At 40.1% G+C, this 121,896-nt stretch overlaps 1 pseudogene; it reads left to right on the top strand.

The window, feature by feature from the left end:
• The first annotated feature begins 292 nt into the window (after nt 1-292).
• LOC149206003 (uncharacterized) lies at nt 293-47,430 on the top strand (annotated as a pseudogene).
• Nucleotides 47,431-121,896: the final 74,466 nt, after the last annotated feature.

Below are 121,896 nucleotides of genomic sequence, written 5' to 3'. Positions count from 1 at the left end.
CAGAAAAACAATGTTTCCAGGCCTTGAATTGGGTATTACACGCTACGTCCACGAGGTGCTGGGGTACGCACAAAGGAAGTTTTGAAGACTGGGGCAAATGTAGAAGGATGATGCACACATGATTTGGAAAGCCTAGGGTGCGGTTGACAGAAAAACACGATGGATGGGATGTTCCACACGTGCATCTAGCCAGGTGGGTGCAGGCATATGGAAAACAACCTACGTGGATGCACATGAACTTTGCACTGAGAGGGATGGTCAATAAACATGTGTTGCAGGGGCAAATGTGCAAATGGCTCTCAATGTTGGGGAGACAACATGTAGGAAGAACAATCACGCAGAATGTGATCAACATGGAAGCGTTCAACAATGTGTGCAGCACAGTGAACAAGGTATGAAATGCGCATCAAAGTGATTGGGACCTTCACGTACCTGTAGTATCATGGGCTTATAGGACGACATGCAAGAAACTGACGGGACAAACGCCTTTTAGGCTGGTCTATGGAGTAGAAACTGTAATGCCAATGGAGTACATCATGCCTAGTCTATGCATAGAAGTGCTCACATATATGATGGATCATGGAGCCCTAGAGGAGAAGATCGCACAGTTGGAAGAGCTCTAAGAAGAACAATTTTTTGCTAGATTCTACCAACAAGTACAAAAGTAGCGCGAAAATGCCTAGCAGAATCGACATATCAAGTTGTGCACATTTAGGTTGAATGATTTGGTGTTTTTATATGATAGTAAGTTTGATAAATCCCCAGAGAATCTTAGAATGCATTGGATGAGACCATATGTTATTAAGGAAATCACAGACGGTGGCGCGGTGCAGTTGGTGAAATTAAATGGGGAACTCCTCCTAGGAAAAGTCAACTTTAGTCTGTTGAAGCCATATACAGGTGGCTCGGCCATCTGACTAGCTGCAGGAAGAACAATCTTAGCACTCTAGGTAGCTGAAAGGTGGTGAGGGAGCATAAACTACTTTGCTTGGGAGTTGTGCGATGTCAAGACTGTGCGCCGAAGTGAAGTGGGGTCCGTGACAACGTGACGTTAGTTGCGCTGCCACACAGGTTGGTTGGAAAGTGACTGTTGCAGTCACTATTCATGATGTGATGCTTGGTTTGAGACTAAATGGAGAAACGACAGACATTTAAGGCAAACTTTATGGGCTAGATTTGGAAAATATGCTACCTAGGGAGCATTAATGGACTAAAAGTGGGCATTATGAGAAACTTTATTATCATAAAGATTTTAGCATGTGAGAGTTATTTTTGAATAGGTCTTTTTCTTAGAAGAAGCTAATGATCTCCATGCTAATGGGATAATGAATAAAAGAAAGGGCACAATGATGATCTATCCATCACTAATGGTTCCGAGAGCTAATATCCTAATGGGACAAATCCATGATGGTGAGACAATCAATAGAATAAATAGAATACTCATGACCAAGGGATGACCAATCATTCCTATTGGCATACTATAAATCTCACCAAAAGAAATATTCTTCTTATTCACTAAACAAACTTGGAAGTAGAAAGAGTATTCAATATAGGTATCTTGCAACTTCTAGCTCCAAATTGGTTTTCTCATGAAATCCTACCCCACAATTTTGCTAGATATCTATGAGCTCACAAAACCCAACACCTTTCTTGAACTTGAATGAAAATGAAAGTGTCAACAATTTAAAAATGTAAAGGTATTAAAATAGCCCCACATAATCCAAAGATTCTTGAACATTGACAAGACACTCTATAATATGTAACCTATGTCTTAACAAGACTTCCCATGGAGTGGATCCTTCAAACATCAGACTACCCATTTAGCTACAAGAATATTCCCTTAAATCACCCCATGGAGCAAACTCATGCCTCGCTCATCCTTGGCCATAACAAAAAAAACAAATTCATCACATGTAACCATCAACAAACCCCAACACCACACTTTAACCACAAGTAGTTCAAGACGTTGGCTAACAACACATAAACATACGGCACTCACGGACACCCCATATTAATATATAGATGAAGAAGAATGTGGAGAGGAGGATTTATTCATTGACACAAAGGTGGGTGTTAGGGGGAAAGATAATGCTTACCATTGTTCCACACCTGGGACCAAATCCCAGACACGTCAATAGCTTGGTAATCATTAGGAAGAGACCTTGGTGGTCACTTTCTCTAGCCCACTACACAAGCTCCCATTTTGAAATCACTGTATTCAATTGAAATTTTTCCTTTCTCTTTATCGTTTAACTTTTAGTAGATTTCAAATGTGTAGTATCATGATTCGTTTTTGTTTTGGATGGCCCTTTTTTCAATATCAATAAGTTTTGGCCATGATTTGATTTTGTAATTTGGAGCTTCGACTATGAATGTGTTGACTCAATGAACAAATCTTGTAAAGTTGGCAGTGGCATCTCAATGATTAAATGTTGTAAAATTGGCAATAAGCTAAGTTAAGAAGTTCTCCATTGCAGTTCTATTTGACCCGATTGTCAATCTGGACGTTATCGGCAAAGAAATTGCCAAATGTATTGACCTCGCAAAGGGGGGTGTCCATGTAGTTCTTTTCATACTTTCCGTTAGAAATTGGTATACCCCAGAAGAAGTAGCTGCTTTGGAGACCTTGCAAATGTTGTTTGGTGAAAAAATTCTCAATTACATGGTATTTATCTTTGCTAGTGGTGATGAGTTGGAAGCAAATGAAGAGACATTAGAAGACTGCTTGTGTGAGATCCCACTTGACATTAAGGTTAGTTCTTCTACTTATGTTAAATATAAAAATAAAATAAAATATTCATCTCTGAATTTTTCATGAAAAAGAGTTTAACCTCTAAAATAGATTCTGTAAACTATGTTCACAAATAAATGGCATAATGCTGAACTGTTTGTGCAATGATTGTTTCTCAACAAAATTGGTAATGTCCTTCACCTTCTTTCACATGACATTCTCTATTATATTCACTATATTATTTGTTCTATTATATTCACTATATTATTTGTTGGAGTTCTAAGAAAAATAGAATAGAATAGAAGAAATCATTTAGTTTCAAGACAAGGAACTCCTGTAGTAGAGAGAAGACGACTATGAGATGTCTTATAAGGAGCTTCAGATATATATATTGCTAAACATTTTAAATGAAATATGATGAATATTAATAATAAATAATATAATTTAAATATATATATTGCTAAACATTTTAAATGAAATATAATGAATATTAATAATAAATAATATAATTTATATATATATATATATATATATATATGAGACTCTATTATATTTTCAATTTAATAATGAATAGACTAAACTAAAACAATAACTTGAAATAAAGTTTAATACTAATTATTTATTATTAAAAATTATTATAATACGCTTAATATTAGTATATTATAATCTTGATTTTTTAATGTTATCTTAATTTGGGAGTGTTGAATTGAGTAATCCTATCATTAACATATACGTTGCTCAACAGTAAAGATTTTGTTTAATAGAGTTGTTTTAATGTCAGTGTATTATAATCTTGATTTGTGAATGTTGTTTTAATTTGCCACTATTGAATTTGAGTAGTCTTTAGGAATAAAGATTTAATTTAATAGAGTTTACATGTTTTAATGGTAGGTGACTTGGATTGGAATTTAACACTTTATTTTTTAATTTGGTAGATGGTTTAATAATTTTTAATCCTGAGAATTTAATTTATTTAAAAAAAAAAATTATAAATGTTAATTTAATTTTTTATTTTATTTATTTTTTAAATAATAATTTTGAAAAATTTATTTAAATATAAAAATAGAAAAAAATATTAATTTTTTAAAATTATTTTAACAAATTAAATAAATCTTAATAAAGGTTAACTATCCTCCTAATAATTATGTATTTAATAATTTTATATTTTGTAGATAATCAGAAGAGTATAATGAGTATGTGGTTTGATTCCTAAATAAAATAAATGTTAATATAATAAACAACCTAATAATAATAATAATTAAATTTTATAAATCTTGATAAACTTTAACTATTATCTTACAAATCACTTTTAAAAATCGTAGTGAAATTTAACGATCTTCTTCATGACGATATATTCAATAATAATCTAACATGCTATTTTCCCTGTTAATTTTAGGCCAACTGTCGTTGATCATGTGATATGGGTCAGCAAAAAAATACAACTATTCTGTGCTTTATAACTTATTCTTCCTTTGTTTCCATGGAAATGGAAGTGAGTTAGAAAAGTGTCTTCAATAAATTGGAATCAGTCTATGTTATATGTTTTCCTTTTTCCAAACCAATATATTTAGATAATGACCTGTTTATATATATAAACCTATGTTGATGACTGCAGGAGATTCTACGGAAGTGCAATGATGCAAAGGTCCTTTTCGATAATAAAACCACATCAGAAACAGTGAAGGAAAAGCAGAGAACTGAATTGCTGAAGCAAATAGACAATATAATTGCTCAAAATGGAGGCATTCCCTATTCTAATGAGTTGTTCCGTGAAGCTCAGGTATGTGTGCAATTTTCAGAATTCAAATATAGTGGCAATGAACACTGAGAGACCTCTTTGCTAATTCTAGTATATTTATGTAGGAATGGTCAAGTAAGCACAAGGATGTCGACTCTAGTCGATATTCAAATCCACAGGTACATATTTATATAGAAAATATTCAAAAAGCACATGAGGAACAACTTAAGAAGTTGACTCTAGCCGATATTCTTTTCATCTCTGCATCTCTTGACTCCTCATGGTTAATCCATGATGCCAAAGCCATTAATTGTAGATCTCCTAGCTTGGCATTAGGGTCCCAAACATTCATGTTTGTGAGGGCCATGTTGTGCAAATAAAACTTAGGCATTTTGGCCCTATCCTGTCATGTACTTTGATCACAAAGATCAATAAACTGCCTATAGTCCTAAAATGGCATGGTTCCCCTTTGTGCTAGTGTCTTAATCTGAAACTGTAAGCATTGTTCTTTGAGGTAAAGAACATAGGATTTAGCTGGCATTCTATGCTGGATGGCCTCCGAGGAGAGGCTGGCTATACATGCTAGTTGGTTCTCTCTTTCCTGCGGCTGTCCCCTCAGCCATGCATTTTCTCTCTCAAGTTGACTTCTCGTTATTGCTTCTCTGTCCCTTAAGCCACTTAGCCCTTTTCCCATTTCTTTGAGTTTCTCTTCCATGTGGCCAATGTCTTCCACCCCCTTTGATTTGGCGATCTATAGCCATCGGTGGGTTCTGGACCTCTCCTTCTCAAGTTTGAAAAACAATGGGATGGAAAATGTTTGAGGTATTACCCTGCCTCCTTCAACAAATCGATAGTAGGAGTCTAGGTTAGGTTGGGGGTTGGGTTCCTTTGTCTTTGGGTCTTCTTATTTTGTTTCCTGTTGCTCCCTTACCTTGCTTTCCAATTTCTATGCCTCTTGTAGTTTCAACAGAGTATCCTGTAGGACTGTTTTTGCTTCTTGTAGGTTTTGTTGTGGATCCTGTAGGATTGCCTTACCTTTTGAGGAAGCTGATCTAGTATTAGGCCTCCTTACATAGGTGATAGATGACTTAGGGGAATGCATTTTGTCTCTTTGTGTAGGGTAATCTTCAATCTCAATAGGATTTTTTGTTGATATTTGTGGCTTCCCTTGTTTGATTATTGTGCTCTTTCTTGTTCTGAAATATAGTGGGGTTTTCCTCCTTCTTTTTCTTTTTGCTTGATTGGGGTGATGAGAGAAGTGAGGGAAGTTGCTGCCTCTCTCTAAATGGCCTCTAGATACACCCTAGCTGACTCTTCCTTGTGTTCTTTCCCTTCTGCTTCAATGCCTTCTTCCTCTATGTTTTTCCTGTTTTCTTCCTCTTGTGGATCTTCATCATCTCTATCGGTTTCTTCCTTAGTTTCCTCCTCTATTTCATTATCATCCTCCTTCTCTTCTCCCTCTTCTTCTTCCTCTTCATCATGATCCTGTGTGTCAGCTTCTTCTTCATCCATATCATCCTTAGCTAGCTCTGTATCTTCCTCTTCTTGTTTTGCCTCCTTCTCAATGACAGAAGGACTCACATCATAAGTGAGGGTTTTGATGTCATCCTCTACTAGCAAGTCTTTGAAGACTGACCATGTTCTAGGGATTCTGATGTTTTGGAGGGAATCTTCAATGAGGATCCTAATCAATCGATGGTGAGCCAATTGTTGGGAATTCCCTTCCTTCACTTTGTTGTTGGAGTCTATGAGTGATTGCAGCAAGAAATAGGGTATGTTGAGTCTTTGGTAAACTGGTGTTTCTACCCCAAATCTTGATTCTTCAAGGATCTTGAAATGATAGCCATAAACAACACTATATCTACTCTCACATGAGAAGTATTTGATGATTTGGTAGCCTACCTCACTCCATGGGTATGTCATACTGTCCCTCCTTACTCCATTTTTGTCCTCAGTGGGTTATTCACCTTCTAAAAAGAATTTCCTTTTTGCCACCTGACTATCTCCATTGTCTTCTTTTCTAAATGGAATTCCTAGGGGAAGTGTGGTGACCCTACTGTTGAGCTTTGGGGTGAGATCTATAGTGAGGCATCTTACTAAAATAGTGGCATGGATTCTGTTGTGTGGAGTGAGGGAGTGATAAAATTCTTGAACCACCTCATCATCATACCCTCAGAATTTTTCGAAAAACACCATCCAGTTGTGTCTTGTAAAGATTTCAAGCACTTGAGGGTGTTGTTGTATTCTTATAGTGTTTGTGGGCTCTCTCATATTAAAACCTCCCATCATCTTGCTGGTGAAGCTTGAGGAGAAAATGAGAGGGTTGACACAATTTTTTTTAAATGCGGGAGCAAAACAGAGTTGACTGTGTATGTAATTCACTTCTCGTAGTTGCTAAATTCACTAGATTTTAGAATATCTCTGGTTCATTTGCTTGCAAATGGGGATGAAATTTTAGAGCCTACCTCTTTAGAATGGTTGCAGTGGAAAATTCCCATTATATACCCTCTTGAACTCTTCTCTGCCTATCCTGTAGACTGTCTCTGTGTATCCTGTAGGAATCCCTATGCATGCTTCTGTAGGAATTCCTATGCAGAACAATGGATATTTTCTTACAGTAGGTGGCCTGGGTTATGAGAGCGACTTGAGTGAGGGAGTTTCAAGGAGGTGAAGTGCATGAATGCATGGGAACGATGTTTTATTTCCCTTTACCGTGTTTCGAGGTGAGGTGGTTTGCTAGCAGCAGAGGTACGTTGCCATTTTTGGACTGTTGGTCCCCACTAGCACCTCATCATTTACCACTCTTCGTAACCAGCTCCCACCTTGTATATCCGTAGTTTAAGTGCTTTTTTTCCTACTCCTTCTTTGTCTTTGAGATGACTATAGCTACGTGTGAGAGGACACTCGGTTCTACATGTGCTGACTGAACGAAGGTGGCCAAGTTAACTAGCCACCTTTTCACTTATAAACCAACTATCTCATAACCCTTACAATTTTTGACTACATGATGCATATGAGTGAGCGAGCGGGATACTTACCTGTGGTTTCGATGCCATGTTGTAGCTGTCGACACCGGAGGTGTTGTGTTGTTTCTTTGCTGCATGCCATTATTTTTCCTCCTCTTGCTGTCTGCTAATGGTTTCTTTTCTTTTGCAGTTATCTGTGGCTAAAGATATGATGTTGTTGTTGCTATGGAGCTCCTAGATCATCCTAGTGAAGACCTGTTGCTGGTGATTGGCATTCTGTGGGATAGGCCACTACAGGATTTCCTACAGAATGTCCTGCAGCTACTTCTCCCTCAAAATTATTTAATCATGTTGTTGGCTGGGGCTATGAGGATGGTGTAATGAATGGAAATAAGGAGTAGGAGTGTATGTAGAGCAATGGATACTTAGGTAATGCTCTTACTCCACTCTGTTTTCCCTTCCCTTTATTTTTAAGACTGGGAGAAACTGTTGAAACTGTTTTTTTTTGTTTTGAATGGTGGGTGGAGGGATGATGATGGAGGATGAGGTGAGGTGTTACATCATGCATAAGGTGAATTTTAGGGACCTAATAAACCTATCATGTTCCTCAGATTTCTTCCTGTAGGTTTTTTGGGCCACTGTAATTCCTACAGGATCATCCTGTAGGTTTTCAGGGGATCCTGTAGAAAACACAGTCTTCGCATAAATTGAAGCAATGGAGTGAAAAAATGATAGAAATTATGGAGGGATGCATGGTAAGGAGTGGAGGAGATGAATATGTGTGAGGCAGGGTTCCCTTTGGATCCTCGTTTTTCTCCTTGACTATCTTTCTCACCCACCTGCAAATAACAATTATATATTTTTCTCTAAAAAACAACTAGGCCACCTCAAAGAGGTTTTGACCCTAGCTGTTTGCCCTGGGTGCCTCAAGGAAGGTTTTCACCGAGGGATCTTCTTATTTTTTTTCTTCATCATTACGCCGCCTCACGAGGTTGTCAACCCAAAGATGGGACTCAGGCACCTCATGGAGGTTTTCACGTGAGTCCTTATTCTTTTTCTCTCTTTTTCTTTTTCAGTGACTTAATGAGGGAGGAGCTGCAACTTTCTCCACCATCATCACTATTTTATTGATATTATCAATGAAATCTTGTTTTCATAAAGGTCTCTTGTACATTTTCAATTAGTGCCTATTAATAAGAAAAGGAATGGCTTCTTCATCTATTGTTCTAATTTGTTCTGAACCATTATCATGGCATCTTTCCACAACATAAGGTCCGAGCCATCTTGTCCTTAACTTTCCCTTGAAGTCTTTATACCTAGAACCATACAACAATGCCAAATCACCCTCCTGAAATTGTTTCTCCTTAATATGTTTATCATGCTAGATATTCCTCTGAAGTTGAACTATCTCTATATGTAGGAGGGCTTGCATTCTGAATTCATCTAAGCCATTCAATTGGAACAATCTCTCTTTCTGTGCATTGTTGAGATCCAAATCTAGTTGGAATTCCATCCTTAATGTGTTATAGTCAAACTCAATGGACGACAAGGCCTTTCTCCCATAGACCATATCATAGGGAGTGATCTAGTGGTGGTCTTCCATGTGGTATTATAAGCCCAAGTGCCCTCAACTAGTCTTTTTACCCAATCCTTTCTGTTGTTGCTCAATACCTTGGTTAAGATTCCCTCCAATGCCCTGTTGGTCACCTCCACTTTCCCATTAGCTTGTGGATCATAGGGAGTGGAGGTCCTATGCTTTATTTTGTGATGGCTGAGCAGGTCTTCAATAATGTTGGAGGTAAACTGGTTGCCTTGGTCTATGAATAGCTCTCTAGGGTACCCAAATTTGTAGAATACATTCTCCCTTAGAAACTCAGCCACCTTCTCTTCTGTTGCTGCCTTAATTGCCTTGGTTTCAGCCCACTTAGTCAAATAATCAGTGCACACAATAATGTATTGTTTTTTCTCTGAAGGAGGGTTGATAGGCCCAATGAAGTCTATGCCCAACTTGTCAAATGGCTCAAAAGTCACTTGAGGCTACAAGGGCATTTCATCTCTTGAGTAGGCATTCCCATCCTCTAGCACTGATCACACTGATTAGTGTACTTTTGTTGGGCACGAGATCCCCCAAGGGAATTTTTTGGGATTAAAGCCTAGATTTTTCTTAAAAGTTGTAAATCTGATGTAAAGACTCCACAATTTGTTGGCGCAGAGTGCGTAGTTTGTAAAAGTGCCATACGGTTGTCCACCCTAAATTTTGTAATCTAATGTCGGCTATATAGATCTACCCATGGTCCGCGAACCATGGGATTGTATAAATAGAGCAAGGCTCTAAGTTGTAAAACAAGAAACTTAAGTGATGATCATGAAATAGAAGCATAGCGGAAGATCTAAGTGTAGAGTCGAGTCTTTGGGTCGTAGAGTAGGAGAAGGCTCTGCAGCTGAGTGTGCAGAGGCCTAGTAGTTAACTAACATCTATAAGAAGATAAGTAATATACACGATGTAATTTGGGGAAATAGCGTAGATTGCTGCCATAGCAGCGTGAAAGTATCTCAGCCCCTAGTTAGGGCTCTGTGAAGGACGATTCTAACAGATTGTGAAGGTCTTGTAGGTCTAAACAGTGCGCGAAGTGACCTATGCAAAGGTAGGAACAGTTGGATTAAATCAAGAACTCAAACATCTCAAGGGTGTGGAAACTTGGTTCCAGCACCCCCCCATACTGCTTCAAGTGAGACTTCAGTCCGTGCTTCACGAGCTGATGCCGAAAGAGCCAGTAGCGTAGGAATTTGTTTGGCTAATTAACTTCGAACCTAGGTTAGGCCCTCTCAAGCCAACAAATGGTTCCGTTTCCAGGACCAGAATCTGCATAGAGATGTCTGATGTCATATCATTGGAATCCAACTAAGAAGGAATTGAAGGCTAGTTGGAAAGAAGAATCCACAAGTTCATGGTGCAGGAGAACAAGAATTTGCGATTGTCAAAAGAAGAGTGGTTAGACTACTACCTGTACACAGATATCCATAAAATTTTCTTTGCATCTTTCCTTACTAAGTCGTATGAGTGGATCATGAAACTAGCAGATAGCCAAGGAAGGTGCAAGCTTGACGGTCCTATTGTGTCGACCCCAGAGTTGGTGCGCAGATTGTAAGCATTCGAGGATAAGAACGCATGCACTGTTGATCATTGTCTTGACCAGATTATAGGAGGATTCATTACTGACTTTGCGGTTGACACATCAGTCAGATACAACGAGGTAAAGCGACGTTTTCTCAAAGGACCGTGAGGTAAGTACGTAAAGTCTCTCAATAATTGGATTAAAATGCTATTGTGTGAAAAGAGTATTATGTAGTTACATTGATGTTCAGGGTTACACAAAGTGGGAAAGCTTACAGAAAAGAAGGAAGTAAGGGACCAGAGAGCAACCCCTTTATTTCACCTCTCCGAGGGGACGAGGAAGAGCTTGCGAAGGTCTCTTCGTGAAGTGTGATCCATTTGATAAGGCAAAGTATTCCGTGCATACCACCCCCACCCACACCGCCACCAGCTTCGCCTCCATCACCTCCATCTTCACCCGTACCTCCTTCGCCACCACTGCGATTCAATATGGCAAGCATGATAAAGTTTCCTTTGTTCAAGGGATTGGGAAATGAAGATCCAGACCAATTTTGGTTCGTGGTAAGGGCTGTATGGGAAGTGAAAGGAGTTACAGATGACAATATAAATAAAGTGACACTGCTTAGTGTCCTGTAGCATTGCGTGTTGACTTGGTATATTAAGCATTCTAATGATAATCCGAATGCAAGAATCATGGATATCCTAAACAAGGAATTTAGCAGGCTGAAGTCTAAAGCACAGTCAATCATTGGATTCAAAGAGATTTTGATGCTACCAAGCGAGACTCCTTGGGAGTTGGATCAAAGGATGAAATGTACGATTCACGAAGCTAATAGGAATCTGACGGAAGGACAACAACGTAAATGGTTTGTAGCATCACTAATGCCACATTTAAGGAGTGTGATATCTCAACAGAAGCTATTTACTTTGGTAGAGGCCTTAGAGATCGCGATGAGGCTGCACGAAACCCCGATGTAGGATCCTAACTTATGCGGGGAGTTTGAATTGGAACTTTGTACAAGATGCAAGGTAGCACTGTTTTTGATGGGTGCAATAGTTTTGTGGTTCTTGAAAGTGGAGCAGAAAATCTAGTGGTCTCTGGAGAGAAGACCATGCCATGGCATCAAAGGCTTGGACATATTGGAGAGAAGGGACTTCAAATACTTCATGGTAAAGGTATCGTAGAAGGTATGAGTAATAGCTCTCTGGATTTTTATTTCTATAAAAATTGTGTATATGGGAAGCAGAATCGGGTGAGTTTACCCTCTAGTGGTAAGAGGGTGAAGCAGAGATTAGAACTTGTGCACAGTGATGTGTTTGGACCTGTGAAGGTCCCATCACTGGGTAAGTTTGTGTACTATGTATCATTTATAGATGACTTATCAAGGAACACATGGATATATTTCCTTAAGAATAAATCTGAAGTCTTTGATAGGTTTAAATAATTTAAGGCTCTGGTGGAAAACCAGACAGAGAAGAATATAAAGATGTTGAGTATAGATAACAATGGAGAATTTTGCAGTAAGAAATTTGAAGAATTCTATAAGAAGTGTGGTATAGCATGACAAAAGACTACTCCATATACACCTCAACAAAATGGAGTTTCAGAAAGAATGAACAAGAAATTGATGTAAAGGGCAAGAAGCATGCTCAATGGTGTTGGGTTAGGACAAGAATTATGGGTATAGGTGGTGGACACTGCATGTTACCTGGTCAACAAATCACCTTCATTAACGTTGGAGGATAAGACTCCACAAGAGGTATGGACTGGTAAGAAACCCTCTCGTTCACATCTGAGGGTATTTGGATGTAATGCATATGTACATGTTCCAAAGGAGAAATGGACTAAGTTGGATAGTAAATTTGAAAAGTGCATCTTTATTGGGTATAAGGATGGTTTAAAGGGTTATAAGCTTTGGAACCCAATAACAAGGAAGGTTGTGTACAACTGAGATGTGGAGTTTAGAGAGGTAAAATATGTTATTAAACATGAAGTCCAACCAAACGAACCTGAGAAGATAGAGTTTTAGCTTAATGAGGAAGAATCAGACTCTACAACAGAGGAGGAATCAGAAGATGAAGAGCCACAAACTCGAGGTGTGAGAAGATCAGTTCGAGAAAGAAGGCAGCCAGAAAGGTATAGTCCATCTGCTTTCTGTTCAAACTTTGCTTTATCTATTACTAATGATGATCCCAGAACTGTGAAGGAAGTAGTAGATTCAGTGGATGGAAAGCTCTGGAAAGAGGCCATGGTTGATGAAATTTCATCTTTGCACAAAAATGAGGCTTGGGATCTAGTGGAGTTGCTGACTGGAAGGAAACCCATTGGCAGCAAATGGGTGTTGAAAAAGAAGACAAATGCAGAAGGAAAGGTCAAGAAATGCAAAGCTCGGTTGGTAGCAAAAGGTTATTCCTAGGTGCCAGGAATTGATTTTGGTGATATTTTTTCTCCTGTTGCCAAGGTAGCTCCTATTAGATGACTTTTATCTGTTGCTGCTGCTTTTGATTTTGAGGTAGAACAGATGGATGTGAAGACAACATTTCTTCACGGGGATCTAGAAGACGAGATCTACATGAAGCAACCTAAAGGTTTTGCGATGAAGGGTAAGAAAGAACTGGTATGCAAGTTAAAGAAGTCTCTGTATGGGTTAAAACAGACACCAAGGATGTGGTATCAGAAATTTGATACATTTATATGGGGACTTGGCTTCACCAAAAGCAAAGTAGATCACTTTGTGTATTTTAAATTAATTGGTGACTTTTTTATTTATCTGGTCTTGTATGTGGATGATATGTTGCTAGTTGGAAATGACAAAGAAGTTATCCAGGATTTGAAGATCCAATTGTCCTCCAAATTCGACATGAAAGATCTTGGTGCTGTAAAATATATTTTGGGCATGGAAATTAAAAGAGATCAGGCAAAGAGGAAGCTCTGGTTAAACCAGAGGAAGTATGTTGAGACAATATTGCAGAGGTTTAATACATAGGATAGTAAACCGGCGAAGGTTCCTATTCCGGTAGGTGTAAAGTTATCCGATGAACAGTGTCCCAAGACACAAGAAAAGGAAGAGGACATGTCCCGTGTTCCATATGCAAGTGCAGTCGGTAGCTTGATGTATGCGATGGTCTGTACTAGACCAGACATTGCACATGCAATGGGAGTATTGAGCAGGTTTATGTCAAAACTAGGGAAGGAGCACTAGACAACAATGAAGTAGTATTTTAGGTATTTGCATGGCACCAGTGATTATGATTTGTGCTACCAAGGAAGACCAGGATCGGACAGAGTGTTGGATATTCATGGCTTTGTTGATGCAAACTGGGTTGGAGATCTGGATCAGACAAGATCTACAAGTGGGTATGTTTTTAACCTATTTGGAGGTGCATTCAATTGGATGAGTGAGAAACAATCTGTAGTGGCACTATCAACTACAGAGGCAGAATACATGGTAGCCACTCATGAAAGAAAGGAAACAGTTTGGTTGCAGAGATTTTGTTCAAGTATGGGGTTAGTACAAGGAGCTATAAGGATAGACTATGACAGCGAAAGTGCAATTTTCTTGGAAAAGAAGCCTACGTATCATTCAAAGACAAAGAACATTGATGTTCAATATCACTTTGTAAGGGATATGATAGAATACAAAAAGGTTTTGATGGTAAAGGTGAACAGTTTGAAGAATACTGCAGATGCATTGACAAAATCTGTGAGCTCTGAGAAGTTCTCTTGGTGTAGAGAAACAATGGGCGTTGAAGGGCTGGATAAATGACTAAGCTCTCTTGTGGCCCACCATGGAGAGAAAACAACAAGTGGAAGAATGTTGGGTTGTGTTATATTCTTTTCATGACTAGCCCACATAGTTAACCGAGGGGTTAGAGGGGGCACGGGGGTGGGGTGGAGCCCCCCCTTTGTTGTGTTGATTGCGTAACGATGGGGTCATAGGGGGTTTGAGGGGTGCAGGTAGCCCACTCTATGGGGTTCAGATTTTCACCTATGTTAGGTTGGGTGGACCCAGCCATGGTTTTGTGCATGATTTTCACACATGGTTTTGGACGCGATGGTTTTTCGGTCCATGGTATTAGATGCTTCGGAATGTATAAATATGTATTGTAACATTGAAAGGAACATAATGAAAAATCAAGCTGGTAGTCCCAGTTTTGGGATCCAGGGGAAAATATCTATGTATATGTGTTTTTTATGTATTATGCTCTTGCATTATTTATTTTCTATGTTTTAGAATTCGTATGCAGGTAATTTCTATACAGGGTTAAAACCTACATGGCGGCCGAGAGGTTTATGGGGAAATTAGTAAGATAATTAATGTAATAGGTAAGTGACCTATTCTTATTGGTCAAGTCACCAACTTCAGAAGGTGGGTCTCGTTCATGGCATGTGAGCCGATGGTTAAGTAGCGCGCAGGTTCAAGTGTTGTGACCGATGTTCTCGAGGCGATCAATGATTATCGTGTCGTTGGTTCTACAAGGTAATGTTAACTCATGGGCATGTCTGAGTGTGATTGGAGCAAAGAGTCATAGGATAAAAAGGGATCAAACAATGGAGGATGATCAGGTTAAAAAGCCATGTTTAATGCATGTGTTATTCATGTTGTGAGCATGCCTATGAGACATTAGATCAAATCTTTTCCAATGATTGATCGTGAAATTGTGCAGGTGTTAAACATGCTAGGGATTTTTGGGAAGGGAAATAATGTGTTAGATGGGATGCGATGGGAAATCTCTAGTCATTGATCTTGAATTAACCGAGATCTTCCCTATATACCTGATCGCTCTTTCTAAAGGGTCTCTTACCCTCATATTTAAATTCAACAGAGAGGAATACTTAGAAATATTTTAGTAGGGGGTGTAATTCTATCACAACATTGTCTCCATTTGGGGATGGCTTCTTGGTGCAAGGAGCCAAGAATGTGGGCTAGGTGCCTTTTCTGGTTGTGTTATGGAGTCGCAATTAATCAACGACATAGGCTCCCGATTAGGTAGTTTCATATAGTTACAACATAGGGGAAATATTTGCGATGCAATTGATTAAAGGGGAAAATTAATGAAGAAATGACAAGATTTTATTAAAGGATATAATCACCACCATAGGGAAAAACACAATTCCCTAGACCATCTATGACAAAGAGCTAGCTACAATGGAAAGTGTGGAAAGCAATAACAAGGGTCATTGTGAGACTCTTTAGGACAAACTGGATAGGTTTATGCACTTGATAACAATTTTGGAGGAGCGTATGGAATGAATTTAAGGTCAAATAACACTGCTACGAAGAATTTGTCAAGGATTGTAAAGTATCTTGTCATGGGAGACAACTGGGAGTGTTCATCTCGCAAGCTCTTCCAACCCTATTAAGGAAAGAATTCAGGTTTTTGATAGCTATTAGAATTATCATTGTGTACAACGTTTAAGTATTACAAAGCACGGAGGTTCTGTGGCTATGTTTGTGGAAAAAGTGTTACTCATATTTACATAATTAACCTTATAAAATGTAGTGATTTCAATTTTATTAAAATGAAATGGTTAATTCTCATTTTACTTGTTTAAAATATGTCGAATGCAAAGGAATCTTGAGATGCAATATTATATTATCATTTCATTTTCTTTTCAATGTGCCTAGACATAAATAATTATTTAATTTATTTTACGATATATTTATTTTTCCTTTATATGTGTAATGCCGAATGAACAACTATTTTTTTATAAGTAACCCCGGAGCCCTTCCCAAATAAACTATTACGTGTTAGGTGATGAAACACAAAATCTGAAGAGATAAAAGGTGATGCGAAAGGGGAATTTTGTCTCCCGGAGAAATGATAAAAGTATATGTAATAGGATTGCCTCTGAAGTGACTGTCATATTGCAAAGATATAGATATCGGGACAAGGAAAACATTAAGATACAAGATTTTAGGACACCCTTACATGGAAGTTACTATCGAACGTTTCTCTACTATCATCAATTGTCTATAGCCTCGATGGAGTCATTCATTGCCTCGCTGGTAAGATTTTCCTTTGCTTCTTATTTTTCCAAACCGTTAAGGTCTATCATATTTTCAACTAATTTCTTACATAGCTTTCCATTTGCATGACACAGTGGAAAGGACCACATTGGAGGTTTCCATTGTCATTGATGTCGCTCCACTTCCAAGGAGTGCCTGTAGCCCCAGTGGAGTCATCAACATACCTTGCTTTAACCAAAATCTAGGGAATCGGTAGGTTGTGCCTTGAATCCCTCAATGTCACTGACCTTGCTCTGCTTCCAGCAAGCGTCTATGGCCTGGACAGAGTTGTCAGCATACCCCATCTTAAGAATCTGGGATAAATATTAGTGATAACAGACCATGATAGTTTTTTGTTCATACAAGAGGAAATGATTTTATTTACCGACTTGTGCTATTGAAGTTTCCAACATAAAAGGGTTATTAGGTGATCTCCAGGACACGAGGCAAGGGATCAACTGGGATCCAGATTTGTTTTGTGTACAAATCACATAACCTTAAAATTGATTGTGTTTGAGAACCACCTAGGGAACCATGAATAGATTAACAATAGAAAATTCAACACTTAATTACTTCTAAATGGGAAAAAGAAAACTCACATGATTTTAAAAATTTCTCTTAGTATTTTTCAGATTGTATAAGGTTTACAGTTTCATTCCTACATCTCAACTATTATTAGTTAAGAATTATTTGATTATAATTATTTCATTTCCAAGTTATTTCTCGTTATGTATTTAATTTGTTTATATACACATTCTATATATGTCATGTATTACTAATTCTTTCTTATAGTTGTTATTACTATTATTTTATTTTTTTAATTTCGTATATATATATATTTATTTATTTATTTATTTTGAAAGGAAAATCTTTAGTAGGTAATGTAATTTTTGAGGAATTGACCGTTGATGGCATGACCAACTTCCTCTCCTTCAAGTTTCTTGACGAAGAATGAGTTTTCCTCCTCAACTCTATCGATAACAAATGGTCCTATCCAGAGGTAATGGTAGATTCAGTGAGCCCATTCCCCTTAGGGTAATAAGTTGTCAAGTGCCCCAATTTAATTTCATAGTTATTACAAAAATTATGAAATGCAGCTAAAAAAAAGGGCTTAGCATTTTTAGCTATAATTTTCTAGGGGCGGCCAAAATGAGAGAATATATTCTCATTTAAAAATTCCATTACAGCCTTATCATTAATCTTTCTCAATGGTGCAGCTTCCACCCACTTTGTAAAATAGTCGGTTGCGGTGATGGTCCAATGGTGTTGAGTGCTAGAAGGGGGGTGGATTTCCCAAATGAAGTCTAGACCCGATTGCTAGAAAGGTACCTCAGTTACGATAGGCTTAAGGGGCAGCACAACGAGGTTTTGCTTCTCTACAAAAATCTGGCATTGGTGGCAAGACCTTGCTTTTCTATTTACATCATGAAAAAGGGTGGCCCAATAAAGGTCACTTCTTAAAATTTTATGGGTCGTAGAGCACCAAGAATAGTGGCCACTGCACACCTTGCTGTGATTTTGAGTGATCAGATTATCGACCTGAGACAAGAGAACACAATTTAATAAGATACCTAATGGATCACTCTAGAATAAACTGCCATCTATAATATAATAACTAATAGATTTTAATTTAAGAGAACATTTCATAGCTTTTCTCAAGGAATTGAGCAGCTTCATAGTCTGAAGGTAACTAATAATATCCTTGCACCAATCGGCTGACAAAAAATTAGGATGAATGGCAGTAGGATCGGGTTGAGGTTGCAACAACTGTGATTGCTTTTCTTGTCGATCTTCCCTTTTGCAACCGAACTCTTAAGAGAAATAAAATTGTTGCCGAGTGAATCAAAGTTTTCCTCAATTAGTAACTTAGATAACCTATGTCATTTGATGATTTTAATAGGTTTTAATTCCAGATTGTATTCTTGGGTTTTAGCAATCCATTTTCCCCTTCAACCCTTAGTGTCATGTTGTAAGAGTATATCTTTTATAGTAGGGTGAGGGAGATATACTATCAATTTAGCCAGTAGAATGTATTCCTTGAATGCCTTAAGGGTTTTTACTAAGGCATAAGCTTGCTTTTCTATAATATTATATTTCAACCCAACATTTTGGAGGAACTCATTGAAAAAGGTAACGGGTTGTTCATACCCATATTGGTTCTTTTGCAACAAGACTACAGCGATAGTATGCTCAGAAGCAAATGGAAAAATGATGAAATCCTTCATGTAATTTTCACTAATGAGGACATGAGCCTCCATAATAGCTCTTTTAATTTCTTGGAAATAATTCTTTGATGCTTCATCCCATTGAATATCATTACCCTTTTTCATCATACAAGTAATATTCTTGATTATTTCTATGAAATTGGGAATGAATCTTCTCACAAAATTTATTTTCCCTAGAAATGCCTAGACTTCTTTCTTAGTGTGAGGGAAAGAAATAGTTTGAATTTCTTGTACTCTTTCGGGATCAATCCTAATGCCCTAGCAGGATACTATATGCCTCAATAACTTCCCTTTTGTCATAAAAAAGAAAGATTTATTCGGATTTAAAAACAAGTTGAACCTACGATACTTCTAGAAGATATCCTCTAGGTGTCTAAGGTGTTGGTCATCGTCGGAAGAGAAGGCAACCATGTCATTTAAATATATGACCATGGAACTGATACTTTTCATTGGAAAAGGAAATATCCATTGCCCGCTGAAATGTTGCTTTGACATACATTAACTTCAAAGGCATTTTCTAATACATGAACCTTTCCCAACGAGTAGTGAAAGTATTTTTATACATGCCATCCCTATGGATAACTATCTATTTGTAACCAGAGAATCCATCCATCATGGAGATGCAGGTAGTACACACTACTGATTATAGAATGGCATCCATTTTACGGTGGGGATAATTATCTTTCAAGGACGCTCTATTTCGATTCCTGAAATCTACACAAAGTCTAATTTCACCACTTTTCTTTGTGACGGGTACTAAATTTGCGATTGAGGTGGAATATCGCAAGGGAACTATAATCTTGGCATCTATCAAGATTTTGATTTCCTTCTCAATAGGAAGAAGTAAAAGCGGGTTAATATGATGAGGCTTCTATCTAAAATGCTTAGCTCACTCTTTTGGGGGAATCTGATGCTTTAGTATATTTTGGTCATAAGCCTTGAGGCCTTCATATGACCAGGAAAAGACGTCAGCATATTTTAAGAGAAGATGAATATAACATTCTTTCATATGAGGTGGCGGGAGCTTAGATAAATTAATCAATTTAATCTTAGATGTAGCGGAGATGTAAACAACATCTACTTCAATATTCAAAGGTTTAAGGGCTGGACAAGCAACAACGTCATTATGATTGAAAGTTTTCTCTAAAGGAATCAATCCTCTGGGGATGCAATTATTTTTCAGCTGAATAACATTATGGTTTTCAATCCTAGAATGTAAATGAGAGGCAAAAGCTGGAGGCATATCACCCTCCGTGTCTTCATTGATGCAATGGTCTAAGAATTCTTCGATCAATTGTATAAACTTATTAATTTCTTGCTCATCCTCAAATATCGTCCAATGCTTAATGTTGTCAGGTATGGAGAGTCTATAAAGGACCTTTATCTCAAACTTAATCTGAAGTCTAAGTGGTGCGACAAAATTGGTTGTTGTAACAGGCAAAGCATCATCTAATTGATTTGTTTGTGGTGTGTAGAAATTCCACCTGTAGATCACCTGATAATACAATGTACTAAAGTAAAATACTAGATCTACTTCTACAAAAAACTTTGCGAAAGCTTAATCGAATATGAGCAAGATCAAATAGAACACATATAACTGATGAAGAGAAAGCAATCACACATGAACACTGAAGAATAATCTGGGGAAAGCCTCAGCCTAAAACCCCAATATATGTATTATCGTACAAGTGGAAATTATCTCAGAATTACACAAAGCTTTAGCTCACAGGCTATCCAGCTCTTAGCACAATCCCTCAATACCACTCACAAACTGAGTAGACAACACATATGCCTTTCCTCAGTCCTCCAAGAATCCTATTTCGTTGCGCAGTTTTCCTTGGGGTCCAATGATGCCACCTGTGTGAATTGGCCTCTTCACACACTCACTAACCTCTGAATTAACTGCACAATCCTGAAGGAGATGAGATCCTTCTGCATGGATGAGTTTCCTATATGGGAAAATTCCTCCAACTGATAGTACATTGTCCCATCCTCTAATCTCAATTGGGTCTCTGGCTGAACTGACATGCATGAGTTATTCATGAGAGAATATTCAGTTATCTGAAGTGCAGTAGTTACATGCATGCATGCATTAACTAACTGAACTCACAATTAGTTCTACAAACTATTAGAACCAATTTAACTGGACTTAACTCAGTTGACTAAGCTAACTAATTACAACTCAAAGTACAACTCATCCACATATCCTTAACTAAAGGATAAATTCCTCAATCAATGGAGAAACTGTTGCATGTCTTCACATGGACTTCATGTTTGATTTTCTCCAACTAATTAACTCAAGATGAATTAATTAATTATTAATCAAATAGTTGCGAAGAACAAATTCAAATTTTACTTCTCAATTTTAGTTCAAGGACTAACTAAAATCAGAATGTATCCCGAAATGCTATTTATAGCAATGCTACTTTTAGCACATCCATTTTTCATTCCTTGTTGCTAAGTCCAACATTGGTACCTAGACTGCTATTTATAGCAATGCTATTTTTAGCAATGCTATTTTTAGCATTTCTTGTTGCCATTTTCAACACGGGGGACCGTAGTTGATTAACTTCTAAGAAAAAATTAGCGACTAAGTCCGAAACCTGATTCCTATAGGCATGCAAATGATGGTGTTTAGTCCGAAATTTGTTTTTCACCTACTTAGTTACCAATTAGTAGTCACCAAATATAGATAAATTCTTCATGTTAATTTTGCACATAGTTTCTAATCTGAGGAGAAGATCTTCATACTTGCCAATATTATTGGTTCTTTCAAAATTTAGTTTAAAATAAAAAGAAGCATTTTTATTAGAAGGTGGTACTAGGCTTAGCCATTGGAGGCTGAGGATTGATTTCCTTATGAGGTAGCGGCCCCTTCCTGGGCCTAAGATTATATTTATGCTGAATTTGAGCCTCCAACTGTTCTGCAAATCATCGAAGATGGGTATCCCAGAATTCTGGTTCTATGTACTCAGGAGAATCGGGGGATGCTATGTCGACGAAATTAATAGAATCCAGATTGGGGCATTATCCTTCTTCAAGGCTCATTAGCTAGCTTATCAAGCCGTCATCATATTCTTAGATAATATTAGCATTATTTCTTCATGGGGTCTCATGAGGCTTCTATCCTTGTTTCAACATTTGTTGCGAATGAGGATGGTTAAAGGGACCATGGTTGCGCTAGGGAAAATTTGGATTATGATTCCGCGGATTGGGACGGAAATTGGGTTGAACCAAAGGATTCGTAAGTAGAGGGGGAATAGGTTTGTTTCCCAGTTGTAAGCCTTGAATATTATTGGTTAGAGATTTAATAAGTTTTGACATTTCGTCAATCTTCTATTATTGCAAAGAGGAAGAGGTAGAGAGATGCTGGGAGGCATATGTACCATTTTTCTTACCTTTAGAGTTAGTATCCTGGGACAACCTTTTTCCTGTAGCAATGATATTTCCCTCACAAGTGCAAGATTTAACTTATGCATCATCTAATGTCACAGGTTCTCTTTCCCTTAGAGCATATGACAGGTCGTTGTCTAGCACAATAGTGAACACCACAATTGCAGAAGTATCGAAAGGGAGAACTGCAGGTGGAAAGTGGTTATAACACTTAGTAAATCAGACATAGATTCATCTAATGTCAATTTTAAAGTGGAAAATTTTGTAAGTCAAAGTTAATTACTCTTTTTAACCCCATATTGTTGTATAAACAATGAAACCAAACTATCCATGGAGTTAATGCTATTTGCAGCGAGGGTTCTAATCCTCTTGCGATGTTCCCCTTCAAAGCTTTGTACAAACATTCTCATGCAGAGATCATCATATTCAGCACCTAAATTTTCAAAATAATCGTGAAACTTGATTACATGATCCTCGATAGTTCAATCACCTTCATTATCGAACTGTGGGAGGTTTCGATCACATTTTGGTGGAAAATAGTGTAAACCCCCTCAGCAATCAAGGGGACAATACCCGACATTAACCCAAGCATTCATAACTGAAGGCAGTTGTGGAACAAGAGGAATAGGAGGAGCTGAAGATTGAGACTGGTTAGGGGGAAGAGGTGGTCTATTCGAATGCTTGGATGGTGCAAGAGAAATCACAAAATTAGGTCGAGAGGAAGATGATGAAGCTGCAGCGAGACAACTTGAATGTGAGGGGTTAGAAATTCCAGTTGCCCAAGGATTAGGGGACAATGGGTAGTTATGTTTGAATTTTTCAAGACGTTTCATCCTATTTTTGATAGTAACAAGCACTTTGGGGTCATCTAAAGGAGGGCCACTTGATGAGCACCAGTATTGCAGCAAGGATGTTGCAACTCTTCAACCTTGGGTTTGTACAAACTTGGAGGTGACAGTGCTATATGCACAAGTAAAAGTGAAGGTCTTTCCTGTTGTCACTGTTTTTTTGGCGAGACACCCCAGGGATTCCAAGCCAGACTTCTATAGAGTCAGAAGAATCTTGATTCTTTGATGGAAGAAGAGAAAATCTACTCTAAGAGAGCTACTCTACTGTAGTAATTAAGAAAACAATATGTAATGCTAAATCACACCATATCCTAATTAACCATTTAAACAACCATGCTAAGTAGAATTTCTAATCAACACTAAACAAATGCTACTATCTAAGCTACAGAAGTAAAGAGCATAAAACCATACTTATGTGTAAGCAAGAAAACTAAACTAAATCTATTTTCACTTTTTTTTGGTTTTTTAGGAAAAATAAAGTGTACAAATTAATTGTTCTTGTGGATGTGACAGGTGTATGGAAGGTGATTGAGGATGGATAGAAGGTTTATGGAGTATTTGTATGGTGTGGAAGGGTCCTAGGAGGCTTTTTGTGACTTCCTAGAGGTTTCCCATCAATTTGGCCTCAAAACAGGTTGTTTCACGAAAACCTACAAGATGTACTAGAAACCTACAGGATGATCTTGTAGGAATTACAGGAAACCTATAGGATACAGCCGAGAGCTAATTGTGAGGTGTTGGTGGTGTTGGGAAGCTTGGAAAAGGTATGTGATGAGTAGAATGGGGTGTTAGAAGATGTAGGAGCACTCAGGAGTAAATATCCAAGATAAGAGATGGTTAGATTCACTCAATGTATCTAGGGGAATTTCAATGAAAAATGATAAAAAAACTAGTGAGGGTGATGCTGGAACAAGAGATGGCTAAGGTGGATGAAGTGAAAGGTGGTTGCTAGTGATGAATGTTTGGTTGTGTTATATTCTTTCTAGTACTAGCCCACATAGTTAACCGGGGGGTTAGAGGGTGGGTGAAGCCCCCCTTCATTGCGGCGATTGTGTACTGGGGGGGTCGCAGGGGGTTTGAGGCGTACTTGTAACCCCACTTTATGGGGTCTAAGGCAGAACCCCAGAAAATTTTGGTTTTGGACGCTATGTTAGGTTGGGCGGACCCACCTATGGTTTTGTGCATGATTTTTGCACATGTTTTTTGAACTCGATGGCTTTCGGTCCATGGTATTGGACGCGATGGTTTTTGGTCCATGGTATTGGATGCTTCGGGATGTATAAATATGTATTATAACATTGAAAGGAACATAATGAAAAAATCAAGATTTTGATCCCGGTTTTGGGATCCAGGGGAAATCTCTGTGTATATGTGTTTTATGTGTTATGCTCTCGCGTTATTTATTTTCTGTGTTTTAGAATTCATATACAAGTAAGTTCTGTATGGGGTTAAAACCTACATTGATATCAGAGCAGTTTTGGCTTCAAGGGGATGCCTTTGTTGCTGAGGGGTTTTGCTCGGGCCTGTGGTAGACACTGTTAAGTGGGAGATCTACGAGATCGATTCTAGTGGTGAAAGAAGATGGTGAGCAATGGAAAGATAGAGATTGAGAAATTTAATGGTCAATGTTTTGAGTTGTGGAAACTCAAGATGGAGAATCTATTGGTGGATAAAGCTAAGTGGATTGTGGTAGATCTGGGTTCTAAACCAACGGGAGTGTCCGATGAAGAATGGAAGAAGTTGGATCGGAAGGCAAAGAGCACAATACGATTGTGTGGCTTAGATTCAATATTTCTGAATGTATCAAGGGAAGCTATGACGAAGGATTTATGGGACAAGTTAGGGACTTGTACCAATCTAAGTCTCTGGTGAATAAACTGTTCCTACAGAAAAAGTTGTATAACCTGAGGATGAAAGATGGAGACTTGGTGAGAGAGCATCTAAACACATTTAATATTGTTATAAGTCAGTTAGCATATGTTGATACTAAAATTTCAGATGAAGATAAGTGCATCAGTTTGTTGTGTTCTCTAGCAGATTTTTGGGATAGTTTGGTTATTGCAATAGGTAGCAATGCAACTACCTTGCAGTTTGGTGAAATAGTCTCAGGCTTGTTGACGGAGGAGATGAGATGGAAAAATATGGAGAGCTAGAATGGTGATGCCTTGTCTTTACAAGGATGGTCCTAGAACAGAAACAAAAATAAGACATCGAGTGGGAGGTCCAAATCTAGAGGGAGATCTAAATCTCCAAGAAAACCCGTAAAGGCAGTGTGCTGGAAATGCGGAAAGGAAGGGCACTACAAAAGGGACTATAAATCTAAAGCTCTTGATAAAGGAAAGGGATCTGATGATGCTGCTTCTGCAGGGGCGACAACCACCTCAGATGAAGGTGGGGATGTGTACTTGGCTTCTTCAAGTACACATGTAGATCATGAGGCATGGTTGATTGACTCAGGTGCATCCTTTCACTTCACTCTGTATAGAGGGTGGTTCTGCGAGTATGAGAAATATGATGGTTGTGATGTCTTCTTGGGGGATGATAGGAAGGCCAAAATCGTTGGTCGTGGAAAGGTAAAGTTGAAGTTGCAAGGTGGCAGAGTTAGAACACTTCTAGGTGTTCTACATATTCATGCATTGGCAAAAATTCTAATTTTTGTAAGCAAGTTGGATGATGCAGGTGTGAAAACAGTGCGCGAGAAGGATACCTGCGATATGGTTTGGGGAGCACTGGTATTGATGCGGGGAGTTCGGATTGGAACTTTGGACAAGCTGCAAGGTAGCACGGTTGTTGATGGGTGCAACAGTTCTGTGGTTCTTGAAAGTGGAGTAGAAAATCAAGTGGTCTCTGGAGAGAAGACTATGCGGTGGCATCAAAGGCTTGGACATATTGGAGAGAAGGGCCTTCGAATACTTCATGGTAAAGGTATGGTAGAAGGTATGAGTAATATCTCTCTGGATTTTGATTTCTGTGAAAATTGTGTATATGGGAAGCAGAATCGTGTGAGTTTCCCCTCTGGTGGTAAGAGGGCGAAACAGATATTAGAACTTGTGGACAGTGATGTGTTTGGACTTGTGAAGGTTCCATCATGAGGTAAGTTTGTGTACTATGTATCATTTATAGATGACTTCTCAAGGAATACATGGATATATTCTCTTAAGAAGAAATTTGAAGTCTTTGACAGGTTTAAAGAATTTAAGGCTCTGGTGGAAAATCAGAGAGAGAAGAAGATAAAGGTGTTGACGACAAATAATGGTGGAGAGTTTTGCAGCATGGAATTTGAAGAATTCTATAAGAAGTGTGGTATAGCACAACAGAATACTACTCCATATACACCTCAGCAAAATGGAGTTGCAGAAAGAATGAATAAGATGTTGATGGAAAGGGCAAGAAGCATGCTGAGTGGTGCGGGTTAGGATAGGAATTCTGGGTAGAGGCGGTGGATACTACATGTTACCTCGTCAGTAGGTCACCTTCATCAGCGTTGGAAGACAAGACTCCACAAGAGGTATGGACTGGTAAGAAACCCTCTCTTTCGCATCTGAAGGTATTTGGATGTGATGCATATGTACATGCTCCAAAGGAGAAACGAACCAAGTTGGATAGTAAATCTGAAAAGTGCATCTTTATTGGGTATAACGATGGTTTAAAGGGTTATAAGGTTTGGAATCCAGTCACACGAAAGATTGTGTACATCCAAGATGTGGTGTTCAGAGAGGTAAAATATGTTATTAAACATGAAGTCTAGCCAAAGGAACCTGAAAAGATAGATTTTGAGCTTAAGGAGGAAGAATTAGACTCTACAGTAGAGGAGGAATCAGAAGATGAAGAGCCACAAACTCTGGGTGTGAGAAGATCAGTTTGAGAAAGAAGGCAGCCAGAAAGGTATAGTCCATCTGCTTTCCATTCACATTTTTGTTTATCTGTTACTGACGATGATCCCAGAATTGTGAAGGAAGCAGTAGATTCAGTGGATGGAAAACTTTGGAAAGAGGCCATGGTTGATGAAATGGAATCTTTGCACAAAAATGAGGCTTGGGATTTGGTGGAGTTGTTGGCTGGAAGTAAACCCATTGGCAGCAAATGGGTATTTAGGAAGAAGACAAATGCAGTAGGAAAGGTCGAGAAATACAAAGCTCGGTTGGTAGCGAAAGGTTATTCCCAAGTGTCACGAATTGATTTTGGTGATATTTTTTCTCTTGTTGCCAAGGTAACTTTTATTAAATTACTTTTATTTGTTGCTGCTGCTTTTGATTTTGAGGTAGAACAGATGGATGTGAAGACAACATTTCTTCACGGATATCTCGAAGAGGAAATATACATGAAGCAACCTGAAGGCTTTGCAGTGAAGGGTAAGAAAGAACTCGTATGCAAGTTAAAGAAGTGTCTATATGGGTTAAAATAGTCACCAAGGATGTGGTATCAGAAATTTGATATATTTATACAGGGACTTGGCTTCACCAGAAGCAAAGCAGATCACTGTGTGTATTTTAAATTAATTGGTGACCATGTTATTTATCTGGTCTTGTATGTGGATGATATGTTGCTAGTTGGAAATGACAAAGAAATTATCCAAGATTTGAAGACCTAATTGTCCTCCAAATTTGACATGAAAGATCTTGGTGCTGAAAACTATATTTTGGGCATGGAAATTAAAAGAGATCGAGTAGAAAGGAAGCTCTGGTTAAACCAGAGGAAGTATGTCAAGACAATACTGCAGAGGTTTAATATGCAGGATAGTAGACCGATGAAGGCTCCTATTCCTGTAGGTGTGAGGTTATATACTTAAAAGTGTCGCAAGACACAAGAACAGGAAGATGACATGTCCCGTGTTCCATATGCAAGTGCAGTCGGTAGCCTGATGTATGCAATGGTCTGTACTAGACCAGACATTGCACATGCAGTGGGAGTATTGAGCAAGTTTATGTCAAAACCAGGGAAGGAGCACTGGACAGTAGTGAAGCATGTTTTCAGGTATTTGCATGGCACCAATGATTATTGTTTGTGCTACCAAGGAATACCAGGATTGGACAGAGTGTTGGATATTCATGGCTTTGTTGATGCAGACTAGGCTGGAGATATAGATCATAGAAGATCTACAAGTGGGTATGTATTTAACCTATTTGGAGGTGTAGTCAATTGGATGAGTAAGAAACAATTTGTAGTGGCACTGTCCACTACAGAGGCAGAATACATGGAAACCACTCATGCAAGCAAGGAAGTATTTTGGTTGTAGATATTGTGTTCAAGTATGGGGTTACTACATGGAGCTATAAGGATAGGTTGTGATAGCCAAAGTGCAATTTTCTCAGCAAAGACCCCGCATATCATTCAAAGACAAAGCACATTGATGTTCAGTATCACTTTGTGAGGGATATGATAGAAGATAAAAATGTGTTGCTGGTAAAGGTAGACACTTTGAAGAATACTGCAGATACATTGACAAAATCTATGAGCTTTGAGAAGTCTCTTGGTGTAGAGAGACAATGGGCGTTTCAGGGCTAGAAAAATGACTAAGCTCTCTTGTGGCCTCCTGTGGAAAGAAATCAACAAGTGGGAGAATGTTGGGTTATGTTATATTCTTTCCAGTACTAGCCCACGTAGTTAACTGGGGGGTTAGAGGGGGGTGGAGCCCCCCTTCATTGTGCCTATTTTGTAGCGGGGGGGGGGGGGGGGGGGGGGGGTTTGGATGCTTCAGCACGTATAAATATGTATTATAACATTGAAAGGAACATAATGAAAAAAATCAAGCTGGTAGTCCTGGTTTTGGGATCCATGGGAAATCTCTGTGTTTATGTGTTTTTATGTGTTATGCTCTCGCATTGTTTATTTTCTATGTTTTAGAATTCATATGAAAGTAAATCTGTACGGGGTTAAAACCTACAATGAAGTTTGAGTCTCTTCCTGAAGTACCTAATTTTCTTAAAACATGTATATCTTGCAAGAACTATGCAACAAGACAAATTTTCATAAACTAGAAAAGTATGAATCAATTGCCTATGTTATGCATGAAGAAAATTGTTGAATGGAATGAAAGCATGAGTGAGATCTTATTGCATAAATGGAGATGGAAAGAGATGACAATGAAATCTACCTTGCAACATGAGCCAAATACCAAATCAAAGACAACAAACTCCAAGGCTCATGCAAGAACAAGAAATCTATGTTTTTGGGGCCGCTGAAGGGTCTCTTCCTCAAGTCATGGTCTGAGAGGGAGGAAGTGAGGCTGAGACACCTATTGACAACCTTATGTTTATCCTCTTTCTCCTTACTAAACATATAATTGAAATAAGGCACAAATGGAAGAAAACTATCATACAACCAATCTAATCTACACTGTTGTAATGGAAATGCAACTACTAAGCAAATGAACAATTAAACTATGAATCTATGCTAGCATACATGTAAAATAAATAGGAGCCTTGGCTGCTAGGGTTGGGTGCTAACCCAAGTGCTTCAACCCTCTGATTTAACTCAGTGCTGGCTCAGAACAAAACTCATTCTTATTATCAAAACAATGGATTACATCAAAAATTGTCACAAGCCTTGCAGCTTGAAAATAGAGTAGAGTTTTACAATAAAAAATCTGAATCGTACTGAGTTCCTAGGCCTCTCTATTTATACATCTGAAGTCTCCAACAAATTCCTTAAAATTAGGGATGCTTGGATACCAAACTCGAGATAAACTGGTGCTTTTTCTTTCACTTGCTCACTTACCTTCTAGTCCTCATGATTTGGCTGTTTGCACTTCGAGATGATGAGAAATATTTGAAAGGAGGGGTAGTAAATGAGGAGGATTTTCCTCCTATAATTACTCTCCCTTGTCCCGTTTGATTTTTGACCAAGGTCTTTGCCAAAATTCCTTTATTTTCTCATTTAATCCTGCATTAAATGCACATTAGACCACAAAGCAAAATATCCAACTCTAACTCATCTCATAAACAAAATATAATCAAAAGTGTGCAATAATTTATGAGAATAGTTGGTTTGACTAAGCTATGAGGTGAATTAAGGCCCATATAATTACCCAATGATGAGGCTCATCATCACCCCCCTACTGAATTTTTTCTCATCCTCTGAGCAACTTAATCAATATTCATGTCCTTCATGGCTTTGGTAGTCTCTCTGACATTCCATGCCTCTGCTGTGGTCTCTTCTTCTTGTTCATAGAAGCTTGCTTTCTTTTCTACTTCTTCCCACTGCCTCTTTTCTTCTTCTTCTTTCCCCTTCTATCATCCCTAAGAGTAGTGGTGGGCTGAGTTTTAGGCCTATCCAATTGACCTTCAACCTTTACATAGATTGCTTATACATAGGTGTCTTGTTGAGTGCCTCTCTCAACCTTTGAGGGGAGTGATATTCTCTTATCTTCAAGCTATGTGGCAGTGTGTTCCATCTCCTTAGGCAGGCATGTATACTATCATCTCCTAGCAGCCTAAACATATCCTCAAAATGTGAAATTGCTTGCTCTTGGGCAACAAGATATCTAGGTGCCAGCTGAGGATCATTTGCAATCAAATTATGGGTACTGATGAGGGCCATGGGATTTGATTGTTCAGCTCTGATCAAAAGAGGTTCATTTTGCTCTCTGGCCAATATTCTTTTCATCTCTGCATCTCTTGACTCCTCATGGTTCATCCATGATGCCAAAGCCATTAATTGTAGATCTCCTAGCTTGGCATTAGGGTCCCAAACATTCATGTCTATGAGGGCCATGTTGTGCAAATAAAACTCAACCATTTTGGCCCTATCCTCTAGTGTACTTTGATCACAAAGATCAATAGACTGCTTGTAGTCCTAAAATGGCATGGTTCCCCTTTGTGCTAGTGTCTTAATTTGAAACTGTAGGCATTGTTCTTTGAGGTAAAGATCATAGGATTTAGCTGGCATCCTACACTAGATGGCCTCCAAGGAGAGGCTAGCCATACATGCTAGTTGGTTCTCTCTTTCCCGCAGCTATCCCCTCAGCCATGCATTTTCTCTCTCAGGTTGACTTCTCATTATTTCTTCTTTGTCCCTTAAGCCACTTAGCCCTTTTCCCATTTCTTTGAGTTTCTCTTCCATGTGGCCAATGTCTCTCGCCCTCTTTGATTTGGTGATCTGCAGCCATCGGTGGGTTCTGGCCCTCTCCTTCTCAAGTTCGAAAAACAATAGGATGGCAAATTTTTGAGGTATTTCCCTTCCTCCTTCAATAAACTGGTAATAAGATTCCAGGTTAGGTTGGGGGCTGGGTTCCTTTGTCTCTGGGTCTTCTTATTTTGTTTTTTTGTTGCTCCCCTACCTTGCTTTCCAATTTCTGTGCCTCCAATAGTTTCCGCAGAGTATCTTGTAGGACTGTTTTTGCTTCTTGTAGGTTTTTTTGTGGATCCTGTAGGATTGCCTTACCTTTTGAGGAAGCTGATCTAGTATTAGGCCTCCTTACATAGGTGATTGGTGACTTAGGGGAACACATTTTGTCTCTTTATGTAGGGTAATCTTCAACCTCAATAGGATTTTTTGTTGATATTTGTGGCTTCCCTTGTTTGATTCTTGTGCTCTTTCTTGTTCTGAAATATAGTGGGGTTTGCCTCCTTCTTTTTCTTTTTGCTTGACTGGGGTGATGAGAGCAGTGAGGGAAGCTACTGCCTCTCTCTCAGTGGTATGCACAGAATTCTGTGCCTTATCAAATTTTCCTTTTTGCTTGATTGGGGTTTTCCTTTTTCTTTTTCGTTGAGTCCATTGTGTAGTTGGGGGGGGGGGGGGTCACAAGGGGTCTTGAGTGCGCCCTGGAAAATTTTGTGTTTTTGGACCCTATATTAGGTTGGGCAAACCTACCTATGGTTTTGTGCTTGATTTTTTTCACATGGTTTTGGACGCGATGGTTTTTGGTCCATGGTTTTGGATGCGATGGTTTTCGGTCCATGGTTTTGGAGAGGACGATTTTCGGTCCATGGTATTGGATACTTCGGCATGTATAAATATGTATTGTAAAATTCTTTGCCTTATCAAATTTTCCTTTTTGCTTGATTTGGGTTTGCCTTTTTCTTTTTCGTTGCGTTGATTGTGTAGTGGGGGGGTGTCACAGAGGGTTTTGAGTGCGCCCCGGAAAATTTTGATTTTGGACCCTATATCAGGTTGGGTGGACCTACCTATTGTTTTTTGCATGATTTTTTGCACATGGTTTTGGACGCGATGGTTTTCGGTCCATGGTATTGAATGATAAGGCAAAGAATTCTGCGCATACCACCCCCACCCACACTGCCACCAGCTTTGCTGCCATCACCTCCATCTTCACCCGTACCACCTCTGCCACCACTGCGATTCAATATGGCAAGCACGATAAAGTTTCTTGTGTTCAAGGGATTGGGAAATGAAGATCCGAACCAATTTTGGTTCGTGGTAAGAGTCGTATGGGAAGCGAAAGGAGTTACAGATGAAAATGTAAATAAAGTGACACTGGTTAGTGCCTTGTAGAATTGCGTGCTGACTTGGTATATTAAGCATTTTAATGATAATCCGAATGCAAGAATCGCGAATATCCAGATTCCACTAAATAAGGAATTTAGCAGGCTGAAGTCTGAAGCATAGTCGATCATTGGATTCAAAGAGATCATGATGCTACCAGGTGAGACTCCTTGGGAGTTGGATCAAAGGCTAAAATGTATGATTTGTGAAGCTAATATGAATCTGATGGATGGACAACAACGTGAATGGTTTATAACATCGCTAATGCCACATTTAAGGAGTGCACTATCTTAGCAGAAGCTAACAACTCAGGCAAAGGCCTTAGAGATCGTGATGAGGCTGCACGAAAACCTGATGCAGGATCCTAACTTAGGATTTTAGCAGATCCATGCGCAACTGAAAAATTTATGCCTTGAGATGCAGAGTCTGAAATGGGACAGGACAGCTCGATTAGAAGTACGCGTAGAGGTGTGGTGCGTGAAATACAAGGGTCAGGGTCATGACAAGGACCATTGCCCAATGTTCACAAATTACCTCGCAGGAGGAGGACCAATGCCATTAAGGCTCGAAGCATAAGAAGGACCTAGTGCGATGCCTGCTTTGTGGTGCACAATTTGTCAAATAGGTGGAAAGCATGCTATAGACAACTGCCATTTGTTACAAAAGTACATGCAAAATTCGCAACAATTGTTCTGTAATTTTTGTAGGTCGGCGGGACACGATGAGCACACTTGTAGAAGCTATTATTTGATGATGGATTGGATGCCCACCTACAGAGTTCAAGCCAAAATGCGGCACCTAGACTAGAATGCAGGAATGGTGCAAACAGGATTTCAGCAGCGCGAACAAGGCCGAGGCGAAGGAGGACCTGGAAGAGGTCGTGGACAATTGATATGCTACAATTTCTAAGGGCCAGGGCATTATGCTCACGATTGTATGAATCCAACGTGTCCGTCATGTTTATATTGCACCTTGTTTGATCATGAGACAAAATATTGTCCTACTTTGATAGCTAGGATATGCGACAAGGGAGTGCTACCACCTCCCCCAACTCAGAACCTATAGATGATGAGGTCTGAGCCACATGAGGAAGATCTGAATGTGAACATTGTGCTCCAAAGTGGAATCACGATGGGAGATGATAAGGGAAAACAACCAGAAGATAGTACTTGGGTTAGCAAAACTCCGTCGAAAGAAGTGCAGTTTGATTTGGAGTGCACCTGGGAAACCTTTATGGAAGCTAAGAAGAGCTTCACTGATTCCTCCACTTTAGGAAGCAAAGATAGACTGGAGCTAGAGATGGACCCATCTATGCTCACGCCATTCCTGGAAACATGTATGGAGTTACTACATGACAGTAATGTTGTAAAAGGATTACAGGAACTCATTAACAGATGCTTTGGGATCGCGCCAGGAGAACTGCGCATAGTCCGAAAGATTGAGAAGAGAAATGAGGCTAACCGTGTAGATTGGAGAATATGAAATGGACCAAGTAATTCAGGATTTAGGATCATACGCGAATGTTCTGCTGAAGAAGACATGGGAGCGAATGGGAAGAGCTACACAGTAATGGTCTCCTATTCAGCTGCGAATGGAAAACCAGCAGCAGATAATACCCATGGGGAGATTGCAAGGAATTACTATGGATATTGAATGAGCGAGTGTGCTAGCAGACATTGAAGTGATAAAGATTGTTGATGACAACAATCCCTACCCCATGATTTTAGGAATTGATTGGGCCACTGACATGAACATGGTGATTAATCTGAAGAAGCACAAGACGATTTTTGAGAAGAAGTCGCTACATGTAGTTATACCCCTGGACACTGCTAAAGGATCGTGCTATACAGAGCTGGTGTGTGACTATGAAAATGATCATGATTTCGACTACATCTACAAAATAATAGCGGGAGAGCAAGACTAGGTAAATCCCACCATGGATGGGAGGATTTCATGAGAGTGCGAGAGCTCCTGTACTTCAGATTCAGATGAGGAGATAGTGTAGGTTTTAACCCCGTACATAAATTACCTTCATACGAATTCTAAAACACAGAAAATAAACAATGCTAGAGCGTAACACATAAAACACATAAACACAGAGATTTTCCCCTAGATCCCAAAATCGGGACTACTAGCTTGATTTTTCATTCCTTTCAATTTTACAATACATATTTATACATGCCAAAGCATCCAATACCATGGACTGAAAACCATCCCGTCCAAAACCATGGACCGAAAACCATCGCGTCCAAAAGCATGTGCAAAAAATCATGCACAAAACCATAAGTAGGTCCACCCAACCTAATATAGGGTCCAAAAACAAAATTTTCTGGGGCATTGCCTCAGACCCCATAGAATGGGATTACCTGTACCCCTCAAACCCCATGTGACCCCCCCGCTATGTAATTGATGCAACGAAGGGGGGGCTCTGGCCCCCTTCTAATCCCCCAGTTAACTACATCAGCTAGTCGTGGAAAGAATATAACACAACCCAACATTCTCCCACTTGTTGTTTTCTTTTGATAGGGGCCACAGGAGATCTTAGTCATTTATCTAGCCCTGCAATGCCCATTGTTTCTCTACACCAAGATAATAACTCAGACCTCATAGATTTTGTCAATGCATCTGTAGTATTCTTCAAAGTGTCCATTTTTACCAGCAACACCTTTTTGTCTTCTATCATATCCCTCACAAACTGATACCGAACATCAATGTGCTTTGTCTTTGAATGATATGTAGGGTTCTTTGCCAAGAAAATTGCACTTTGGCTATCACAGTCTATCCCTATAGCTCCCTGTACTATACCCATACATGAACACATTCTTTGCAACCAAATTGCTTCCTTTCTTGCATGAGTGGTTGCCATGTATTCTGCCTCTGTAGTTGATACTGCCACTACAGATTGTTTCTTACTCATCTAACTGACTACACCTCCAAATATGTTAAACACATACCCACTTGTAGATCTTCTCTGATCTAGATCTCCAACCTGGTATGCATCAACAAAGCCATGAATATCCAACACCCTGTCCAATCCTGGTCTTCCTTGGTAACACAAACCATAATCACTAGTGCCACGCGAATACCTGAAAACCCACTTCACTATTATCCAGTGCTCCTTCCCTGGTTTTGACATAAACCTACTCAATACTCTCACTGTATGTGCAATGTTTGGTCTAGTACATACCATCACATACATCAGGCTACCGACTGCACTTGCATATGGAACACGGGACATGTCCTCTTCCTCTTCTTGTGTTTTGGGATATTATTCAGCTGATAACTTTACACCTACAGGAATAAGAACCTTCACCAGTTTACTATCCTACATATTAAACCTTTGCAATATTGTCTCGACATACTTCCTCTAGTTGAATTAGAGCTTCCTCTTTGTATGATCTCTTTTAATTTCCATGCCCAAAATATAGTTTGTAGCACCATGATCTTTCATGTTGAATTTGGAGGACAAATGGGTCTTCAAATCCTGGATAATTTCTTTGTCATTTCCAACTAGAAACATATCATCCACATACAAGACCAGATAAATAACATAGTCACCAATTAATTTAAAATACACACAATGATCTACTTTGCTTCTGGTGAAGCCAAGTCCCCGTAAAAATGTATCAAATTTTTGATACCGCATCCTTGGTGATTGTTTTAACCCATACAAAGACTTCTTTAACTTGCATACTAGTTCTTTCTTACCCTTCACCGCAAAACCTTCAGGTTGCTTCATGTAGATCTCCTCTTCCAGATCCCCGTGAAGAAATGTTGTCTTCACATCCATCTATTCTACCTCAAAATCAAAAGCAGCAACAATAGATAGAAGTAATCTAATAGAATCTACCTTGGCAACAGGAGAAAAAATATCACCAAAATCAATTCCCGGCGCCTGGGAATAACCTTTTGCTACCAACCGAGGTTTGTATTTCTCCACCTTTCCTTCTGCATTTGTCTTCTTCTTGAATACCCATTTACTGCCAATGGGTTTCCTTCCAACCGGCAACTCCACCAGATGGCTCATTTTTGTGCAAAGATGCCATTTCATCATCCATTGCCTCTTTCCAGAATTTACCATCCTCTAAATCTACTGCTTCCTTCATAGTTCTGGGATCATCATCAGTAATAGATAAAGCAAAATTTGAACATAAAGCATATGGACTATACCTTTCTAGCTGCTTTCTTTCTCGAACTGATCTTCTCACACTCAGAGTTTGTGGCTCTTCATATTCTGATTCCTCCTCTACTGTAGAGTCTAAATCTTACTCCTTAAGCTCAAACTCTATATTCTCAAGTTCCTTTGGTTGGACTTCATGTTTAATAACATCTTTCACCTCCCTGAGCACCACATATCGGTTGTACACAACCTTCCTTGTTACTGGGTTCAAAAGCTTATAACCCTTTAAACAATCCTTATACCCAATAAAGATGCACTTTTCAAATTGACTATCCAATTTGGTTCATTTCTCCTTTGGAACATGTACATATGCATCACATCCTAATACCCTCAGATGTGAAAGAGAGTGTTTCTTACCATTCCATACCTTTTATGGAGTCTTATCCTCAAATGTTGCTGAAGGTGATCTGTTGACCAGGTAACATGTTGTCTCCATCACCTCTGCCCAAAATTCCTATCCTAACCCTGCACCACTAAGCATGCTTCTTGCCCTTTCCATCAATGTCTTGTTCATTCTTTCTGCAACTCCATTTTGCTGAGGTGCATATGGAGTAGTATCCTGCCGTGCTATACCACACTTCTTACAGAATTCTTCAAATTCCTTAATTCAAAACTCTCCACCGTTATTTGTCCTCAGCACCTTTATCTTCTTCTTTGTCTGGTTTTCCACCAGAGCCTTAAATTCTTTAAACCTGTCAAAGACTTCAGATTTATTCTTAAGGAAATATATCCATATATTCCTTGAGAAGTCATCTATAAATGATACATAGTACACAGACTTACCCAGTGATGGAACCTTCACAGGTCCAAACGCATCACTGTGCACAAGCTCTAATATCTGTTTTGCCCTCTTACCACTAGAGGGGAAACTCACCTGATTCTACTTCCCATATACACAATTTTCACAGAAATCAAAATCTAGAGAGCTATTACTTATACCTTCTACCATACATTTATCATGAAGTATTCGAAGGCCCTTTTCTCCAATATGTCCAAGCCTATGATGCCACAACATAGTTTGGTCTCCAGAGACCACTAGATTTTCTGCTCCACTTTCAAGAACCATGGAACTGTTGCACCCATCAACAACAGTGCTACCTTGTAGCTTGTACAAAGTTCCAATTTGAACTCCATACATCAATACCAGTGCCCCCCGAACCATCTTGTAGGTATCCTTCTCGAACACTGATTTTACACCTGCATCATCTAGCTTGCTTACAGAAAATAGATTTCTAGCTAATGTAGGAATATGCACAACACCTGACAATGTTCTAAGCCTTCCACCTTACAACTTCAACTTTACTTTTCTGTGATCAACGATTCTAGCTTTTTTATCATCCCCCAAGAAGACATCACCACCATCATATTTCTCATACTCGCAGAACCACTCTCTATGGGGAGTGAAGTGAAAGGATGCACCTGAGTCAATCAACCATGCCTCATGATCTACATGTATACTTGAAGAAGCCAAGTACACATCGCCAATTTCATCTGAGGTGATTTTCGCCTCTGTAGAAGAAGCATCATCATATCCCTTTCCTTTATCAGGAGCTTTAGATTTACAGTCCCTTTTGTAGTGCCCTTCCTTTCTGCATTTCCAGCACACCAACTTTACAGGTTTTCCTGGAGATTTATATCTCCCACTCGATGACTTATTTTTGTTTCTGTTCTGAGACCATCCTCATGTAGACAAGGCATCACCATTCTAGCTCTCCATATTTTTCTGTCTCATCTCCTCCGTCAGCAAGGATGATACTATTTCATCAAACTACAAGGCAATTGTATTGCTACCTATTGTAATAACCAGACTATCCCACGAATCTAGTAGAGAACACAACAAACTGATGCACTTATCTTCATCTAAAATTTTAATATCAACAGATAATAACTGATTTTCCACAGTATTAAATGCGTTCATATGTTCTGTCACCGAGTCTCGATCTTTCATCCTCAGGTTATACAACTTTTCTCATAGGAACAGTTTATTCACCAGAGACTTAGATTGGTACAAAGTCCCTAACTTTTCCCACAAAGCCTTCGCCATAGCTTCCCTTGATACATTAAACAATACTAAATCTGAGACACATAATCGTATTATTCTCTTAGCCTTCTAATCCAACTACTTCCATTCTTCATCGGACACTCCTATTGGTTTAGGACCTGGATCTACCATGACCCATTGATCTTTATCAACCAACAGATCCTCCATCTTGAGTTTCCATAACTCAAAACTTTGACCATTAAATTTCTCGATCTCTATCTTTCCACTACTCGACATCTTCCTTCACCACCAGAATTGATCACGCATATCTCCCACTGAGTAGGGTCTACCATAGGCTCGAGTGAAACCCCTCAGCAACAAAGGCATCTCCTTGAAGCCAAAACAGCTCTGATACCAAATGTAGGTTTTAACCCCGTACAGAAATTACCTGCATATGAATTCTAAAACATAGAAAATAAACAATGCGAGAGCATAACACATAAAACACATATACACAAAGATTTCCCTTGGATCCCAAAATCGGGACTACCAACTTGATTTTTCATTATGTTCCTTTCAATTTTACAATACAAATTTATACATGCTAAAGCATCCAATACCATGGACTGAAAACCATTGCATCCAAAACCATGTACAAAAAATCATGCAAAAACCATAGGTAGGTCTGCCCAACCTAATATAGGGTCCAAAAACAAAATTTTTCGCAATGCACTCAAAACCCCCTGTGAGCCCCCCCCCCCCCCCCCCCCGATACAAAATCGGTGCAATGAAAGGTGGGCTTTGCCCCCCTTCTAACCCCCCTGTTAACTACGTCAGCCAGTCATGGAAATAATTTAACACAACCCAACAGATATAACGATGGTAGAATCGATTACACGAAGTAACCACGCTGAAATGTAATATGATGACAAGATCACTGCGCTACGTATCGACAGAAGTGAGAGATCTGCCTACTTATGATGGGTTAAGTGAGGTAGATACCTTCTTGGATAAATTTGAAAGGGAAGTGCTAGAAAAACAATGTTTCCAGGCCTTGAATTGGGTATTACATGCTACACTTGCGAGGTGGTGGGGTACGCACAAAGGAAGCTTTGAAGACTAGTCCAAATGTAGAAGGATGATGCAAACACGATTTGGAAAGCTTAGGGTGCGGCTGACAAAAAAACACGATGGATGGGATGGTCCACACGCACATCTGGCCATGTGGGTGCAGGCATATGGAAAACAACCTACGCGGATGCACATGAATTTCGCGCTGAGAGTGATGGTCAATAAGCATGTGTTGTGGGGGAAAATGTGCAAATGGCTCTCGATGTTGGGGAGATAGCATGTAGGAAGAATAATCACACAAAAGGTTATCCACGCATAAGCGTTCAACAAGGTGTGCAGTGCACTAAAAAAGGTATGCAATGTGCATCGAAGCGATTGGGACCTACGCATACCTGTAGTATTATGGGCTTATAGGATGACATGCAAGAAACTGACGGGACAGACGCCTTATAGGCTGGTCTATGGAGTAGAAGTTGTAATGCCAATGGAGTACATCATGCCTAGTCTGTGCATAGTAGAGCTCATAGGTATGATGGATCGTGGAGCCCTGGAGGAGAGGCTCGTACAATTGGAAGAGCTTGAAGAAGAACAGTTTTTGGCTGGATTCTACCAACAGGTACAGAAGCAGCGCGAAAAGGCCTAGCGCAATCGACATATCAAGTTGCGCACATTTAGGGTGAATGATTTGGTGTTGTTATATGATAGTAAGTTTGATAAATTCCCAGAGAAGCTTAGAATGCATTGGATGAGATCGTATGTTATTAAGGAAATCACAGATGGTGGCGCGGTGCAGTTGGTGAAATTAAATGGCGAACTCTTCCCAGGAAAAGTCAATGGTAGTCAGTAGAAGCCATATACAGGTGGCCCAGCCATCTGAGTAGCCACAGGAAGTATAGTCTTAGCGCTCTAGGCAGTTGAAAGGAGGCGAGGGAGTATAAACTACTATGCCCGGGAGCTGCGCGATGTCAAGACTGCACACCGGAGTGAAGTGTCATAGGATCCGTGATAGCACGAGAGTAGTTGCGCTGCCATGCGGGTTGGTTGGAAAGTGACCATTGCAGTCACTATTCACAATGTGATGCTTGGTTTGAGAACAAATGGAGGGGGCGATAGACATTTAGGGCGAACTTTATGGGCTAGATTTGAGAAAATATGCCGCCTAGGGAGCATTAATGGACCGAAAGTGGGTGTGATGAGAAACTTTATTATCAGAAAGATTTTGGCATGTGAGAGTTATTTTTTAATAGATCATTTTATTAGAAGAAGATAATGATCTCCATGCTGATGGGACAATGAATAAAAGAAAGGGCACAATGATGATCTATGCATCACTAATGGTTCCGAGAGCTAATATCCTAATGGGACAAATCCATGATGGTGAGACAATCAATAGAATAAATATAATACTCATGACTAAGGGATGACCGATCATTCCTTTTGGCATACTATAAATCTCACCAAAACAAAATCTTCTTCTTAATCACTAAACAAATTTGGAAGTCGAAAGAGTATTCAATATAGGTATCTTGCAACTTCTAGCTCCAAATTGGTTTTCTCATGAAATCCTACCCCTAGATATCTATGAGCTCACAAAACCAAACACATTTCTTGAACTTGAATGAAAATGAAAGTGTCAACAATTTAAAAATGTAAAGGTATTAAAATAGCCCCACATAATCCAAAGATTCTTGAACATTGACAAGACACTCTATAATATGTAACCTATGTCTTAACAAAACCTACGATGGAGTGGATCCTTCAAACATCAGACTACCCATTTAGCTACAAGAATATTCCCTTGAATCACCCCATGGAGAAAACTCACGCCTCCCTCATCCTTGGCCATAACACATAAAAACAAATTCATCACATGTAACCATCAACAAACCCCAACACCACACTTCGACCACAAGTAGCCCGAGACGTTGGCTAACAACACATAAACATACAGCGCTCACGGACACCCCATATTAATATATAGATGAAGAAGAATGTGGAGAGGAGGATTTATTCATTGACACAAAGGTGGTTGCAGGGGAAAGAGAATGCTTACCATTGTTCCACACCTTGGATCAAATCCCAGACACGTCAATAGCTTGGTAATCATTAGAAAGAGACCCTGGTGGTCACTTTCTCTAGCCCACTGCACAACCTCCCATTTTGAAATCACTGTATTCAACTGAAAATTTTCCTTTCTCTTTATTGTTAAACTTTTAGTAGCTTTCAAATGTGTAGTATCATGATTCCTTTTGGTTTTGGATGGCCTTTTTTTTTAATATCAATAAGTTTTGGCCATGATTTGATTATGTAATTTGGAGCTTCGACCATGAATGAGTTGACTCAATGAACAAATCTTGTAAAGTTGGCAGTGTCATCTCAATGATTAAATGTTGTAAAATTGGCAATAAGCTAAGTTAAAAAGTTCTCCATTGCAAGTCTATCTAACCCGACTGTCAATCCAGACATTATCGACAAAGAAATTGCCAAATGTATTGACCTTGCAAAGGGGGGTGTCCATGCAGTTCTTTTCGTACTTTCCGTTAGAAATCGGTATACCCCAGAAGAAGCAGCTACTTTGGAGACCTTGCAAATGTTGTTTGGTGAAAAAATTCTCAATTACATGGTAGTTATCTTTACTGGTGGTGATGAGTTGGAAGCAAATGAAGAGACATTAGAAGACTACTTGCGTGAGATCCCACTTGACATTTAGGTTAGTTCTTCTACTTATGTTAAATATAAAAATAAAATAAAATAATTATCTCTGAATTTTTCATGAAAAAGAGTTTAACCCTAAAATAGATTTTGTAAACTATGTTCACAAATAAATGGCATAATGCTCAACTGTTTGTGCAATGATTGTTTCTCAACAAAATTGGCAATGTCCTTCACCTTGCATACAGAAATAGAATATGGCTAGTGTTATGTGCCTAAACAAATGGTGTTCCACTATAGCCTTTTATCATATACAGTGAGGCATGCATGTACATAAAAGTGTTAAAAGCGTTAGGAGGGAGACATTATTTTATTTTTGCTTCTCTTCTTCGTTCTGCTAGGACCGTAGTATTACATTTTCGACAGACCCATAAATTGGTTCTGGATGGTTTTCTTGTTACCTCGTGATATCAAGTAGCCCCCTTAGAATCACGTTGTTGTCTGAATTTTAAAATGGCAATGTCTATGCCATAAATTCCTATTTCTGGTTATACCTAATTCCTGATCTTGTATTATGCACATCTCCTTAAGTTTTCAACTTCACATAAAACTTTATGCTTACTGGCTGCCTTGAGCTGCCCATGGTCCCTAATGTCTTTAGCATTGGGTCATGCTCCCAGAGTCTAAACTAATTTTCAGGAATAAATGCCTTTTGGAACTTCTTAGGCTCTTAATAAATGCCTTCCTTGAAGCAACTTCCTGGGCTCTTTAGTTTCTTTTATTTTCTAACTATGCAGTGTACCAAACTTATTTGTGTAATTGGACATTGTTTCGCTCTTTAGTTTCTTTTATTTTCTAACTATGCAGTGTACCAAACTTATTTGTGTAATTGGACATTGTTTCTCCCCTTTCGTACCAAAGAGTCCAAGAATCTCAAATCTATTTTCTTTAACAATTTGTTTTCTTCGGTATTTTTTTTTTACTTTTCCATCCTTATAATCCTCAAAACAACTCCACAATACATCTTTCTATTCTCCAAAATGCTTTATGTTTTTCTTTGAAGCTAACAAATTCTAATTTCTCCTTCTTTCACGTGACATTCTCTATTATTTTCACTATATTATTTGTTGGAGTTCTAAGCAAAATAGAATAGAAGAGAACTTCACAAATTCTAATTTCTGCTTCTTTCACCTGACATTCCCTATTATATTCACTATATTATTTGTTAGAGTTCTAAGCAATATAGAATAGAAGAGAAGAAATCGTTTAGTTTCAAGACAAGGAACTCCGGTAGTAGAGAGAGGACGACTATGAGATATCTTATGAGAAGCTTTAGAAATAGATAATGTTACCCATTTTAAATGAAATATAATCCATACTAATAATAAATAATATAATTTAAATATATTTAATAATTAAAAATATATATATTATTATATAATGTTTAATGCGACTCTATTATATTTTTAATTTAATAACGAATATACTAAACTGAAACAATAACTTGAAATAAAGTTTAATACTAATTATTTTTTATTAAAAATTATTATAATATGCTTAATATTAGTGTATTATAATCTTGATTTTTTAATGTTATCTTAATTTGGGAATGTTAAATTGAGTAATCCTATCATTAAGATATATGCTGCTACGCAATTCGTTTAATAGAGTTGTTTTAATGTCAGTGTATTATAATCTTGATTTGTGAATGTTGTCTTAATTTGCCACTATTGAATTTGAATAGTCTTTCAGAGAGAAAAAATCTTCAGAGTATTATATTGATTCAATATAAAGAGTACATATAAGAAACAACAAGGGTCAAAACTAGCGTCCTTGCGAGCATATGAAACCCAAAACTTACAAATATAGGACCTCACTAAGGAGATCAGAAAATTTGAATAGTCTTATTATTACTGTTTAGGAATAAAGACTTAGTTTAATAGAGTTTACTTGTTTTAATGGTAGGTGACTTGGATTGGAGTTTTTTTATATGGCTGAAAATTAACACTTTAATTTTTAATTTAGCGGATGGTTAAATAACTTTTAATCCTGAGAATTTAATTTATTTATTTATTTTTTTTATAAATGTTAATTTAATTTTTATTTTATTTATTTTTTAAATAATAATTTTGAAAACTTTATTTAATTATAAAAATAAAATAAAAATATTATTATTTTTTAATTATTTTAATAAATTAAATAAATCTTAACCCACCCTAACCATCTTCCTAATAATTATGTATTCAATAATTTTATATTTTATAAATAATTAAAAAGTGTAATGAGTGTGTAGTTTGATTCCAAAATAAAATAAATATTAATAAAATAAGCAGCGTAATAATAATAATAATAATAATAATAATTAAATTTATAAATGAGTGTGTCATTTGATTATTAAATAAAATAAATATTAATAAAATAAACATTCTAATAATAATAATTAAATTTTATAAATCTTGATTAACTTTAACCATTCTCTTACAAATCACTTTTATAAATCGTAGTGATTCTTCATCATGGTATATTCAATAATAATCTAACATGCTATTTTGCCTATTAATTTTAGGCCAACTCTCCTTGATCATGTGATATGGGCTAGCAAAAAAATACAACTATTCTGCGCTTTATAACTTATTCTTCCTTCGTTTCCATGGAAATGGAAGTGAGTTAGCAAAGTGTTTTCAAATTGGAATCAGTCTATGTTATATGCTTTCCTTTTTCCAAACCAATATATTTAGATAATGACCTGTTTATATATATAAACCTATGCTGATGACTGCAGGAGATTCTACGCAAGTGCAATGATGCAAAGGTCCTTTTCGATAATAAAACCCTATAATTGCTCAAAAAGGAGGCATTCCCTATTCTAATGAGTTGTTCCGCGAAGCTCAGGTATGTGTGCAATTTTCAGAATTCTAATATAGTGGCAATGAACACTGAGAGACCTCTTTGCTAATTCTGGTATATTTATGCAGGAATGGTCAAGTAAGCACAAGGATGTCGACTCTGGTCGATATTCGAATGAACAAGTACAGATTTATATAGAAAATATTCAAAAAGCACACGAGGAACAGCTTAAGAAGTCGCAGGAAATGGTAATCGTTCTATTCGTAGCCTTGAAATGGTCTGGTTCATTTTATTATTTGTGGAAAGCTAGCTCATGATCAATTGGATACTGTAATGATATGCAGTATGCACTGTATGTGCCATATAAAAATATTTTATATGGCCATCAATGAAACGGGACACGCTCTCCCAGCGCTGTGTGCACACATGTGTATATATACATATATATCTCCCAGACTTGCGTGCATACTTGCGTATATATACATATATATGCAGCCTGAGATTTGATTGAATATGGATAACTAGTGATCATATAGTGTAACTTTCATTACCTACTCTTATCCTTAATTCTTATCTTGAGATTGGAGTGCAGTTGAACTTAAAAATGGATGAAGACTAGATTTTACACAAATTACTAATTTTCATCTTACATATAAAAGACAGAGATGTCACTTCCAACTGTCTCTTGAAGTCCTCACTGCTGCTGCCCACCAATGTTTTTTATTGGAACAGAATTGCTACTTGAGGTCGTCATTGCTGCTGCGCATCAATGTTTTCTTTAGATCTGCCTGATTTTGGAGCTCTCGCTCTATCTGGTGCTTTTGGTACACATGGTTCATATGGAGATTTCATAGTTTTTTTTGTCTCTTTCTGGTGTGAGATTATCCGCTCCACCCACCTGATCATCTGTAATCCTTGCCTCATACATAGGTCTTATCTGTTTTTGCTGTGGTCCAGACAATACTATTATGCTGTATACATGACTTTATATTTCCTGTAATATAATATATCTGGTTTTTTTTCTTCTGAAAAAAACTTTCTTTCCGATGTTTATTAATTCAAACTCACAGTCAACACATAATAGAATCCTATTTTATAACAATAGTACGGAAAACCACATATTCTACAACATTATCTTGAAACTCTAATATTATAAAATATATATATATATATATAATTGTTTGCATATCTCTACTTTTATATTTCAGGGTCATGTGATATAGATAATGAATTCTATAGGTGATGTCACTATTTTATCATGATGCCATTAAAATTGATGTAATGTGTTTAGCTTTATGTTGATATCATAGTGTTCTATCAATTGGGGTTATGTTTTAAGATTGAGTGGAATTGTTTTTATCTTAATTTTTATCTAGGTTCAAATTTTAATTATTGATATGATGAGGTATAATGTTTTTATGAATATTGTTGTAATAGTTAAGACTTTTGTAAATTTTTAAGTGATTAGGTTTAGTACTTACAACCTAATTTTTTAAAACTATTTAGATTTTTTAAAACTGTTTATACAATTATATTAGTCCTTAATTTCTTGTAATTTAGATAAAAAAAGATTTAATACTAATTAAATTGGAAAAATATGTACAACTTTGTTATAGTATTCCCTTCCTAATCTTCTCCTAGAAGTTATGAGAATCTACTACATCAAATTAAGCCAGCATGTCAGGTGTTGATCCAAGTTAACATGAGAATGTAAAAAAATTATAAAACAGGTAGTTGAAAAATCTCCTACATCAAATTAAGCGAGCATGTCAAATATGAATGCAAGTTAACATGAAAATGTAAAAAATTTATAAAACATGTAGTTGAAAAATCAAGTAGCCTACGCCGTAAAGTATATTGGATTGTTGAGTTACAGTAAATAATGGAATTCTAATATTATTCTGTATATGGATGAGATATTGACAAAGTAGTCACGGCCTTGATACACATTTTAGAGTTTGGAATTTGTGTTTCTGGCCATATTTTCATGGCATTCCGTGTTTTATTAGGTAGAGGAGAACTTGCGTATGGCTACAAAATTATTGGAACAACGGGTGACAGAACAACGTTCTGCACGAGAAGAGATTGAGAAAAAATCACGTGAAAAAATCCGTGAGCTTGTAGAGCAACTGCGAATTCGAGAGGACTCAGCTTCGCGAAACCCTAAGCGGCTCCCTTGTCTGGGATTAGCTTTGCTAAAACCTAGGCGGCTCACTTGTTGGGTTATCTGATTGTGAATGATTTTGTTTTTAAAACTCAGCGATATATATTATCCAAGTGCTTCCGATGTGTCGTAAGTGTCTATATATATTGTGCATGTGCGACCTAGTATACGATCGTGATTCACTAGTTGAACATCTCTCAACCTTTAACCTTTACCAGCTTTGTGTGACTGGACCTCAACGAAGGGATGTGTAATTCAGTTTGGAATTCATCTTTAAAATATGCATACCATGGAATATTTTTGATAATATTAATCTTACTTTATTCTTATTTTCGTTTCCTTCTATCCGTATTAGAGTTGATGCATGATCAATTTCAATAAATACCATACACAATGATCGTTAGTTATCATAGCAGGCCTCATCTAGCATAGAGGTATCTTTCATTTAACTTCCTCTTATTAAATATTTTTAAAACAATTTTTCATTATGTTTATTTTTACAATTTAAATGATTTATTTTTATAATTTAAATAATAGAAAATAGTAACTAGCATTTGCACCAGATGTTGTAAAGGAAACGCGGTAAGGCATAAACTGCAAAAATCCATTATCCATGTAATGTGTGCATTATTCAAGAAGGCATCCATGTAATGTGTGCATTATTCAAGAAGGCGGATCTCTCTAAATTTGTTGCAAACATTTATGTTGTTGCATTGCTAATTTATTTAGAATCTACTACTACCTCCTCTTCTTGGAATATAATTGTAGATATGGGTCTCCTAATCTCTTGCAAACATTCTAATCTGGTGATTGTTATAGCTATGCATCCCATGAATACTATGGAGATTTTAACGCAAACCCCAAAGCATAATGAACAAAATTGATGCGGCTATGAATTTTTCCAACCTTCAGTCCTCTTCTTATTGTGAGCTCTAAGCCACATTTCAAGTTTACCAAAGCAAACCCCAAAGCATAATGAACAAAATTGATGCGGCTATGAATTTTTCCAACCTTCAGTCCTCATCTGATTTTGAACTTTGGTAAGAGACCTTTTAATAGTAGGCTAAAAGATTATTTTAAATGTCTTACAAGTCACAAGTGGGACAGGGGACTAGTTCATTATGGTATATGGGATCCAAAGAATTATCAAAATGGATTTACAATGCAGAGAAAAGATTTGCAGGAAGCTTGAAGCTTGAATTCAATGTCGAGGCCACATCATGTAAGAGTATGAAAGATATGTAATTGACAAGTTTAACATAATAGCCGATGAGGGGAGGTTCCCCTAGTTAACTTATGACATCAAATCAAGAGGTGAATTTAGACATTGTACTTCTACTTCCTTGAAAATCTTGTATGGAGATGAGATTGATGCATGATTAGGTTATTTTTCCTTCTCAACTCTGTATGTGGAATTGGGTTTTCTAGCTTTGAATAATGAGGCAAGGGAAGTTTTCATGAATTGTAGATTGTAGGTTATTTTAGGAATAAAGACATTTCTGATTGAGAAATGACTGTGTTATGTTTGATTGAATTACACATCATTGAGACTTTACTAAAACATCCAATAATATTAACATTTATTAGAATTCTGATGATTTGCCTTATTTTGGAGTGACTCCAAAATGCTACACCTGATCATTGTTCACAGTGTATTGGACCATAGTCTTTGATAAAATTGCTTTACAACTCATGCAGCTACTACTGCCTCTTTAATTCTTTTCATTTGCAAATTGCACCATTTAAGCTCAGCCATATTCTGGTGATGGAACATATAAATTTTACTGTACAATCCTCCCTGCTACCATCTCTGAATCCTGCAGGCACTGAGCAAGGCTCCCCACACCCCACCATTTAAGCTCAGCCATATTCTGGTGATGGAACATATAAATTTTACTGTACAATCCTCCCTGCTACCTGTAAAAATTTCTTATTTCCCACCCCGGTTTTCAGTTTCACCTTATTTCTCCAAAATAGCTAAATACCCTTTCCCATATCCATACATTCAACAACTGGAACATAAGTTTTGTTGAAAACACAAATTCTGGAAATATTACAGAATGCTGGAAAATGCAGAACTAAATATCAGCACATACAAATAGTCATTCAACACATTTAAACACAGTGATTGTTGGTCAAGGTGACCCTGGAAAAACCCCCTAAAACTCTTGGGGAAAACCAGTTCGAAAGCTCCTTCTTATTTCTAGAAAAAAAAAAACTTTTTGCAGTGAGAGAAATATTCAGCAAAAAATCAGCAAGCAAACTTTTACAACTTATCTCATTTTCATGCCTCACAACCAACTAGAAAAACTTGCAAACAGCAAAACAGAACAACAATAAATGTTGTACGACCTCCTCGATTTTTTGTGCCCAAATTTCAACCTTAAATGTTGCTGTACGGACTACCTAGAAAAGCATGCCAAGGTACAGCCACTTGCTGTACGACCTCCCTTGAAAAACGTGCCAGCAAACTTCAGATTTTCTGCTCCTCGATTTCTGTGCTAACTTGTTGTACGGCCTCCTTGGAATTTGAACCAAAACTGTTGTATAGCCTTTCTAGAAAATGATGCCCAAAATCTACCTTTCACTGTGTGCTAACTCAGTTGTACGGACTTGCTGAAACGCTGCCTTGGAATGTGTGCCAAGCTGCTGCCTCCTTCTCCTCACTGTCCAGAAATCTCCCTTGCTCTCTTGCTCTCCTTCTCTCAATCTGCTCCTGAAATAATGAATGACCTTTTCCTCCTTTTCCTCCTTTAATCTAACCCTAAAATACTTTTGGGGAATCCCTAAATCTAATGGCTGAAATAGATTGAGATTTAGGGCTAAGATTAAATGCTCATTTAAATCTCACTTTCTATTTTTTAATTCACCCCACTTAGTCATTTATGTCCAAAGTCACATTTATTTTCTAATTTTACATTGATTTTATTAAAGTCACTTTAAAATTAGACTTTAGTAACTTTATCACTTAAAGTCACTTTTAAATTAGATTTAACTTTATAAAAATTATAAAGTCACTTTAGGAGAAAAATTAAATTCTTTTGGACACTTTTCCCTAGGCCAAAGATCAAAGCCTTAGGGAACCACCTGTCCTTCAGTACCAAATTTCAACACTCCCTCTTACCGAGGAAGGTGTTCCTCACCACACCCATCTTGTCTCTGAAGTAGACATGCTTGCCCCGTGGTAAGGCTTTGGTAATAATATCTGCAACCTGCTCATTAGTGGGAATATACTCAAGCTTCATAGCTCCCTTCTGAACATAGTCTCTGATGAAATGATATTTGATCCCGATATGCTTTTACCTGTCATGAAATACTAGATTCTCCGTGAGTTTAATGCAACTCTGATTATCACAGTAAATCACTAAAGGTCTCAACGGCTGACCAAATAAGCCAAACAACATCTTGTGAAGCCAGATGGCCTCACAACTAGCTAGACTGGCTGCCATATACTCTGCTTCCGCTAAACTCAATGCTACTGACTGCTGCTTCCGGTTGAACCATGACACTACTACCGAACGCAACCCAAAACAGCACCCTGAAGTGCTCTTCCTATCAGAAGCACAACCTGCCCAATCAGAATAAGTATAACCTGCCAATCTCACTCCATCCCCATGCCTGTAGTCCAGACCATAATCCACTGTCCCCTGCAAGTACCGCAAAATGTGTTTTGCAGCCACCTAGTGAACCTTCCTAGGCTCACACATAAACTGACTCATCGTGTTGACTGCAAAACAAATATCTGGTCTAGTGTTGACCAAATACATAAACGAACCAATCAGCTGCCTGTACAATGTGGGATCCACCAACTCGAAATTTGAAGCATGAAGCTTCTTCCAGTTGGTGATCATCGGTGTCGACATGGGTTTACAATCCTCCATGTGGAATCTGCCAAGGATGTCCACAATATACTTCCCCTGCCCCAGGAAGAAATGCCCCTCCTCTTGCCACACCTCCAAACCCAAAAAGTAATGCATCAAGCCGATGTCCTTCATCTCAAACTCCGCCGCAAGATCTCTCTTGCAGTTTTCTATGAGTCTCTCTGCACCTGTAATGACCAAGTCGTCCACATACAGCACCAGAATGAGAGGCTCCTCACCTATCATAATATAGTAAAGGTTCGGATCTGCCTCACTCTTTGTGAAACCCATCCCCTGCAAGTATGTATCTATCCTAGAGTACCAAGCTCTGGGAGCTTGCTTCAGGCCATAAAGGGCCTTCTTCAGTCTGCACACATGGGACTCCTTCCCATGCACCTCAAAGCCCTGTGGCTGCTCAATGTACACCTCCTCCTGTATGAAGCCATTGAGAAATGCAATCTTCACATCCATCTGGTGGATCTTCCAACCCATCTCTGCTGCTATCGATATAATGGAGCAGATCGAAGTATATCAAGCCACGGGAGCGAAGGTCTCCTTATAATCAACTCCCTATACCTGGGAGAAACCTCTAGCCACAAACCTCGCTTTGAATTTCTCAATGCTGCCATGTGCAACATGCTTTACCTTGTAAAGCCATCTAGAAGTAACCACAGATTTGCCCTCAGGCCTCGGCACCACCTCCCAAACATCATTCTTCATGATAGAAGAATACTCCTCCTGCATGGCCTCTCTCTAGACCTGCTGGCTAGCTGCCTCCTCATAGCTAGAAGGCTCAGAGTCAAGGATGTTGGTAGCCATTGCCATATAGCTACAAAACCTCTCAGGTGGTCTACTCTCTCTAACCGGCCTCTTAGGCTTAGAAACAGATGTGGCATCTCTCAAGGTGTCCTGAAGCCACTTGGGCTTCCTCTTCCCTGAGCATACTTCTCCCATTGGAGAATGAAACTCCTCCTCCTCGTCATCATCAGGAGCCTGAACTACTGACTATCTATCTGCTGTCCTCCTGCCTGCACTTGAACCTGTAGAAGCTGAGGTACCATGTGAACTGTCCATCAGTGGACTCCCTAGTGAACTGCTCTGTGGACTGCTCTGCATGCTGCCCAGAGCACCACCCCTTTGGCTCGACGAGCCACTGCTCACTGACGGACCTGACATCGTCATAGATGTACCTCTGGATCCTCCTGAACCCTGCCCACTGGATCCTTGCGACTGACTCAACAGCTGCTGAGGGTCTGGCTGATCCAGATACTCTAACTCCCGTGACCTCCTAAAGGCCCTGTCCTCCTCGAACTTTACATCCCGCCTGACAACAACTTTCCTCTGTGCAGGAATGTAAATCTGAAAGGCTTTTGAGGTCTCACTGTAGCCCACAAAGATACCCTTCTCTACGGTGGGCTCTAGTTTGGTCCTTTTCTCCTTGGGTATGTAGGAGTATGTAATGCACCCAAAGATACGAAGATGACCAATATCAGGCTTCTTCCCAGAAAAACCCTCCTCCGGAGTCATGTGCCCCAAGGCATGATGCGGACTCCTGTTCTGCAAATAAACAGCAGTGTTGCAGGCCTCTGCCCACAAGAACAATGGAAACCCCTGATCATGTAACATGGCTTTGGTAGCCCCTTCGATGGATCTGTTCTTCCTCTCTGAAACCCCGTTCTACTGGGGGTTGTGAGGAACAGTGAACTCCCTCCTAATGCCTGCCTCCGCACAATAGTCAACAAACTCTCCAAGGATGTACTCTCCCCCATTGTCCGGCCTCAGGGACTTGATCTTCTGACCTATCTATGTCTTCACAAGAGCTCTAAACTCCTGAAACCGCTTGAATACCTCACTCTTGGTCTTCAAGAAATAAATACAGGTCCTCTTGGAGTGATCATCAATGAATAAAACATAGTACTCATATCCACTCAAGGAAACATGAGACATCTAACCGCTCACATCGGAATGAATCAAATCAAGTATCCTAGTCGTTCTGTCGTCACTGCTGGGAAAAGGGGATTTGGCAAACTTACCCATCGCACACATCCTTTGCAAGTATCAAGGTGATCAGTACTGAAATCTGGCACACCTGTAGTGATCTCCCGCAAGGTCCTCAAGGCTCCATGATACATATTCCCCATCCTGCAATGCCAAATCTCACACAGCTCAGAACTGCTAGCTCTGCTATTGGTACTACTGCTCAATGACAAAAGGGGCTAGAATGCAAACTTGTACACCTTTGCATGGCGTACACCTATCACTCTAGTTGAATCAGCTGGAGTGCCCCTGGGATACATCAACACCTGTCCTCCCCTGAACAATACCTCATATCCTTTGTCCTCCAAAGCTAAGATGGATATGAGGTTCTTCCTCATCCTTGGCACATAAAGAACATCTGACACCTTCAAGGGAGGTTTGGACTCCCTCTGAAATGTCAGTGTCCCCACACCAACTACTCTAACAGCTCTGTCTTCACCGAGTACAACCTCTATATCAATGCCACTCTCTGAAAGCTCTGAGAAGTACTCACGGACTCCTGTCATGTGATGTGAAGCCCCATTGTCCACATACCAGATACCCGAAGATGCTCTGCTAATCGAGGGAAAAGCATGCTTCCTCTAAACCTGTGTGGCAGGTGATCCTGCACTAGAGGACTCACACGCAGTGAACCCAAACTCCCAGTCAAAATGATCTGCAAAGTCCTCAACCTCTGCTGAAGTTGCCATGCTTTGGTTCTTCCCCTTCTTCTTCTTCTTCTCCGGACACACAACTGCATAGTGTCCCATATTTTGACAATTCCAACACTTCACCTTGGAATAGTCCTTCTGTGTGTTACCCTGTTTACCTTTACCTTTGCCTTTGCCCCACCATTGCTTGTGGAAGCCTGCTTCTTCCCTTTACCTTTCTTGCCTCCTGCCAACAGTGCTACATACTCATCCTACTCAACTGGCTTGGCTGCCCCAAGCTGACCTTTCCTGATCTCTGTCTGAATGCAATCATCCCAAAACCTCTCCCATGTGGGAAGGGTCTCACGTGCAAAAACCCCATCAGCAAAGTTCATCCATGAACTAGGGAGGCCATTCACTACAATCCGCACCAACTCAGTGGGTGGAATGACCTCTCCAACTACTGCCAACTCATCTCTCACATTAGTAATCTTTGTGAGATATCCAACTGCACTATCATTACCCATCTTAATTGTCTTCAGGTTCTCCTTCAGGACCATTTTCTGGTTCTCATTGGTACTCTGGTAGAGATTGGACAATGTTGTCCACATCTCATGGGCATTTCTCTTTCCTCTTGTTAGTGTCAGTCTTTCCAGCCTTCCTCCAGTGATCAAATATGCTCTTACAAAGTGGTATCAGAGTGTCAAGGTCAAATTTTCTCATTTCAGTGAGTCTTCAAGCAAAATTTGGTCACTAGGCATTAGGTCTAGGGTTTGCTTTCACACTTTTCAAAGTTGTCCAAATGTCAGTCCATGTCATCATTCAGCTGATCCTATCATCATTTAGAGGGTTGATATCATCATATTAGGTTCCATTGGGTCATGTTACACCTTATTCATGCTTCAGTTGTGCCTAGGCAAGGTCATTTCCCTCTCCTAGGGTTTTGAAGGCAATTTATCTTGGATGGTCAAATCACCGGCAAAACTTGTTTCCTGATGTTCATACACCTTCCCCTATCCTTAAAGTACTTTATCAAACACTTCCCATCCCTTAGATCCGCCAAATTCCTCATTTTTGCACAAACCCTAGTTTCTAGCTACAACCTGGCAATTTTCTAGGTTTGGCCTGTGTTTTTCCCTTTTTGACCCCTTCCCCTCACTCAATCTCTGAGATTCCACTTTCCCCTGCTTCCTAACATCCCTCCCCAGTCCCAAAAATTTCTCCAAGAATTTAGAAGCCCCCTATCCCCTTCATTTCGCTTCATTTCGACAAAATCCCTTGTTTCACACACCGGGACAAGTTGCACTCAAATGATGTTTCAGAGCCATAAAAGATGAATTTTGGAAAAATGAGAGAGGTTTTTGTCCATAACATGCCAAAGACGAAAAACCTCCTTCACTTTCTACACAGGTGTCATGTTTTTAGAGAAATACCAAAATTACAATCGCCGGATCCAAGGAGTTTGGCCAAGGCACAAAAAAGGAGAAAGAAGCCAAATCCCCTCTGTATATTGGCTGAGGCTTCACTCAAGGATCATGGCACTCATTAGCCTAGCCACAGCACAAATCCCAAAAAATTTTGAGAATTTTGGGTAATTTTGGCATTTTTTGGAAATTTACAGGTTTTGGCTTCTCAACGGGTCTCACCCCCGGTGAGACCCTTTGTCATCGTAGCTCCATTTTGCAAAAACTCAGCATTTTTGGATTTTTCATGCAAATTTACATATGCCCATGCATTACCTTGAGTTTTCATGGAGTTTTGGGCCTCCAAAAAGTCAAAATACAGCCAAATTTTGACTTTCTGCCCCTTTTTTGAGTTGCAGAAGTAGTCTTGGGAGAATTGACTTTTGACTGGGCAAATTACCTCCAAATCCAAAAATTCTAGTTGGGTTGGAAAGTAGATTCAGATACCTTTCCAACGAGCTATCCTGTACCTCATTCTGACACCGGGAAGGCCTCCAAACAGGGCTCCAAAGTGCGCGACCCGTTGAGGAAGATGTGCGCGACCCGTTGAGGGAACTTTGCCAGATTTGACCAGTTCAGCCCAGAATTTGTAGTTTAGCTCTAGTTTGACTCTCTGAGGTCGATGGTGGTCCTTTTGACTGTACTTGTGGCACTTTTTGGGTACTTTTACTCTTGTTTTACTCTTCTAGAAGTTTCTCTCATGTAAAAGGGTAAAATTGACTGTATGAACTGGTTTCCAAGTTTATAGAGGCAAGTTGTTTTGACTGCCTATTTTGTAGTGCTTAGTTTAGAAGTTGTTCAAACAGCTCCTAGGATAGTGAGCTCGACCCATGGAGGCAGGGAAAGAGGTTAGATCATCTATATTATGTACTTTCATGCTCATTTTCATGGTTGGACTCTTGAGGGAGAAGCTATCATTGTATATTTTCACTTGTATCTCTGCAATTTTTGGCTAAGGAAGACCAGGGTTTTGCAGTCATCATTGGGATTCTTGTGGACTCATTGTGTTGATGGTGTGTCTCTTCATGTTATTGTAAGCTTTGTTATGTGATTCATTTCCTTTCTATACTGCTGCATATTAAACAAATGAAGTGATAAAGTTAGAATTCATGCTTGCCATGCTCTGCTTTCAAATTTGTTTAATTTCTATGTTTTCTGCTATCTAAAGAGAATTCAAATCCATTTTTTTCTCTCTTTAGCCTTCTTATCTTTCTTCCTGATCACCCACTTCAGCTAAAGACATATACACAAGCTCCTACCTTGCCCCAAAGACCCCCCTGCAGAAACTGTGTCAAATCCCCGCACCCTAAATTGCAGATCCTCAATTTGCCACCAAAAACCCCAAAAACCCTCAAATCAACCTTTAATCAGTTTACTAGCCTAATATCAGTGTTACCTTTGATTGGTCATCTCATCTCATTGAAAATTTGCCGAGATTGACCAGAGAGAGCCTTCTCCTGCCCCGTAGGGCTAGCTACGAGGCTGAATGGTTTGATGTAGCTTTGAGATTTGCCTTTTCAGCCTGAGGTGAAATTTCAAACGCTAACACCTCTCACATGAGGAATGCAATGGTCTTTGACTCCGTCTAGAATTAGTCTCTTACCCTTATTGTTCTTTTTATTATAAGCAGCCAACTGAGTAGCATCAGTAGGCACAACAACAGGTTCTTTGTGGTATGCACCATAATGTCCCAGACTTCTGCCTCCTCAAAGATACTCTGCATTCTCTCCTTCCAAATGTTGTAATTGGTATGCCCATCCAACCTATCCTCCACCCTCAATCCCAATGACATCCTGCTGTCCTAAAACTGAAAAATAGCACTGCTATAGTAAAGATAAAGCTGTTGTTTGTGAAAAATCAACTTGCTGGAATTTTCTGAGTGAAAAATTAGCAGGCTGTAATTTTCCTCCTTGTGTCCCAAACTGCACTTCAGCACTCAAGCTTTGATACCATGTAAAAATTTCTTATTTCCCACCCCGGTTTTCAGTTTCACCTTATTTCTCCAAAATAGTTAAATGCCCTTTCCCATATCTATAAATTCAACAACTGGAAAATAAGTTTTGCTGAAACACAAATTCTGGAAATATTACATAATGCTGGAAAATGCATAACTAAATATCAACACATACAAACAGTCGTTCAACACATTTAAACACAGTGATTTTTGGTCAAGGTGACCCTGGAAAACCCCCTACAAATCTTGGGGAAAACTAGTTCGAAAGCTCTTTCTTATTTCTGGAAAAAAAAACTTTTTACAGTGAGAGAAATATTCAGGGAAAAATCAGCAAGAAAACTTTTACAACTTATCTCGTTTTCATGCCTCACAGCCAACTAGAAAAACTTGCAAACAACAAAACAGAACAGCAATAAATGTTGTACGACTTCCTCGATTTTTTGTGCCAAAATTTCAACCTTAAATGCTGTTGTACCAACTGCCTAGAAAAGCATGCCAAGGTACAGCCACTTGCTGTACGGCCTCCCTTGAAAAACGTGCCAGCAAACTTCAGATTTTCTGCTCCTCGATTTCTATGCTAACTTGTTGTACGACCTCCTTGGAATCTGAACCAAAACTATTGTACAGCCTTTCTAGAAAATCGTGCCCAAAATCTGTCTTTCACTATGTGCTAACTCAGTTGTACGGACTTGTTGAAACACTGCCTTGAAATGTGTGCCAAGCTGCTGCCTCCTTCTCCTCACTCTCGAGAAATCTCCCTTGCTCTCTTGCTCTCCTTCTCTCAATCTGCTCATGAAAGAATGAATGACCTTTTCCTCCTTTCCCTCCTTTAATCTAACCCTAAGTGGCTTTTGGGGAATCTCTAAATCCAATGGCTGAAATAGATTGAGATCTAGGGCTGAGATTAAATGCTCATTTAAATCTCACTTTCTATATTTTAATTCACCCCACTTTAATAAAGACCCACTTAGTCATTTATGTTCAAAGTCACTTTTCCTTTCTAATTTTACATTGACTTTATTAAAGTCACTTTAAAATTAGTATTTAGTAATATTATCACTTAAAGTCACTTTTAAATTAGATTTGACTTTATAAAAATTATAAAGTCACTTTTGGAGAAAAATTAAATTCTTTTGGACACTTTTCCCTAGGCCAAAGATCAAAGCCTTAGGGAACCACCTGTCCTCTGGTACCAAATTTCAACACTACCATTTCTGAATCCTGCAAGCACTGAGCAAGGCTCCCCACACCCGAAAATCAATTTTCAAGGGAACATTTTTAATAACGGCATGTGCATCATCCAGTTGCCCTGCACGGAGAAGAAGATCGACCATACAGGGATAATGATATAGCCCAAGTGTGATACAATAAGAACAAACTGGCAATATTGTTTCATCTAAATTTGGTGAGCTCAGAGGTGTGTTTGCCTCTCAAGCCCAATTATTCATGCTCTAGAATCTGAATTGGGCAAAATTTACTGATCCAATGTTGTAAAGTTGATGATCGTTGAGAAAAGATCCATGAACATAAGAACAAACTTCATGATTTGATGGGACCAAAATCCACATAGTCCAAGTAACCTATCTGTCATTCAAAAAGGATTTTTATTCAGATAACTAAACATTGTCCAAGTAAACTTATCATTATCATTCAAGAAGATTTTTTCAGAGAAGGGAAAGCGCTGCAAAACAAGTAATTCGTTTTCAAGCCATTATAAATATGTCTGTCCAGAACAGTTGGTTAATCACGTTTTTTTTTTAATTCTGATCACACAAACACAAACAAACCATGTAAGAGCTTTTGTAGTGATATCCAAGATGCAGAAGAAGACCAGACATATTATAAACACTGCACATTTTTGAAATTTTAGCAAACAGGAAGAGTTATGAACTTTTTCTTCATGATAGGATATATTATTCTGTACATAGAAGGTACATCAAAAGTTAATCCAACAGTCAAAATACAAATTTAACTATAAGAGTAGTTCTTCAGTCAAGTAGTGAAAATTGGCTAGCTTTGAGGCAAAAACTGTGTAGACAATGTGTGCTAGGCATGCTTTTGAAACTTTTGAAAGCCAAATTTTAACACAAAAAGTAGATTTTCTTTCCAATGACAATAATCTACACCATGCTTCTGCACTACACACCCTTTTTTCCATCAACACCTTCAGCAAGATGAACTACTAAAGCATAGTAACTGCATGCTGCCATGTTTTCAGGTTTGACTATTTACATATATGTACACCCAATGCGGAATGGCATAATTTTATAGCACAAGGATTTTGGATAACTAAACTGCAATAGAAAAACAAGAAAGTGCCTTCTCTCAAGAACACAGTCTCCTGTCAAGGGAAGTCACTTGGAAAGGGATCACTCACATTTGCATACAGAAGGAAAAGCATGAAAATAAAATGTTGTACAACAAATGGCCATAATTGATGGATAAAGTTTGCACAGTGCCTAGGAGGCCCATCTCAAGGAGTATCAAGAATCAGATGATCCAATGGCAGCCATGTCATAAACTTGAAAGGGATCTGTTTCAACACCATAGTCCATCAAAGGTCTGTCTTCCAGTTGATCATCATGGTCATACACAAAATCAGGAATCTCAATCTGTCCCTTCCTAATGTAATCCCAGATAAATTCTAGACGATTTACATACTTCAGTTTCCAGTATAAACTACATAACACATCAAAAATTGCATAAGCACATCTGCAACAATTAGTTCTAATGAATTATTTGAATCAAAATGCAAACTCAGCTTAATACTCACCCTGCACTCAAGAAGAAACGGGCAAGGGTTGCAAAAAACAGTGTTGACTGAAGCCCTGAATGTAGGAAATACACCACCTGAAGCCTTTCCTTAAAAGCCGAAGGAAGTTATTCATAGATCAACCACAAAGTAGACACACCGGGGCAGTTTTCACTCCTTTGAACAGAGGTATGAATGTAAACAAGACAGTAAGGCCCTTCAGGTATTTCATTTGAGATCTTATCGTAAACATATTTCTGTAGCCTACAAGAGGAGCTGCAGACATAAATATAAACTTCATCTCTTAGTGGAAGGCATGGATAATCTGAAAAGGGAGATATATGGTAGAGTCCAAATTTTTATTGTTGATTTATTTAACATGCTTCAAAAACAATACATAGTTCATATAAACAGAAAACATCCCAATCTGAACTCAATTGAAATAGCAAACATGGAATGGCAATAGGTTCAATGGAGAAATCAGTTAACAGATAGAACTCAACCACTAACAATACACTTTGGAAACAAACCACCTTAACGAAATAAACTAATTCGATTGAATTTTTAATGTGCCAACCAATTGGTAAAAAACATTGAGCTACAAGAGGTGCCATTACCAGGCAGCTTAATAAACTAATCAAAAACAATAATCCTTTTGTAGTATCGATTAATAACCATAAAAAATAAAACCTTAAAAGTCTACTCTGGCAATTTCAAAATGGCTCAGGGGTCACTACAATATAGTTGTATCCTTGTGGTAAAATGGAAAATCGAACTGTTCATCGATTTCAAGATGGCTCAAGGGTCACTACAATATAGTTGTATCCTCATGGAAAATTGGAAAATGAAATTGTTCATCGATGGCATGGAATTGAAATAGTGTTGGCCTAGGTTGAAGATATGGCACAGTGCTTGGATATAGATACAAAGAAGAAAGAGGAAGAATATATTGCAAAAATGTTAAACAAGACCTTATATTATTATGCACGCAAAAAATAAAACCACAAGCATAACAATTCTGGGAGAATTTATGCAATGGCAACTGCAATACATGTATAGATGAAGATACGAAGGGAGAAATAGGGGAAGAGGAAAAACCAAATTCTATGTATTAGAGATGGAAGAAAACTCTTAGCCCAACCCCAATAATTTCTTCACTCTACAAGCAATACGAACTCTTAAATATATTCTTCTGTCCAATATGATGTCTTAAATATATCCTACTGTCTGAAGCATACTTTTCATAATATGATCTTACCCTATGCCTTTCATGGCTTTCCTCTAGTTTAGTGTGCATGCTCCTGCAAGATGGACTTGATATAGGCATCATACAAGAATCATGGCACAAGGATTTTTGCTAACTAAACTACGATAGAAAAACAAGAAAGTACCTTCTCTCAAGAACACGGTCTCCTGTCAAGGGAGGTCACTTGGAAAGGGATCACTTACATTTGCATACAGAAGGAAAAGAAAGAAAATAAAATGTTGTACAACAAATGGCCATAATTGATGAATAAAGTTTGCACAGTGCCTATGAGGCCCATCTCAAGGAGTATCAAGAATCAGATGATCCAATGGCAGCCATGTCATAAACTTGAAAGGGATCTGTTTCAACACCATAGTCCATGAAAGGTCTATCTTCCAGTTGATCATCATGGTCATACACAAAATCAGGAATCTCAATATGTCCCTTCCTAATGTAATCCCAGATAAATTCTAGACGATTTACATACTTCAGTTTCTAGTATAAACTGCATAACACATCAAAAACTACATGAGCACATCTGCAACAATTAGTTCTAATGAATTATTTGAATCAAAATGAAAACTCATCTTAATACTCACCTTGCACTAAAGAAGAAATGGCCAAGGGTTGCAAAAAAAAGTCTTGGCTGAAGCCCTAGATGTAGGAAGTACACCACCTGAAGCCTTTCCTTAAAAGGCAGAGGAAGTTTTTCATAGGTCAACCACAAAGTAGACACGCTGGGGCAGTTTTCACTCCTTTGAACAGAGGTATGAATGTAAACAAGACAGTAAGGCCCTTCAGGTATTTCATTTGAGATCTTATCGTAAACATATTTCTGTAGCCTTTGTCCACTAACAAGAGGAGTTGCAGACATAAATATAAACTTCATCTCTTAGTGGAAGGCGTGGAAAAACTGAAAAGGCAGATATATGGTAGAGTCCAAATTTTTATTGCTGATTTGTTTAACATGCTTCAAAAACAATACATAGTTCATATAAAAGGAAAACATCCCAATCTGAATTGAATTGAAATAGCAAACATGGAATGGCAACAGGTTCAATGGAGCAATCAGTTAACAGACAGAACTCAACCACTAACAATCCACTTTGGAAACAAACCACCTTAATGCAATAAACTAATTCGACTGAATTTCTAATGTGCCAACCAATTGGTAAAAAACATTGAGCTACAAGAGCTGCCATTACCGAACAGCTTAATAAACTTATCAAATACAATAATCCTTTTGTATTATCGATTAATAACCAAAAAAACTAAAATTGTAAAATTCTACTCTGGCAATTTCAAGATGGCTCAGGGGTCACTACAATATAATTGTATCCTCGTGGTAAAATGGAAAATCGAATTGTTCATCGATTTCAAGATGGCTCAAGGGTCACTACAATATAGTTGTATCCTCATGGAAAAATGGAAAATGAAATTGTTCATCGATGCCATGGAATTGAAATAGTGCTGGCGTAGGTTGAAGATATGGCACAGTGCTTGGATATAGATACAAAGAAGAAAGAGGAAGAATATATTGCAAAAATGTTAAACAAGACCTTATATTATTATGCATGCAGAAAATAAAACCACAAGCATAACAATTTTGGGAGAATTTATGCAGTGGCCACTGCAATAGATGTATAGATGAAGATACAAAGGGAGAAAGAGGGGAAGAGGAAAAACCAAATTCTATGTATTAGAGATGGAAGAAAACTCTTAGACCAACACCAATAATTTCTTCACTCTACAAGCAATATGAACTCTTAAATATATTTTCTGTCCAATATGATGTCTTAAATATATCCTACTGTCTGAAGCATACTTTTCATAATATGATCTTACCCTATGCCTTTCATGGCTTTCCTCTAGTTTAGTGCACATGCTCCTGCAAGATGGACTTGATATAGGCATCATACAAGAATCATGGGAATTATTAATGAACATAACAGATCCCAGGGTATGGGTTTGACCAAATCACTAGGGTAACAATTCAAACTAGGCTGCTTGCCAGTATCATTCAGATAATCAATAGCAGAGCCATTCAGTATGAGAGTAATAGTATATGATTTACAAATGTTGTTCACTCATAGCCACCAAAAAATCATAGTATCTACCCTCCAAAATTAGAAACAAAGCCCAACAGGCAACTTTTTGAACTTCCAACTTTGAGGGGAGGTTTTCCACTTGTCTATTATGCACCTAGGGCATGGTGGGTGATTTAATCCCATATCAGACCCCTTCGAGGACAGTAGACACAAGGTACAAACAATAATCATGTTTCAACACCATAGTCCATCAAATGTCTGTCTTCCAGTTGATCATCATGGTCATACACAAAATCAGGAATCTCAATCTGTCCCTTCCTAATGTAATCCCAGATAAATTCTAGATTATTTACATACTTCAGTTTACAGTATAAACTGCATAACAGATCAAAAACTGCATGAGCACATTTGCAACAATTAGTTCTAATGAATTATTTGAATCAAAATGAAAACTCAGCTTAATACTCACCCTGCACTCAAGAAGAAACGACCAAGGGTTGCAAAAAACAGTCTTGACTGAAGCCCTGGATGTAGGAAATACACCACCTGAAGCCTTTCCTTAAAAGATGAAGGAAGTTCTTCATAGATCAACCACAAAGTAGACACGCCGGGGCAGTTTTCACTCCTTTGAACAGAGGTATGAATGTAAACAAGACAGTAAGGCCCTTCAGGTATTTCATTTGAGATCTTATCGTAAACATATTTCTGTAGCCTTTGTCCACTGACAAGAGGAGCTGCAGACATAAATATAAACTTCATCTCTTAGTGGAAGGCATGGATAATCTGAAAAGGGAGATATACGGTAGAGTCCAAATTTTTATCGTTGATTTATTTAACATGCTTCAAAAACAATACATAGTTCATATAAAAGGAAAACATCCCAATCTGAACTGAATTGAAATAACAAACATGGAATGGCAACAGGTTCAATGGAGCAATCAGTTAATAGACAGAACTCAACCACTAACAATCCACTTTGGAAACAAACCACCTTAATGCAATAAACTAATTCGAGAGAATTTTTAATGTGCCAACCAATTGGTAAAAAACATTGAGCTACAAGAGGTGCCATTACCAGACAGCTTAATAAACTTATCAAATACAATAATCCTTTTGTATTATCGATTAATAACCATAAAAACTAAAACCTTAAAATTCGACTCTGGCAATTTCAAGATGGCTCAGGGGTCACTACAATATAGTTGTATCCTCGTGGTAAAATGGAAAATCAAATTGTTCATCGATTTCAAGATGGCTCTAGGGTCACTACAATATAGTTGTATCCTCATGGAAAAAAGGAAAATCAAATTGTTCATCGATGGCATGGAATTGAAATAGTGCTGGCCTAGGTTGAAGATATGGCATAGTGCTTGGATATAGATACAAAGAAGAAAGAGGAAGAATATATTGCAAAAATGTTAAACAAGACCTTATATTGTTATGCACGTAGAAAATAAAACCACAAGCATAACAATTCTGGGTGAATTTATGAAGTGGCCACTACAATAGATGTATAGATGAAGATACAAAGGGAGAAAGAGAGGAAGAGGAAAAACCAAATTCTATGTATTAGGGATGGAAGAAAACTCTTGGCCCAACACCAATAATTTCTTCACTCTACAAGCAATATAAACTCTTAAATATATTTTTTGTCCAATATGATGTCTTAAATATATCCTACTATCTGAAGCATAATTTTCATAATATGATCTTACCCTATGCCTTTCATGGCTTTCCTCTAGTTTAGTGTGCATGCTCCTGCAAGATGGACTTGATATAGGCATCATACAAGAATAATGGGAATTATTAATGAACATAACAGATCCCAGGGTATGGGTTTGACCAAATCACTAGTGTAACAATTCAAACTAGGTTGCTTGCCAGTATCATTCAGATAATCAATAGCAGAGCCATTCAGTATGAGAGTAATAGTATATGATTTACAAATGCTATTCACTCATAGCCACCTAAAAATCATAGTATCTACCCTCCAAAATTAGAAACAAAGCCCAGCAGGCAACTTTTTGAACTACCAGCTTTGAGGGGAGGGTTTCCACTTGTCTATTATGCACCTAGGGCATGGTGGGTGATTTAATCCTATATCAGACCCCTTCGAGGACAGTAGACACAAGGTACAAACATTAATCATGTTTCAACACCATAGTCCATCAAAGGTCTGTCTTCCAGTTGATCATCATGGTCATACACAAAATCAGGAATCTCATTCTATCCCTTCCTAATGTAATCCCAGATAAATTCTAGACGATTTACATACTTCAGTTTCTAGTATAAACTGCATAACACGTCAAAACTGCATGAGCACATCTGCAACAGTTAGTTCTAATGAATTATTTGAATCAAAATGCAAACTCAGCTTAATACTCACCCTGCACTCAAGAAGAAATGGCCAAGGGTTGCAAAAAATAGTCTTGACTGAAGCCCTTGATGTAGGAAATACACCACCTGAAGCCTTTCCTTAAAAGCCGGAGGAAGTTCTTCATAAATCAACCACAAACTAGACACACCGGGGCAGTTTTCACTCCTTTGAACAGAGGTATGAATGTAAACAAGACAGTAAGGCCCTTCAGGCATTTCATTTGAGATCTTATCGTAAACATATTTTTGTAGCCTTTGTCCACTGACAAGAGGAGCTGCAAACATAAATATAAACTTCAACTCTTAGTGGAAGGCATGGATAATCTGAAAAGGGAGATATATGGTAGAGTCCAAATTTTTATTGCTGATTTGTTTAAAATGCTTCAAACACAATACATAGTTCATATAAAAGGAAAACATCCCAATCTAAACTAAATTGAAATAACAAACATGGAATGGCAACAGGTTCAATGGAGCAATCAGTTAACAGACAGAACTCAACCACTAACAATCCACTTTGGAAACAAACCACCTTAACGCAATAAACTAATTCGACTGAATTTTTAATGTGCCAACCAATTGGTAAAAAACATTGAGCTACAAGAGGTGCCATTACCAGACAGCTTAATAAACTTATCAAACACAATAATCCTTTTGTAGTATCGATTAATAACCATAAAAACTAAAACCTTAAAAGTCTACTCTGGCAATAATTTCTTCACTCTACAAGCAATACGAACTCTTAAATATATTTTCTATCCAATATGATGTCTTAAATATATCCTACTTCCTGAAGCATACTTTTCATAATATGATCTTACCCTATGCCTTTCATGGCTTTCCTTTAGTTTAGTGTGCATGCTCCTGCAAGATGGACTTGATATAGGCATCATACAAGAATCATGGGAATTATTAATGAACATAACAGATCCCAGGGTACGGGTTTGACCAAATCACTAGGGTAACAATTCAAACTTGGCTGCTTGCCAGTATCATTTAGATAATCAATAGCAGTATGAGAGTAATAGAGATTTACCATTCACTCATAGCCACCAAAAAATCATAATCTACCCTCCAAAATTAGAAACAAAGCCCAGCAGGAAACTTTTTGAACTTCCAGCTTTGAGGGGAGGGTTTCCACTTGTCTATTATGCATCCCCGGCATGTTGGGTGATTTAATCCTATATCAGACCCCTTCAAGGATAGCAGACACAAGGCACAAATAGTAATCATGTTTCAACACCATAGTCCATCAAAGGTTTGTCTTCCAGTTGATCATCATGGTCATACACAAAATCAGGAATCTCAATCTGTCCCTTCCTAATGTAATCCCAGATAAATTCTAGACGATTTACATACTTCAGTTTCCAGTACAAACTGCACAACACATCAAAAACTGCATGAGCACATCTGCAACAATTAGTTCTAATGAATTATTTGAATCAGAATGCAAACTCAGCTTAATACTCACCCTGCACTCAAGAAGAAACGGCCAAGGGTTACAAAAAACAGTCTTGACTGAAGCCCTAGGAAAGACACCACCTGAAGCGTTTCCTTAAAAGCCGGAGGAAATTCTTCATAGATCAACCACAAAGTAGACACGTCGGGTTTGTTTTCACTCCTTTGAACAGAGGTATGAATGTAAACAAGACAGTAAGGCCCTTCAGGTATTTCATTTGAGATCTTACCGTAAACATATTTCTGTTGCCTTTGTCCACTAACAAGAGGAGCTGCAGACATAAATATAAACTTCATCTCTTAGTGGAAGGCATGGATAATCGGAAAAGGGAGATATACGGTAGAGTCCAAATTTTTATTGCTGATTTATTTAACTTGCTTCAAAAACAATACATAGTTCACATAAAAGGAAAACATCCCAATTTGAACTGAATTGAAATAACAAACATGGAATGGCAACAGGTTCAATGGAGCAATCAGTTAACAGACAGAACTCAACCACTAACAATCCACTTTGGAAACAAACCACCTTAATGCAATAAACTAATTCGACTGAATTTTTAATGTGCCAACCAATTGGCAAAAAACATTGAGCTACAAGAGGTGCCATTACCAGACAGCTTAATAAACTTATCAAACACAATAATCCTTTTGTAGTATCGATTAATAACCATAAAAACTAAAACCTTAAAAGTATACTTTGGCAATTTCAAGATGGCTCAGGGGTCACTACAATATAGTTGTATCCTCGTGGTAAAATGGAAAATCGAATTGTTCACCGATTTCAAGATGCCTCAAGGGTCACCACAATATAGTTGTATCCTCATGGAGAAATGGAAAATGAAATTGTTCATTGATGGCATGGAATTGAAATAGTGCTGGCCTAGGTTGAAGATATGGCACAGTGCTTGGATATAGATACAAAGAAGAAAGAGGAAGAATATATTGCAAAAATGTTAAACAAGACCTTATATTATTATGCACACAGAAAATAAAACCACAAGCATAACAATTCTGGGAGAATTTATGCAGTGGCCACTGTAATAGATGTATATATGAAGATACAAAGGGAGAAAGAGGGGAAGAGGAAAAACCAAATTCTATGTATTAGGAATGGAAGAAAACTCTTAGCCAAACACCAATAATTTCTTCACTCTACAAGTAATACAAACTCTTAAATATATTCTTCTGTCCAATATGATGTCTTAAATATATCCTACTGTCTGAAGCATACTTTTCATTATATGATCTTACCCTATGCCTTTCATGGCTTTCCTCTAGTTTAGTGTGCATGCTCCTGCAAGATGGACTTGATATAGGCATCATACAAGAATCATGGGAATTATTAATGAACATAACAGATCCCAGGGTATGGGTTTGACCAAATCACTAGGGTAACAATTCAAACCAGGCTGCTTGCCAGTATCATTCGGATAATCAATAGCAGAGCCATTCAGTATGAAAGTAATAGTATATGATTTACAAATGCTATTCACTCATAGCCACCAAAAACTCATAGTATCTACCCTCCAAAATTAGAAACAAAGCCCAGCAGGCAACTTTTTGAACTTCCAGCTTTGAGGGGGGGGTTTCCACTTGTCTATTATGCACCCAGGGCATGGTGGGTGATTTAATCCTATATCAGACCCCTTCGAGGACAGCAGACACAAGGTACAAACAGTAATCATGTTTTTTGTTTTTAATTCTGATCACACAAACACAAACAAACCATGTAAGAGCTTCTGCAGTGATATCCAAGATGCAGAAGCAAACCAGACAGATTAGAAACACTGCACATTTATGAAATTTTAGCAAACAAGAAGAGCTATGAAGTTTTTCTTCATGACAGGAGCCAAGATGCCAACTATTTGAGTTCAGAGGCTTGTAGTTCAAGGCTTGGCGGCTTTAATAAAAGTTTCATTTTCCAAAAGAGTCAAAATGCCAACTCCCTGAGTTCAATGGCCTAACAGGGCTGTAAAACTGGCAATATCGTTTCCAGCTCCAATCCGGTCATGATTGATGAGGAGCCTGCATGAACACCTCTAGGCAAAGGGAAAGCCAAAATGACCAATGAACAAGTTGGTCCATCCTTGCAGGCTGGCCCTTGAAGGCAAGATGCCCTGATTTTCAGTGCAGTCTTTACTTCTTTTGGTTAGCTCTTGAATTTCTGGTTTCTTTTCAGAACATGTGGACATTACTTGGTCTTTTGTTTTGTCAGCACACATATACTATTGTGTATGCTCAGAATGGTCCTATGCTAGCTGGCAGCAAGGTATGACCTGGTTTTTTATTATGGCAGACCACACCTAATACTGTTTGTAACTTTTTTTACAATATTAATACATAAGTAATTTAGATTTAAAAAAAATGCAATGTTAGGGCATTACATTTAGACAAAGTTGCTGACAAATTCGCTACCTAAACATTCATTATCATTCTATGAATGTGTTCTGATAACATATTTCTATAGATATGGGTTGCATCTACTCTTTTCATGGTTTGTATATTAGTTTATATGCCTTCGTCTTGCCTTTGGGCAGGCGCAACAGGCGCAATATCAGTTACTTCAAAAACACAGCTTAATAATGCAGCCAATCCAGTCATTCGACAAGGTTGGGGCCTTATGATTTTTAGTTTTCTGTGTTAGTTTAAAATAATACCAAGGAATTCAATTCTACAATTATATTATATGAGCAGAAAGAAAGACCCATTAGCCCTGATTTTGCAGTATATGAAGCCCACATTTCTAGGCTATCTAATTACTAATGTAGTTGGACTTGGAATAGAGATGACTGCTAAAATCTAATTATCACTGTAGTTTGACTTGGACTGGCATTACTTGCCAAATGTTTGGAAACTCAGGCTATCTAATTACTAATGTAGTTGGACTTGGAATAGAGATGACTGCAAAAATCTAATTATCACAGTAGTTTGACTTGGACTGGCATTACTTGCCAAATGTTTGGAAACTCAAAGGAGAAATATGGTCAAATAGCAAGAGACTTTTTGGCAAGTTTTAGACTGAAGTTTGTTGTTTCACTTTCAACTACATTTCAGTGAATAATCGCTCGACGAAATTCAGAACCGAAGGTCAATTACCAGTAAATATTGATCCTAACCAAGGTATTTTCAAGGTATTTGGGAAATCGGTAATTAGAACTCACAATTATTGGTACCACTAAGATAACTAAGATAGCATAGCATCGTTGATAAGAAAAATCCTTGATATGATAGCTCACAGACTATATTAGAGTAAAGTGAATAATGTAGGTGTGCCATTGACAAAACAAAAGACCAAGTAATTTCGACATGTTCAGAAAAGAAACCATATATGACACAGTTAACCAAAAGAAGTAAAGTTTACAATGAAGATCAGGGCATCTTGCCTTCAAGGGAGTGTTTACTAAATTCTCAGGATTAAACATGTGGTCAGAGCTCAAAAATAAATATACCAGCAATAAGCCTGGGCCATGAGATTGAAAATCTATAGGCATCTACTCCCATCGTAGACATTAGATCAATATCCTCCTTCAAAACCCACATGAAATTTTGCATCAGATTGATACCCAAATCATCTAGGAGTTTAACTATTGATACATTAGTATGAAAACAACAATCATGGGGTTGGACATGCACATAAAGCATGAGGGCTTACAAGTAGCCACTGCATATAGGTTTTCCTAGTGACATTTATTGTTCTTAGATTTGCAGATAATAATACCTTGTAACGATGGTATTGATCAACAGCTACATCTGCATTACCTCCATCCATAGTAATCCCTAACAATACAGTTAAAACAAACAACAGCTCACTTCCAGCCTTGGCCTTGAAAGTCACAAAGTAAAGTAAGGAACTGGGTAGAATGCAAATGAAGGGATGAATGAAGATATGTGATGAAACAGACCTTCCCTTCCCTGTTGAGTTTACCGAGGCCATTCTCAGGGCGACGGCCTGTGAGAGTACCGTTACACTGCGTATCCAACAACCCCATTGCTCTTATTTCTCCCTCTTATTTCAAAGTTAGTGATACCCAAATCCCAGCAACCGAAATGGGAGATATCGCTTACTTGAAATTTAACAGCATCATGATGGAGGATTACGAAACCTTAGCACTTCTATTGATTCTGAAATTCTCCACTCTGTCAACTGAAACTCCTGCCCCTACCTCTACCATTAGCCCTGCTGCATGCTCTGTTACTGGCTGTCTTAATGAAATTAGCCATGCCGCTAGATCTACTAAATCTCCGTCTGTCACTAGTAGTGCTTAAAGAAGGGCTGCTGCTGGAACCCAGTAAACAGCTCCAAGTCCTGAGTAAACAAGGTCTCAGAATGTGTTGCCTGGCAGTCTCCACCTCTCAGAGAACAAAAACACACCAAACAGATGACAATGGACAAGACAGCCATGCAGATAATGGGGAAATAGATTGAATTCGGCGAGAGGATGAGTACAACGTCGGATTTTCTGATGCCAAGGCTGGCTAAACCAGCGGCAAGTGACTTTACGCTCTGCCATAGTTGGGGAAATGTGGTGGTTTCCTAGTGGCAGAGTCAATGAGGGCTATGCGGCCATTGTGGCAAAGCAAGGAGACATAGGTGGGGAGATCCAGGAATTTGTCTTGGGGAAAAATCCACTGGTTTTTGACTGCTGTAATAAGTCTGGTTGGAGCTGCAATATCCACTGTGGAGATCAATCTAGACACCCATTGCTCTGTGAAATAACTTTGTTCACTTCAGCTTCCCAGCGCAGGCTCATTCAAACCCTGCGACGGTTGCGGTGACGTGAGCTTATCGTGAACAGTTACAACCATTCAATTGCCTTCCTTTAATCGAACGATTAACAATATTGTAATCGTCTAACACATAATCTATTGTCACACAGGGATGATAGGTAGATTTTAGGGAAGTTCATTTCAGAGGGAAATGCCTTACGGCATAATTATATGTAATTTAATAATTATTTGAATATTATATGTAAATAATTATTTGAATAGAAATTATATGTAATTTAATAATTATTTGAAATATTATTGTGATAATTTTAAAATAATTATTATATCAAAGTTATTTCTTGACCTTAAAAGCTCACAACAATAGTGTATACAATTTTGTTTTGGAAAAACTTTTATTTTTGTATATGAAGTATAGTGTTTTAGAAAGAACATTTCAGAAATCATTTGATTTTTGTTAAATAAAGTAATCTTTACAATCTCATATTCATTTATTTGATTTAGCTATTGACTTTGCATTCAAATATCATGGATTATCTTTAGAAAGTGAAATATTGTAGAAGTAATATTGAACATTCAAGGTTTTATGTTTGTTTGTTTGTTAAGTGATCTGAGTTTATGAGAGATTACATTAGACTTGAACTATATCTTGAAAAAATGTGACCCATGGGCATCTAAGCCATGAGGATCACGCTAGCCCTTAACATGACATAGTGATTTAAGAGTGCAGCCCATCACTCTCTATTCTATGACCTTGGGCTATTGAACCTTCAAGTTATTATAACTATTTTGGAAACATTTTTATGGATTAGTTTTGCATGATGAATTCTTTTTTGATATACCTAACTTCTGATTATAGCATTATTTAAAATATGCTCGATAACCTTTGAGTCTTTGTGATCTCATATGTAATAAGAAATGATAATGGATAATTTTTTAAATACATTTACAAGTCTACTTATATAAAATATTTTTGGGATTGAAATACCTCTAGCATTTATAATGGAAGCTTTGCACTTTTTGATATGGCTTTAAATTTCTAGCCAAAAGACTAGAAAAAAATAAAATTTCAAGATTTTCCAAAAAAATCCTTACTTTGTTTTAAATATTTTTGGTAAAAAATTATTTGTCTGTCAACTTTATTTGGTTCTTTATACATTAGTTTTAAAAAATAATGTCATGATTGTCTTTATCCATTTGGACCTGTTAGCACTCCAGGAAGCTCTCCTAGGTTGTAGCTCGAAGATGCCTGGAAACATATATATCTTCAATATCGTTCTTTGACTATTGGAATGGATTGGAGTTTGGATCAAGTCAGATGACTGTTTCAACTCTATTTTCACTCAAAACATGCATGAATACCCTCAGCTTGACAAGGATTTCAACCACTAATGCTCAATAGTTTATAGATTCAATGAATAGATGGAGAATCCTGACTGTACCAACAGATACATACATAAACATATATGAATGGCTAGCTACAGAAAGTAAATGAATCTTACAAATCTAATTTATCAATGCAGAGATAAGATGACAATTATCTGGCATTCGACAGAGAAGAAAACATGAATAACCCATTCAAGTCCAAGCTTAGAACATAGGGAAAGATGGCGATTGAACATATAAAAGAAAAAGAATCTTGTATCACTAGAATGAAGATGAGGCACTGAGAGGAGCAAAGTCTCCATAGTCTCCAAAAGTTGAACCCCTGATACTTCTAACTTTCAGCCATTTATAGGCTTTTTACAATGCTCTCCGACTCTTTGAGGCTCGAGGTGTCTTAATCTATCCCCTCTGGCTTCTAACTGCTTGATGCCATGATTAGACAGACATGAGCTAGAGGTCTCTTTTTCTAACAACACAGTAACCAAATTTTGGTAATTTTTCCGCGCTGTCAGGTAGCTCGTTTGTGCCAACGATGCTCCAAGATCACTTCTGTTGGTTTGGCTGCATCGTGCTATGGGTTTTTCCCCTTCCAGAAATCTGTCTCCCAACCTCTATCTGCTCGAATCCCTCTTCTAGCGTTAGCAATCATTGTTAAATTCTTCTAAGGATGGTGGCCACCTGTACCGTAACAGAATGGGTCTTCGAGTCTTTGAAATCCTTTCGAATACCAAAAACGATTGTTTTTTGTTTTACACAGAGAAACACTGCAACACTGTGAAATTTTGCCAAAACTCTTGTTCATTTCGGACTTCAAAAGTCCTTAAATATGGTCTATGCCTCTATCAGATCTGTCCTCATTGCTATCACAAGTCGCTTCGGCCTTGCTCCTTTGTATTTTAAAAATACATTAAAAATCGTGAAAATAATGTGAAAATTGGCTCCCTTTGGAATTTAAATATTATATATTTCCCTTCATGAACCCTTTTGGGTCTGGGTCTTATCCCATCGGCATTGTTTCTTTGTATTTCATTAAATAACGAAATATGTGAATATACATTAAAAAATGCCTTTCGGCGGATCTCAAAATCTATGCAATAATGTTTATATAGCCATTGGATCCAACTAATCACATCGCATACTGGTGGGCTCCAGTATTGTAGCAATAATGCTACAACTCCTGGGGCTTCCTATCTCTAATTTTATCAACCCAGTAGTTCGTACAAACTTGGAAGCGACGGTGCTGTATGCACAAGTACTAGCTCTTGTCGCAGCTGTCACTTGGTCAGCTGGCACAAGTCCGCTAGGGCTCAAGCCAACTTCTATATGCTCTCAGAAGAAGCTTTCTAAATGATGGACGAAGGCTATCTCAAAGGAAATTAATCTACTTTGCAAAAATGAACTGAAAGCCAACCAAAACATGGAAACCCTAGTAAACCCTAATCTGACTAGCTTAACCTCTATGATGCAATGGTGGGAGTGCAAGTGTCTGGAAATGATGCCATTACTTCTAATGATGTGAAATGCATGAACTTAAACTACTTCTATTGAAAAGAACATGTTTTTATATTTTTGCTTAAGTGGTTGAAGTTATTATGATTTTGTTTCTTATTAGGGTTTGGTTGTGCAGAGGTGGTGCGAAGGGAAGGAAAGCTTGGGAAAGGTCAGGGGGGCTAGGAGAGGTCCCAGGGGATCCTTAGCATCAGTCCACAGAATTCCACAACGTTCGAATGCTCGGCAACCAAGTTTGCAGGCTTCTACAGGATGTCTGCAGGGGATCCTATAGGAAACTCAGGAATTCTACAGGAAGTCTGCTAACTTCTACAGGATGCTCTACCATGGGAGTTTTAGGTGATGGTGAAGTGATGGAGTGGTATGGGTGGATAGGTAAGGTGGAGATGGAGCTGTGATGGCTCAGGGACAGAGAAATAAGATGGAGAAAGAGTGCATGAAGTTGGTTGGTGGATAGAAGGATGGAAGCAACGAAAGGTCAAGAAAATGGAGTTGCGTGGACAATGGAAGAGTTGGAAGGTAAACAAGCTGAATAGAGGTCGAGTATATGGCTTGAGGCATGGTTAGGAAGAAGAAGAAGGAGGTGGAATGATACTGAGCAGTGTAAATAAAACAAATTGCTTATGTCTTGCACCAAAAACGAGAATCCATTAACTTATGCTACCTGTGCTATTAAACCTATGAACAACAATGTAAACCGTGAAAAGAAGTCATGCATGGAGTTAAAATGAAGAAGTATGGTTCAAGATCAAAGTGCATGGATGGATCTACAATTAAAATGACTGTGTTGCAGCTTGCATGGAAGTAAAAGACTGCGTTCTTTTTGGTGGTTGGTATAGACTGCACCCCAATCCCTAAACAGAGATGGCAGTGAAGGCACTAACAACCTTTTTCTTGGAGCTCCAGTGAATTACAAACCTCCTATTCTGATCTAAGCAACTGAAAGTGTTTTAATCATAAGCTAATCCTACTCAATTCTCATTAACGAAATCAAATCAGCAGACTGTGTTCTTGAAATGCATATCAAACAAAGAAACAAAGTGCTGGAAAGAAAGGCAAATAACATTACAAGAAGAGGAGATCTATTGCTCTCAGGTTGGGCCCTAACCTGAGAGCTATAGCTCCCTTAAAAGCTCAGAATTAGATCCAAATCTGCTTGCCTTTATTCATAATCAAAAGTCTAATGTCATGCCAAAACTGGCTTACAAAACAAACAAACACCGAGCTGTAACTCATGCTCAGAAATTACAATAGTAATCAAAAGGTCAAAAAGCCCCTAACAAAGGCTACGACCTTCATATTTATACACAATGAAGATCAAGCTGGCTTCCTCCATTCGTGGAGCTTGGCTGTCCAACTGAAAGTCAAACTGCTGTAAAACTGCTGATCCTGTAGAACGTGTTGGCTGCCTTTAAGCTCGGTGGGGAGAGCTGTTGGAGCTCGGAGTTAAGGTGAAAATCACGAGGGAAGTCATTTAAGGCTGTAGACAACTTCCCTATAAACCTGCAATGCCACCTTTGCTGTCTCCTTTTCTCCTTCTGCGTGGTCTTTTGCTCTCTTTAATGCCAAAAACCTGAAATCATCATGTATTAGCCACATAGATATAATGCCTGCCCTTCTTCCTATAAACAACACGAATATACTAAGAAATGAATGCATAAGTGATAAAAGATGAATGGTTGAGCAAGGTAAGTAGGCCAATATGAGCCCAAATTGTACCAAAAATTGGGGCTCATCATCACCCCCCAACTAAAACATTTGCTCATCCTTGAGCAACTTTGCTCCTGCTCCTTGTCCTTGGTCGAGAACTAGGGCCCGGAACATGCTCTTCCTTTCCTGTCTTTGGTGGCCCTGCCTTTTTTGCCCCCGGTGGTGACGAGGTTGGCGCTTCTTCCCTCTTTCCCGTTTCCTTGAGCCGGGCTTCGGAAGCCGATTGTCCTATCCTTCGTGTCCAGGAAGTTATTTTTGGGCTTCCCCTCTCGGGGGTGGCCGATGTTTTGGAGGGGGATCTCTCACTGGGTGAAGTAGGGACACCCCCTAAGATGGTTTGGCTGCTAGGTGGAGGCTGCGGCTTGCCCGTTTTTATTCTCTGACTTCTCCTAGCTTCAAAAGGTAGAGGGCTCTCCCTCTCTCTCTTTTCCTTTGGCTTTGGTGGTGTACTGAGGGCGGCCAGCGCAGCTGCTGCCTCCCTTTCGAGAATGTCACCTTCTCTTCCTTGCATTTTGCTTTTCCAGGGCTCCCTGTAGAGGGCCCCTTCCTTTCTGACTTTGGGCTTCCTGTAGAAGACCCTGCTTTAACCACTTTCGGGCCTCCTGTAGAAGACCCTTCCTTTACCAATTTTGGGCTTCCTGTGGAAGACCCTGCTTTAACCCCTTTCGGGCCTCCTGTAGAAGACCCTTCCTTTACCAATTTTGGGCTTCCTGTAGAAGACCCTGTTTTGACCAATTTCGGGCTTCCTGTAGAAGACCCTTTCTCTGTTTTCGGGCTTCCTGTAGAAGCCTGTTTCTGCTTTCCTGTAGACACAGGTGTCTCCACCTTGGCTTGCTTTGCTACCTGGGTTTTGCTTTTTGGTTTGGTTGCAGGTGCTGATGAGGTACCCGGGCTGATGTGGACCACCTCAGCTTTGTCCGTTCTGCTCTTCAACCTCTTTTCTCTTGCTGACAAGATGGGTGTGTCACCTTCTTCTTTGTCATCCTTTTTCTCATGCTTCCTCTTTTGTTCTTTCTTCTGCACTGTGGTCGGGGTCTTCTGGCCTGTTTCTTTCTTTCCCTCGGCCACTGCTTCTTTTTCCTCACTGCTGGAGGAACCACTTTCTTCAGTCAACATCCTTATGTCTCCATCTTTTGTTAAATTCCTGAATGATTCCCATGAGAGGGGAACCTTATATGAATGAAGTGCATCCTCCATAAGAATTTTGATCAACCCATGGTGGGCTACCTGATCTGGTATGCCTTCTTTTAGCTTTGTAGCACACTCCATCAAAGACTGTAGCAGGAAATAAGGAATGCTCAGTTTCTTTTCTACAGGAAGATCAATTCGGTGCCTTAATTCAGTGAGAAACCGAAAGTGATACCTGTACACGATGCTATAACGGCCTTCACAGGTTATATATTCCATGATTTGCAGGCTAACTTCGTTCCATGGTGGCAACAGACTTGTTCTTCGCACCCCATTTTTGTCCTCCGAGAATTCCTCCTCAGGTGGAAAGAATTCTTTCTTGGCCTGCTGGCTCAACTTCCGTTCTTCCTTATCCCACGACAGACCCATTGGAAGTTCAGTGATTCGACTGATATATTGCGGGGTGAGCTTGAGGCTTAGGCCCCTGAAATTAACTGTGGCCAGTGTCTTGGATTTCGGCCTCAGAGCCTGCAAGAATTCTTCGGCTACTTCATCGTCGTAACCCTGCAGCTTATCACAAAAGGATATCCATTGTGCTCGTGTGAAGAGCTCCACCACCTCCTGATTTTCCCTTAACTTGGTTGAATCAGTGGGTTCTCGTCTAATAAACCCACCCGGCATGATAACACAGTTTCCTTAACCAGAGGTGGTGATTGTGGAAGAATTTTGGTTCACTTAGACAGAGCGGAGAATGTCATGCACATAATCCACGACTTATCCCTGAGGAACTTAACACAATTTAATTACCCTGACATCCTGTAGAATGACAGTATAGGCACAGCAGACAATAATTTCACCAATTTTCTATGACCAGACTGTGGACGACAATTCTGCCACCTTTAATAACCAGTTGCATGAGGAGTTGAGGGTTACCTTTTCAATTTGCCACCTTTTTACGTGAGGCACCCGCTTTCCTGTAGAAACTGCGTTCCTGTAGGATGACAGCGTTCCTGTAGAATGACAGCGTTCCTGTAGAATGCAGCGCGCGAGTTTCGGGATGACTGCAGTCGGTCTGCGCCTTGGGTGTGCTTCACAATCGTTCTGATAGCCAAAGGCTCGGCGTATCGAACTGCAGAGAGATCAGGATAGCCGCTCGAGTTCAAAACGGTGGTTGATAAATGCATGAGTGCAATCTAGCCGATTAGATTTTGAATTCGGCGGAATCCGTGGCGCGGGGGGTGAGCTGTCCCCGCCGGACCATTGGGTGACGTCATCCCATCATTCAACTGCGCGTTCACTTGCTTCCGCATCAATTCCCGCAGATCTGCCGCCGCCTCTTCGGTTAAACTCGTTTTTCAACGGGATTGCTCTCACGTGCGTGCTGCCCATTCTTTTTTTGTCATGGCCGCCACCCACACATTCAACTAGACCATTAACTGGCCGACGTGGCCGGCCAAATGGCCATACGGCCGCTCAACCCATTCACCTTTACACTCAGCAATCAATCAAAGTAACATTCATGCAATCTGATGGAAGGAAGGGTCGAGACACTTACCTGCGCGGCTGCACACGATGTTTCGGTTCTTTGGACGCTGATGAGTCGATTTACCTGCTGTTGGCGAACTTACCCAGGCCCGGAGGTTCACGGTTACAGGCTGCCGACGATGGATTTGATGCTTGGCTGCATGCATCCGCGTTCACTGCATATGGCCAGCGCTGTGAAGAGTATACACTCTAGCGGGCTCAACTGTTACAGGACCCCCGCGGGATGTCTGGTAACAGTTCTTCCTCCTTGGGTGCATGCTGCACGACGATGGATGGCCTCCCGATCACGCTCTCAGGGCTTCTGGATGACTGAGATGGATATGGTATGAGATCTCCAGCGTTTTTTTGTTTACAATTTTCTTTTTCTTGAGAACTCATCGATCTGCTTTGCTGGTGCAGGTAACTTTGTTGCATGTCGACAAGGATGGTGGAACAAGATAACAACAATGTGCAAGGGTGATAACAGTGGCTTGCATGCGTCCAAACCGATCCTTAGCCGTTAGATCTCTTCATGAAATGAATTCTGGGCCGTTCTGGGCTTCTACAGGAAGTTTCCTGTAGAAATACAGAGCTTCCTGTAGAAAGGTTGCGTTTCCTGTAGAGAGTCTGCACCTTCCTGTAGAAAATCTGCATCTTCCTGTAGAAAATCTGCGTCTTCCTGTAGAAGACTCAAGCTGTAATAAAATTGCACATACCTTGGAGAAAATGAGTATTCTTGGAGGGGGTGCTGGTGAGGTGTCCTGACTGCATGATGAGGACCCTTGGCTTTGAGTTGAGAGGCTTCCTCTCCTCCATAGAACACCTGCATGCAATTTTACATAATGAGTCTGCTGACCTTGTTTTTTCCTTTTCTCTTTTTCTTTTTTCTTTTTTCTTTTTATTTTTTCTCTTTTTTTTTTTGAAAGATAACGGGGGCGCCTCAATGAGGTTTTCACCCTTGCCATCTGCCCTGAGCGCCTCAGAGAGGTTTTCACTCAAGGATCTTTTCAAATCTTTACCTTTTTTTTGAAAAGACAATAGGGGCGCCTCAATGAGGTTTTCACCCCTACCACCTGCCTTGGGCGCCTCAGAAAGGTTTTCACCCAAGGATCTTTATTATTTTTTTATTTTTTTTTTATTTTTTTTTTTTTTAGATTCTTCAGGGTATGCCCAAAGCAGAGGCAGAACCCTTCTCTATGACCAACACTGCCTTCTCCATAGTTTTGATGAACTCTTGTCTTGAGAGAGGCTTCCTGTAGATCTTCAATCGATGCCCATTGACAAGCATGGGGATGGCTTCCTCATCAATGGTCCGAATAAGAACAGATCCATTGTCATGACATTTTTCCACTGAATATGGCCCTAGCCATCTGGTTCGCAGCTTCCCCTTGAAATCTTTGTATCTGGAGTCATACAACAAAGCCCAATCTCCCGGCTGAAATTGCTTGTCATGGAGATGTTGGTCATGCCACACCTTTCTCTGAAGTTGAACCACTTCCGAGTGAAGGAGGGCCTGCATTCGGTGCTCATCCAGTCCATTCAGCTGCAATAACCTCTCTTGTTGTGCATGGCTGAGATCTAGGTCCAGCTGAGCTGCCATCCTCAAAGTGTTGTATTCAAACTCAATGGACAGCAAAGCTTTCTTCCCATAGACCAGCTCATAAGGTGTGAAGCCGGTGGTGGTCTTCCAAGTGGTGTTGTAAGCCCATGTGGCTTCAACCAGGCGATTTGCCCAGTCCTTTCTGCTGCTGCTCACCACCTTGGTCAAGATCCCTTCTAATGCTCTATTGGTGACTTCCACCTGCCCATTTGCTTGAGGGTGCTAGGGGGTGGAAGTCCTATGCTTGATCTTGTGATGAGCTAGTAGATCTTCAACCAGGTTGGATGTGAACTGGCTCCCTTGATCGGTGACCAGCTCTCTTGGATAGCCAAACTTATAGAAGATGTTTTCTCTTAGGAACTCGGCCACCTTTTCTTCTATTGCTGCTTTGATTGCTTTAGTCTCTGTCCACTTTGTCAAGTAGTCAGTACACACAATGATGTAAGACCTTTGCCTCGAAGGAGGGTTGATTGGGCCCACAAAGTCCATACCCCACTTCTCAAATGGCTCAAGAGTCACTTGAGGTTGGAGAGGCATCTCATCCATTTGGGTCGGTTTCCCCATTCTTTAGCATTGGTCACACTGGCTGACATATCTTCTGACATCTTGATGAAGTGTGGGCCAATAGTAGCCTGCCTGCAGGATTTTGAAAGCAGTTCTCTTTGCTGCAAAATGTCCTCCACAAGGCCCATCATGACAGGTGAGGAGGATATCAAAGACTTCCTCCTCCCTTACACAACGCCTTAAGATCTGATCGGGGCCAAGCTTGAACAGATTGCCCCCGATCCAAGTAAATGAGGCACTTTTTCTGATGATTCTGCTCTTCTCTCTTGAAGATAGGTGCGGAGGGAACTGTGCTGAAACAAGGTAGTTTGCTATATCAGCAAACCATGGAGAGAGTACTGAAATAGCAAACAGATGTTCATCGGGCATCTGGTCATCCACTGTTCCATCCTCATCTGCAGACAAATCCAATCTAGATAAAAAGTCAGCAACAACATTTTCTCTACCTGGTTTGTCAACAATGGTCAAATCAAACTGCTGCAATAAAAGTAGCCATCTAATAATACGAGCATTCACATCTGGTTTATTCATTAAATATCTAATTGCAGCATGGTCTGTATGTACAAAGGTTTGATAGCCAGTAATATAATGTCGGAACTTGTTCAGTGCATGGACCACAGCCAAGAATTCTTTCTCGGTTACAGTGTAATTCAGCTCAGCTTTGGACAAGTTTTTGCTAACAAAGTAAATGGCATATGGAAGTTTTTGCTCAACTTGTCCTAAAGCTGCACCTATGGCTTTGTTCGAGGCATCAGTGTGGATGTGGAAAGGTAGGGCCCAGTTTGGACCTCTCAAGATTGGGGCTGACACCAACTTGTCCTTCAATTCATTTAAAGCCCTCTGACAATCGTCAGTCCATTTAAACTCCACATCTTTTGCCAACAGGCCAAACAATGGCGAGGCTAGCTTGCTGAAGTCTTTAATGAATCTCCGGTAATATCCTGCTAATCCCAAGAAACTCCGGACATCCCTTACCTTTTGAGGAGGTAGAACCTTCTTGATGAGAGCAATTTTGTTAGGATCCACCTGTAACCCTTGGCAAGAAATGGTATGGCCTAGCACGGTCCCTTCAGTCATTAGGAATTCACATTTTTCAGGACTAAGGGACAAGTTCATCTCAATGCATTTGGTTAGGACTTTTCCCAGGTTGGACAATGCTTCCTGGAAGTTGGCCCCATAAGGAGTAAAGTCATCCATATAGATTTCCACCGCATCATGGACCAGCTCCGAGAAGATGCTCAAGACAGCTCTCTGGAAGGTAGCAGGAGCATTGCATAGCCCAAAGGGAAGAACTCGGTAGGCAAAGGTACCCCAAGGACAAGTGAAGGTGGTCCTATCTTGGTCTTCCGGGCTGATTTGGATCTGGTTGTACCCGCTAAACCCATCCAGGAAAGAGAAGAACTTCTTTCCTGCCAGTCCATCCAACACTTGATCTATGAAAGGTAGAGGGAAATGGTCTTTCTTGGTAGCTTTGTTCAGTTCTCGGTAGTCCACACAGATTCTCCATTTCCCATTTTTCTTGGGAACCAACACCAGAGGGGACACCCATTCACTATCTGAGATGGGGTAGATGAATCCGGCATCCAACAGTTTTTGCAATTCTTCCTTGACGATGTCCTTAAGGGCTGGATTCATTCTCCTCTGAGGTTGCCTAACCGGTTTACAATCCTCTTTGATGTATATATGATGGGTACAGACCGAAGGATGGACTCCTTTCATCTCCTTATAGCTCCAAGCAAAAGCATCTAGGTGGCTGGCCAACAGGCTACACAGCTCCTTTTCCTGGGAAGGAGATAGGGAGGAGCTGATCTTCAATGCTCTCTCAGGGCCGAACTCCACATTCTTGACTCTGGGAGTAACAGGGTTGGTTGTACAAAGATCCACTAAGGTGCTAGCTTGGGCATCCTCCACCAATTTCTCTAAGGGTAGTGCACTGGAAGGTGGATTCTGGATCAAGGTCTCGATCAAGTCATCCTCGGTTGGGGGGTCTCTTCTAGTGGTATCTAAGGTGCACAGAGGGGCTGAGTACACCTCGTCTTCCTCTCCTTCTTCCAACCAGAGTGGTAAGTCATGCTCTAAGGAGGGTTGGGCAGGAGGGTATAGGACTAGCTGCTTGGACATGGGACCATTTTTGATGGTCATGTTTCCTGCATGACAACTTATGTAAGCATCTGCAGTAGCTAACCAAGGCCTTCCCAAAATGAGAGGATATCCAGTAAGCTTTGCCTTTGGTTGCAGAACCAGGAAGTCTGCAGGGTATTCCCACGAGTCAATAGAGACCAAGACATCCTCCACAATCCCTTCGGGAGTCACGATGGAGCGATCTGCTAGTTGCAGTACTGTCGAGGTCTTCCTCAAGGAACCCTGAAGATTGAGTTTGAGCATGGTATCCCTGGTCATCACATTAATGGCAGCCCCCAGATCAATCAAGGTGTGAGGTATGATGGTGCCATTGATGTGGACATCTACTACAGGACTTCCAGGATCTAGGTACTTTGGGCAGATGACTTGTCCTAGCATAAGGTCAGACAGTTGTCTTATGACATTAATGGTTGAAGCATCTTTCTTCCGCCTGCCTGGGTGTTTGAAACACTTTTCCTTAACCAGTTTGTTGTATATTGGCACATCCTTGATGGCTTGGAGAAGTGGTATTTTCACACACAACTGCTTGAGCTCACCCAGAAGCTCATCCTCCTCTGGGTTGGGTTGTGTGGTGGCTGTTAGTCTCTCAGGAAAGGGTGGAATAGCCTTTGGTTCACTTTCCTGTTTATCTTCCTCATCCTCTGGGGGAGGAGGTTGGCGATCTGGAAGAGTCTTTCCAGATCGAAGATTGATCTCCTGGATCTCCACAGCATAGGTAGGGCATGAGGTTTCCCCAGTGTATACCTGCTGAGCCTGTCTATTGTTGGGGTTCGGGTTCGGTTGAGCAGGCATTTGAGGTTGCCTTGGAGGAGCAGGAGGTAAAGGCTGAGGTTGAACTGGTGGTGGAGGCAAAATGGCAGGAGGAGTGTTGTATTGGGCCTCCACCCCGACTGAGGTGCATTCCACTGAGGCTGTGGCTGGGCATGTGAATGATATGAATGAGAAGTAGGTTGAGTAGGGTACTGAGGTGGATAATACCATGGAGGAGGCATGGACCAGGAAGGATGAGCAGGGGGACCCCAGGAAGGCATAGGAGTCGATTGGTTGGGGCTGTAATAAGATTGAGGTGCCCCTTGCATCCCCTGCTGATAGGGTCTAGATCCTTGTGGCCTCCTTTGGTTGATGAAATAGAGAGGTTCAGTGGGAGCTTCTGTCCCTTGGTACATGGCTTTAAACCCAGGTAAGGTTGGACACTGATTTGTGGGATGGTCCTCCTCACAAACGAAACATACTTCAACCGAATGCAATGGGCATTCGTTCTTAGGGTGTCTCCTTGTGCACCTAGGGCAGAAGACAGCCAAGGCTCTCTCAGCTTCCTCTTTCTTCTGCTGGATCCTGAATGTGTCCAGCTGCATGGCAATGGTCTGCCTCACCTCACTCTTGAGATCTTCTAATTGATTTGCAAGCTCATGTTTGGAGAAAGGGACACTAGTTGAGAGGAGGTTTCCTCTACCTCGTTTCCGTGCTGCCCTGGAGTGGTTTCTAAACACAGTCTTGATGTCCTCATAAGGCAGTTGGTAAATGTCCCCCCCAGCTAACATGTGAAGGGTATCTAAGAGGTCTTCAGGGACTCCTCGGAGCAGGACCAACTTGAGGGATTCAGGGTCAAGTGTGCACCTGGCCCTGCTTATAGCTAAGTTGGAACCTCTCCTCATAATCCTCTAGGGACTCATCATTTCCCATGGTCATCCGAAAGATTTCTCCCTTGGTTTCCTTGGACCTACAGTAATCCCTGTAATTGGTATTGAAAGCTTGCTGCATCTGAGCCCAAGTGGTGATACTATTCCCAGGTAATACCATGAACCAGCGCAATGCTGCATCCTTAAGAGTTGAAGGGAAGAGTTTCAGCTTTTGCTCATCTTCAGTATAGTCATAGGTTCTACAAAGGACAACAAACTCAAAAAGGAAGGTATCAGGATCTTCAGTAGTCAGTCCATGGAAGTGAGGTAAGGCGGAGGGGCTAATGTTCTATATTTTCATCTCCCCATTGGTCTCTCGGATGGGGAAGGCACCTTCTATTCTCTCATCTTCTCTTCTATTGTCAGCCATAGCTCCAGATGGAGTGGTCTCTAACTCTTCTTCTTCTATAGGATCTTTGTCTATCTCAGGATGTTCACCTATAGGTTCTTCTGGGTCATTGTCACCAAAGAAGAGAGAAGGGTGATTCAGTGATGTGGTGGGGGTGTTGGGTAGGAATTTGCCTGATTTATCTCGGTTCCTACGAGGCATGAAATGGAAAAGACTTCCTTTTCTTTTGATTGCTTTTGCTTTTTTTTTTCTTTGGTACCTGCAAAACTGAAACAGATTGATCTACAACTAACTATAAAAGATGCAGAATTAAACTGAAAGCAGGAAAGAACTAATCTACTTTGCTCAAATGAAATTGCAGGAATGAAAATGCTAGTCTATGCTTGCAGAATTGAAAACACTAGTCTACGCTTGCAGAAATGAAATGCTAATCTATGAAAGCAGGAAATGCTAATCTATGAAAGCAGGAAATGCTAACCTATGAAAGCAGGAAATGCTAATCTATGAAAGCAGGAAATGTCTATGCTACTTTTGCAGAATGGAAATGAAATAAACTACTTAGCAGAAGGCAAGAGTAAGAAAATAGAAGAAAAGAAACAATTACTAATACTCTGACGCTTCCCCAGCAACGGCGCCAAAAAGGATGGTGGGCTCCAGTATTGTAGCAATAATGCTACAACTCCTGGGGCTTCCTATCTCTAATTTTATCAACCCGGTAGTTCGTACAAACTTGGAAGCGACGGTGCTGTATGCACAAGTACTAGCTCTTGTCGCAGCTGTCACTTGGTCAGCTGGCACAAGTCCGCTAGGGCTCAAGCCAACTTCTATATGCTCTCAGAAGAAGCTTTCTAAATGATGGACGAAGGCTATCTCAAAGGAAATTAATCTACTTTGCAAAAATGAACTGAAAGCCAACCAAAACATGGAAACCCTAGTAAACCCTAATCTGACTAGCTTAACCTCTATGATGCAATGGTGGGAGTGCAAGTGTCTGGAAATGATGTCATTACTTCTAATGATGTGAAATGCATGAACTTAAACTACTTCTATTGAAAAGAACATGTTTTTATATTTTTGCTTAAGTGGTTGGAGTTATTATGATTTTGTTTCTTATTAGGGTTTGGTTGTGCAGAGGTGGTGCGAAGGGAAGGAAAGCTTGGGAAAGGTCAGGGGGGCTAGGAGAGGTCCCAGGGGATCCTTAGCATCAGTCCACAGAAGTCCACAACGTTCGGATGCTCGGCAACCAAGTTTGCAGGCTTCTACAGGATGTCTGCAGGGGATCCTACAGGAAACTCAGGAATTCTACAGGAAGTCTGCTAACTTCTACAGGATGCTCTACCATGGGAGTTTTAGGTGATGGTGAAGTGATGGAGTGGTATGGGTGGATAGGTAAGGTGGAGATGGAGCTGTGATGGCTCAGGGACAGAGAAATAAGATGGAGAAAGAGTGCATGAAGTTGGTTGGTGGATAGAAGGATGGAAGCAACGAAAGGTCAAGAAAATGGAGTTACGTGGACAATGGAAGAGTTGGAAGGTAAACGAGCTGAACAGAGGTCGAGTAGATGGCTTTAGGCGTGGTTAGGAAGAAGAAGAAGGAGGTGGAATGATACTGAGCAGTGTAAATAAAACAAATTGCTTATGTCTTGCACCAAAAACGAGAATCCATTAACTTATGCTACCTGTGCTATTAAACCTATGAACAGCAATGTAAACCGTGAAAAGAAGTCGTGCATGGAGTTAAAATGAAGAAGTATGGTTCAAGATCAAAGTGCATGGATGGATCTACAATTAAAATGACTGTGTTGCAGCTTGCATGGAAGTAAAAGACTGCGTTCTTTTTGGTGGTTGGTATAGACTGCACCCCAATCCCTAAACAGAGATGGCAGTGAAGGCACTAACAACCTTTTTCTTGGAGCTCCAGTGAATTACAAACCTCCTATTCTGATCTAAGCAACTGAAAGCGTTTTAATCATAAGCTAATCCTACTCAATTCTCATTAACGAAATCAAATCAGCAGACTGTGTTCTTGAAATGCATATCAAACAAAGAAACAAAGTGCTGGAAAGAAAGGCAAATAACATTACAAGAAGAGGAGGTCTATTGCTCTCAGGTTGGGCCCTAACCTGAGAGCTATAGCTCCCTTAAAAGCTCAGAATTAGATCCAAATCTGCTTGCCTTTATTCATAATCAAAAGTCTAATGTCATGCCAAAACTGGCTTACAAAACAAACAAACACCGAGCTGTAACTCGTGCTCAGAAATTACAATAGTAATTCAAAAGGTCAAAAAGCCCCTAACAAAGGCTACAGCCTTCATATTTATACACAATGAAGATCAAGCTGGCTTCCTCCATTCGTGGAGCTTGGCTGTCCAACTGAAAGTCAAACTGCTGTAAAACTGCTGATCCTGTAGAACGTGTTGGCTGCCTTTAAGCTCGGTGGGGAGAGCTGTTGGAGCTCGGAGTTAAGGTGAAATCACGAGGGAAGTCATTTAAGGCTGTAGACAACTTCCCTATAAACCTGCAATGCCACCTTTGCTGTCTCCTTGTCTCCTTCTTCGTGGTCTTTTTCTCTCTTTAATGCCAAAAACCTGAAATCATCATGTATTAGCCACATAGATATAATGCCTGCCCTTCTTCCTACAAACAACACGAATATACTAAGAAATGAATGCATAAGTGATAAAAGATGAATGGTTGAGCAAGGTAAGTAGGCCAATATGAGCCCAAAGTGTACCAAAAATTGGGGCTCATCACATACATGTATGGGTATATGCCCCACTCCATAATGTTTCTCTGATTGCAATATCGTGATGCAATTAGTCGCAATTGCACATCGCAATAGCCCCAGGCCGTTGTAAGCGCTTTTTTGTGGTTGCCGATTTGCGATGTCGCGATGCAACGTGGGCCGTCGATCTGCGTGCTTTATTGATGGTCCTCATTAACTTCGCCGATCACCATTGGCACACATATATGTTAAGTGTCAATATCCGCTATCTGCCTGTGCCAATTGCGACTTGCCGATTAGATCTGGACCGTTGATCGGCCAAATCTGATAGCTACTATGCCTTCACTTGTTTATGCCTCTGATACTCTGTTTTTCACTGTTTTTACATGTTTTTGGCCTCCCGATAATGTTTCTCTTCCATTCTAAGGGCTCTTATCGTGCGATTGTTTTGTTCTTTGGCATGATTTTACGAGATTTTGAAGACTTAGAGAGCATATTTGGATCAGGACCCGATGCAATTATAGATACAAGAGTAATATTTTCGAAGTCTGGTTTATGGCCAAAGCGGAGCAAGAGGAGATGTGGCCGTTAGAGCTAAAACAGGGGACATTTCCACTAAAAATAGAAGCACTGCACCTCAGGGGCTAACATTGGCTCCTTCTAGGGATGAAAGCCTCCCTGTGAGGTTTCAAGAACTGCTGACTACTACCTTCCTAGTAACAACCAAAACAAACTTATTTCCTAGTGTTCCATTGGGCATGGGGTTTATTTGCATAGAAAAAAAAAACTAAAAACCTATTACAATATTAAGGCCTTAAAGCCTCAAATGAAGTAAAGTTTCAAAAACCGCCCATTGATTGGGCCATCAAAAACACCTTCCCCCTCGAAATTGTGCAGAATGAACGTATTGTTCATCTAAACTTGAGCGATGAAAAATGGTCCCATCCATAAGGCATCGAAATTACCATGGTTGCCCTTCTTTTCCTTCAATGCATCCCATTTGAGAACCCAGTCACTAACCTAAAAACTATCCATTATTTCCTTTCTATCAAAGGTTTCTTTGATCTTCTTCTGATGAATTCTTGACTTCTCAACCAGTTGTTCTCTGATATACTGTAATTCAACCAAGTTACTCATTCTCCTCGCTATGTCATTCTCTTCATCATGTTCTTCTTACAAGAATTTGGCCACAAGGAGAATCAGCTAGATAGGAAAAATAGCATCAGTGCCATAAACCAGCTTAAATGGAGAATTTCCTATGGACTTCTTGTTGGTAACTCTATTAGCCCATAGTGCAAACTTCAACTTGGTATCCCAGTTCTTTTTGTTGTCCTCCAACAGTTTTTTGATTATCCTTACAAGAATCTTGTTAGATGATTCTGCCAAGCCATTGCCTTGAGGATAATATGAGGTAGAATGCACCAATTGAATGCCCATGGATTCACACATGTCCACCAATTCTTCTGCTCTGAAAGTTGTTGCATTATCAGTGACTAGTTTGGTTGGGCAACCAAATCTAGTGAAAATATTCTCATTCAAGAATTTCATGATAACCTGATGATTAGCATTTTTAATGGGTACGACCTCAATCCATTTGGTGAAATAATCAGTGGCTACCAAGATCCATTTGTGACAGCCACTGGAATATGGATTGATCTCACCTATGAAGTCCAAGTCCCACTGCTGGAAGGGACCATTGACGTGTAGTAGCTTCAAGGGCAGAGATTTTAGCTATTGTCTCCCTGCAAACCTCTAACATTTATCACAAGATTTCACAAAAGAAAACACATTAGAGAAGAGATTAGGCCAATAATACCCATCTGTTACACAGTAATTTGTCACCATTGGTCACCGTCCCTGTTACCCCTTTCCCGCACTTTGGAGGACTCATTCTGGGACCTGTGAGAAGTGACATGGCTTGAAAACACTTGCATTATGTTCCCCTAAGTATGGACTTCATATGCCTTGAAGACATCTCCTGCAGATTATCCTTAAAAAGTCCCCTTTTTCCATTAGCGCGGATCCACAGTGTATCACCCGCGCCAATGGGGGAAATTCTCCAAAGAGGGTGCGCCCATTGGCGCTCTGTCTCAGAATCTTACCCGCGCCAACCAAGTTTGGAAAAGTTTGTTAACAAACGCACACCCGAGAGTTTTTTCCTTTCGACTCATGTGGCTTTTCAAGGATAATGCCAATCTCATGGATGTCGAGATTCATCGTATCTCTATCCATAATAGCTTTTCGAGGATAATGCTTATCCCATGGATGTCTGGATTCATTGTATCTCTTCCTCCTCCTCCATCTATAAAAGCTTGTTCTGGTACATTTGACAAGCTAGTTTTTGAGCATAGGGAGAATGATACTATCAGAAGTCTGAGAGATTGTTGAGTCTTCTTTGCATTCATAATCAAAGAGAGAGAGAGGCTTGTTCCCGATCCCAACAAGCTTTGCAAGACATGTGTAGTTGATCACCCAGCCAAAGGAGGATTTGACGTTAGAACTTCGGTTGTATACTCCTTTGTTGATTATCAATAATAGATGACTATCATTTTGGTTCCATTCTTGTTGTTCATTATGATGATGTTTGGATTATATCTTTTCTGACCGATATATAATTGCATCTATTGGATTTTATGCTTGTATTCGTATCGCTCTTTGCATGTGCAGGTGTCCATTCACGGAGATCGTGAGGATCGTGACCGGCCGAAGCAAAGGAACGGGAGTGTCAACTCTTCTACAACACTAAGCGTTGGAATCCAAGTAGGTTCTCATAATCCACCTTTAATTTGCAATTAGGAACTTGCGTGATAGCACTGTTTGATTGTTGCTAGACCCATTTTGGGCTAGTGGGATCGCCTTTGTCCGCAGAGGGGATTTACCTCTCCAACAATTTGGCGACTCCACTGGGGAGGAAGCTATTTGTTGTTTGATTCATAAAATTTGGACGGAGCCTGAAGTACGGCCAGGTAGCCTTCGAAACGCTATTGCTCTGCATTAGCGAAGTAGATCAACGCCACTTCAGTCAATCTCCGGTTTGGTTTACGAACCGAACAGCTTGGAGTTTGTCTTGCACTTTGGTTTTCTCTTGTTTGCTTGCTTAGATAAGCTTTCTGGGTTGGATTTTTAAGTTGTTTCTTGCTGCCTGGTCTGTCTGGATACTGTCGATCAGACCCTGGACTGCTTGTTTTTATTTTTAAGCTAGCAAACTTTATTAGCGCGATTTTTTCCCTGACAGTCGCGCCAGTGGGCGCATGTTGCACAAAAGCAACTCGCGCTAATCCCTTAATAGCGCGAGTTACAGCCTGACAGTCGCGCCAGGCCTGTGAATTTTTCCAGTTTGCTTGTTTGGAAGCCTTCTGAGCTTGGATTTCTGTCTTTTCACATCTTTTTCAACTACTGGAGTGTGTCAGAGCTTTGTTTGACTAGTTTTTGACCTTCATCCTTCGAGTGTTTGCCTCTTTCTATCGATATCATATTCCAGTCCTAAAGCATCTAGTGGCTTTGTACATCGAACCTTCCGTGGGAGTTTTTGGTTCTTTGATTGTCCAGTCGACTTCTTGGCTACTTTTTGCACTTGTCTAAGTGGTTGCCAAAACTTTTTATTGTGTGCTTTGAGCAATCTACCTTTTTCCATTTGGATTTCGCTTGGCTTCGTTTGGGCTTAGATCACATAGCTCATTGAGGTTTTTGTGATTTTTATTGGTTTGAAAGATTGTCTTGGTGTTTCAGACTTGATTCTATTTTCATTGAGTGAAATTTGCCTTTTTACTTTTTGTTATTATCTCTCAAAATTTGTTTAAGTGCATTTTGCCATCGAAAAGAAAACAAACAATCTCTTTTGCATTGCATTAGTTAATGGAAATTAGCGTTCTTCATTGTTATTAGCAATTAGTAACTTTAAAAAAAAAAAAAAGTTTTGTTTATTGCCATTAGCTGCATTAGAGTCATTGTTGATTGTTTGATGATCATTTTGTTTGATTGAAAGATCTCAACTCTTCTGTAGTTAGCATTCATCGAATGGAATGATATATTTTGGCATATAGCTTGCATTTAGGAAATTGTGAGAGATTACATACGGTAGGACCTGGAAACTGAAACCTAATCAAAGATCAACTGTAAAATGAACTGAATGAATCTAAAAATGCATTGGAACTTAACGCATACATCTAGAGGTCTAGGCTAGAGACGTGTTCCGGCATCGTTAAACCTAGTCACTGTTGTTTCACATTATGGTTGGGTGATTCCTCCTTTTGTGACTCGATAGTGGTCTAGCACGGATTTGTTCTCCCATGTACCCTCAAGTATATGTGGATACCCCACTAGGTTATCATCCTTTATCCACAGGAAGCCGTGTCTGCCGCCTTACAAGCCGTAATGCACTGAACACAGCATTCGAGAAGATTGATTGCCGTACGGGAAGTCCTTGGTTTTCATCTGATTGCCAAGGTGTATATGTAGTTTTACGGATTGTTTAGTAAACCTTTTGCCTAGTTCTCGAGAGTAGTCACTTTTGACCCTTTTTGGACTCCCTAAAAGAAAAGGTTCACCTGAGCATTTGTCACTTCGGGCTCACTAAATATTCGAAGGAGACTAGAGTCATCTTTTTGTCCTTTTCTCGACTCTTAAAACATGAAAAGGTCAAGTTCAGTTCCTTTGTCTTAAAATTTATTCGACCACGATTCACATTTACCCGGTTAGATCTTTTTTGCGTTAGTTTGAGTAGGGTCCTGTCTTGTTAGCTTCCCTAGGATTTTGTGAATTTTTCATCCTGGCGGAATTACCAATTTCGTCTTCATCCTTTGCCGAGATACCGGTTGTGAGTGAAACTCTTCCTGTTATTCCGAGTATACAACCGATTAATTCTCGTGCTCCAGGCAATGAGACTTACGAGTTTCATTGGAACCCGGTTTCGGAACCTTCTGAAGACGGTATCCCTTTATGGGAATACACTTCCCCTCGTATTTTGGCCCCACTATTTTCTTCCGATATGGAGGAAGTATCTCCTACTTCAACGGAAGAATCCGTTGCAACGAGCGGTGAAATTCCCACCGCAACAGAACCTATACTTGTTAGTAGTACCCCTACTACTGGGAGACTACCTCCAGGCTATAAATCATTACATGATGCTATGTCTTCTAGGACTCCCTCCACGAGTTCTATTTGGTCACAACTCGCCATTCCCACCACGGAGCCTTTTACTCCACAAAGTTGTAGTACGTCTGTTACCTCAATCCCAACCATTCCAACGGTATGTGTAGCTTCTTCGACTCCCGTTCTCAGTGGTCCTTCGGCCTCTATATTCAGAGTCTTTGATCCTACGTCAAATGTCCCAGCAGAGGGGCCATACGACCAGTATTTATCACATCTTGGTAGTCCTTTGTCGTCTCAACCTACTGTTGAGATTTCAATCCCGTTGTCAATTGATTGGGGCCCCACCTATTATCATGGTGGCCAAGTATCGTCTGCACAATTCCAAGGACCACCTAATCAAGACCAACAGTCACACACAAGGAAACCTGGGAGCCAACAAGGACAACCTTTGGCCTCTGGTGGTCTGTCTTTCACCTCTTATGCTCAACCTTCTGGTAACTCAAGTCAATCTTCTATTCAACAAGCCCAGCCTGGTATCCAGCAAGGTTATCCTACTGGACAAATTGGTCAATCGTATGTTCACCCAAACCAACCTAATGTCTAGTATGGTTCAACATCTAGACAAGTTGGTCAACCGTATGGTCAACCCACCGTCCAGTATAGCCAAGCACCTGGGCAAGTCAGCTAGCCTCAAATCCAATCTGGCCAACCAACTGCCCAGCCCACTCGGCCATCTGGTCCGTCAGGACAACCCTCAGTTGTGCAACAACTCCACCCCCAGGAAGTACAACCTTCTGGGCAAGTGGGCCAACCTCAATATCAACTAGGTCATCCTTCCGACCAAATAGCCCAACCTACAGGACATCTTTCTGGCACTGCTCAACCCGGTTTTATGCCCCAGGATGGACCCCAGGCCCCATCCGGTCTTCAAATGCAAGTTGGAATTCAATCCCAACCAGTTTATCAAACTCAGCCTGTTTCTCAAACTTAGTTTGGAGTCCAGCCACCTTATGGTTCCCAGCAACCTCGAGGGCAACCTTCGTTTGCCCCATATCAAAATTATCAACAACTACAGGCAAATCCTTATCAAAATTATCCGCAACCGTATGGTGCTCCTGCAGGATAGTTTGGTAATCCATGGAACGCTGGGGGGCAGAACCAAAATCCCTACGGACAAAACCCTATGGGGAAAAATCTGTCCGGACAAAGCCCATGGGGGCAACCGCCAGTTGGTTGGAACCCAGGTGTTCCATCCTACCCGTAGCCCCAGATGTCCTTCAATCCTCAGTTACCATTCTTAGCAACCTTAGAATTACCGGATGTGTCCAAGCTGACCAATGATCCCATTCTCCATAATCCGTATTGGCCTCCGGTTCCGACGAAAATTCCCAGTGATTGTCCCAAATTCGATGGTAAAGCTAATGAAGATCCTCAAGCTCATGTCATGACCTATCACTTGTGGTGTTCATCCAATTCATGGCTTGATGATTCAATTCGGCTTCGCCTTTTTCAAAGGACTCTCACTGGCTCTGCAGCTAAGTGGTATATTGAGCTCACTCGCGGATCCTTTCAGGATTTTAACTCGTTGGCTATGGCATTTCTCACTCATTTTCAGTTGCCCATTCGATATGAAATGGGTAAACACCTCCTAACATCCTTAAGATAGACAACGGCTACGCATATCTCTGATCATATCCATGAATGGATACGGCGTAGATGTATGATCAAGTTTTGGATTCCCGACCAACTTCTTACCGACTGATTTACGACTTCGTTCGTTCCTCTAATAGCTCAGGACATTGCCATGGGAGCATGTGTCACTGAAGAGCAAGCTATCGCACACTCTCAGTACCTTGACTTGGTTTATTCTCAGTCTAGTACATTGTATGATTATTTTCCTGATGCCCCAAGACCAGGAACATCCAAAGCCCCACCGACACCCACTGTTGACGGTATTATTGGTTCTGTTAACTCATCCTCGAAGAAAAATTCCACGAACCCTGGGAAGCAAAAATCAAATGCTTCGAATGAACACACTTCTCAGGTTACACCCACTTCGAATATCACTTCCAAGGTCAATGCCGTCCAGTCCACCACGGCAGACAAAGCCTCAAAAGGAAAGAAGAAAGGAAAAGGGAAGAATAAGCCAGATCAACCTAAACAGGACTCCCCTAAACCTCCACCCGAGGAAGGTGCCAAGCACAAACCCAAGTATCCTTGTCTTATCTGTGATGAAGATCACTATACCAAAGACTGCCCTAGGTGGTCTGAAGTTAGTCGTTTGTTGAAAGGCGCCCCTGGCACTCTTGCGGTGCTCAAAGAACCCTTTCCCTCGCAACAAACTCAAATGGTGGCTGACCCCTCTCAACCTCCATCTTCCTTCGGTTCCCAAGTATTTATGGCTGGGACAATACCTATCCACATCAGTACTCGAACAAAAGAATATCCATCATCTGTCGGGAAAGAGCCTGAGGTCGCCTCTAGTGCTCCTCCGTTTAGTTCAGGCCCGCTCCACATCGAGAGACCTAGCACTGAAATGCCTATTCGACCCCCTCCAAAAGGAGTACTCCAGAAATCTTCTTACAACCCAAATGCTCGTGCTGCACATCACTACAATATTGTCGAGGACTTAGCTCAGACTCCATCGGTTATGTCCGCTTTAGAATTTCTCCAGAGCTGCCCTTCTCAGAGGAAGTCCTTGCTATTGGTTATCGGTGGCATAGACCCGGCCGACTCGGATTTGATTACTTTTGACTTGGAACACCATACGCTGAGACTGCCTCACCAAATCGCATTCCTCATACAGGTTATTATTAATTCCAAAACGATTCATCGTACAGTCATTGATGAAGGTGCTTCAACTTGCATCATTTCTGTTGCTTGTTGGAAAGCTATTGGTTCTCCGACGCTGAGCCAGTCTCCCAAAACCTTGGAAGCTTTTGATGGAAGAGCATCCCGTCCTTATGGTATACTCCAACGTTTGCCCATCTCTTTGGAAGGGAAGACGGTCGAGATGGAAGTTGAAGTCATTGATGCTAATCTTACCTACAACCTCCTTCTCGGACGTAGCTAGATATACGCGATGCAAGCTGTAGCTTCATCTTTGTTTCGTATCATCTGTTTCCCTCATCAAGGGAAGATTGTTACCGTAGACCAGCTATCGTTCTTCGCTTCCTCTTCTGAAGGCAACATCCCTTTTGTGGAGCATACCTCCAAATCATCTGAGAGTCTGGGAGTCGGGCTTTTCAAAGATCCCGCCCTCATGGGTGTTTTTCCACTCCCACCTCCTAACGTCGCTTCCGTCAATATGATTACTACTCGTTCTGATCTGTGGATCCTCCCTCCCACTGATCAAGTAGAATCTTGGGGCGATGAGATGTCGTTGAGTCCTGCCGAGCTCAACTACGTCGAAATCATTGCTGTGTCGGCTCCCTCTTCTGAACCTGCTCTTTCGAGCAAGGTTCCCAACTCGTTCGCTCCATCCTCATGGCTTAGAGATGAGACTTCTTTGGACCCTTTAAAAGAAATATTCCCTTCTGATGAAGCCATTATTGAGACTATGTCTCCCGAGGAACCTCCTTGGCATGATTCTCACCATTGTTCCTCGTTTCTCCCTGCCCATCAGGATATGCTTATTTGTCTCGAGCGGTTTGCTCCTTGTCTCCCATTTCAAATCCTTCAAACACCTATCCAAGTTTATCAAGTGTCCTCTGAAGGAAATATGGCGAACATCACACAAACCCAGCCTATCGACATCTCTGCAAAACCAGGGATTGTCGAACATTTGCACATTGGAATCACTTGTACTCTGGAGGAGATTCGACTCTATACCAATCTTTTTCGCGAATTTCATGACGTCTTTGCATGGTCCTACGAAGAAATTCCTGGCATTTATCCTAGCATAGTGGTGCATGAGATACTCACGTACCCGGGTGCTAAGCCTGTTCATCAACGTTTACGCCCTGTACACCCCCGCAAAGCTGCAGCTATTAAGGCGGAAGTGGAAAAGCTTCTTAAAGCTGGTTTTATTTATCCTATCCCACTCACAGATTGGGTCTCCAACATCGTACCTGTGAATAAAAAATAGGGGACCATCTGTGTTTGTGTCGATTATCGTGATATTAATCGAGCCTATCCTAAAGATAATTTCCCCACACCATTCATTGATCAAATTATTGACGAGTGTGTCGGGAGCGAAATGTACTCTTTTATGGACGGTTTTTCTGGGTATAACCAGATCAATATTGCCCCCGCTGATCAACACAAGACAACTTTTATCTGTCCATGGGGCACTTTTGCCTATAAGAAGCTCCCTTTCGGTCTCAAAAATGCCTGTGCTACCTTCCAACGTGCAATGTATTATGCTTTTCATGACATTTGCCACATTGTACAGCCATACCTGGATGATCTACCAGCTCATTCAGCCAAACGTCAGGACCACCCTACTCACCTTCGTGATATCTTTCTTCGCTTCCGACACTACCGTATCAGACTCAATCCTCACAAATGTGTCTTCTACATTGAATCCGGTCGACTTCTCGGGTTCGTCGTCTCCCGAGAGGGCATCCGTTTGGATCCCCTTAAAGTCGAGGCTATAGTGAATCTTCCTCCCCCTGCTTCTTTACAGCAATTGCAAAGCTTGCAGGGTAAAGCAAATTTTCTAAGACGATTCGTTCCAAACTATGCCGAGGTGGCTAAAGGTTTCACACGGTTGCTAAAGCGAGATGTCCCTTTTCATTGGGATACCATCGCTCAGGAATCTTTTGAGTGTCTCAAGGGTCTCCTTGTTTCCGCTCCATTGCTCCGTCCTCCGAACTATCATCGCGACTACACTCTGTATTTGGCTGCAGCCGACACCACTATCAGCATGGTTCTCATTCAAACTGATGATGATGACACTGAGCATGTTGTATATTATCTCAGCCGCAACCTTTTAGACACGAAAACTCGATATGCTTATGTCGAGAAGTTGGCTTTGGCCGTCGTTTGTGCTGTCCAACGCTTCCGTCACTATATTCTGCTGCGCACTACCACCGTGGTTTCTGATTGCAACCCCATGACGTACATTTTGTCACGACAGTTGCTGGGGGGCAAGTACTCAAAGTGGATTTTCATCCTCCAAGAGTTCGACTTGGAATTTACCACTGCCAAGTACAAGAAATCCCTTGTATTCGCTGAGTTACTTTGCTCTTTTCCATCTTCTTCCCCGCCCTCTCACTCAGAGGATCATATTCCGGATGAGACTTTGTTTCTCATTAGCACCCTCGATCCCTGGTACGGGGATATCATCATATATCTGCAAACGTCCTCCTTTCGCCCCAACATGTCCAAAGATGCTCGGCGAAGGATTCGTCATCAGTCTCAACCATACCATATCATTGGGGACACACTATACCGCCTCGGCACCGACTCTGTTCTCTGCCGATGTCTAACTCTCGAGGAAGCTGAGCATGTTTTGAATGACTGCCACTCTGGCGCCTGTGGTGGTCACATGTCTGGATATGCCACTGCCCAAAAAATCCTCCGTGCTGGCTACTTTTGGCCCTCTATCTTTAAGGATTGCATTCTTGCCGTCCGCTCTTGTCATGAGTGCTAGATATACCAGCGGAAGATGCGAGCGCCTTTCGCTCCATTGCACCCTGTTGTCACCGTCGGCCCTTTTGCAAAATGGGGCATTGATTATACGACCTATAACCCTCGCTCGACTGGGGGGCATGGGTTTATCATCGTTGTCGTTGATTACTTCACTAAATGGGCCGAGGCGATGCCCACATTAACTGAAGACAGTCACACAGTGGCGCAATTCTTATTCAACCGTGTTATCTCGCGATTCGGCGTCCCTCAAGCCATCGTCACTCATCACAGGAAGCATTTCCGTAATCATATGATGACAGAACTAACAACCCAACTGGGCTCACAGCACGATAGTTCGACTCCATACTATCCTTAGGCCAATGGCCAAGTTGAAGCTATCAACAAGATTTTGGTTACAATGCTTCAGCGTACCGTTGGCATGCATAAGTCTAACTGGCATTTGATGTTTTTCCCTGCCTTATGGGCCTATCGAACCTCTGTGAAGGATGCCACCGGTGTCACTCCATTTCAACTAGTTTATGGACTGGAGGCCACCCTTCCAATCGAGTGCGAAATCCCTTCATTAAAATTGGCCGTCGAGCTACTTCCCAACACTACTCCATTAGAAGAACGCCTTCTTTACCTGGAACGGCTAGATGAGACCCGTCGCCTAGCCTCTTTGGCCATTGAAACACAAAAGAAGCGAGTCAAGGCTCACTTCGATCAGACTGCCCATCCACATTCTTTTGTTGAGGGAGATTTAGTCCTACTATACGATCAGGCAAACGATAAGCTGGGAGCAGGAAAACTCGAGCCTATGTGGCTAGGTCCTTACATTGTCAAGAAAGTTTTGCAAAAAGGGGCCTACGAGCTAATTGACTATGAAGGGAACCCTCTCGGGAAGCCCCGAAACGGGCTATACTTGAAAAAGTACTATGCGTGATGCTTGTACACTTTATTTTGTACATACATGTACTTTAGCAGGTGTGTTGTGTGTATGTTTTAGCTTTGAAGGCGTGACTACCGCTTATTGTGTCTTTCGCTTCTTGTGCAGATGTCTGATGTACCTTATGTTGGTTTCGCTGATGGTGCCTACCGCAGTACTCGCAACTTGTCCTCTGCGGCGTGGGTGATCTATGATCCTCATGGCGAGTTGATAGATTTTTCAAGGTGTGTGTTTGGCCGTACCACTAACAATGTCGCCGAATATTGTACTGTAATTGAACTACTTGCTGAAGCAATTAATCTCGGCATTCGTGCATTGCTATTGAACCTAGACTCTCAACTTGTCGTCCACCAACTCAACGGGCGATATTCTGTCAGAGACCATCGCATTCTAAGGTTGTATTTACGTGTGAGATTGTTAGAAAGGAACTTTGATTTCATCACATATTGACACATTCCAAGACAATTAAACACGTTAACTGATGCATTGGCTAACCACGTATTAGATAGACATTTGCGCAACATGTAAAATATCATACAAGAAAGCAGATAAAGCACAATAATAAAACCATAAAAATAGGCATATGTATATATATATATAGTATATATATATATATATATATATATATATATATATATATATATATCTGTGTGTGTGTGTGTGTGTGTCGCAATGTTTTCACCTCGTGCATCATATAGTTCCAAAAATAATACATGTTCCTCTCAAATACATCAGGAGACGACATGTCTCTCAAAAAATATGCAGGAAAGGGAAACCTAGGAGTCTAGTCCCGGTGGTGCTCATGATAGCACAACACCGCGCGTACCAAGCATCTCAACAGATGATGGACACGAGCAGGCTCCCCCACTGTGTGCCTCTGGTACGCTAGTGGCATATCTCCCAGTCTAGCATAATCAGGAATCCCTCGGGCGAGTCCCTCGAGATTCTGAATCAGTTCATCTCCCTCGGCACCCTCTTCCTGAGGGTTGGCTGCGGGCTGGTTCCTCCGGGCGATGGGAGACATGCCAGCTGGTCGCTCTTGGCCAACATTTGCATGTAAATACAATTGTTGTTAAGACAAACATGTATTAACAAAAAAAACATATAAAACATCAAAAACAAAAAGAGATCTTACCCAGCTCTTCGTCCCACTCCTCTCCCTCAGGCAGTGGGAGATCCGGGTCTCCGGTAAAGTCAGTCCCTGAATAGGGCCAATCCTCCACCACAATCAGCTGACAGCGGAGCCATATGAAGAACTCAGGCCTCCAAGACATCTGCTGGCCCCCTCCTCCCCTGGGCATCAGTGCTGCCCAGCGAGCCATCCTAGGCTCCCGTGGCAAAGGATCAGCCACTATAGCTCCCTGTCCCTGAAAAATTGGTAATTGTTCCAAGAAGAATGATACCACGATCGAACCATACCCAAACTGTTTTACCTTTCCTCACTTGCACTTTGTGAGCTTCCTCTTGATGTTAGTAGTCACTGCGGTGGCCCAGTCAAAGAGGGTAGGATTTAGACATTCTGTGGCCAACAGAAGATGGTTCTTGCTTGCCTCATGGGGCGTCTGCACTCCTGCAGCTCGAGTAATGGTGAATAGTATCACGCTGAGAACCAAGTTCGGAACGGTGGGAATATCCACCTTTGCACTGTTCTTTCCAAATTGCACCCCTGGGCACACTCGGTCTCGAACTTCAGTCATGTTCTCCCTGGAAGGTCTACTCCCGGTCAAAATTGGCCTCGCCCCTCTCCGTTATAACCCTGTGATGAAATAGACATCGGACACATTGAGCCCCAGCACTTGGTCCCTTAAACGGAACACTTGGTCATCAACATCCCACAGATCAATTAAGAATTGTAGTAGCTCGGGTTGGGCGCGCATGTAAGGCGTAAGAAAGAATTTCTTAAGCCCATAGTCCCTTAGGGCGTTCATACACCCTTCATCCTCAAGGAACAAAGCATCCTCAGCATCATGTTCTCGTTCCTTCCATTCTACTACCATTTTGCCTGCTTTCCTGCACCCAAAAGAACGCATAAACCGCAATTAGATCACTGGTAAACTTGTAGTCCAGTTAAATTCCAAATGCAATGGGTAATTACAAGCGGAAAATTAAGTTGCGCAGTTGGCACGACTGTTTCTAAAAAATTCACGCCAACGAGCGCGTCCCCTTTAGAAAAATCGCCCCATTAGCGCGGGTCTGTGCCGGATACCCGCGCTAATGGGCGAAGCCCTAAATTTTTTAATTTCCCCTTGCAGAGGTTGATCAGGAAGCCAAAATGCATAAAAAATGTATGGAAATGGAGCTAAGGGAACCGCCTCTTACCTGGAATTTCTGAAATCCCGAATGGTTGCACGGATTGGCTGTAATCACCGTCTGAAGTTCACTCCCCAAACAGACCATTGCCACTATTTAGAGAGGTAAAAAGTAAAAGTAATTCTATTTTTACCATTTTCACCATATTTATAAACTTTTTGACTTATACTTAGGTTTAAAAAGTTACTTTTTGAATATTTTAATATATTTTTGGTCGAAAATGGATTTTACGCTTGCTTCCTGTGCAGCGACAGGTCTTTTATGCAACTTCGATGGTGAAACGAGTTGTATTTTATACTTTTTCGGACTCGGTAAATACACGAAAAATTCACTGTGGAGTCATCTTTCAGCTTTTTTCTGACTTGCTAAACATGAAAAGATCGCGGCGGTCGTCTTTAAACTCTTTTCCGACCGTGTAAAAAACGAAAAGATCGTCGAACCCTTGTTGTTTCAGGTTCGTTAACGGTTATGAAGCGACGTGGTTTCGATCGCTTTTTTACTTTTTTCAGGTCGAAATCACTACTCATGAAAATTACTCCTCGATCGTAATGGTCGAGCGGTTCTTTCGAGCATTGTTTTATACTTTTTTGGGCTTGAGAGACACAACTTTACGAAAAAGGACACCCTTGGAGTTTTCTTTTCCGCTGTCTTTTCAAACTCTCTAAACATGAAAAGACACTGAGTTTTTCCTTTGTCAAACTCGTTAAAACTTGATGACATTGGAGCCCATCAAGACGACGTTACAAGTATATGCTATCCCTGTCAAGCTTGTAAATAAAAATAATTGGGGTACTCGCCAGAAATGGTGGGGGAAAATGGAACCATAATTATTGTCGTGTCGGCAGTATGTCGCTCTTGAACATGGCACTTGTCTACTTTTGTGTCTGGGTGGGGATATCTCATCTCATTTTTCACTTGCCTCCATCGATTTGGGTAATCCTGTTTGACCTCTCATCTGCTCATTTCCTCGTCATCATGACCTTTGATCCATTGATGTCAAATACTGCCAATTCGACTGTCATGCCACCGATATGTTCAAGAGAAGTTGACCTCTACAGAATAACAAACTCCTTCTGATAGCTCACATAATTTTGATCCACCACAACATTCTTTCTCTGTCTCATGTCGATGATGTGGGAAACACTATGGCCCACCTTCGATCAAGGTCACTTCCTGTCGACTTCAGCTCATTATCTGGGAAGCTGATCTAGAGACTCCCTTCCGGTGCCTTGGAGCCTGCATGCCTCAATGGCAGGTTCTTCGTGTTCGATGTGAGGTTTCCATCATTGGCCTCTGATCGAATGATTCTACGAGTGTTCGATGCCAGCTCACTGATTCACACGCCGTAGATTGTACCTATATTACCTTGAGGGCCATTGTCATTATTGGTGGTACCTCTCGCGTCTGTTAATAGTTTTCATTATTGACTGGTAATCAGACGATGTTCATGCATGTTCTACTTCAACTCATATATTCACATGCTTTAACTTGTACTTTTGTTCGGGTCGAGATGGAGCGCAAGACCCTGGATTTTGTCTGTTGGAATCCAAGCTGCGATTTAGTGGATTATTGTCACATGACTCATTCACTGGATGGCTGCGACCATGCCTGAGTCTATTCATCGATCCTCACCGGATGGCTGCGCCCATACCATGTATCTAGATTATTATTTACTCTGTTATGGATGGCTGCGCCCATACCACATATATCATGTACTTGAGCTATCAGTTGTATCTCTCTATGCAAATTCTCCGGCAGTAGCTGCATGTGTTCTTGTAAAGCATTTCACCCCTCTCTCTCGGGCCTCATGCTTTAGGGGGCATCTGTTACACAGTAATTTGTCACCATTGGTCACCGTCTCTGTTACCCCTTTCCCCCACTTTGGAGGACTCATTCCGGGACCTGTGAGAAGTGACATGGCTTGAAAACACTTGCATTAGGTTCCCCTAAGTATGGACTTCATATGCCTTGAAGACATCTCCTGCAGATTATCCTTAAAAAGTCCCCTTTTTCCATTAGCGCGGATCCACAGTGTATCACCCGCGCCAATGGGGGAAATTCTCCAAAGAGGGCGCGCCCATTGGCACTCTATCTCATAATCTTACCCGTGCCAACCAAGTTTGGAAAAGTTTGTTAACAAACGCACGCCCGAGAGTTTTTTCCTTTTGACTCATGTGGGTTTTCAAGGATAATGCCAATCTCATGGATGTCGAGATTCATCGTATCTCTATCCATAATAGCTTTTCGAGGATAATTCTTATCCCATGGATGTCTGGATTCATTGTATCTCTTCCTCCTCCTCCATCTATAAAAGCTTGTTCTGGTACATTTGACAAGATAGTTTTTGAGCATAGGGAGAATGATACTGTCAGAAGTCTGAGAGATTGTTGAGTCTGAGAGATTGTTGAGTCATAATCAAAGAGAGAGAGAGGCTTGTTCCCGATCCCAACAAGCTTTGCAAGACATGTGTAGTTGATCACCCAGCCAAAGGAGGATTTGACGTCATAACTTCGGTTGTATACTCCTTTGTTGATTATCAATAATAGATGACTATAATTATGGTTCCATTCTTGTTGTTCATTATGATGATGTTTGGATTATATCTTTTCTGACCGATATATAATTGCATCTATTGGATTTTATGTGTGTATTCGTATTGCTCTTTGCATGTGCAGGTGTCCATTCACGGATATCGTGAGGATCGTGACTGGCCGGAGCAAAGGAACGGGAGTTTCAACTCTTCTACAACACTAAGCGTTGGAATCCAAGTAGGTTCTTAATTTGTAATTAGGAACTTGCGTGATAGCACTGTTTGATTGTTGCTAGACCCATTTTGGGCTAGTGGGATTGCCTCTGTCCGCAGAGGGGATTTACCTCTCCAACACCAGCTCTTAGGATATTGTGGGTTCTGGTTTTCCAATAATGATGCCCTCCACAGATGTTAGAATGGAACTGGTGCATGGCTTCCACATATTGTCCTTTGTCTAGACATCTCAAGAGGATCCCTGATGGGTCTTTCCAATAAAGTAGGTTTTTATTAATGCAAAATTTGGTTGATCTAAGCTTAATGGCCTGGGATTGACTTGAGGTAAGCCCTAGAGTGACTTCTAGCTTCTGCAAAAAATGAACTACACTAGAATACCATTGACAGGTGGTTAGATTTTTAGCCAAAGACTGATTCTGCTCTTGCTCTTCTGCTGCTTCCTCTGTCTACTCACCACCTAAATTTGAACCTATGCAATTTATGTCTAACAAACTACAATTTTCCCTAGCCATAAGCTTAGCCAAGCCCTAGCCTTTGACAAGATTGGTGGGATTCACCTCTATGTTAAATTTTATGAATTTTGCAATCCATTTAGCTCTCTTTCCATCAATATTTGGCTGAGTTAGGATGTCTTTTACTGAGGCTGAAGGTACATAAGCAACCACTTTGGAATGCAGAATATAAATTTTGAATGCCTTTAAATATTTTATGAGAGCATAAGCTTGTTTTTCAATAAGGTCATAACTTAGCTCAGTGTTCCTCAGAGTTTTGCTAAAAAAGGCCATAGGGTGCTCTACACCTTCATTATTTTTCTACAATAGAACTGCTCCAAGTGTATCATAAGATGCAAAAGAGAAGAAATAAAAGTCCTTGTTACAATCTAGGCTGATTAGAGTGGGATTTTCCATTATAGCTTGTTTGATGGCTTCAAAAGAGCTTCTTGCACCATCTGTCCATTTTATTTTTGATCCTTTCTTTAGCATGGAAGTGATGTGCTTCACTAGCTCTGCAAAGTTTGGAATAAACCTCCTGACGAAGTTAATCTTACCCAGGAAATATTGAATGTCCCTTTTTGACCTTGGGATGGACAATGTCTGAATTGCTTGAACTCTTGCTAGATCGATCTTCACACCTTCAACAGAAAAAATATGTCCCAGCAGTTTGCCTTCTTCTACAGAAAATTGTGACTTCTTTGGGTTCATAGAAATTCCAAAATGTTTGCACTTTAAAAACACCTTCTTCAAATACTGAAAATGGTCCTTGTGACTACTAGAAAAGGTTGTTATGTCATCAAGGTAAATAAGGCAAACTTGTCCTTCTCTCCTAGAAAGGCTATGTCCATGGCCCTCTGAAAAGTAACCCCAACATTCATCAGTCCAAAAGGCATATTGGAGCACATGAAAGTGCCACAAGGAGTAGTGAAGGTAGTCTTTTCCTGATCTTCTAGATGTACAACAATCTGATTGTAACCTGAAAACCCATCTACGAAAGACATGACTCTAGCCCCTGAAACGTTTTGCAGCAAGTGTTCCATCTTAGACAGGGGGTAGTTGTCTTTTAGAGCATTTGTTCAAATTCTTGAAGTCAACACAAAGCATGATTTCTCCATTCTTCTTTCTTTACTACCACAAGGTTAACTATCTAGTTTGAATACCTTAGGGGAACTATGAACTTGGCATCCAACAGCTTCTTGATTTCCTTTTCAATCAAAATCAATAAGAGAGGGCTGATAAGTCTTAATTTATGCTTAAAAGGGATAGTGTTCTTCTCCAGTGGAATTTTATGTTGAATGATGTTGGTGTCATAGGTCTTAAGCTCACTATACTCCCAAGCAAAAATATCAGCAAATTGTTTCGTCAGGGTGCAATACTCGGAACTTTTGGCAGAAGACAAGTGAGTGGACAGATTTATGTACTTTGGGTGGACTGGACTCCCTACATTTTGTTTATGAACAATAGACTCATTTTATTTTTTGGCAGGCTTATAAGGTACATCGTTATGATCAAACAGCTTCTCTAGGGGCACCAATCCTTTGGGTATATGGTTACTAGGTAGCTGAACAATGTTGTCCTAACCAATCTCATCCTTTAGTTTGGACTAGTTGCATTCTTCAATGGTTTCGTTTTCTTGGTTGATGTGCATTTCAGAAAATTCATCAATGACTTGTAAAAACCTATTAATTTCATCATCATCTTCAAAAACTTTCCAGTATTTGACATTGTCAAGTAGAGATGGTCTATATTTCACCTGAACTTCATAATTCAATTTAGGAGGCAAAGGAGGAATAAATGTGCTAGCAGACACAACAAGGGAATCAGCAAGCTGGTTCTTCATTCTTGGGATGTAAGAAATGCTGAAAATATTAAAAGAGTCCTTGAGCTTCCGTACCTCATCTCTATATGCTTTTAGCCTTGGATGCTTTACTTGGAAAGTTTTGTTGACCTGTTGAATGATAAGGTTTGCATCTCCAAATACCTTCAGACCTTTGATGGCCATTTCTTTAGCAGCATTTAAGCCCAATATCTGTAGAAATTTTGAATAATTTAACACATATTCAAAGAGATTATCCTGATCATACAATTATAAGCGGAACATGTATAATACATAATCTCCACTACGTTGATCATCAATTTACAGAAGCAGAAACATTCACAGGCACACATAGAAGCATCAATCAAACTCATAAACACAGTATGTATCCCGGGGAAAGCATCTCGCTAAGAACCCAAACTATCTGTATATTATATTGATTGAATCATGTAACATTACAAAGTACAATGCTTATCACAAGCAATCCAGTACCAGCTCCACCTGTTACACACAATACATCTCAGATCTGATCTCCAAATCTATTCCACTGCTTGCCTGCCTCCACAGCTCAATACCTGCTCAAGAATTGATGAGAATGGCTTACCAAACTCGTATTTGACCTGCAAATAATCACTCACACTCTGTTGGACGTGATCACAGGCTACTATACTGGGAAAATACGTGAGCAAACTCATTGGCATACTCAATCCCTTGATTGTGCAAGATCTAGTGCACAACTATAGTAACAACTGATAGCAATCTGATTCTCTACCACCTGTCCTTGTTGAACTGAACATGCACTGACATGCAACTGGGTTAACTGATGTATTCTATAGTTGTATTATGAGTTAATAACTTGTGAATTAATTAATAACTAATTCACCCAACTCATCTCTAGTCTATTGATCAGTTAGACTAAATACAACCAGTTTAACAAAGCTAAATTGAACACAACTCCATCAACTGCACCTCCAGTCCACTAAACTCAACTCACTTGAGTTCTAACTGAAGTCCTACATGCAAATATTAGTCATCCCATAGGTAACCACGTATTTCCCTCTGGGATCTGCATGTACCACATCAGTAGCTCATCCTGAAGTGCTCCAAGAGAATAAGATCAAGTTTATAGTCCAAATATTATTATGAGACAATAATATTTGACTTTTCTATTTTTGACAGCCAGTCTAAAAATAGACTTTGATCACTCACACTGTGATCATTCACACTTTGATCAAAAATAGAAGTCCATCTATTTTTTCCCAACTTGACCAATCATCCATAAACAGCAACCTGCAATCCATAGACATGATCCATATGTCTAAAAATAGACTTACGCCAAAAATAGCCTGCGAGCCCACTTAGTGAAGGCGACTCTTTTCACTAAGCTCCATCATCTTGTTGCACTCTCAACAAGCATTTCTTGTTGCACACTTTTCAACACTCCCTCTCAACAAGAAAGGCTTCCTCTCAAACCCGATCCTGTAACTCTGGAATGTTCTCTATGCAACACATCTGGCCGGTCCACTTGCTCTGTCATCAAAGTCTCTGACTGCTATTGCATCTGTCGACTGAAACTCTGCATCTCTGTGCTCTTCAGTATCTGACTGCTCTAGCCTCTGTCACTTTGATCTCTGACTGCATCCGTGCTACTGCTGGTTCTATCTCCCAGCATTGCATCCCCACTGCACCTCCCAACTGACCTCCCTGTTGGCTAGAAACACCCTCTGATGCTGAAGCTCTACCTGCTCTGAAAAGTGCTCCCTCTCTGACATCTGCGCTACTGCAACATCTCCATGCATCTCGCACCATTACACACCTCTCTGTGCCACCTAGCACTGTGCAAAACACTTGTGCCTCTCGCATTGCTGCAGCCTGCTAGCTATGCATTGTCCTAGGATTCCCTGCACTGTCTCTCTCTCTGCCGCTCCATCCACACCTGTCTCTACCCAATCAGTCAGTTCCTGCTACTACACATTTGGGGCTCCCGTAGCAAGGTCTCATCCAAGAGGTTGGGTACCTCAAGGATCCTGCCCCTCCTCCTTGGGATGATCAATCCACATCACCCACCTCCTACCTAGAGGTATGGCTGCATGCGATCCCTTAGCCCACCTGGCTCGAAGTTTCCCCCTACTGGAGGTCTCTGGATGAGTAGATGTCTCTACTCAATCTCCTCTCAGCTTCCCCTATTGTGGCTCCTCCACAACCTCCTGAAGCTGCTGCACCAATCGTGGCTCCTCCACAATCGTGTGAGACTTATTCTGGCTCTGCATGTTGAGAGGTAATATACGCTCCCTCTCAACCACCAAGTCTCCATCAGTTGCCTCGCTACTCAAGGCTTTGCATGCATCTTGAACCTCAAGAGCATACAGGTTCTTGACCCGTGAACCAATCTGCTTCACCTGTCTAGTGATGATGTGTCTAAGGAAAACCTTTCCCTTACTAAAGACCACATCATAGCCTCTGTCTTCCAACATCGCGATCGACACCAAGTTTATCTTCAGTCCTGGTACATACTTGACATCGGTCAAGGTAAGGCGAGCTCCATGCTCCCTCTGAAAAATAACCGTGCCTACACCTGAGACACTATACTTCTCATCATTACCCATCCCTATGAGTATCTGGAGATCTTTCTCCTCCAAAGTACTGAACAAACTTTTGTCACCGGTCATGTGGAAAGAAGCTCCACTGTCAAGAAACCAACCACTTCCCACCATGGATGAAACCATGCATGCGAAGAGTGTGAAGTCCAACTCAAACTGTGAAGCAAGTGAGGCTGCCTCACCTTCAGATCCTTCTCCGGATCCCTTCTTAGACTTCTTCTTTGGGCAATTAGTAGCATAATGACCCAACTCATGACAACGAAAGCATCTCACCTTCGCCTTGTCAACCTTCTTCCCATCATTGGAAGAACTGGATTCGAAAAGAGAAACCTTCCCCTTCCCCTTCTTCGCCTTACTCGCTAAGGCACAGTTCTCCTCATCCTGCATGGATGAAGAACCGTCTCTGGTGCTCTGTCTAATCTCCTCCTGCACAAGATCCGACCAAAGTCTCTCCCATCCTGGCAATTTCTCCCTTCCATTCACCAAGTCCTGGTAGCTATGCCAACTCTTAGGAAGGTCAAGGAGTGCTAGACTCACCATCCTCATCCGACAGTCACCCCCACACTTCCCAGCTCATCCCGGCATTGGGTGAACTTCGTGAGATACTGGGGCATACTGTCTCCATTTTCACACTTAATGTTTCTGAGTTTTATCTCTTGCTTTGGAATTAAATTTGAATTCCACCAGCTCAAAACTCAACCGCTTCCAATCTAGAATTCGTGAGAACAAATTATTTCTTGTACAGAGATTGACTATCTGGGCATTCACCGGATATCTCACCTTCCAAAAGAAGGATGAATCTAGAGGCTACCTGGCCCGATTATAGACTCTGCTTGAAGAAATAGAATGTAAACACTTCCTTAATAGTAGATCTGATGATCAATCCTCGCTTGATATCCTGTAAAAATCTCTTCTACAAATCAAGCAGCTCCGATACCATGTAGAAATTTTTTCTTCAAATCATCTAGCTCTGATACCATGTAGAAACTTTTTCTACAAATCATCTAGCTCCGATACCATGTAGAAATTTTGAATAATTTAACACATATTCAAAGAGATTATCCTGATCATACAATTATAAGCGGAACATGTATAATACATAATTTCCGCTACGTTGATCATCAATTTACAGAAGCGAAAACATTCACAGGCACACATAGAAGCATCAATCAAACTCATAAACACAGTATGTATCCCGGGGAAAGCATCTCGCTAAAAACCCCAACTATCTGTATATTATATTGATTGAATCATGTAACATTACAAAGTAAAATGCTTATCACAAGCAATCCAATGCCAGCTCCACCTGTTACACACAATACAGCTCAGATCTGATCTCCAAATCTATTCCACTGCTATCCTGCCTCCACAGCTCAATACCTGCTCAAGAATTGATGAGAATGGCTTACCAAACTCGTATTTGACCTGCAAATAATCACTCACACTCTGTTGGACGTGAGCACAGGCTACTATACTGGGCAAATACGTGAGCAAACTCATTGGCATACTCAATCCCTTGATTGTGCAAGATCTGGTGCACAACTATAGTCACAACTGATAGCAATCTGATTCTCTACCACCTGTCCCTGTTGAACTGAACATGCACTGACATGAAACTGACTTAACTGATGTATTCTATAGTTGTATTATGAGTTAATAACTTGTGAATTAATTAATAACTAATTCACCCAACTCATCTCTAGCCTATTGATCAGTTAGACTAAATACAACCAGTTTAACAAAGCTAAACTGAACACAACTCCATCAACTGCACCTCCAGTCCTCTAAACTCAACTCACTTGAGTTCTAACTGAAGTCCTACATGCAAATATTAGTTATCCCATAGGTAACCACGTATTTCCCTCTGGGATCTGCATGTACCACATCCGTAGCTCATCCTGAAGTGCTCCAAGAGAATAAGATCAAGTTTATAGTCCAAATATTATTATGAGACAATAATATTTGACTTTTCTATTTTTGACAGCCAGTCTAAAAATAGACTTTGATCACTCACACTATGATCATTCACACTTTGATCAAAAATAGAAGTCCATCTATTTTTTCCCAACTTGACCAATCATCCATAAACAGCAACCTGCAATCCATAGACATGATCCATATGTCTAAAAATAGACATAGTCTAAAAATAAACTTGCGCCAAAAATAGCCTGCGAGCCCACTTAGTGAAGGCGAATCTTTTCACTAAGCTCCATCATCTTGTTGCACTCTCAACAAGCATTTCTTGTTGCACACTTTTCAACACTCCCTCTCAACAAGAAAGGCTTCCTCTCATACCCGATCCTGTAACTCTGGAATGTTCTCCATGCAACACATCTGACCGGTCCACTTGCTCTGTCATCAAAGTCTCTGACTGCTATTGCATCTGTCGACTGAAACTCTGCATCTCTGTGCTCTTCAGTATCTGACTACTCTAGCCTCTGTCACTTTGATCTCTGACTGCATCCGTGCTACTGCTGGTTCTATCTCCCAGCATTGCATCCGCACTGCACCTCCCAACTGACCTCCCTGTTGGCTAGAAACACCCTCTGATGCTGAAGCTCTACCTGCTGCTGACAAGTGCTCCCTCTCTGACATCTGCGCTACTGCAACATCTCCATGCATCTCGCACCATTGCACACCTCTCTGTGCCACCTAGCACTGTGCAAAACACTTGTGCCTCTCGCATCGCTGCAGCCTGCTAGCTATGCGCTGTCCTAGGATTCCCTGCACTGTCGCTCTCGCTACCGCTCCATCCGCATTTGTCTCTACCCAATCAGTAAGTTCCTGCTACTACACATCTGGGGCTCCCGTAGCAAGGTCTCATCCAAGAGGTTGGGTACCTCAAGGATCCTGCCCCTCCTCCTTGGGATGATCAATCCACATCACCCCACCTCCTACCTGGAGGTATGGCTGCATGTGATCCCTTAGCCCACCTGGCTCGAAGTTTCCCCCTACTAGAGGTCTCTGGATGAGTAGATGTCTCTACTCGATCTCCTCTCAGCTTCCCCTGTTGTGGCTCCTCCACAACCTCCTGAAGCTGCTGCACCAATCGTGGCTCCTCCACAATCATCTGAGACTTCTTCTGGCTCTGCATGTTGAGAGGTAATATACGCTCCCTCTCAACCACCAAGTCTCCATCAGTTGCCTCGCTATTCAAGGCTTTGCATGCATCTTGAACCTCAAGAGCATACAGGTTCTTGACCCATGAACCAATCTGCTTCACCTGTCTAGTGATGATGTGTCTAAGGAAAACCTTTCCCTTACTAAAGACCACATCATAGCCTCTGTCTTCCAACATCGCGATCGACACCAAGTTTCTCTTCAGTCCTGGTACATACTTGACATCGGTCAAGGTAAGGCGAGCTCCATGCTCCCTCTGAAAAATAACTGTGCCTACACCTGAGACACTATACTTCTCATCATTACCCATCCCTATGAGTATCTGGAGATCTTTCTCCTCCAAAGTACTTAACAAACTTTTGTCACCGGTCATGTGGAAAGAAGCTCCACTGTCAAGAAACCAACCACTTCCCACCATGGATGAAACCATGCATGCGAAGAGTGTGAAGTCCAACTCAAACTGTGAAGCAAGTGAGGCTGCCTCACCTTCAGATCCTTCTTGGATCCCTTCTTGGACTTCTTCTTTGGGCAATTAGTAGCATAATGACCCAACTCATGACAACGAAAGCATCTCACCTTTGCCTTGTCAACCTTCTTCCCATCATTAGAAAAACTGGATTCGGAAAGAGAAACCTTCCCCTTCCCCTTCTTCGCCTTACTCGCTAAGGCACAGTTCTCCTCATCCTGCATGGATGAAGAACCGTCTCTAGTGCTCTGTCTAATCTCCTCCTGCACAAGATCCGACCAAAGTCTCTCCCATCCTGGCAGTTTCTCCATTCCATTCACCGAGTCCTGGTAGCTATGCCAACTCTTAGGAAGGTCAAGGAGTGCTAGACTCACCATCCTCATCCGACAGTCACCCCCACACTTCCCAACTCATCCCGGCATTGGGTGAACTTCGTGAGATACTGGGGCATACTGTCTCCATTTTCACACTTAATGTTTCTGATTTTTATCTCTTGCTTTGGAATTAAATTCGAATTCCACCAGCTCAAAACTCAACCGCTTCCAATCTAGAATTCGTGAGAACAAATTATTTCTTGTACAGAGATTGACTGTCTGGGCATTTACCGGATATCTCACCTTCCAAAAGAAGGATGAATCCAGAGGCTACTTGGCCCGATTACAGACTCTGCTTGAAGAAATAGAATGTAAACACTTCCTGAATAGTAGATCTGATGATCAATCCTCGCTTGATATCCTGTAAAAATCTCTTCTACAAATCAAGCAGCTCCGATACCATGTAGAAATTTTTTCTACAAATCATCTAGCTCTGATACCATGTAGAAACTTTTTCTACAAATCATCTAGCTCTGATACCATGTAGAAATTTTGAATAATTTAACACATATTCAAAGAGATTATCCTGATCATACAATTATAAGCGGAACATGTATAATACATAATCTCCACTACGTTGATCATCAATTTACAGAAGCAGAAACATTCACAGGCACACATAGAAGCATCAATCAAACTCATAAACACAGTATGTATCCCGGGGAAAGCATCTCGCTAAAAACCCCAACTATCTGTATATTATATTGATTGAATCATGTAACATTACAAAGTACAATGCTTATCACAAGCAATCCAGTACCAGCTCCACCTGTTACACACAATACAGCTCAGATCTGATCTCCAAATCTATTCCACTGCTTGCCTGCCTCCACAGCTCAATACCTGCTCAAGAATTGATGAGAATGGCTTACCAAACTCGTATTTGACCTACAAATAATCACTCACACTCTGTTGGACGTGAGCACAGGCTACTATACTGGGCAAATACGTGAGCAAACTCATTGGCATACTCAATCCCTTGATTGTGCAAGATCTGGTGCACAACTATAGTCACAACTGATAGCAATCTGATTCTCTACCACCTGTCCCTGTTGAACTGAACATGCACTGACATGCAACTGAGTTAACTGATGTATTCTATAGTTGTATTATGAGTTAATAACTTGTGAATTAATTAATAACTAATTCACCCAACTCATCTCTAATCTATTGATCAGTTAGACTAAATACAACCAGTTTAACAAAGCTAAATTGAACACAACTCCATCAACTGCACCTCCAGTCCACTAAACTCAACCTCACTTGAGTTCTAACTGAAGTCCTACATGCAAATATTAGTCATCCCATAGGTAACCACATATTTCCCTCTGGGATCTGCATGTACCACATCCGTAGCTCATCCTGAAGTGCTCCAAGAGAATAAGATCAAGTTTATAGTCCAAATATTATTATGAGACAATAATATTTGACTTTTCTATTTTTGACAGCCAGTCTAAAAATAGACTTTGATCACTCACACTGTGATCATTCACACTTTGATCAAAAATAGAAGTCCATCTATTTTTTCCCAACTTGACCAATCATCCATAAACAACAACCTGCAATCCATAGACATGATCCATATGTCTAAAAATAGACATAGTCTAAAAATAGACTTGCGCCAAAAATAGCCTGCGAGCCCACTTAGTGAAGGCAACTATTTTCACTAAGCTCCATCATCTTGTTGCACTCTCAACAAGCATTTCTTGTTGCACACTTTTCAACAATATCAAGGCTTCGTATTTTGCTATGCTATTTCTAACCTGAAAAGTTAACTTGAAAGATAAATGAATGCCTTCTTGTGTGGGGGACACAAGGACTACACCTGCCCCTGCAGCTTCCTTAGAGCAAGCTCCATCAAAGAATATGTCCCAAATTCGTGGGCCTTCTTCCTCTATGATCTGGCAAACCGGTTTCTTAGGCTGCATGGAGGCCAACAGGGATTCTTCAATCTAAATAATACAGGATCCAAAATCAATGTCGACAGCATATATGGTATGATTAGTTGGATTTCTTTCGTCACTGATGATATAAGCCAACTGAGCTTCTCTGTATAATCTCCTATTCTCACCTGCAAAAACTGGGACAGTAGCATAAGACAGATCATTTTGCAAAGTTCCACCTAATATCTTGATCCAACCTCTAGAGAGAAACATGCCAAACTTGGAGGGTACATCTACTACCACAATATCCATCACCATGTTGTTCATGGGCAGCTGAGACAAGGTGATGGCTAGGTCTTTGATTAATCCCAAAAATTTCACTTTTCTAGAGTCAAAAGAAAACAGGTCATGATAAGACTTGGTAATGTCAAGACCCAACTCATCCATGACAGCCTTTGGCATTAGATTATGGCTGGCTCCTATGTCCAGAAGGCAGTTGTGAAGGATTTTGTCAGGAATAGTCAAAGAGACATAGAATTATGGGGAGTTGTCATCACAATTTTCGATCATTGGGCTGAGAACAACAACTGGTTTGTCGTCCTGCATATTTACATAGTCAGTGGAGGCTTGGATGGCTTTAGGCTCAAGGGCCTTGAGGATAGATCTCTTGAAGGACTCATTCTTCACTAGTTCAATCAGAGGTATAGGTATGCTTAGCTTCTGAATTTTTGATTCAAAAATGAAAGGAGAAGGAGACTTGCAAAGGCCTTTTGCCTCGTGAGTTGGAGCTTTGAGGATGATGGGATCAACTGCTAGTCATTTCTGCTTTTTAGCTTGTTGTATTGCAGGGACAACAGCTCTCTGAATGGGAGTTTCCTTGGAATTATTCATCTTCAACCTCAGATCATATCTGTGCCAATCCTTAGTTTGCAAAACAGCTTCACCATCCCACTCTTGGCTGATCTGGTTATTGAATAATGACTTTTCATAGGCAGTTGAGGTCAAAAAGGAGGCACTGCCTTTGTCTTCTAGACAATGGATCTCATCATCTTCTTCAAACTGCTCTTCTTCCATGACTACATTCTGGAAAGGGGTCTTCACCCTTTGGTCTTCATTGGCATCTTTGCTTCTTTGCAGAATCTACAACTGCTCATTAGCTCTTCTATATGAATTTGGATTTCTAGGAGCAAAGGTATTAGGAACTCTTCATTTCCGAAGGTGCTGCTCAACCTTTAATTTGGAGATTTCAGAGGCTAATGACTCTATCATCTTGGTCATTTTATCTATCTTGGGATCTAAAGATGATGAAGATTCACCCCTCTGTCTCTTTCTATCAACATTCCCCTTGAGCTTCTCTACAGCCATGATGTTTGATTCTACTTCCAAGGCTGCAACCTGCATATCAGCCAAGGTAGCACATCGTCTCTCCCTCAATAGTAGATAGAAGTCAGAATCAAAGGCACTGACATAGGTGAGTTTTGTAGAGTTAGTGGTGGGTTTTACTTCAGCTGGTATCTTGTTGTACATGTGGTTAAACTTCTTATTAAAATCAAACAACAACTCAGCATTTTCCCTCTTTAAGTTCCCAAACTCGATGTGGTAGTAGAGTATATCCTTATTATCCCCCCAATGCTTTAGGAATGCGTCATCTAAAGCCTCAATATATGCTATAGAAATTGGGGTCAGTTCTCTGAACCATTTTCTAGCCTCTCCATCTAGAATTTGGACAAAGACTCTCATCCATACATCATCTTTACTAATGTCCAGGTTATCAGCATAGCTATAGAATGATTCAAGATGTTCCTCGACTAAAACACCTTCAATCCCAGTGAACTTAGGCTTATACTTTTGATATTCTCCAGTAGGCATGCCATTCAAAGGAGTGGGCAGTACTAGAGGTCCATACCTAGCAACTATGATTCTTTCCATTTTGGTAGGTTCTTGTGGACCTGCCATAGCTGTGGTGGTTATAAGGGTACTGGAAGTCTGAATGACAAAGGGCCGAGGAGTGACTGATAGGACTAAAGGAGGATGATGGATAGGAGGAGAGGCTTCCTTCGGGCTTAGAATGGAAGGAGAACCTAAAGATTAAGGAGCTCTATGAATCTCTGAGACTTTTTCTTCACTGCTAGTATTAGATGCTATGCTCTCAACATGTATTTGTTCTATTACAGGATTTTCTTGAAGAGATATAGAATATTGTTTAGAGCTACCTGAACCTAATGCTCCTTTCTGCAATGCTTTTCTTTCTTTGATGATTTTTTCAAGGTTAGATACTAGGTCAGCTTGTGGTTTCTAAGGATTTCTCCAAGTATGCCTCACAAAATAATCCATAATTATGAAGTGGAGTCGCCAAGAGGTTCTTCCTCCAATAGAGTCGCCAGATAGATGATTACAACTAAAAAAGTGTCTAGAATTTTTCTATTGTCGAAGCTGGATCTGTGTCGTCTCCCAGGGAAGCTGAGCTTTAGTCTCCTCTCCCCGGCAACAGTGCCAATTATGTTAGCACTCCAGCAAGCTCTCCTAGGTTGTTGCTTAGAGATGCTTGGAAAAATATATATCTTCAATATCATTCTCTGACTATTGGAATGAATTGGGGTTTGGATCAAGTCAGATGACTGTTTCAACTCTATTTTCACTCAAAACATGCATGAACACCCTCAGCTTGACAAGGCTTTCAACCACTAATGCTCAATAGTTTATAGATTCAATGAATAGATGGATAATTCTGACTGTACCAGTAGATACATACATAAACATATATGAATGGCTAGCTACAGAAAGTAAATGAAGCTTACAAATCTAATTTATCAACGCAGAGATAAGATAACAGTTATCTGGAATTTGACAGAGAAGAAAACATGAATAACCCATTCAAGTGCAAGCTTAGAATAGAGGGAAAGATGGTGATTGAACATATAACATCAAAAGATGCTTATATCACTAGAATGAAGATGAGACGCTGAGAGGATCAGAGTCTCCACAGTCTCCAAAAGTTGAACCCCTAATACTTCTAATTTTCAGCCATTTATAGGCTTTTTACAATGCTCTCTGGCTCTCTAAGGCTCAAGGTGTCTTAATCTATCCCCTCTGGCTTCTAACTGCTTGATTCCATGACTAGATAGACATGAGATAGAGGTCTCTTTTTCTAACAACACAGTAGCCAAATTCTGGTAATTTTGTCGTGCTGTCAGGTAGCTCGCTTGTGCCAGCAATGCTCCATGATCACTTCTATTAGTCAGGCTACATTGTGCTGTGGGTTTTTCCCTTCCGAGCATCTGTCTCTCGGCCTCTATCTCCCAGCCTCTGTCCGCTTGAATCCCTCTTCTACAATTAGCAATCATTGTTAAATGCTTCTAAGGATGGTGGCCACCTGTAACATAATGGAATGGGTCTTCGGGCCTTTGAATCCTTTCGAATACCAAAAACGACTATTTTTTGTTTTACACAGAGAAACGTTGCAACACTATGAAATTTTGCCAAAACTCTGTTCATTTCGGACTTCAAAAGTCCTTGAATACAGTCTATTCCTCTATCGGGTCTATTCTCATCGCTATCGCAAGTCACTTCGACCTTGCTCTTTTGTAGTTTAAAAATACGTTAAAAATCGTGAAAATAACGTGAAAATTGGCTCCCACCAAACTTCAAATATTATATATTTCCCTTCACGAACCCTTTCGAGTCCGGGTCTTATCGCATCGACGTTGTTTCTTTGTATTTCATTAAATAATGAAATATGTGAAAATACATTAAAAAACGCCTTTCGACGAATCTCAAAATCTATGCAATAATGTTTATATAGCCATCGGGTCCGGCTAATCACATCGCATACATGTATGGGTATAGGCCCTGCTCCATAATGTTTCTCCGATTGCGATATCGCGATGCGATTAGTCACAATCACATATCGCGATAGCCCCGGGCCGTTGTAAGCGCTCTGTTGTGGTTGTCGATTTGCGATGTTGCGATGTAATGTGGGTCGTCGATTTGCACGCTTGATCAACGGTCCTCGTTGACTCTGCCGATCGCCATTGCTACACATATATTTTAAGCACCGATATCTGTTGTCTGCCTGTGCCGATTGCGATTTGCCGATCAGATCTAGACTATTGATCGTCCAAATCTGACAGCTACTGTGCCTTCACTTGTTTATGCCTTCGATACTCTTTTTTTCACTGTTTTTACGTGTTTTTGGCCTCCCCATAGTGTTTCTCCACCATTCTAAGGGCTCTTCTCATGCAATTGTTTTGATCTTTGGCATGATTTTACGAGATTTTGAAGACTTAGAGAGCATATTTGGATCCATTCGGGTCAAGACCCGATGCAATTATAGATGCGAGAGTAATATTTTTGAAGTCCAGCTTATGGCCAAAGAGGAGCAAGAGGAGACGTGGTTGTCGAAGCTAAAACAGGGGACATTTCCACTAAAAATAGTAGCACTGCACCTCAGGGGCTAACAGGACCAATTAATCTCACTTCATGTATAATAATATCACATAACTGACTATGTTTTAATATAGTCTAGACTTTCTTAATTTTTTTACAGAATTCTCGAAGGGTCTTCAAAAAAAGGGATAATTTTCTCTGTGTTCTATAAACATGCCTCTCAATTCTTCTAACAGTGAGAAGTCTTCAAGCCTAGGAACATCATTAGGGTCTAGAACACAATGAAACCAATGCGAAACACTTCATAAATGAACAAAATGCTATCTACCATATAACCGAATTCTGGGATAGTTCTCACAATGATGAACACTTCATAAATGAGAAAAATTCTATCTACCATATAACCCTGTTATTTCTGGGATAGTTGTCACATTGGCTTCATCATTGCTGGAATCAAAATATTTGTGGTAACAACAGACTTTGACTTTATGGCTCCAATTAATCCATGGCGATTAATACATCATTTTTATGGAATAATTGAGTGATTATTTCAAGTATGTGCCTCTTTATGTCAATGGATAATAAGCCTAACTACAACTTGCCTCACTTTGAAAATTTCAATTAACTTAGGGGCAACATAAATATGATTAAATTGTAATAGATTAAATGTTACTGGGAAGATCTCAAATAGTATATGGATCATGTTCTTGTTTACCTGTTTACCTTCATGAGTTGTATAAATATTGGGCACAGTAATAATATTCCATAAAATATACACTTTTCACACATCATTATTACCTTTACCATTTCCCTTTCTTAACATTTAGTCTCTAATATTATGACTCTTTTTCCAAACAAAACATCTTATAATTCACAACTTTCTTTTATCTGGAATTTAAATGACTTTTACATTGCACTAGTTGATATGGATGTAGAATACTTTTCTTAGCATTGAACAAGGTTTTTACCCTTTTAACTTCTTCTCTTGTTTCTCCCTATTCGCATATTTCAATTTCTCATGTAAATATTGCTTATCATTAGAGAGGATTTACTAAAACCTATTTTTATGCCTTTTTCTTCATGGCTCATCAATGATTCACCTCACATTGTTCATCCTTGATGTAAGACATGTATTTCAAAAGTTTCATGAAATTTCATTCACAATTGGTCATTGTTCATCCAAAATATCTTGAGTTTTTTTAGGTGGCTTTCTATTCTCTTATTTTATTCACCCTATGATAGTGCTTCAGCCATGATGAGGCTTTCCTACAAATTCATGATACTGTTAATTTTATCTAATGGATTCCTATGTATCTAAAGAATTGGTAGTATTTTCTTTATTCTTAGTAACTAGACCTCGTTATGCATAGTTTGAATGTATATAATCACTCGTATATGGATTTTCATTCTTTTCTTTTCTTGGTCGGGGAAAAGAACATTTCATTGTATCTACTTTTATTTTCAATTTCATGAAAAATATTCATAGGGTACCTCACGAAGTAGATTATAGTTTCTTTGAACTTTGAGTTTTCCTCCTTACCTTTATCATACTTGTTATTTCAATATAGCAATCTCTTCTTTTCCACTATAAGCCACAACAATTGAAAGAGGCTTTACCTTAATCTTGCATCATACACTCAATGATATTTGGAGTAATTTTTATTCACTTGATCACTTATTTAATCACTATAGTTTCTTTAGTAGATAGGCTAATGCCTTAATGTTTTGATTAAATAGAATGGTCTTGCGATTCTTTTGTACTCATTCAATATTTTTCTCATGAGATATTCTTATATGAAATCCCATGTTAGTCCTTTCATTTCCATTCAAATGGAAAGACAGG

This window comes from Pinus tabuliformis, chromosome 1_2 (assembly GCF_031772625.1).
Source record: "Pinus tabuliformis cultivar Carrire ecotype Pingquan chromosome 1_2, CPIR1, whole genome shotgun sequence".
Classification (NCBI taxonomy): Eukaryota; Viridiplantae; Streptophyta; class Pinopsida; order Pinales; family Pinaceae; genus Pinus; species Pinus tabuliformis.
The sequence above is the reverse complement of the archived record's forward strand: the minus strand, read 5'-3'. Positions and strand labels throughout refer to the sequence as shown.